Raw genomic sequence first — 144,179 nt, 5'->3', positions numbered from 1 at the left:
TTTTTTCCTCAGTTTTTTTCATCAGAGAAATTATTGTTATTTTGCCTAAAAGAAAATAAACCAATTACTTCTAATTATGAAAAGGGTAGTTGATTACAGAGTGACAAGTAAAAGCCAGGTTTTAAAATCTTATGCTTTTTTTCTGGTATAACAAACTGCCCTCCCCCAGTTTTACAATGCAAGGCATAGCTAGTTGACATATAAAAACATGAATTAAAGAGAGTGAATCTTTCATTATAAAACAATTCAAATTACAGTGTAAACTCCTGAATACATAATCATCTTCAGCATAAAACTTACAAACATTAAACCTATCTACATTAAACCCATTAAAACTTTGTCACCTTACATATAAATAAGTTGTTCATTATGGCACACTGGTAAATTAGTATTCACAGAAAATAGTCCCATGTCTCAACGCAAATGTTAATTGCCTTTCATGGCGAGAACAGTGCTCCACATACGTGATGCCATTCGCCTGGAAGCCTTGGAGCACTCTGTGGCCATACAAGACCGAATGCCTCTCACACTTGACTGGTGACTAATGCTACTATGTTCAGCCTTCTCTCCACTTGTGACTTAGCCTTTCCCAACCTTCTGTGCTCATTACCCAGCTGTGTTGTGGAAGGAACAACTGTTTCCACGAGGACATCATTGTCCAATTTTAAAAGAGCACAGTTCCCTTCCAAAACATGTACCAGAACTGATTATTCACTGTTGGCTTGATTCTTGAAGAGCCCAGTTGGTATACTCGTTTTGTTTTGTTTTGTTTTCATTTTTTCTCTCCTTCCACATTATCATTGCAGAGGCAGGGAAACAGCAAGGACACCAGAATGACATTTTAGGTCGCCACGTTTGTATTCTGTTCTCCTTAATTTTCACCGAAGAAACATGAACAAAATTACACGAGACTAGCGTACAAATTACACAGTCACCAGATAGGAAGCCCTCTTTGGAGTACTTAGTGTCTAAAGTAGAGAAAACCATCACTCAGTTTAAACGTTGGGTGCATGAGACACCATGCCAGGTAGAAGATTGGGAAATGCAAAGGAGAGCGAGGCATATACGCTCAGAGAAAGTCACAGTCTAAGTCTCTGAAGGAGGGTACACATGGGGTGAGGTACAGGAAGAAAAAAAATTGGAATTTCTCCTCAGGTTTCATATCTCATTTTCTCGAATTTCTTTTTTGTGTCTATCTTATAATAGGCATATCTATTAATATAGGGTAATACATATATATGTTATCAACAGAAGTGTTTTAACTGGTGAGGGTGTACAGTCAAAAAAGTTTAATAACCACTGGGCATGAATGTAAGGAAATACATCAACCAAACACCTCGTAGTATTTGAAGAAATGCATTATCATCTGCTAATAAGCCATTTGCAAGAAAGTTCCAGCCAACTGTTATTTTGCATCGGCTAATCTTTTCTTTGAGCTTTTCTTTATCACTACGTGGAGGTCATATGCAACCTGAAAGAACCAGACAACGAACTGTGGTGATGCTCAGCGTATTTCTAGCCTCACAATGTTTCGTGGTGTAGCTAGAGTATAAATGAAACAAGAAAGAGGATCTTCTTCCAGCCCTGCCACTTATGACACAGCCAGAAATGACCCTCCCTTGGCTGAGAGTACAAGTTATCAATAACTTCACTGTGATCCTCAAATCTATCAATGAAATTTTATATAGGAAAGAGAACCTCATATGTTCTCTTCGCTTTAATAAAATTGGAATAGAAAAGCGTGTCGTCTTACGCACGACTAATTTACATGTTGTAAATGTAAATATAATTTGAGAGGGAACTTACTCCTTCATAGGCCCAGAATTCCTTAATAAGTTAGATACAAATTAAAATTTCATTGTAGCAGTGATACACTTCCTCATTAGGAATCTCAGAAGGTTCCTCTATATGTCCTGTGGTTCGCATGTGGTCTTCTACACTTTGCCAACTTGCAGAAAACATTCATTCAAATTACAAACGAGCTGGGTTTGGGCCAGTGCTCCAAGGGCTGAACTGGCACGTTGAAAGAAAGTCAATCAGGAAGCAGACCTGACCGAGTGCTTGCCTCCTCTTCCAAAGCAAGCCTCTTCTAGAAGAAGAAAAGCAAGGGTTTAAAAGAGAGAGAAACCAGAAGAGAAGTGAGAAGGAGACGAAGAAGAAGAGGGCAAAAAGAGAAGATAAAGGTGCTTTCACATTTTCAGTTGCAGCGGTAGCCCCAATTGACTTAATTGGTATTCATCTGAGAAAAAAAAATGAAGGAAACCAGTTGAAAATTATAAAAGAAAATAAAGGTCTGTTTTCGTCTTGAATGTTGAGTTCTGTGTTGTTTTGACTGTTGAGCACAGTGAATCAGATTTATAATGTGACTCTGCCCCTCACTCCCCCTCCTTTGAAAAGAAAAGGACTCTTTGTCTAGTCTTAAAATGTTAAGTAACTGGTGGCATTTTGTGGTAGCCTGGCATCTCAATCCCTCATCCTTCCTCATCCCACTACTGTGTCTTGTGTTGCATATGTGTATGATGTGTAGGGGTGGGGGGGAGGGGGCCTGACTTATCTCTAATATCTCTATTCCATTACTCTACTTGGAAATGTTTCTGTGTTCCGTCTCATTGTGATTCCCTGTTCAAATGTGCTGCCCAGAGATAAATCCATACTCGATTCTTCTTATAGCTGTCAAACCAGGTTCTTTGTAGAATTATGTTGTCCTTTGTTTGAACGCTTCTTCCCCCCTTAATGGCAAGAAGGAAGAAACAACTTCCAGTTTTTAGCTATGTTTGTCACTTTTTATATTAAAGCTTTACATACACTTCTAGAGGTAAAACTACATTGAAATTTTATTAAAAAATCAAGCAACTGGCTCAGTATTCCACAAACTTTAAGAATTGAGGAGAAAGAAAACTGGGTAAGAATGGTTTTTCAACAAAATATATACTCCCTACATGTTAGGTAATATGGAAGGAGGTTATCTTAAAATAAAAGTTTACTATGTGAAAATACTTCTGCCTCCTTTAAATCCTAAAACTATAATCTGAATCCCTTTTCTCTTTACCTTCCTTCAAGAACTGAACAACTAATAATACATTAGGCTACCTGATACCTAGACTACTGTAATTCACATCTGTTAGCCCTACCATTTCTCTCCCACCCTCTGCTCTATGAAATTACATCTGGCTTAAGATGCAGTCTTGCCTTGAGGCAGAAAGAATGGTAACTACTAAATAATTCCTCAGGATTCTTTCTTGGCCTATGATTTTATGAAATGGAAGTATGCTGTTCAAAAGTATCCTTGTTTTTACAACTCCATTTAGTTACTCTGAATGACGTTATAATTTTGTGCCTTTCTGGGTCCAAACCATTCTCGGTTAAAATTCCTTATCTCATTTCAATCTTCTTAGCCCACAAGGCAGTTCCTCCTTTTTACAGTCCTCTGTCCCCCCACCCCCTCAAAATCCTCTAGGTGTTGCAAACATTGAAGGATGAGCCAACAGAGAATTAAAACGCTGTTTAAAGGGATTTTTGTATTTTTAGATTATAGTTCTAACTTAGATATATGATTAGGAAGTTAAAATTTGTTATAGAGGAATTAGTGATTGCAGGTGCTGATAACAAAGAACTTTCTAATAGAAGGATTCGACAATCATACTTACCAATAGTTGCCAACCTCAGCAGCAGAGCCAAAAATTGAATATGAAACTTAAATGAAGTTACTTTTTCATCCTAAAGATGATCCCCTCAAGTTAAGGTACTGTGTTGGTGGGCTTTGGGGGCAGTTTTTTTTAGAATGCTGCATTTTAAGCAAGTCTCACAAATTCATTTAACACCTACTGTTAAATACACAGTTCAAATGATTCCTGACAAAATTGGCAGTCTAGAATTCTTGTTAAAATCATGGATTCTGGAGCCAGACTGGCCAGTCGGAATTGTAGCTCTACCACTTAATAAATGTGACCTTGAGCAAGGTACTTCCCTGCTATAAAATGAAAATCAAATAGATCTAGTCCTAGTACTGCTGTGAGGATTAAATGAGATCATGAATGTTAAGCATTTACCCTACTGCCCGGCACTTACAAATGTTAACTACATTATTACCAATTAGGGCGTCTTCTTTTTTTTTAACTATGACAGAAAGCCTAAAATATTTACATGGACCATGGTGGAATGAACAACATTCCATATTTACTTCTTGGGCCAATGTAATTAGTATTCCTCAAAGAGGACTCTTAAGCTCTCTATTAAAGGAAATGTGATATAACCCTAATCCTCTCTCCCAATCCAAGCACGATCCAAGTTCATCTTTGTTTATCATTGAGAAAGATATGACATCAGTATATTCAGACAATTCAAGAATAATATGGGAGTTTTGATTTGTTCAAATAGATCTAAGATCCTTTCCTGAACCAGTCTCTAATTTTTTTTTTCTCAAAAATATTTAATTGGAGTGTTTTCTTCCCAGGTCTTTCAAATGTTAAGTAGCTTCTTTTAGTACATGCCAGATTTTTGCTTACATCTGCATATAAACATTCCCATATCTCATTCTAATTAAAGCATTATTATTGATGATAAGTTATGATCATTTACTATATTTACAATGTGGCAGGCATTACTATGGCAGTCACATGAAACCTAATAATCCTCTACGGCACACTATTAGAAGATTTTTACAATGATATATACTCCAGTGAATGCCATTCCATCTTATGAAGTCTGGAAAAATGTAAAAATCAGTTCATTCAGTATTGCTAAACCAGGAGAGCTCTGTTACTTAGCACTTCTATGCTTATCAGTATAATGATAAGGGATATTCACTAATGTTTTAAAATATTAAATTACGTGCAGGATTGTTTCTGTGTTGTGTACCTCTTGTACTCTAATTCTTTGAACTTAATGGACTCAAGATATGTACAGTGATTTGCTACTAAGAGAATATTCTGTTAATCAAAGCATCCTATTAATTGATCATTCTAAAACAATTGGCTGCCTGTAGCTAGTCTTACCCAGTATAACCAGCAACTGTGGGTTTGGTGGGGTTTGTTGTTGTTGTTTTTTTTTTTAATGTAAGAGAGTGTTTTCCCAATCATTCATTATCCTGTTTTTCAGATATATTTTTTAGTAGATTTTTGGAGTGTCAAATAACTGTTTATTACACTGAATTTATTTCTCTCTCTCTTATTATTTTTTTTTTTTTTTTTGGACATTGCAGGTGAAAGTAGGGAAGAAAAGTTAGGAGACTCTTTGCAAGATTTATATAGGGCATTGGAGCAAGCCAGTCTGTCACCACTGGGAGAACATCGCATTTCAACCAAGATGGAATACAAGCTATCATTTATAAAGAGATGTAATGATCCTGTGATGAATGAAAAACTACACAGGCTAAGAATTCTCAAAAGCACTTTAAAGGTAAGATATGAAATGGAAGGAGAAATTCCTTTTAAGAGATTCATTCCTGAACTCAAAGTGGATTATCAGATACTCCAGGGGACAAAATACAAAATAGCGGGGGGTGGGGGGAGCGGAGGATAAACATACCGAATGCGAAGCCGAAGCCGAGCTGTTTCTTTAGCGTAATAAGTGTATTTGGCCAAAAGGAAATAATGTTAACTTTTTATTAACATCTCAAAGCACTGACTAAGTGTTATATGAGTTAGTTCTAGGAGAAAACAGGACGTAATTATTTTTTTTTCCAAAAATGCAGGGCTGGTGTTATTCCTCAGTCTTTTGTTTTCCTAAGATAAATATGCCATGTCGTGGAACTAATATAGTTACTAAAAGAACACAGCATGCATGCAGAATGCAATAGTGGGTGCTAAAATTGTTTGAGATATTTTGTGAATATCTCCTGCAGCACATTTGGAGTGATTCATGTTCCATGTAGAAATTTTATAATTGTTCTGTATACACCATCAGTTCCCAACTGACATGTTACTTTCTTATTATACATTTCCATAAGCGTTTACATAGTCTCCAGTCTTCTTCTGCCACCCCCAGATTGAGGAAGAAGTGGTGAGGAAAGGGAAACAGAGGCAGGAAGTTGAAGAAGGAGCCAGAAGAGTCAGCCCCCTCACTCTGTGTGTATCAGGGGAGAGGGCCTGCCATACACACTCTCCCTAAGCAGACCCTGCACCCTGGAAAACTCAAAAACAGAAAAGAAATGTCATACAGAGTTTGTGACGCAGTAATTTCAGGAAACAAAAGGGCAAAGAGCTCCTTTGGGAAATATTGCAGATCTGTAGTATGCTGCTGAGGTTTTGTGAATTTTGAAACAGAGGTGAATACCAAAGAGATAAACAAAATAGGAAATGCATGATTTGAAAACATTTCTGGTAGCAGGCAGCCAAGTTTTCAGTCAATTAGCTTTCAGTTGGTATTCATGCGAATACTATTGCAAATCCGTGGGATAATTTAATGGCCTATTGGTAACTAAGACCAGAATTTTTAAAAGAGCTATAATATTCATAAGAATCATTCCGGTGCCCAATTCTAGTCCAAAGATATCCTAACCCTCCCTCCTCCCAGAGCCACACACCCCACCCCCATTCAGGTCCAAACCACCAAGGGACCATCTAGCAGAAGGAAAAAGGACAGTGCAAAAGTAACTCAAGACATAGAATGTGGTAAGTCCACTCAACAGCAGTGATCAAGTGTTACGGGGACTTATCTAAATGAAGGAGAAAACATTTTTTCCAGTTGTCGAAGGAAGGGTTCAAGAAATGAGAGGCATATGAACTGGATGTTAAAGAATGAGGAAGGTTTCCGTAGGCAGAGATGGGAAACAGGACAGGCCAGAAGAAAAAATAAACCGTGCAGAGTGGGCAGTACGAGGCATGCCTGCGTGTAGGAAAAAGTGCACTAGTATTTGAGTCTAAATAGCTGAGTTTGAGTATACCAGAGCTGTTTCTTGTGGGCCTCTTAATAGATTGCCTATTACCTTTTTATTTTAAATTTGAAGAACAGTCTGTCCCTATTGTAACTGTTGAATCCTTTTGCTTTTCAGGCCAGAGAAGGCGAAGTAGCCATTATTGATAAAGTCCTAGACAATCCAGACTTGACATCAAAAGAATTCCAACAATGGAAGCAGATGTACCTCGATCTTTTCTTGGATATCTGTCAAAACACCACCTCAAATGACCCATTAAGTATTTCTTCTGAAGTAGATGTAATCACTTCCTCCCTAACACACACTCATTCATACATTGAAACGCATGTGTAAGTGTATTCTGCCCTCTGGCCATGTGGTACCTTCTGGTACTTTGAACAAGTATATAAGGTAGTTTTTATATCAACGTGTGGGACACGTGACAAGCTATACTTCAATGTTACCAAAACTATATGAAACAAACCCTATATGGTCATAATACCACTGTCTTTAATGAGCATTTGTATATTTTATATGCAGTTAGTGCTCAGCTTATGTTTACCATGTGCAAAATCAGCTGTCTTCAATGACTTAAAGTTAACTTTTGCAAACAACTCTGAAGACAGGTGGTCTTCAAGTAGAAAAAACAAAAAGGCGGTTTTCTATCTAAGGTCATCTTTTCTCCCTTTAAGTTAATTTTATATAAACAAGACTTCAAAACTAAATCACATTTTTTCAGGTGCAGACATCCTTGTGGGTGGGAAAGAATTTAAACCTTTTTTATATTTATTAAAATGTTCTAAGAATTTTCTTAAACATTGCACAAAGTTTAATGCTGTAGTTTTATTTTTGTGAAATGTAGATGCGCATACAAGAGTTAAGCAAAACAGAAGAGCATCAACATAAGAAAAGTTCAGGTATCTAATATTCGTCTTAATAGTCTATTAACTTGTGAAAGCTGGTTAATGGAAATAGTATTCCAAATCCATGGGGACACTTAATGGTGTATCAGGGCAAAGCTTTGTAAGATGTTTTTGTAACTGAGACCAAAATTGAAGATAGAGCTGCTTTATTTTCTTGGTTTAAATCTTCCTTTATTTTTGTAGTGATGAAATGCTGATTGTGTATAGAGGACTTTGAGAGTGGATTTTTTAAAACACACTTAACTCACCCAGAAAGGCAGCTAACATATATATATGTGTATATGTATATATATGTATGTGTATATATATATATATATATATATATATATATATATATATAATTTCAGCCCAAACTCATTTTTTTAAACTCCAACTTCTAAAAAGTTACAAGGTATAAACGTAAATGAGTCAACTTCCCAGTTAGGGTCAATTTTCCCCCTAGTCCATTAGTTAAACTTTATATATAATTATACTTCAGGCAGGGAAGTAAAATATGTTTACTTACAGGCGGATGTATGTTCTAATATAGAAAACAATGTTGAAAAAGAAAAATGTACCTCTCTCCTGAGGAGCAAGAGGATGATGGTCATTCAGAGATATATTACATTGAATTATACGAGAGAAACAATTTTTAGAGGTTTTTCCTAGTTTCATGATTTGTTCTATAGAGTGGATGAAGTCTATGAAAAAATCCTCTTCATGTATTTCCATTTATAAGCATCTCGTTTTTGAAAGTGATCACAGCATGATAATGACTGTGCTGCTTTTTAGTGTCTGGCTGCATAACGTATAAGTCACAATTTGCTGGTTTGGGGTTTTGTTTTTTTAGGAGGAGGAAGAGACCCTCCTTTACTATTCTATATCCTAAAATCTACTTCTAATCAGCTTTATACTGTTGCCTGTACAGCTCAGTGAATGAATGTACTTTCATCTCTAAGAGTTCAGATATCTGCCAGTGAATATTTTTGCTGTAGAGGAGAAAGTAAAAACTCCACAGCGGGGATCTTTTCCTTTGCTTTTGAAACCACCATTGAATCACTATCGTTTTGCAGACTTTGCACAACTGTACAGGAGAGTGGCCTTTCTACAGCACATTTTCAGTAATCCTATATTTAGTCAAAATGGATGAGAAATCATGTATTAATGTTTGTATGGAATTTTGGGTCCGGTGTAATATTTTTATCATTTAAAAAAACTATTTGTAAAAACATTTATTTACTGCATGGGTGTTGACGCACATTAAATTTGTGGGATTTTGTATATGTAAAAAAACAAAAGCAAAAAAACAAAAACCTCTTGTCCTAAAATGAAGTGTGCTTGTTACAGGTGTTTAGACTTGTTAATGTTTACTAGACCAAATGCGTACATTTACTTAAAAATATCTGTACCTGATGGATGTGTCGTGGATACAGTGGCCAGGTTGTGCCCTGGAAACAGTGAGCAGTTGATGGAAAGACTAGCTGTGTTGCTACTAAGCGGCTTTTACTTTGGTAAAGTTGTTTTAAATGGTAAAAATTAAACTAATGAATTTTAAAAGACTCGTGGCTAGCCTAGCATGAAAGAGACCTTTTAACACTATATATCTGTACATTTTATTGCATTAGTTTCAAATCTAGGAGAGAGGCAGCACTGTAAACTGAAGTCAAATAAATTCAGCTCTTAATGAATCCTTATAAAGCACCTATTTTATTCATGCAGTCCTCATCACATTTCTTTGTGACCTAATCACACAGCCGCCACCACCCCACCACCCCACCCCCGGTTACAGGTTTTAACTTTGTCACTCCATTGGTGGTACAAGCCAGAAGAAGCACCTGTCCAGTGTATACAAGAATCTTCTCAGAGGTCCTGCAAAATCAAGCTGGTTTCCCATTTACCTGAAAGGAACTTTAAAATTTCACCTACTCCTCTTTCGTTTCTCTGTGATTCTTTTGGGAAGGTGGGGCAGAGGGTGGGGGGGTACCACTAAAAATAAACTTAAAAAATATTTTTTTACAAATATTACCTACAGCATGTCTGCAGAATGAACATTTAAAGAGGATGAATGAAATAGGGTTTTGATTTGTTTTTCTTAGGTGTTCCACTAAGCCAAAGAAGCCTGATTATTATGGCTAAGGGCTGCAGAAATAAAACTTAAAACCAATGAGCTGCCAAAAGCCAGGGCAAAAGCAGACTAGGGTAAGTAAGGATGAAGTACAGAAAAACTTAACCTAGGTTATTTTCTCAAAAAAAAAATGGTGCTTTCTTAGAGATTTTTTTCCTCTCAGTTCCATATCTATATTAAACTATCAGAGCAGAACTATAACCATGATTCTGGATCATAAAATCATAGTTCTTCCTACAATGATTGCATGTGTTTATTAACCAAGGCACTTTCCCTTCACTATTTATTCAGATAAATATTTATTTATTCAGATAATGCCATCTTCTAGAACCATTTATTACAGTCTTTATAGCTAACAATTTTCTGGTCTTGCACATAATTTCTTATGGTACGTTTTTTGGCTGTTTGGCACAAAAGTAGTCACTGTTTAGCGCCTGGGAAACACTAACTACCAGAGGGAAAATAGAGTCATGTTTTATTTTCAAAGTCCATGTCTAGCCCAGCATGAGAATTTCTAGAAATCCCCAGTTCACTGAAGATGATTCATATATCCTTCTAAATTTGACCCGTCCTGTCTCCCATTCTCAGAGTAAGGGGAAATGTTCCTCTTTGGCCAAGCCTAAGGAAAAGCCCACGGGTTGCTCTGTAAGCCTGGTCAGGCGCGACTTGCTCACTGACCCATTAAGCCCAGCACTAAATCTGGCGCCTCTCCAGGCTCTCCCTCCCTCTCCTCGTCCCCACCCTCGGCCAGCTGCAGCACTGCGCACTGCAGGCCGCTCCAGGCCCAAGGCAGCGCGCAGCCAGTGTCCTCCCAGCGGTCCAGGTCGAGGTCATAACCCACCACGTTGCGGGTAGGCACCTGGCGTGAGTCCTGCCACTTCAGGCCTCCCAGCAGCAGCACCGTCTCGTCGACCACGGCCAGCCCATAGCAGAAGCGGTCGTAGGGTAGCGGCCGCAGCCGAGTCCACTGGTCGGTGCCGGGGTCGTAGCGCTCGATTTCGGAGAAGGGCTCGTAGCGCCCCAGAAAGGCGAACAGCGCGCCGCGCAGTGCGGCCATGTGGTGCCCGAAGCGGGCCGTGCCCATAGGCGCCCTCTTGCTCCACGCCTGCTCCCCGGGGCCCAGGGAGAACAAGTCCCGGAGGCTGTTCGCGCCGCCCTCGCCTCTCCCCGCCTTGCCCCCGGAGACATACACGACGCCGCAGTTCCCGACAGCCCCCGCGTGGCCGTGCAGGGCCCGCGGCAGCGCCCCGGCCGCCGTCCAGCGGTCCCAGCGCAGGTCGTACATCTCCACTGAAGCCAGCGCTTCGCCGCCCGCGCCCAGGCCCCCGACGGCCAGGAGCCCCTCACCCACGGCGCCGCACCAGAAATGGGCCCGCGCTTCCCGCATAGCGGGCACAGTTGTCCAAGCGTGGAAGCGCGGGTCATAACGGTGCACTTCGGCCGTGACCGCCCGCAGGCCGTCGGCTGTGGGGGAGGAGCCGCCGCCCGACGGGGTCTCCCCGCCGAGGACGAACAGGAAGTTGCCCGCGGCGCACACGCTGTGTCCCAGTAGCGGAGCGGGCAGCCGCGTGAGGCTGCGCCAGCGGTGGTTGTACCCGTCAAAGGCCACCACGTCCTGGGTAAGCTCCCACTCCTCCTCCTCCTCCACCTGCTCCTCTTCCTCCTCCTCTTCCTCGGGCTCCGCCGCGGCGCCCCTCCCCCTGGCTGCCCGCCGGGGGGCCACGACCTCCTCGGTCACCACCTCCCGCCCCCTGCACCCCCCGACCAACAAGATGCGGGTTTGGGGGCTCCGGACGCTGGTCTGCTCGCCCTGCATGAGCGGCTGGCGGGAGGGCGACGTGTGGTAGTTGAGGGCCTGGATGATGAGGCCCTTGACCCGGGAGGGCAGGGTGAGGCCGGAGCCCGAGTACACGCGGCGCAGCACGTCGGTGGGCACCAGGCCGAAGCGGACGCGCTCGAGCAGCGCGGCGCAGTGGGCCAGCCGTTCAGCCTCGGGCTCCTGCCGCAGCCAGGCCAGAGCCAGGCCCAGCAGCCGGGCCTCGGGCACGCGCGCCACGTCAGGGGCACCCAGCACGGCCCTCAGCGACGCGGGGTTGAGCTCCAGCAGCCCGGCGGGGCCCGCGCCCCGCGCCAGCAGCTCCCGCAGGTGGCTCACAATGCAGCGCTCGGCCACGCCCAGCGTGTGCACCAGGCCGAAGCGCGCCGCCATGTTGGCGGCGAAGCAGCAGTTATCAGGGGCTAGCTGGCGCTCCAGGTAGCGGCCGCACAACCCCAGGGCCTCGGTGACCTGCAGGTAGCTGGCGGCTTCCAGCGTGTCCTCCACGGTGTCCATGGAGAGCGGCAGCCAGGCGGTGTAGATGAAGTCCAGCAGGCGCTGCAGGCCGGCCGCTGACGGCACATGCAGGTGGATCACGGGCGCCCGGGATTCCCGGGTGTGGCTCTTGAACAGGGCCCTGAAGTAGTCGCTGGAACACGCGAGGAGCGACCTGTGCGCCGGGAACTCGCTGCCCTCGGCCTCCAGAGTCACGTCGCACAGAAAGCCCTCGGCGCGCAGGGCCTGGTAGCCGGTGAGCAGCGCGCCGCCATGAGCTTTGCAGTAAGACAGGAAGTAACTCATGACGCCCAGGGCGGGAAGTGGCCGGGCCGGGGCTGGGGCCAGCCGGGCGCGGCCGGAGACATCCCGGGACACGGCGCCGCCAGGTCCCCCGTGCGAGCCGAAGAGCCCCTAGCAGGGGCCCATTTTTGCCTGCTCAGTTTAAATCCCAGGCCTCCTTCATACAGGTCCGCAGATCTCCCAGTCCCCCTCTCAGAGCAAATCGGGTCGGGGAACGGTTTCCAGAAGCCCCTAGTAGCGGAGGGCACGGCGTTTGGAGTCTTCCGGGAGGTGCAGGGCTCGGTTTCGGCGGCAGCCGAGGCTGCCAGAGCGTTGCCCAAAGCCCTCTCCACGGCCCAGTTTAGGGAGCCCACACCTGCGCGCCAGGGGCCGCGGTGGCCGCGCACCATCACCTGGAAGGGCGGAGCTGCAGGTAGACTGACTCCAGGGGAGTGCTGGATCTCCGACGGCCAGATGCGCAGATGTGGCCCGACTCGGGCCGTCCGGGGAGTGCGGGGCGAGGGCTCTGACCTCCCGGGGGTGGACACGGAGGGTTTTGCGGGCACCCGCGAGGGCCGGGGACAACTAGCTACGGGGCAAGGGGGGTGAGCTTGTTCCGCGCGGAGGATCAAATCAAAGCCTAGGGGATTAGGGAGGGGGGGCTCAGGTCAGCGCGGAGGGTCGGAGGCGTGATTGGCCGCAGCACATAACATGCCGGTAGCTCACAGCGACAGGAATAGCGCGCGGCCTCGGCCTTCCCGGCGCGCCCCGCCCCACGCCCCGGCTGCTGGCTGAGAACGGAGGGCCGGGACGCGGGAGCAAGCGGCCCGGGCCTGGGACATGACTCCAGCGACCCCACAAGCCTCCGGTCACCAGCGGGTCCCGGGAACCTGGCTGGGGTGCGGGAGGCGCTCACTGGAGAGGCGCGAGTCGCGGGGATCCTGTGCCTGTTGGTGTCTGGGGAGGGGCGCCCGGCTGGTCTGGAGGAGTGTCGACCCCCCGGTGTCTCTGCGCCTGGGAAAAACGCCCCTGGCTCGCAACTTCCTGCTTTGAGGAGGCCCTAATTAATCCAGCTAGAGCGGGGATTAAGCGGCGATTTTGCGCGCTGACACCCAGGAGGCCACTGCGCTCGGAGGAGCAGCTGGCGGGAATCACGCCGGGGCGAACCGACGCTCCTCGCCAGCGGCGCTCCGGAGCACGCTCCTCACCTGGACTCACCCTTGCGAGATGCTGGGCCTACTCTGCGCCCTTCCCGAGGTCTCCCTGGCTTGTCTCACATTCCGCTTTCAGGAATTTGCTCCCACCCAGCTCCCCGACCCCGGCTGAGTTCCCCCTTCCTGTTCTTAGACCCCACCCGGCCCATCCCTTGGCAAAGTGGACACGGAGATTGTAGGTGACTTGGGTTTTCTGCCTTTGAATGACCACTTCATTTAAGAAAATAAGTCTTTCCAGTTTGTCTCCCAGGCTTTACAGGCTCTGATGTAATTACTGCCTGCTCCATTCTTAATGCCGTGACGTGATAATGGGCAGTAAGGTTGCAAAGCTCGGTAGAGGCTGGAGTTTTGAAGGGCCCATCCTCATGAAGTTATTTTTATAAGATGCACCCAGCACGGAAATGATGACTAAAACCACCCCAATCTTGAGACATCAGGAAAGCATTTCTCATCTCTGACACCCTGCTCTTAAATAACTAAATGATTAATATAGCTGTTCTTTCTTGCCAGTTTGGAGGGTTCTGTGTGTTTTGCTTTCATCTAGAATTGATTTTTCTATTTTCTACTACAACCCTTCTGGTAATCTGTTTTAAGTGCACCTTTTGAAGGCATGTGAAATAACTTGCATTTCTGAGAGTTAGGGTTGTATTTCATTTAAAAAAAAATCCAAGGAAGGATAAAATTCATCATTTTCTGCCTGGTATGCCATCGGTACTTACAGGGCCTCCAGTTAGAAGCAATTCTTGAAGTACATAAAAATATTAGTAAAATGATTTTGCTTTGTTGTCAAAGATGAAACTGATTTATGACTTAAATTAGTCAAATTATAAAATGCAGGCAGGGGCTCCGGTTAAGGGCTTACTTATACTCCAGGGACTAAAAATACTGCAATTTGAATTCTTAATGTTAGAGCTACAGAAGGGGGGGGGGCAGTGCTAGTTGGTTTGGGTTTTTCTTTCTTTTCTTTTTTTTTTTTGTAAAGCACTAAAATTCTTAGTTCAAAAATAAAATACCAGTTTGGTTCGCTGTGCACAGATCTGTATGGTGAAATTAAATGGCCTTTACTCAACCTGATAGAATTTTGCTAGAAGGTATATTTGAGATCATTTAGCCAAACCCTCTCCCTTTCCTCCCCAGTTTCTTGTTTTTCTTTTTAAAAATGTAGCAAATGAGCCCCAGAGAGAGTACGGTTTGTCTGGGTGACTTGGATATTGAGTTACAGAGTCTGGACCAGAATCCAGGGCTCCCTCCCCACTATATTATGTGACCTCATGTATGATAAAAATAAAATAGTGCAACACACAGTCAGTTTATTTAAACCAAATTTCAGAGCGATAAAATTTAAATACAGTTTTTTAAACAGCATATTTCTCACCCTGAAATTGGACCACAGCCCATCAGATCTGTCCATCACCATGCATTCAGTCTGAATCGAAAATGTCACACTTACTTGAGAATAGAGATGCTGTGGAAGATTTTAAACTCTTGACATCAAAAATCCAATTTTGTACAACAGGTACCTGTTCATTGCCAGCCCAACATGCCACCTCAACGTGTCTTGCCATTGAGGATATGATGAAATGTGTTAAGTGAAGAAATTTTCATATTAGATGTGTCTACAAGGTCTTGTTTAGAAAATGTAACTGTCAGTCCATCCAAGAACATTCTTGTCCTTTGAGTAATGTTTATGGAAAGTATTGATATTTTAATTTCTGGGCAATATTAACTAGGATATGATTGTTCTGTTGAAAATGATCTGCTTCTAAGAAGTTGTCCTCCCCCTTTAGACTATGAACTCCTTGAGGCTGGGGACTGTTTCTTGGTCTTTGTATATCCAGCCCCTGTCACAGTCTTTGGCATAAATAATGTTGAGTTGAACAGATAGAGGGAATGAGACTGTCAGTGGGAGGAGTAAAGGGTTGTTAAGAGGAACCTGACTGAGACAGTTACTTCTTTCTCTTTCTCTCTGCTTCTCTTTCTTCCCTTCACACAGCTGCGGTTGCAGACACACCCTGGTATGGCCATGAGCTAATAACATCCCTAGGAATCAAGTGGGTCACCATGCGTGGCCTGCAACTGAGAGAAGACCCTACCACTTCATCCAGCCCCCTGCTCTACAACCCTAGTCCTTTACCAAGGCCAGCCCCACATGGTTCTTGGCATCCAGTCAGACTCACTGCTACTCCACCAACCCGGACGCAGGGCCCCCTGTGCCCCAGCAGCCCCTACACACCCCAGTTTGTATGGCCAGGCTTCTGCCGAAGGCCCAGCTACACACTCCAGCACGCCTGTTAGGACCGTGCAATTTATCCTGAACCCCCCACCCCTTGTCAGGACTGTGACCTGCTGTCGATGATCCCTTCCATACATCTGCACCTCCTGTGACAGAGCCTAGAACTAAAGTCCTCCAAGCACCCACCTCACTTCCCACATCAAAGTGGCAGTGCTGGTCAGCCGTGGCACTCCACTTTCCCTGACTTGGCCCTACCTAGCTAAATGTAAATTCCATAGCTCTCACCTCTAAAATAATTGTATATGTCAAAAAAAATTGAAAACTACAAACGTCCATGTATAATAGGCACTTAAAATTTTTTTTGCAAATGTAATGTGCTTTTTTTGGTAACAGCTTTGTTGAGATATAATCCACATACCATACGATTCACTCATTCAAAGTGTACAGTTCAGTGGTTCTTAGCATATTTCCAGAGTTATGCAAACATCTCCAGAGTCTCATTTGGGAACATTTTCATAATCTCAAATAGAAACCCTGTGCCCTTTAACTCTCACTTCCCTGTACCACCTGTCCTGCAAGCCCTGAGCAACCACTGATCTATTTTCTATCTCTGTAGATTCTGGATATTTCATGTAAATGGAATTATGTAATACATGGTCTCCTGTGACTGACTTCTTTGACTTAGTATAATGTTTTCAAGGTTCATCCATTGTAATGCACTTCTGAGGAAAAAAAGGATTTGTATAATAATAACATTGGGAACCTTTTCTCAAAACCACAACATTCTAAAAAATATGCCCTGTGATATTTAGGATACAGTTTTTGGCAGGTTAACTCTTTATCATCTATCATTACTGACTCCTTTCAATACCAGTATACTTCCAACACACGGCTTCTGGCATCCTCCATGGAGAGCTTATTATTATAAATTGACACATTAACTAATTGTGAAAACATGATGACAAACAATAACAGACATGCAGTAGAGAAAAAAATCCCATGTTAACTTCACCCAGGTTAACAAGACCATTTTTTGTGTATGTGAGATGTTATTTTATCTTTGTGACATGCAGTTCAAGTGAAAGGATTTCAAGGGGTGGAGTGTGTGCGTGTGTGTCTTAATCATGAGTGATTTGGGCATTCTGGCCCAGCTGACAGCTAAAGAAGCAGTGTGCTAGGTGGGGAAGGACTGGACTTTGGACTCAGACAGACCTGGGCTCCAATTCCAGATCTGCCCCATTAGACTTTAAGCAAGTGACTTAAGTTCTGTGAGTGTCATTTTATTATTTTTAAAAGGAGGATACCGCTTCTACATTCATAACACTGTTAAAATAAAATTAAGTTATGTATCTATGACCATTCCTGGCCTGAGTATACACAATAGATGTGAGTTTCTCTTCCTTCTCACTCCCTTAAAGCCTTCTGAAAACTCATCATACCAGAGGCCAAGCAGCCAGGAAATGTAGTAAAGCAGTGGTTTTCAGTGGTCCTCCTGCAGCATCACCTGGGAACCTGTTAAGAAGTGTAAATTCTCGGCCCCGCCTCAAATCTACTGCATCAGAAACCCCAGGAATGGGCCCAGCAATCTGCTTCGCAACAAGCCCTCCCAGTGATTCTGATGCACATGAAAGTGTGAGAACCACTGTAATAGAGAATTGTTCATAATTTCTGCTACATCCCGAATTCACTAATCTTAGTAATAACTTGTTCCAGGCGTAATGTCAACATTTTCCCCCCAAAAAAGAGAGGAAGCCCACTAGCTCCAAAAGACTTAGACGGGAAAATTCAGTGGCTGTGCCCCACATCATATGACTTTAAAATAGATTGTGGACTTGTTTGCCCTTCCCTACCCCAGACAAGCTGACGATATTAACAGCGATCTCTGTGGCATGAGATGATTTGGTAACCGAAGCATTTTCTCAACACTTGATTGAATGCTCAAATCAGAATGTAACTGTAGCCAGTTTTCCTATCTGAATGCCACATGTTAAGAGGCCCTTTGATGAATCAGGAAATGCCCAAGGAGAGCAGCCAGAAAGAGGGAGGGTCTGGAAATGTTCTTTCTCATGGAGAGAGCAGGTGAAGGAGCTGGAGATTTTAGACTAAGAGGAAAGAACCCTCTGGTGAGTTAAATGATTGTTATTTTCAACTTTCTGAAGGGCACGAGGCACAGAAGGCAGACCCAGGGCCAGTAAGTGGAAGTTACAAAGAAAAATTTTGCCACAGCATAAATAAGAACCTTCTAGCAATAGAGAACCTTGAAAGAAAACACATAAGTAGAAGTAGAATGTGCCGGGCCATCAGAAGAGTTACCTGAGGCTCGGGGAAGACAGGAAACTTGTCCAAGGTGACGTGATTTAGCAAACCTTGTCAGAGCCCCGCCCATATCCCCTCGATCCCTTTACCATTTTTGTGCACATCAATCCCAGTGGCTTTTGCTCCCAGCAACCAGCACCTGTGTCCCTTTGTGGGCAGGCACCCCTGGGCTGCTGGAGCCCACCTTTCCCTGTGCACATGAACAGAAGCAAAAGTGCCTGCAAATTTACATCTCCCAGGGGCTACCCTTGACCAACGACTGACTGACAGGTGGAGGGCAGCTCCCTTTCCAGGTGTGGCTCACACTGTTTCCAGACCTCCCCTATCCGATTGAGCTACAGCTCAATCCAGAGTCCTGTGGGACCCTGTTTGGTGTCGCACACTCGCTTGACCTTCCCTTCCCTGTCTCACATTGCCAGCCCCCTGCCTGTCTTTTCTGGGAATACTTCCTAATAAATGACTTTCACAGGAATCCTTGTCTCAGAAGGAATCCCTGCCTCTGGGCACAATGAAGTGGGTTTACTCTTAGTGTCTGACCCCAAAGGGCCAGCTGTCAGCACATTCAGGTGTGTACAGGCAACCAGACCTATGACTTCCCATGGTCAGACCTTCTTCAGAAAGATGAAACAATGTTCTGACATCAATCTCAGAGTCTCTTATACATCTTTCCACATGAGTGCATAGTGCAAACCAAGTCATACAATGGGAAGTGGCTCAGATATGTCATCTGAGCACAACCAGAACTAAAATCGAAGAACACCCTCGGAGTGTTAGTAAATTTCTCCAATCACCGGCACCTGTTTAAGGAGTTGTCGAGCCTTAGACTTTAAATGCTTTTTTTTTTTTAACCAGTACTCTTCTATAGAGATATTATACCCTTTCCTGAATTTTTCTGTGTCTGACCTATGGCCAGCATGTCCACTGTGCCAATTACTTCTGCTATTTTCAGAATCTCTATCTAATGATCCTTGTCAGTGACTAACAGGGAAAAATTCTACACAAGATCTTTCCAGCACCAGGGAGCTTATAGGATAGTTTTGTTCTCAACTTCTTATAATTTGTAATCTTAACAGCCTGAAAATCTTGTGGCATTTGTCCATTTGTTAAGAAACATTCTGCAAAAGTGTCTACTAAAACTTACCTATAGAATCATGGGCAAGAAACCGTCATTAAACAAGTGGCTGTTCTCTGAGTAACGTTTAATGTCGTCACTCAGGATGTTTCAGTTTGAACCCTAAGCAGGAGACATTTCCCAGTAAGCAGTTGGATCTGCCCTGCCCTGTCACCCTGCAGAGAGCACAGTGCCACCAGAATATGAGGACACAGGGGCAAGAGCAGTGTTTCCAGAGCCTACCCACTGTAGGAGGGCCACTCACAACCATTCAAGGTACAACAAGCATAACCCCCACCCCAGCCACCTGGCTGGCCCGAAATCTTCCAGCTTCCTTTAATAGTTTAGTAAAAAAAAAAAAAAAAAACTGCACCAGCCGCCTTCCCATGGATGGTGGGAAAAACCAGCATTGCTCCAATAACTTTGAGGAAATTCCAGGGGCTTACAACTCTCCTAGTAACTCCTTGTTTCAATTCGTGCTTCTGTTGATGCCCCGTTTCACCCATGTTTTGCTTCTTGGGGTTGTTCCATGCTCTCTACTCTGCACTTACCCACCCAAGGAACATGGACCCTAAGCCTTTTTTCTCTCCCTTGACTTCCCATACAACCTGTGATGGATTAAAAAATAAATAAAACTTTTACTGAAGACTTGGGTAGGACAGGCACAGAGAAGCAACAAGCAGAAAATAGCAGATAGAATTTATAGCTATTCTTGTTTTTTAAAATGCCCACCTGTCAGCTTTTCCTCCCTAGGGGCCACTATGCGATGTTGCTGGCCCTGTCTCTTTGCCCTCTCCTCTTTTACCCTTCCCCCACCACCCCCCTCTTTCCCAGATTGTTCCAAGAAACCCCAAACATATACCATTTCATTGTTTAAAACATTTTAGTTTTCTCTTTCTCTGGGCAGTTTTGCCTGGCTAGACCTGACCGTGCTGTTGGCATGGGGTGGGGGTGGGGGGATTCTTCAGGCTTTCTACATAGAAGATCATTGTATCTGTGAACAGAGATAACTTTTCTTCTTCCTTTCCAATTTAAATGCCTTTTATTTCTTTTTCTTGCCTAATTGCTCTGGCTAGAACTTCCAATTCTATGTTGAATAGAAGTAGAGAATGTGGGCATGCTTGTCTTGTTCCCTGACCGTGTCTTGGGTCTCCCTTTTCAGACCCAGAGGAGCCTTCAAGGAACTTTTGTACGCATATCCCTGACTGACAGAGCCTGCACTGTGTGAAGGGGATGTAGGAGTCTGGCAGAAACTAAACACCAGGGCAGACTTGGAAGCAATCTGAACTTTGAATGCACTCCTAGCACAAGGAAGTGATTTTGTAGGAAGCGTTCCCTAGAAAAACACTAATGTAGAGGTGAAGGGCCCAGGAAGGAAGGAGGCCAAGCAACGGTGCAGCAGCCACCAAAGCCCATGGAGGGTAACTTGGGCTCAGTCCTGAGGGAGCTCTGAGGACAGTGGAGGTCACACCTCAGTTGTCCCCATCAGGAGCACAGAGGCTGGAGTTGCTACTCCTGGACTGTCAGTCATCCAGTTCTCTCTTTGCACAGGCAAAGCAGGTGCCAGCAGCTGGGGGTGGTCCTCCAGAAGGGAGATACAGGTGTTTGTTGTTGGGAATGAAGGCACCTCCACCAGAAGCAGGTGGGCACAAAAATGGTAAAGGGGGCCAAGGGATATGGGTGGGCACTGACCGCACCTGCCATGCCACATTGAACTAACAGAAAGTCAGCGACATCTACATACATCTAGGGAGGTTCTGAGACCCCAGCATTCCCACTCCAAGAGAAGACTGGATGGGTATATCTGTGGTCCCAGGAGCGTCAGCTATTGATCGTATCATGAGGATCAGACACATCTTATCAAGGTAATGCTTGACATGAAATGCTGTGAGTAGACCTGTTGCCCATTAAGCATTGAACAGACTTGTCCTCAGGGGCTGCGTAACTAAAGACTGGTGATGCCAAAGATGCTGCTCAATGCCCAAAGATCAGTAAATAGACAAATCACAGGGCCAAGTTAACAGGTGCTGCGAGGGAGGTTGGAACATACTCACCTTCATTCCTATGCTGTCCACCACTGGGGCAACAGTCATCTAGCATCTCCCAACCCTCACCCTCCAGGTGGACATTGTGGACCACTGAAGGATGGCAAGCTCTGGGCACATTCCTATCCAAATAAGACTCCTGAGGGTGACTATGTGGACCTGCCCTGCTCTTTCTCTCTCATCCCAATCTGTCCCTATCTCCCTCATTGATATTTCTTATTCCCCTGAGCCTAGCAACCAGTTGTGACTCCCGCAATAACTCATCCCTTTGTGCTTTTACCTACAGAAAGAAATACATTTAGTACAGTGTTAAAAGGGTGGGCTCTGGGACCAGCATGTTCAGTTTCAAATCCTGGTTCTACCATGCTCAAGCCATTTAACGTGGGACAGTTCATGTGACTCCCCAGTTTCAGCTTTCTCATCCTAGAAGTACATAGGACAGGAGTGAGGGGTATGTTAATAGCACTGGGTACAATGTAGATAATAAACATAGACACTCTCCCTAAATACATTAGAGAAATATACATAGTCCTGGAAAAAAATGACTTTCAGTGAAGAGTTTACCTATATTGTTCATTCTCCCTCAGGCAAAATATTCAAGCACCTTACAGAAAAGCATAGAGTAACCCTTGAACTATGGTATTTAATAGCAATGTGCTGGGAAGTACACAACATGAAAAGTAGCAGCAAGTGAGGGTATCCTTGCAATCATGTTTTCGGATTAAAGTAAACAGCAGAAAGGGATTTTGCAAAGCATTTCTTTCAGCCAAAAATCCATGAGGAATGAGTTTGTGTAGTACAGATGTTTAATAGACAGTAACCATTGAATAGTTTTACAAATTGGCATTGTAAGGAGAGTACATCATATAAGCCTGTGACTGTTAATTGGAGGGTGCACCTGACACCATGGTGGCCTGGTAATGACGTTCTGTGTCAGTGTTCAGACTAAGGATTATGCAGGAGATCAGCCATCTTCCTGTCTTTATGAGCATGGAACCACATTTCTTACAATTGACTCATTGCGTAATAATAGATAATATATACTGTTTGCATTTTTCTAACATACACACATTTTCCCCTTAAGTAAACTATGTTGTTAATTTTCCCCATCTCTCTTCAAAGATATAGGAATTTCAAAATCTTGAATGAAACAGAAAGGAATAACAAAGAAAGCAAAAATGCCAGAAGTCTTTCCATTTAGTAACCACTAACACTGGTGGGATCACGCCACGTGTGCTAGTTTAAAGTCAAAATTTTTACTTAACTATATGTTTTGAGGATATTCCCCAGTAAATGTTTATGGATATAAATACACTTTCTAATGTTTGTATACTGTTATTTAGATGAATATAGCAAAGTTTAACAAGTCTTCTAATAGATATTCAGATTACTTCCAGGTTTTCACTTTTTTTTAAGTTTTTATTGGCATAGAGTTGATTTACAATGTTGTGTCAGCTTCAGGTGTACAGCAAAGTGATTCAGTTATATGTATACATATATCCTCTCTTTTTTAAGATTATTTTCGCATATAGGTTATTACAGAATATTGAGTAGAATTCCCTGTGCTATACAGTAGGTCCTTGTTGGTTATCTGTGTTATATATAGTAGTGTGTGTGTGTGTGTGTGTGTGTGTGTGTGTGTGTGTGTGTGTGTTTTCATCCCAAGCTCCTGATTTATCCCTCCCCCCAGTGTTTCCCCTTTGGTAACCTTAAGTTTGTTTTGGATATCTATAAGTCTATTTCTGTTTTGTAAATAAGTTCACTTGTATCTTTTTTTCAAATTAGATTCCACATATGAGTGATATCGTATGGTATTTTGTCTTTCTCTATCTGTCTGACTTCACTCAGTATGACAATCTCTAGGTCCATCCATGTTGCTGCAAATGGCATTATTTTGTTCTTTTTTATGGCTGAGTAATAGTCCAGTGTGTGTGTGTGTGTGTGTGTGTGTATACCACATCTTCTTTAACCACTCCTCTGTCATTGGACATTTAGGTTGCTTAAACATGCCTTTGCTATTGTAAATAGTGCTGCAGTGAACATTGGAGTGTATGTATCTTTCCAAATTATGGTTTTCTCTGGATATATGCCCAGGAGTAGGATTGCTGGATCACATGGTAGCTCTGTATTTAGTTTTTTAAGGAACCTCCATATTGTTCTCCATAATGGTTGTACCCAGGTTTTCACTCTTATAAACTAAGCTGCTGAGAACATCCTTATACAAACATCTTTGCATTCCTGTGTGATTATTTCCTTAGGATAAAGTCCATGAGTGGAATTCCTAGATTAGGAAGAATGTATTTTTTAAAGGTAGGCATATATATAAGCACTTGAATATGCAAATAAAAGTCTGGAAGGGTAGGAGCCAGAATATTATCAGTAATCCTAACTGGGTGAACTGTAGGTAATTTTTTCCTCATCTGTATTTTTAATTTTCATATATTTTATCACATATTTTAATATTCATAGAGCTATTAGCTAAAACCTAATTATGGCTATAGAGAAATACGTGGGATAATCATAGGAATATAGTTGAAAGGATTAGAGATGAAGACAATTAAAAAGAAGTGAATATAAGTGTAAGACAGATAATGATGATCCAATATAAGGATAATTGACATCCCTGAAATAGAGAAGCTCACTAATGAAAGAAGGTATATTCATGAGTATTATACAAGAAAATATCCCTGAAATAAAGAAATAAATGAATTTGCTGATTGAAAGGTTACACTTCATTCCAGGGAAATATGATGCAGAACATCCAACACTGAGATATAGTCTCTTTTTAAGCTTTTGAACTTTGAAATGAAGAAAAAATCCAAGTATGCAGGAAGACAATGACAAGCATCTACAAGGGGGAAATAATTGGGCTGCCTCATACTTACTCATACCCATTACCCAACAATTCTATATCTAGGAATTGAATCTAAGGAAATAATCAGATGAGTATACAAGATTTACATACAAGGATATTGATTATCATATTATTTATAAACATTTTTTCAAATATGTGAAATTCAAGAAAGATCCAAATGGCAGAGCACTAGGTCACCTTTAAGATTATTTTTAGAATATTTAATGACATGGGAATATGCCCAGAATATATTATTGTCAAGTGAAAGAATAAGGTTACAGAAGAGTAACTGCAGTACTAGTCTGACTAAATCTGCACACATATATAGAGGGGAAAAAAAAAGATTGGGAGGATATACATTTAAATGAAGAGTAGTTATATCCAGGGGAGTATTACAGGGGATATTTTTTATCTTTGTGCTTTTCTACATATATCAAATTCTCTACCATGACAAGTATTACTTTTACATCGAGGAGAAAATGATCAATTTTATTAAAAATATTGTCAATAATAACAAAGAATCTTGCCTTGACATTGCTATAACAAATCAGAAAGATTTAAAATGTAGAGTTATGAGATTTGGGGACAGTTTCTTTGACTGGACTTTTGGAAAACTCAGCTGATCATATTTGTGAGCAACTAGCCTAGAGATGTGCTGATAAAACAAAGAAAGCTTTGAAAGCTTCAAGTTCTGCGCCTGCTCTGGGTCATCATTAACCAGCTTTACTTGGATTATGCATCAGACAAAACTTCAGTCTGGATGTAAATTTAAGCAGGCTGTTAGATGGGAACATGGAACATCACTGTACATTGAGATAAGCACCATTTTCTTCATGGTGTGAAGACATATATCTATAAGATGAACTTCTTTTTAAAAATCAAGTTTCTGACCATCAGGACACACAGCATTAGTCACACATGGTGCAAGTAAAAAAATAGCATTTATTGAGGGAAAATGTATAAAAGAGGAGAAGGAAAGCATGTGCAATCCCTCCAAACTCACGTTGTCACATTGCTTACCATGGCCAGTGTTCCACTAGAGAACCCTTCCCTCCCCAAGATACTCCACATACTGTAGTTCTAGGGTCAAGAGGCCAGGAGACACTGATTCAACTAGTTAACATAGTGGAAGCCTCCTGGGTGGACGAGTGGCCTTATTAGAAAGGGGAAGCCTCCAGACCCAGTAGCTGCTATCAGCCTGTCCTTTTCTTGAGTTAACTAGACCTACTGAGACAGTCTGTCCCTAAGCTCCTGAAAGTAGGGAGGACATCAGCCTTCAGAGCCATTTGGATGGGTCTTGTATCACTGACCTTGGTGGCCTCTCCTGGCGATATTTTATTTATTTTTTTAACATCTTTATTGGAGTATAATTGCTTTACAATGGTGTGTTAGTTTCTGCTGTATAACAAAGTGAATCAACTATACATATACAGATATCCCCATATCCCCTCCCTCTTGCACCTCCCTCCCACCCTGCCTATCCCACCCCTCTAGGGGGACACAAAGCACCGAGCTGATCTCCCTGTGCTATGTGGCTGCTTCCCACTAGCTCTCTGTTTTACATTTGGTAGTGTATATATGTCCATGCCACACTCTCACTTTGTCATAGCTTACCCTTCCCCCTCCCCCTGTCCTCAAGTCCATTCTCTACGTCTGCATCTTTATTCCTGTCCTGCCCCTAGGTCCTTCAGAACCTTTTTTTTTTCCTTAGATTCCATATATATGTGTTAGCATACAGTATTTTATTTTCTCTTTCTGACTTACTTCATTCTGTATGACAGTCTCTAGGTCCATCCACATCACTGCAAATAACTCAATTTCATTTCTTTTTATGGCTGAGTAATATTCAATTGTATATATGTCTGGCGATATTTTAAATTTCCAAACCATTTCAGTCATTTAGTCAGTCCTTGATCTGCTGTCATGAATGTGCTGTTTCTTTGATTTGAGTCTTGGGATTTTATGAAATAATTTTCTATTTTTGTTTATTGCCTTTTGGATACTTCTTTAACTGATTTATTCTTCCATAGTGAAGCGATGTACTAAACTTGAACTGTGCAGAAGGGCTTCTTTCTCAAGATTGTTATGCCCTAAAAATCTGTTGAAGACAAAAGCCCCCTCACAGCTCTCAGTGGCCTTCCAAAGACAGTACAGAGTTGGGTTTTTTCTTCTCACAAGAATTCCTTTTATGATAAGCTTAACATTTCTCCAAAGAAAATGTTACAATACCAGAAACTTCTAAGTTGACATTTACTTAGTTTTTACAAGAGGGATATTTAAAATTTACACAAGTCTTACATCTGAACATCTTCAGGTTTTGTAGGTATAAACCTCAAAGGGTAACTCTAAAAACAAAACTTAAGGCCACCGCATTTTCACAGGTAAATAGAAGATGTCCATATGACATAAGCATATTCTTAGTCCATATGCTCAAATCCTTGGAGCTTCGTTGTGTTATCATCCCAGGTGGCCACCTGCTTGCCAGGGGAAGCATACTAAGTGAGCCATGTATCCAGTGTGTGATTCACCCACGAGAACCAACACATGGGAGCAGTGAATTATTTATATCCCTGTCCCATCAAACTTACCCATAGACTCCCTCAGGAATTTTGCATGAGTAGTTTAAAGGAGGCTGGGCCATGAACTCACTCCCAGCCTTTCATTATGAGGCTCGTATTGCAAAGTAAAAACCTTTTACAACCCCTCACTTAATAGTGGTCCTACTCTTCAAATTGTCCTCTGGGAGAAAAGAGACCAAAAGCTCCCATATCCTCAGCAACACACAAAACAGTTTTTGAAAATCTAACGAAACAAGAAAGTATAAAGAAGAAAATAAAAATGGTCCATATTTACACATCCAGAATAAACCTCTGTTATTATCTTGGCCTGTTTATATGGTTTCTCTTTCTCTCTCTCCCTCCTTCTCTCCTTTTTCTTCTTTCTCTCTCTTCCTTTCTTCGTTATTTTTTCACTTTTTTTTGGTGGGGGGTTTTTTTGTTTTAATTTTATTGGACTATAGTTGATTTACAATGTTGTGTTAGCTTCAGGTGTACAGCAAAGTGATTCAGTTATACATATACATATATTCATTCTTTTTCAGATTCTTTTCTCATATAGGTTATCACAGAATATTGAGTAGAGTTCCCTGTGCTATACAGTAGGTCCTTGTTGGTTATCTGTCTTATATATAGTAGTGTGTATATGTTCATCCCAAATTCCTGATTTATCCCTCCCCCACATGTTTCCCCTTTGGTAACCATAAGTTTGTTTTTGATACCTGTAAGTCTGTTTCTGTTTTGTAAATAAGTTCATTTGTATCATTTTTTAAAAATTAGATTCCACATATGAGTGATATCATATGATATTTGCCTTTCTCTGTCTGACTTACTTCACTTTGTATGATAATCTCTAGGTCCATCCATGTTGCTGCAAATGGCATTATTTCATTCTTTTTTATGGCTGAGTAATATTCCATTTATGTATACATATATATATATATATGTCACATCTTCTTTATCCATTCCTCTGTCGATGGACATTTAGGTTGCTTCCATGTCTGGCTATTGTAAATAGTGCTGCAATGAACATTGGGGTTCATGTACCTTTTCGAATTATGGTTTTCTCTGGATATATGCCCAGGAGTGGGATTGCTGGATCATATGGTAGCTCTATTTTTAGCTTTTTAAGGGACCTCCATACTGTTCTCCATAGTGGTTGTACCAGCTTACATTCCCACCTTTTCTCCGCATCCTCTCCAGCATTTATTGTTTGTAGACTTTTTGATGATAGTCATTCTGACCAGTGGGTTTTCTTCCTTTCTTTCTGATTTTTTTATTTTTAAAGAAAAATTAGTCTTCTTTTGTCAACATAAAAATGCTTATTTTGAAGAATTCAAATAGTTTATAAAAGTACAAAGTTAAGGAAGTTGACAGTAACCCCCAAAACACCATCCAGAAGCAATTATCACTGATATTAGGAGAGTTCCATTCAACTACCTAGGCTCATGCAAAAAGATAGATTAGTAGAGAGATGGACAGATACAGAGAGGGAAGCTTTTTTAAAAAGTGCCGTTTCTTTTCTTTTCTTTTCTTTTTTGCGGTACGCGGGCCTCTCGCTGTTGTGGCCTCTCCCGTTGCGGAGCACAGGCTTCCGGACGCGCAGGCTCAGCGGCCATGGCTCACGGGCACAGCCGCTCTGCGGCATGTGGGATCTTCCCGGACCAGGGCACGAACCCGTGTCCCCTGCATCAGCAGGCATACTCCCAACCACTGCGCCACCAGGGAAGCCCTAAAAAATGCTGTTTCTTAATTAAAGTAAGAATAAAATAGCTAAGTGCTATTTTAATTAAAATGTTACTTTTAATTTTACTTGAATATCATAGAACAAAAGAAATTGAAGTGAAGCTGAAGAACTCCTAATTGATATTTCTTCACCATGAGATAGTATTTTCTAAGATATTCCTGAGTTTAAGAAAAAAAAGATTCAGAAATATTGTTAAGTGGTTGGAGTTACAATGTTTAAACTACGTGTTTAGACAGTATTGACTCCCTGCTACAAACAATGAGGAGGCTCATACTTTCATAACATCTCTCTTTCCCCACTTTCCAGTGTTTGATGGTTGTATTATTCTTTTCTCAATGGCGTTTTAGAGCCTTCTTATCCTACCCTGTGATGGCTGAATAGGTGAGAAGGCTTGCTATTGACCTTTCGTGAACTCCTTTTAGGAGGGGTTTCTGATGTTCCTGTTGCTCCTGCCCTGGGTCCCGGGCTTCCCACCCACTCCACGGTGTCACTGAAGCCCCAGCTTCCGGCCACCTGAGCACCGCTACCACTAGCCCCTCATGTGCTGGTGGTAGAGTGGGGACAACTCCTTTAAGATGAGGGGAACTTATTTCCCTGCCATTTTTTTCCCTCTTTGTTTCTCAACCAAGTGAATAAAGCATCATTCAGGACTTTGGAGGCCAGGGACTTCCCCAGTGGCATAGTGGTTAAGAATCCGCTTGCCACTGCAGGGGACACGGGTTCGAGCCCTGGTCCAGGAAGATCCCACAAGCCGTGGAGCACCTAAGCCCGTGCACCACAACTACTGAGTCCGTGCTTTAGAGCCTGCGAGCCACAACCACTGAGCCCGTGTGCCTAGGGCCCATGCTCCACAACAAGAGAAACCACCACAATGAGAAGCCCGTGCACTGCAACGAACAGTAGCCCCTGCTCGCCACAACTGGAGAAAGCCCGCAAGCAGCAACGAAGACCCAACGCAGCCCAAAATTTAATTAATTAATTTTTAAAAAAAGACTTTGGAGGCCAAAGCCTCCTTTCCTTCTGGCACTTTCCATAACTCACTGCTGCAGGGCTTGTGTCTTTAAAGAAAAATAGAATCATAAGAAAAACATGGCTTAGGAAAAATATATGGAATATTTCAAAGGGTAAACGCAAGTAATTTACTTAATAAAGGAGATTCCTGGTGAGGTTCAAAGCCCTTCATCAGGGGAAATTATAGGTGAGTGCTAGGTAACAGGAAAATATGTAAATAAAAAACAGCAGGGGAAAGGAATCTCAGGAGGATCAATGACAATACTTTAAAGCTGATGAACATTTTATATTTACATGCAGCAAAAACTAATACAGGACGTCCTTCCCCCTACCTCCCTGCACATGTGATCCTGGGATGAATAAAAGTTAGTCCCTAATGTCTTTCTAAAATGATGATTGACTTATTAAAATGTGTGTTTTAAGAAATATCTGCCCTCAAAAATAAACAACAAAAATGTCCAGCAATCACAATTTCCTCAAAGCACTCACTTTTTAGAAAGTCAAGAAAGAATGACTCAGAGATACAATGGATCACAGTAAGCCCAAGGTTTGTTTTCCATCTCACTGGGAACAGCCCGTTTTTGAAGGACTGTGACACTCCATTCAGAACCGTGTCCTTGGTGTGGTAGGCTGCTTTCTAAGATGGCCCTCAGTGATCCCCACCTCCTGGTGTTTATACTTTAGTTCAATCCTCTCCCCTGGAGCATGGGTGGGACCTCTGAGTTGCTTCTAACCAAAAATATATGGCAAAGTGATGGAATGTCACTTTCATGATTAGGTGACAAATGATTGTGACTTCTGTCTTGCTAACAGACTCTATTGACTTCTCAGTTTGCATGTTTTGAAGGAGCACGTGGCCATGTGCAAGAAGCTGAGAGCAGCCCCAGCCAACAGCCAGTAGCGAACAGAATGCTTCCAACAACCACAGAGTGAGCTTGTAAACAGGTCCTTCCCTGCTTAACATTCAGATGAGACTGAGACCCTAGACCATCAACACCTCGATTGCTGCCTCGTGAAAATCCATGAAGCAGAGGACCCAGCTACCCCATAACTAGATTCCTGACCTACAGAAACGGTAAGACCTTAAGCGTGTGTTGTTTTAAGCCACTAAGACATGGGGTAATTCATTACACAGCAGATATAACTAATACACTTGGATTCACGTATACTAATACACACCACCTCCAGGCAATTCACCCTGATGGAGAATTACTGAGCCAAGACAAAGCATGTGAGAATGTCAAGAGTAGTTATGGGGTGTTTACAAAAAGAGAGTGAAGTTAACGTGGATCACATTTTTAGTTCAATTGGCTATGACAAACCACTGCCATTTAAAATTAACGTTCTATCTCAGTAATTTACGCCCTGTTTCTTTTTACTGCTGACTCTTCTTACTGTATTTTCAGTACAACCCTTTTAATTATTACTGGAGTTTCTTCATGAATTCAGTGTAAAACTCTCTACAGATAAATGACCAGTCCGGGACAATTTAAGATAGTTTTGGCTTTAGATAGTAACATTTGGATGCTCTTGTTGATTTGACTTCTTGAAGTGGCTTCCAAAAAAATTTATTTGGGTATATTTTTCTATTTTTTTAACTTGAGTTTTCAGTACATCTTTTATCTTCAAACAGTTCAGTTCTAGTACACTTTCTTATAACATTTACTTCAAATTCCCATCTTTCAAATGAGGAAAATAATACATCTTTCAAACACGTCAAGTGTATTAAAGGTGATGCTTAAAGTACCATGGAACTGAAAAGTGCTATTAAATTCATTTTTATCAAGTCTGCTCTTATGAGCCATTATCACATCACACTTTTACACAGGCTCTGGATTATCTACTGCCACCCAGAGAACAGGGAGTTCAGGCTGATTACGTGAATCATTTGGTGCTTGTATCAATCAAGGTTCTTGGCTGCAAGCAGCAGACACTCTGGCTCACTTAAATGCACAAGGAATGATTAACTGGTGTCGGGTGGCTCATAAAATCCTCAGTAGGGCTAGAAAATAAGGCTTGGGAGGCTATGCAGCTAGGAGAATGCCTCAAATCACACCCCGGAGCTGGAACCACATAGACACTGTTAGTGCTTCCCCTGGGCTTTGATACCCTGTGCACTGCTGACTTCCTTGGAGAAATGGCTGATTCCAGGCACGGGGAAGGTACAAAGTGAGCCTGGAGCATCCTCAGGTGCAGAAAGCAGGGAAGTGCTCAAACAATGGGGACACAACCAAAGGACAATGGGCTGGCTGGAAGGGACTCCCACTGGCTAAATTTGGGATAACTTGAGGATCACAATGAGTAATGATAGTAATGGATTATAGCAAAAGGAAATCAGTGAGTCCACAGTAATACTGTACACAAAGGATAAAGGTGGGAGGAGGGAAAGTTCTTTACAAAAGGATGTCCATTGAGACATATAGAAGGAATGATAGAATTTGAAAATCACCATTTCACAGCCAACAGTGTAATGATTGATTCAGGCAAAAATCATCAATGAATACTAAAACCAATGAGTGAGAGGTTATTGGGGAACAAGATATTCATATAATCTCAAAGTATCACCTCCCAGATTACTTATTAATTTCAAAGGGAAAAGTTGTCTTCATACTAGAGCGATATGGTAGACGCCACCCTAAACAAATGATCAAACTTAGCACGTCCAGTAATGGGACAAACTGATACCATGTTCCTCCTGATATGATGCAGTGGAAGGACACAGTAGAATTATGTAGAATTTTTTTTAATTAGTTATTTATTTTTGGCTGCGTTGGGTCTTTGTTGCTGTGCCTGGGCTTTCTCTAGTTGTGGCGAGCTGGGGCTGCTCTTCGTTGCGGTGTGCAGGCTTATTGCAGTGGCTTCTCGTTGTGGAGCATGGGCTCTAGTCGCCCGGGCTTCAGTAGTTGTAGCACGCGGGCTCAGTAGTTGTGGCGCACAGACTTAGTTGCTCCGTGGCATGTGGAATCTTCCCGGACCAGGGCTCAAACCCGTGTCCCCTGCATTGACAGGTGGATTCTTAACCTCTGCGCCACCAGGGAAGTCCTATGTAGAATTCTTGTCCAAAATGTTTAACCAATATCTAATAGTGAGGAAATATTTACACAAATCCAAAATTTCAGTAGTCATGAAAGATGAGTAAAGATGGAGAGACTGTTCTCAATTAAAGAAGACTACACATGGTAGCCACATGTAATTTGTGATCCTAGACTTGACCTGAGATTTTTTAAAAAGATACAAATGATATTTCAGGGAAAATTGGAGAAGTTTGAATGTGAAATGGATATTAGATAATATTATTGTAGCAACATTAAATTTCTTGGGTGTGGCAGTGGTCTTGTGGATATGTAAGAGAATGTCTATTTTTACGAGATGCATGCCGAAGCATTTAGAGGTAACGTGCCATGATACCTACAACTTACTTCATTGTCTGCAAAAAGAAAACAAAATAAAACATTTGTGTGTTGAGGGGGGAGGGGTAAAGATTAAGCAAATGTGGCAAGATGTTAAACAATTAGTGAATATAGACATAGGATATATGGAAATTTAGACTCACTTACATTGCCCCAAATTTCACTTATTCTCTGTTCCTTTTGTTTTTCCATTTAATAAAATTCCAAAGAGGGAAGGACCATTCCTAAGTAGGCAGAGATCAGCAACTGCTTTCCTCCCAGAGGGCATTTGCCAAGTGTGGGCAAGGACTGAGGATCAAGCCTGCTGTATGCAGAAGGACATTGTAGGGGTAAAAATAAATGAGGGAACCTTCTAACAGTTGTGTGGGCTGGCATGACTGACGGGAATCAAAAGGAGCCCCAAACATATAGCTAGTTATCTCCAGCAGGCCTTTTGCTGAGTTCTGGGACAGTGAGGGAGGCTGGGGAATAGAGTCAACTTGGTAGACTTAAACCCAACTGAATCATAATTACATTAAATGTAAATGGACTAAACACTACAATGAAAAGACAAAGACAGCCCAGATGAAAAATTCAGCACCCAATTATATGCTGTTTATAAAAGACAAACTTTAAATATCAGGGCACAGCAAAATTAAAAGTAAAAGGATGAGAAAAATACACTGAAAAGAAAATTCTCTGGCTATGTTAATGCCAGACAAAGTAGACTTTAAGGAAAGAAGTATTACTAGAAATAAAGAGGATGATCCATAATGATAAGAGTTGACTCAACAGGAAGGCATAATGATCTTAAATCTGAATGAAGCTCTAATAACATAGCTCCAATATATAAAAAGGAAAACTTGACAGAACTAAAAGTAGAGATAGATCAACAATCTTAGTTGCACAGATTTAAACTTCTGTCTCTTTTTTTTTTAATATATTGAATTTTATTTATTTATTTATTTATTTATTTATTTATTTATTTGTGGTATGCGGGCCTCTCACTGTTGTGGCCTCTCCCGTTGCGGAGCACAGGCTTCCGGACGTGCAGGCTCAGCGGCCATGGCTCACGGGCACAGCCGCTCTGCGGCATGTGGGATCTTCCCGGACCGGGGCACGAACCCACATCCCCTGAATCAGCAGGCGGACTCTCAACCACTGCGCCACCAGGGAAGCCCTAAACTTCTGTCTCATTAATTGCTAGAACAAGTAGGGAAAAAAATCAGTGTAGATATAAAAGATTTAAATATACCATTAACCAACATGACCCAATTGACATTTGCAGAACACCTGTGGAAATCTCATGGAACATTAACCAAAATAAACCTATATTCTAGGGCATAAACTAGTCTTAATAAATCAAGGGTGGAAATCATACACAGTAAGCTCTCTGACTACAGTGGATTAAACCAGAAATCAATAGCAGAAATATACCTAGGGGAAAAAATAAGCAAAAACTTACAGTTGATGAAAAGCATTTGGGTCCTTCATGCTTCTGCCATGGACCAGAAGAGGGGAAGCTGGTTGAATGATGCATGTGGGTCATCATTTTTCCTGCCTGCAAGTAGAGTAGAGTTCCTGAAATGGGATACATGGGTAGCATGACAAGATATGTGCCTTCAGAGCAGCCTGCAAAGAGGAGACTCCCTAAATAACACCACCAGGTAACTTTCAGTTGTCACCATCTGAGAGAATTGAGAGGAAGGGTGGTGAATTTCGTATCCAATGATAAGAGCCCTCTGCATTCTGAAAATTTATAAATGAAGTGGAATTTACTTCAAATTCTTATGGGAGGGGAGATCTGAATGGGTATATAGATGAAACAAGATCAGCCACAAGTTGGTAACGGTAAACTAAGTGGCTGGGTACATGGGAGTTTGTTATACTATTCTGTCTGGTACGTGTTTTAAATGTTTCCATAATAAAAAAGTTTTTTAAAAAGAAAAAACAATCACAAAGAATTGGTATGGATAACTGGTATGAACCATGGGGATGATAAGTGTCTCTTAAAAACTGTCCTGGGCAGAAGGCAAATGAGAAAGGACAGTTCCCTTCTTCCTTTTTCCACATCCAGAAATATAATCCACAGGAGGATGATGGGAGAACAATGGAAAGATACCAGCTGGTTCTGAATGAGAATGTATGGGTTGCACTCTGGGATGAGACTGGTTTCCAGTTGATTTAGAAATTGATCCCAGGGTCAGGAGTTTTAGAGGGAGCACCATAAATAACTTGCATAGTGGAACTTTGTGTAATAATCACTCTTTTGATATTTTCTCCTTTCCAGTTTTTATTTTTAAATGTATATAAAATTTCTCAGCCATGGGCCTAATGTTTTTTCCCTTCTTGCATCTGGTGCTCATGGTACTTAAAAGGCCAATTCTCTATTTTTAGCTTCTGTGGGTTTCAGCAATGCTTCCAGGTTCAAGGGATAAAGATTGCTCATTAATATTTGTTTAGAGGATGAGGTAATTTCACAAACCAGGCTGTGAAGATCAACAGTGTATTGAATCTGATGAAATTATGAATATCAGGTCTAGTGAGGAGAAGAAATTCAGTAGAATTATGCAAACTTATGGTGACATTGATATGATATATTTTATTAATCTCTTACAAACTGCATGAATTATTGGAGCATGTATATAGCCATGTGGGCCATGCTTTAATAAGCACAGAGTTGGAGGCATAAATCAAAATCAAAATAATGGCGATTTCTCCACTCATGTTTGTGAAACCAAGAGATGCATGCGGCTTAGTGGCTCTATTAAAACAGCCTTCTATTTATTCATGCTTTTGTTCACTTGATATATGTTTAAGAAGTCTCTTTTAGTTAGCCAGCCACTTTATTTTTCAAATTAATGTCCAATTTGCAAAGATCTCGGATACCCTTCTTTGAACCCTAAAAAAATTAGTAAGGGGAGTAAAATTTCACCCATGAAAAAACTGAATGTTAAGATTCAATTTGGTGGGAAAGCCACCTCTAACACTTGCTACCTGCTTGTCCCACACCTAACTCTGCAATGGACTCATTGGGAAGGATAAATTGTAGCCTGGCCCTTACAGAAATCATGATCTAGAAATTGCCCAAACTCTTAAATACGGTTGACAGGGTCCTTCGTGATCTGGTTCCTGGTGCCTCATCGATACCAAACCAGCCATCCCCACCATCAGTTAGCTTTCTGTACTTCCCTCAGGTCACAGAATATTCCATTCTCTTTCTTGCCTCCTAGACTTCACACATACTGCTCCTACTTGCAACACCTTTCCCACATCCTCATTCCAATGGCTAACCTTTGGCTCTCAGTTAACTTGTGTATCAGCCAGGATAGGCTAAGTCATGCTGCAGTGACAAAATCCCGATCTCTGTAGCTTAAAACAACGGGGGTTTGTTTCTCTTTCACACAAAGTCCTTTGCCGGCCTAGCCCACCTTTTAGGTCAGCTTTCCTCCTTGGGCTGACCCAGCACTGCACCTCCATATCAGCTTGGGCCTCCACAGTCACTGTTGCAGGGGAAAGGGAGAGCTGGGTTCCCTACCAACCAGTGATTACTCTGGCCTAGAAATGACACGTGTCACTTGCATTCACAACCCATTAGCAGAGTAGTCACAAGCCCAAGGCCCTGCCTAACATCCAGTGGACAGAAGCATAAAATCTTTCTAGGTGCCAAGAGTGACAAAACCCAGAAATATCAATAAGATGCACTAACACTTATTACAAGGTACCAGTTCCCACAAGAAGCCTTCCCTTGCCCTCTAAACAGATGGAACTGGTTTATTGAGGAGTCTCAATTTGTTTGTTTGGGTTTTGTTCAATTACTGCTTCCCCCTTCTCTACTCGGTAGCAGGTCCTTTAAAACATCTTGACCAGTCACTTTTGATTATCAGAACAGTTTCCATTCAGCTTAAATACTCAGTCCTCTTCACTCTCAAATTTCAGTCTCAAGGTCAGTTTAAAACTCATCTGATTCCTCTACCCCAGGTCAGGCTTGGAATAGAGAGAGGATGGTGCAGTCTCTTTATACACATTCCCTTCCTCCCTGCTGTAGAGACTAACTTCTCCATGTGCTCATTAAGTATTTTTTGACAAGACCAGGCAGGCTAACTTTAGTGTGGGAAGGTTTTAAGGAAAAAGTTTTAAAGGGGTTTGAAAGATAAGATGTACCTGTTTTCAGAAAGAAAATGGAAGATATTCCAAATAAGGGAAATAATTTGAGGGGTAAGTGTGCAGATAGAAAAATACTGCACTTATGAATAGAGTTAGGTTTGTTTAAATAGAACAAAATGCTGATTACATACTGTATCAAGAAAGGACAAGTGCTTTATAGAATATATAGTTTCATATTAATTTTGTAGACTCAACTGCCTCCATTGTCTATATCTGATGGAAATATAGTAAGCTTTCAATATCAAGACATATGGTCTCAATTGTTATGGCAGGACTAACCTCGGCCCACTTCCAGAATTCCTGGAACAGATAGACTTTCCAGGTAGAGATAAACGAAGAGTATTGCAGTTCATTCCTTACAGCTATTGATGCAATCAAGGTTTGCCGAACAGTATAATTTACACTTTAAAGTTATTGTTGGTTCCCTCCAATAACTCAGTATATGCTGAGTGAATTCTGAAATCATTTAGGGCCACACATTTGGTCATGAAATAAATTCCCTGACCATGGTTTCTAACTGCCTAGTTAAAAGCATTATTCTTGCTGAAATTCTCTGTATACTTCTGTTCCGTGTTGCCTATCCTGGGTCCTTTTGTGAGTATTCCAGACTAGATGTAATTTACCTGGACTGGATAGGCATTTGTAAGTTATTCTTACAGAGATTTTCCCAGAGTTAAGGGAAATGTGTGTATGTGTTGAACTATGTATATTTGAAACAGAATGGTAAAGCTGATTTTCTGGATCACCTGTCTCCACAAGAAATTCTCTTTTTGGATCAGCCTATGCTGTTTGACTCCTTTGGAACTTTACATAATCAGTAGACTGCTTCATGTCTGTTGGGAGAAATGGCAAGATTTGAGTGTAGACTTAGTTAATGGCATCTGCCCTTGGAAAGTTGCCAAGTGGTGCTCCACTAGGAGCAGAGTTTTCTCTTAGATGTGTCCTTGACTGGCTGTGGTTGATAGAGACCTGCAGAAGTAAGCTATTTGAAGAATCTGGTTCACATCATTTCTAGTTGCGAACTGCCATTCTCTCTCCATCATTACTTTTTGGAGTGAGAATTTGAGCTGACACTTTGTGCAGCCTTGAGTTTTCCCTTGGTGTTTCCTTGAACTCTTTTTTTCTTAAAATCCGAAAAAGTCATCACATATTTCCCCAAGTATTTCATACCACTGCCCCATGATTTTCCCTCTTTGGCCCACGTATATGTTCTATCATGAGGCAGTTACAGAAGATGCAAGAAAGGGTCAGCCTTTCAACGAGACAGGCTCTTAATGCTGTGAAGGAATTCTTGGCTTATGCCTCTCAAACTTCCAACATTCCTTTTATGAATGCAGACCTCCCTTGCTATCTGAATCTAATCCATTCCTGAAAGCATGCTGGATAGCAAATTTTCAGATAAAGGAAGCTTATAGTCTATTATTTTAAATGGCAAAAATAATAATAATAATAATGTATTCCCAGCCCATCCAAAATCCACAACCAGTTTTCTTAAATATCACTAAAATATTCTTAAAGCCCTCTAAAACCATCCACCAAGGATTTCTACATAATGTAAAAACATTTAAAACATCAACTATCTGATTTTTTGTGTACAATACTCCATTATATAGCAGGGCTTTTCAAACTTTGGCATACATCAGAATCATCTGGGGAGTTTGTTGAAGCATGGAATCCTGGGACCCAGAGTTTCAGATTCATTAGGTCTGGGTTGGGACCCAAGAATTAGCATTTCTAATAAGCTCCCTGGTGATACTGACACAGCTGGTCCGGTCCAGGACAACATTGAGAGGAGGAATGTTGTGGAACAGATGAAGTTCATCTTTCTTCCAACTCAGTGAATATTACTGAAACATAAATAACTATAGTGGAAATAAAATGTTCAAGATACTTTAAATAATGAGTGAAAATTTCACTTAGAAAAATAAAATGAAATAATATGGTAATTTTCAAATTCTGGTTATTGGCCAATGGAAGAGCTGCCTGAGCAGAGTCCGGTGGCCAGAGGAAGGAGATGGAAGCTTCAGTCACAGTTGGGGTTTGGGGTTGAGTGAAAGACTGAGTAGAACGGTAGATGTATCACATCCTACAAGTCCAAACACAAGGAACTGGGGACAGCTATCTCTGATTGGCATGCAAGACTCTGGAAGTGGTTGTGGCTCTGAACCGTTGTCTGGAGCTATAGATGAAACAGTGTGTAGGGGGGAAACTCTCAAACGAACATCTGTTCATATTCTCTTTGCTGAAGGTTATACAGCTCCCAATAGCATAAGACAGGGCTTGTCATTGCATTTCTGGAGTGCGGTGCTTTCTTTGATATCATGATCACATTCACTTGGCTACAGCAATGGTTTTGTGCGTGTGATCTGCAGTTTCTTTTGAAAATTCCGCACATGGATCCTCTTCTTCCCTTTCCTCCAAATGATGATGAACATGAAGCTGAATGAGTACTACTTTCTGAGAAGACATTTTCACCTAATAACTGGGAACGCAGATCATCGTGATGTTGGTGGTACACATTTAAACAAGTATCCGTATCAGGCAGCCACTGAGATAGGACTGCAACATAATCTACATTCTCTTACCTGGACTCACTTGCACCTTAAACAGGCTTTCTGGCGTTTGTTTGCTGGTATGCAATAACAGGTTTTGATTCATACAATAAATCTGGAATTTTTGCAAATAATTTTAGTGGGTAGCTGGATAGTGAGAGTTCAGATAATGAGGGGCACCTGGGTGAATTAAACCTTTACTGCATGGTAGGCATAGGCCTGGGTGCTGGGTGTATTGTAATCAACACAATAAATATGGTGCTGCCCTCATGGCCTTACAGCTAGTGAGAGAGAAAGAGAGAGAGAGCAACAAACAAATAAAATGTAAACCACTGCGAAGTGTGATAAAGACCAAGAGAGGAAAATAACAGGATGCTATTAGAGATAGTAATGTAAGGATGGGGAAGGGGAGGGGAGCCCTTCTGCGAAGGTAACGTCTTATTTTTGCTTTTGTTTTTATGGAACATTTTGTTTTGAGTTTTCTATGGAAAGGTTTAAAGTGCAAAAAAGTACCAGGAAGAAAATAACATCCACCCACATTCCCACCATCCAGAAATAACCTCTCAGCATTTTGGCTTTGTTACTTCCAATTAAAGCTTGTAAAAGATGTATTTTGCTGCTGCAAGGAGCAGTGGATTTAATGGAGAAATCAGGGTTGCCTGGCTCAGTAGTTACTGCAGCTGTGGGGTAAAGGGAAAGTGACGGAAAGGATTTGGTATATACCCGGGCTTGGGGATGATTGAGTAAGTGGCTGAGATAGGGAGAAGGAAGCAACTAGGATGAATCCCAAGTGTTTGGCATAATCAAAGAGCTGATGATGATGTCATTAGGGAGACAGGAAAGGGGTGTTCTGATTTCATTCTTTTCCATGTGGCTGTCCAGCTGTCCCAACACCACTTACTGAAGAGACTGTCTTTTCTGCATTGTATATTCTTGCCTCCTTTGTCATAGATTAATTGACCATAGGTGTGTGGGTTTCTTTCGGGGCTCTATTCTGTTCCATTGATCTAAATGTCTGTTTTTGTGCCAGTATCATGCTGTTTTGATTACTGTAGCTTTGTAGCGTAATCTGAAGTCTGGAAAGGTTATGCTTCCAGCTTTGTTCTTTTTCCTCAGTATTACCTTGGCAGTTCTGGGTCTTTTGTGGTTCCATATAAATTTTAGGATTATTTGTTCTAGTTCTGTGAAAAATGTCATGGGTATTGTATTAGGGATTGCATTAAATCTGCAGATTGCTTTAGGTAGTCCAGCCATTTTAACGATATTAATTCTTCCAATCCAGGAGCATGGGATACCTTTCCATTTCTTTGAATCACCTTCAATTTTCTTTATCAATATTTTATAGTTTCCAGTTTATAGGTCTTTCACCTCCTTGGTGAAGTCTTAGCCACAGCTTAATAGAAGTGGTGGGAAACCCCATCTTGGGATTCTTTGGCTAAGACTGATGGTGAATTACTGTGGTAGGCAGACTGTCCCCCCAAAGATGTCCATGTCCTAATCCCTGGAACGTCTGAGTATGTTATCTTACATGGCAAAAGGGGCTTTGCAGATGTAGTTAAGACTATAGGCCTTAAAACAGAGAGATTATCCTGTATTATCTTGATGGGTCCAGTCTACTCACATGAGTCCTTAAAAGCAAAGAACCTTCTCTTAGTGGAGGCAGAAAAGATGCTGCACCATCATCGGAATGAAGATGGAGAAGGCAGTGTGGCGAGGGATGCAGATGGCCTTAAGGAGCTAAGAGAGGTTTCTAGGTGACAGCCAGCAAGGACATGGGGGCCTCAACCCTATAACTGTAAGAAACTGGATTCTGCCAACGACCTAAATACTGGAAGCAGATTCTTCTCCAGAACCTCCGGAAGAGAACTCAGGCCAGCCAAAAATCAAAGTGAATGTCACTAAAACTGTTTAACACAAACCACAAGTTGAAAGATGAGAAACTTGGCAAGTTTTGGTGTTCAATTTGCTTCTGGAACATTTAGCCTGACTGTTGACTTGCCAAATATGAGTTGTGATGGTGACAACTTAGATGATGTTCCTTTCTACAGAGTCCTCCAACATAGTAAAGGGAAATGCTGATGGGCATCAGAAATTATTACTCCTGGCCAGCCCTGTTGTAAAAATATGACACAGAGCTATGACTATTGCAAAAAAATGTTCAAAATGAAATGCATATTTGGAAAAAAGAGGTTTAACTATCATCAAGACAGTTTTCTCCTGTAATAGACGTATGAGAACAGCAGGGACTTTTGAGCAATTTATCTTGGTCATTTCCCATGGATGTTAGGCTAGACAGTTGGGCACATCCACAGCCTTAATGCTCTTCTCAATTTCCTAGCAACAGACTTCTAACCAGGAGTCTCATTAGGAAATACCTGCATTTTAGAATCATGGTATGATCCTTTAAAAGGCTTCCATCTGGGCATATTTTATTAACTCAAATAACAGAAACCAACTGTACTTAAGCAGAAAATGCATTTATTGCAATAATTTATTAAATAGTTCACAGAATTAACAGGAAGATTTGGAGAATCAGCTCTGACAATGAGCAATCAACAAAGGGAGCTAAGCAGTTGGATCCACTGCTAAAATTATTACATCACAGGGAAAATCCATTAAAGAAGCCACTTCTGAACCACCAGTGCTGCCCACCCACCCCCTGACTGTCACTTCTGGAAGCTGGCTACTGTGGCTGCAGCTGCGAAGAATTCTGAGCTGTTCCCCATTATCTCCAGATCCAAAATCCCAAGTGGACGGATTTAATTTTTCTCAGCTTAGATAACATGCAAAAAATTACAGCCACCAAGGGTCAGGAAAAGCACATAATTTGAGTTTCCTCAGTAGGAGGCAGGACTGTTCTTCCCTCCAAGACTCACACTGTGGGCCGTTTCCCAGACATAGAAAAGGGTGCAAGGTAGACAGAGCTTTCCACCCCTCTGGCTGTCCAACACCTCAGAAGACTCATCTTCTCATGTGTCTTTTTTTTTTTTTAAGTGCTCCCACTTCAAATAATGCAACCTACTCTATTTCCAAAGAAAATATCCTGCTATTTCATCAGTCACTTCTTCTAGCCCTCACCCAGGGCATCTGAGGGATATCTGTTTCTCTCATAATCCCTTCTCAACCACCGTCACACTCTATGTGCATTAGTGAAGTAAAGGAAAAGGGAAGAAAGGGCAATCACTTCAAAATGCGTAAATAAATAGGTGACACAGTGAGGAAGAGAATCTGGGTAGAGGCTCTGTTCCTTGTTTCTGCACCTGACGATGAGGTATTTATGACTTCCATCCACTATTACCCCTTCATGGTCCCATTATCTTCAGCCCCACCTGGGCTGGCTGCAGTGGTATGCTGGTAAGGTTTAACCAGCTCTCTGAAAAAATAGATATCCATTACAAATTTTACTAATATAGAGGATGTTTAGCACACACTTTAAAACTAATAATAAAATATACAATGCTCTTTATTATAAATTCCATATAGCCAATTGATCATCAATGGTTGGGGTTTTTTTTCGGGGTGGGGTGGTTGTTTGTTATTGCTGTTGTTGTTTTTACCAGCCTGTGGTCATAGCTCAACCATGATTTGACAAAATCAGAGTAGAAATAAAGGCTTGGGTACTGTCTGATTCAGTCAGGAAGTTGCTTGAGTCATTAACTAATGAGTGTAGTTCTGACATGGATATTGGTTGATCATTCTGTTTGCGTTAACAAGTAAGATGGAAGTAAAAAAATTGAAGATAGGGGCTTCCCTGGTGGCGCAGTGGTTGAGAGTTCACCTGCCGATGCAGAGGACACGGGTTTGTGCCCCGGTCCGGGAAGATCCCACATGCCGCGGAGCGGCTGGGCCCGTGAGCCATGGCCGCTGAGCCTGCGTGTCCGGAGCCTGTGCTCTGCAACGGGAGAGGCCAAAACAGTGAGAGGCCCGCGTACCACAAAAAAAAAAAAAAAAAAAAAAAATTGAAGATATATAATGGAACTTCATTCCTTCATCAGGGACATGAATGACTGCTTTACTGGATCAGATAAGTTTTGAAATATTGGAACAATATTTCCTAAAATTTGTGTGTGTGTGTGTATATATATGTATAATCTTGACTGGAATTATGAATTTTAAATATTATCTCTAAGTGTTAAAAATATTCTTTTGGATTAAGTTATCATTAGAATTATTATTTGTACACAGTTGACCAAAACAACATAAATATAAATGTTGACAATCATAAGACACAAAAGCAAAATGTAATTGAAATTGGATTTCTTAGTTATATGGAAGTGGCTGACTTTTAAAAATTAGCTCATGTATCCATGGATGAATATGACTTATTGCTAGAATGAGGCAGGGTTTGGCAACAATTCAACAATTTATTCTATTTTTTCATTGTTATAGATGTGAGTTCTGAAATCTTACACAAATAAGTATATAGGAATGGAAGAGTTTTGCCATACCAATGTCACTCAACTTGTTGAACTCTTTCCAAGTATGTGCTAAGTGTTATGTGGTGATCTATCAACAAAAATTATTTTTAATAATGTACCAGCTCCCAGCTCATAGGATTTTCAACTTTCTTAAAGGCAAAAACTTAGAACTATATGACTTGAGAAATTGTCATCTACTCTTTGCATCATTTACTTTCTCCATTTCAGAAAGTATACTAAAAAGACATTACTATGACTTAGAACAACAAGTAAAATTAATAGTTGTGTGATTTCTCCAACAGGCATCTCATTTAGAAAAGTTTAGCAAGTTCTTTTTTTTTTTTCGGTACACGGGCCTCTCCCGTTGCGGAGCACAGGCTCCGGACGCGCAGGCTCAGCGGCCATGGCTCACGGGCCCAGCCTCTCCGTGGCATGTGGGATCTTCCCGGACCAGGGCACGAACCCGTGCCCCCTGCATCGGCAGGCGGACTCTCAACCACTGCACCACCAGGGAAGCCCTAGCAAGTTCTTTTAACTATTTTTCACCACACTATAAAGTGCTTTTATATTGGCACATGCTTTAATTACATTTTTACCAAAAGCTTGAAAGTGCAGCTTTAGCTCATTCAAGTTAAAGTGTCTGCCATATCATCTAAGTGGGAAAGCCCATCCTCAATGTCAAACCAGTTGGTCAAATCAGACTTGTCTATGTCTTTTTCCACATGGCATCTCATGTTGACTTGGGCTTCTCCCAGTGTAGTGGTCTCAGGGTAGTTGCTCTTCTTACAGGGCGGCTGCCTTCCAAAAGGCAGGAAGCAGGAAGTGTCTGGCCAGTTAAGGGTTATACGTAGAACTGGCATGGCGTCACTTCTGCCCTATTCTATTGGCCAAAGTAGTCACTGGGCCCACCCAGATTCAAGGCAGTAGAGAAACAGACTCTTCCTCTTACTGGGGTATTTGCAGGGTCACATTTTCGAACACCATTGGGATGGGAGATAGCATTACAGCTATCTTTGGAAAATAAAGTCTGCCACAGTTGCTGAGAATATGTTTCATCAATACTCAGGAACTGAAGAAACAACCTGGGGGTGGGTTCAGTGTCTCATAGGTATCACCATGAGGTGGACGCCTGTCTAACATCCATTTATCTTCTGACAAATCTAACTAAAGAGCCACAGTAACTTTCTAGGTCCTCAGGAATTAGTGTTATCTTATAGCCAGTGTCCAAAAATCCCCCAAAGTTGTATGTGAGTCCCTTTTCCCAGCGTGTATTTACTATGGTAAATGATGAAATCTCTCTGATGAGGGCTAGAAGGAAGATCCAGGAGATCCTAGGGAAGTCTTTACAGGGTTCCTTCTTGGAGTCTTTACAGGGTTCCTTCTTGGAACCTCTCCTTCGTTCTCCTTGCAGCCTCTCCTTCGTTCAAGGAGCTCTGGTCTGGGAGCTGGGTGACTCAGATTTTAGAACTGGGTGACAGGTCTCAACTCAGTACTTTTATTTGGGGGCACATGCCTAACCTCTGTTAAGTGGATATGGAGTTGCGCTGTTGTCGTCAAAGTCAAATAGGGCCTTGGTAGACCACCCGTGATCTTCAGACCTGGCAATCCCATGGTTATTCCATTACTGCCAAAGATCCCTGTGGCTCAGACCCTTCTGATTCCCACTCTAGTAACCATGATCATCTTGCTTCTGATGGTTAAGTAGTGCCCCTTGGCCTCCTGATAGTAGGACACATTGATATTGGGAAGCCCATTTCCACATATCATCTCCTGTCAGTAATTCTGGCCTACTGAGAAGAGCACTCCCCTCACCAGTTGATTTCTCAAGGCCATGGGAAGGGACTGTCTTCTGGGCAGTTCTCAAGTGACATTAGTGGAGACACACCAAAGAATGAACTCAAGCTATGTCCATAAGTCTTTAGAATCCTTACAAATCCTTGCATCTCAACCTCATTTAAGGTGAGCCCCACTTGAATCAGGTTTTAGTCCACCAAGTAAACTATTAGAACTACTTTCAGCTTCTTTTTTCTTTCTTTTTAAGAAATTTTTCTTTTTTTCTTTTTTAAATTTATTTATTTATTTTTGGCTGCATTGGGTCTTCGTTGCTGCACGCGGGCTTTCTCTAGTTGTGGTGAGCAGGGGCTACTCTTCATTGCGGTGGGCGGGCTTCTCATTGCGGTGGCTTCTCTTTTTGCAGAGCACGGGCTCTAGGCACGTGGGCTTCAGTAGTTGTGGCACGCGGGCTCAGTAGTTGTGGCTCACGGGCTCTAGAGTGCAGGCTCAGTAGTTGTGGCGCACGGGCTCAGTTGCTCCGCGGCATGTGGGATCTTCCCGGACCAGGGCTCGAACCCGTGTCCCCTGCATTGGCAGGCAGATTCTTAACCACTGCACCACCAGGGAAGTCCTACTTTCAGCTTCTTTAGCTAGGCTGCAGGATCCAGAATCTCTGATAAGTGGGCCCATATTGATGAATTCAGCCTAATATAAAGTATGTCTTTCCGTCTTTGGTCTAGCGCCCTCATTTCTAGATATATTCCCCAAATTTTTGTGAACAACCTACAATTATTTTGGTGTATAAGCCTTCTTCTGGGGCACTTGATCATTGGCTACCAGAACATGCTGATCTGACTCTAGGGATCAAAGGAGTAGAGAGTGAGAAATGGTTTTCTATTGAGTTTCTTTCTTTAGACAGTTAGGAGACAGAAACCACATAGTAACATGGGGGGAAATTTTAAGGATTACTAACTAGTAACAGGAGATTAGGTGCTAAATAGTATGGAGATCTTTAAAGAATACAGGAATGGTGGATATAGGCAGCAGCCACTACCTCTAAGCTAAGACAGAATACCCAAGGAAGGAACAAATCTGGAAGAGGCTCCATCCACCAAGCCTGCCATTTAGACCTTGGTGGAGGGAGCGTGACTGTAGTCCTGGATGGCAGAGAAGTTCCCTGAGATGCTGCAGGTCAGGTGGGGCAAGCAGGAAACCAACTGCTGGAATGTCAGTGAAACTCACTAGGAAGCCAACTGTTGAGATACTGGTGGAACCTTCTGGAAACCACCCACAGGGGTGCACTGAAACTTGCTGGATAGTGAGCCCCACTGGGTCTCTGTACTTCAGCCACTGGATGCTGAAGAAACAAGGCAAACACACCAGGATCAGGAAGAGAAGCCCCTTCCTCCTGCATTGCACTTGCAGTACCCCTCTACTGTCAGCCCTTAGGATCATACTAGCTAGCAAAGGAGAAGTGTTTACAGGGTCCAGCTCTAGAAGACAATGAATGGACAAATGGATAATTGGCACCGGAATGACCTTGTCAAACAAATCCCTGAACTAACTGGACCTACAGCCAGTGATCCTACCATCTTTTCATATTTCCCTTTTAGATCCCCACTGTCCTTTCTATCCAGCTTAATTTCTTTGGTCAATCACTCCATTCACCTACCCTGGTTAAACCCAGCTCTCCACCTAGTCCATTTCTATACTCACACAGCTTAATGTGGCTGGATTGTTGCAGTCTGGGTCCTAAAGGAAATAATCTGTAAATGCAAGAGGTGATGGTCAGAGAATGGATCTTTGAATCTCAGACTATGGAGGAGTTGCAATTTTTGGTGACTATTTTAAGGTCTGTGTATGAACATGAGAATGAGTGGCTGAGGTAGGGTGGACAACGAGAGAGGTCAAGGAACTGAGAAACTAGGATATAGAAAGGAATATACCAGTACACATACATCATATACCTGAATACTCAAGAAAGACAACAGTACTGGAGAGAGCAAGAGAGTCAGGAGATAAAACCTTCAATAAATGTAGGAGAGTGGCCACCCGCAACAAGGAGGGCTGGTGGGAATGTAGTCTGATGTGAGACTCCAATTTGGAGGGAAGAGGGAGGAAGAATGGTCTGGAACTGGCCGTGAGGAGCAAAGAAGATATCTAGGCATCTCCATGCCCTATGCTGTATGAAAGATGGGGATGAAAAATAAAAACAGCCACCATTTGAAAGGGTTGCAGAGGAAGCAATGTACTCATGCAAAAGCCCTGAGGCTTTCTAACAGTTTCTGTTAGAACATGCCCTGTGCTCCATTGGGGAACCCTGTGCTAAGGGGTCATTCAGAAAAGAAACTGAAGCCAAGGGGGTTCTGCTGATGACCAACTAGGGGTTACAGAGGGCACCTTGAAGGAGCTGGGAAAGGGTGGGAGGTGGGATCTGAATAGGGGATATGCAGAGCCATGCGGGATTGAAGCACAGAAGATGAGGGTGATGTGGCGGTCTGGGCTTCCTGTGATGAATGAAGGACACAATGAGATTAGTCCCAGTGGTCCTAAGGCAGATAATGGTAAAGGGGTGTGAGTGAGGGGAGGGTGAGAGAGATGGGGGCCTAGAGCTGCTTGCCTCATCTCTCCTGCCAGGAGAGAAATGATTCCCCCTCATGAGGGAGGGTTGCACTCTTCATGCTGCCAATGGAGATGTGGCAGTCCAAGGAGGAGCACATCTTCAAAGAAGACATTATTCCAGGTGACCCTAGATGAGTAGTTTGCTCGTTTGCCAGCTGCTGCCACAGTCCCACCCCTTAACTCTGCCTTCAGACTCAACTAGGACAAATAACTCCCTTCATATAACCTCCATTTCCCTAAGGCTATTTGTTGAAACTCATGCCCAGATACCAATTTATGTGTGAGTCAAGGTTTATGATTGTAAGCAGTAGATACTGACCCATCACTGGAAGGATACTGGATAATTCACATATTCAGTGGCAGTGCGGGAGAAACAGGCTTGGAGAGACAGTAAGAGAAAGAGGTGAGCATGACGGAAAAACATGCCACAGAAAAGTTTGGTTAGGACATCAGTGTACCACTGCCCCGTCCTGAGCCTTGCCTCAGACACTGCTGCCATTAGACTGGGCAGGCCACTACCATCAATCTAGAATGATTTCTAAATCTAAACTGTTCACTGTTCCTTTTTCCATACTCAAATGGCCTGCCTTCACACAGCCCATGCTCTAGCTCCCTATGGATGCAAGTATATATCCTTTCTGTGTGGGAGGCAGGGAGAGATTCAGAATGACTGCACCTCTAAACGAAGAACTGGATACGGTTGTTGGTCAAAAAGGGAAATCTAGTAAATAACTTGCAGGATCCCATATTCATTTCCATGGAAGAACAGCCAAAATAGTTTATAGCTAATGCTATATATTAGCTACATACTAATAGTTTATATTAGTATATATAGCTAATAGTTTATATTAATATATAGTTAATAGTTTATATTAGTCAAAATAAACTTCAGCTCTGACTAACAAAACCCCCAAAGGACAAGAAGTGGTTTTGTTTTCTTCCTTCAGAAATGTAAGCAGCCCAAGTCTACTATTTTGGCTCTATGGACCTAGGCTCTTAACAGCACGCAGCTTCTACCTCATGGTCCAAGATGGCCACTCCTGCTCCAATCATTACATCTGCATTGCAGCTAGAAGGAGAGAGGAAAAGGGGAAGAAAGAAGTAGCTGACCTCTCCCTTCAGGGACATTTACCACGAATTATAAACACTGTTTTGCTTAATGACCCTTAGCCAGAATTTAGTCGCAGGGCCACTGTGAGCTGCAAGAAGAGTAGTTGTGCAGCCAGTTGAAATTCAGAGGTTTTATTACTGAGGAAGGGAAAGGAAAGTGAGTATCAGTGGACATCTACCTCTCTCTGCCACTTTCAAGACATTTTTACATTTACAGAGGTGAAACTACCTTCTCCCTTTTCTGTGCTCCCATCACCCCCCAAATCACCGTGGCAGGGAAGCCATTCAATGGAAGAGACTTGCTTGCCACCCTTCAATCTCAGGGCATCTCAGGATATCATATAATGATATACTCAACCACATTTCCATTGCTGGTGCTTTCATTTCCTATTCCTTCTTGATGCTATTACCTCATTTGCCATTTTCACTGCACAGCCTAGCAGGCTACCAAATCATTGATATCGATTACACATTATATTCAAGTTCTCTTTCTCTTTTGCTCTTTTTATCAGTTTATTCAAGGGTGCTTTCTTATTGAACTGATACTTAAGCCCCAAGTCGTGTACAGTTTTGCAATGACTTACATAAACAAGACTGACAGTCTCCAGTGCTTTGGGGTCATGGGGTTTAACCATGAGGATATTTTATTGGAGCTTTCAAAAAATCCTAATAGATGAAAACATGCTGCTTTTACAGAAAAGGGAAATCTGGGTCTAATCAACTGATTTCTAGGGATACATCTATTTTAAAAATAAAACAAGCCCTCATAGTGATAGTAATCTTGTGTGTTAATTGAATATGGAGAGCAAGTATTGTTAATCATGTAATATTATCTATACTTCTATAGGTATGTTTATTTATATATTTATATAGAACTATATTTACTATAGATAGATATAGGCTTCCCTGGCTTTATCGCTATAATGTTACGATGAAAATGTAGTTTGGAAAATGTGAGGGGATGGGGATATTTGTGAAATTAATTGACATAGGATGCCCTGTAGAATTTCTAGTTGTTAATTTATTTTCATTGTCAGTACTGTTTCAAAATGGTTACCCTTGTAGGAAAAAACAAGGATGCCACTCCCATCCAGAAGATATTCTACCCCTCATTTGTAAAGGGAAAATACCAGGAATAATTCACTTTCTGATTTAATGTAACGATGTATATTTAGCCAGTTACATCTTCAGTAGAAAATGTCTATGATCTACAATAAGAATTTCATTTTTTTCCATTTGTACCCTGTACCTTACCCATATCCTCTTGGCTTCCACATTTCATCACATGACCCAGCTTCCAACTTGCCAGTCACCACATACCTTTGTCGCGGGGCTTTCCCTGACCTGCGAAGTGTACTTTGCCAGCTGGTGTGGCAGGTGGCCCTCAATCAGTGATGGATGGGAGCTGGCACCTAAATACTCGAGCTCCCTTGCTCGAGCTGGGACCACTCTGGAGCGTGTGTTCTCTTTCAGGCTCCCAGAGCTTCCCCTGCGGGATTAAGCTCCAGTTACCTGTCTTTATAACTAGCTTCACAGCCTCCTTCTTCAGCTGCCTCCCCTTCCTTATTTCATCTTCCCAGCCCCTGCTGGTATTTCCTTCCCTGCCCAAATAAGCTACCTTTACTTAATTCCTTGCCTCAGAGTCTGCTGCTGGGGAAAGAAATGAACACAGAAGCAAACAAAAAGAAATGCTTATTGATTTGCTTATTACCCTGGAGGAATCTGGACTGTGAGGGATTTAAATTAAATCAAAATGACTTGAAGCATGACTTAAATCACTAGATGGATAGATTCATTCTAAATCACTGTTGATAATTTTTTCCCTATAATTTAGCTATCCATATACTCATCAAACATGGCACTCAATGTAGCCCTCAAACATACTCATCAAAACTCTCGAAGTGTCTGAGTGAAGGGACTCCACACTGCAGTATTGTTTGCTCCAACAGGGCCTGGCCCTGTACGGGATCGAGGCTCATCGCCTATCAATCGGGTTGTAGGCTTCGTTTTGAAAACACATGAAGCATTTTAAATGATTGTTTCTCTTTCTAACAGAGCATCCAGGATTGAAATGCAGATCAGCCTCAGTTCAGAGACCAAGCTCTTAACTGTGCAAAACCTGGGTACTGGCCCCTGAAAGCTAAGAGCAGGAGGGAGGGCTGCTCGGAGCTGCTTGGCGGGCCGGGGCTGCGTTAATCTCGCTGGAGTAAGGAGAGCAAATAAGGGATTAAGAAAGGGCTGGGGCCTGAGTCACCTCAGGGCAGTTCCAGGTCACATGTGCATTTGAGACTATGTGACATTTAAATGTCTCGGGTCACCCCAAGCCAGATTATCTTTTAGTCCTTGCTTGGCTTCACCACATGCACTTGAAAGCTCTCACACATCCTGCTTAATACCCTTCAGAAGAAAATAGATGATGAGTGTTCGATTGTGTATGAAACAGATAGGCTTCCCCTGCTCAGCCAGACCACAGAGAAGCCACGGAATCATCTTCGGTCACCTCTACTTTAGAGCAAGTGCACTCACACTCTCCTCCTCTCCCCTTCCTCTCTCCCTGTCTCATGTTGTTTCATTCTCTCTCTCCCTTCCCCCTTCCCTCCTACTCACCTTTCTCTTTACTGCCTCTTATTTAGCAAGACAGCTCTGAAGTTTAAAAGCAGACGTGCTTTGACTGTCTTTGTTTGGGTGAAGTCATGTGACACCAGGCCGTTCCCCACTCCCCCCCACCCCCCGGCCAGCCCCTCCTTCACAGCTCCCACCTCTCTTGGACCCACTGACCTTGGGTCTGGGTCTCTGTAGTACATCAATAATAGGTCAAGTACAATCAGGCCTCCAGAGGAGAAGTCAGTCGTTCTGAAAAGCTGATTCCCAGAACACAGCAAGTGATTTCTGCTTATTTACTGGGATCAAAAGTTGGCACATAACCATGCTGTCCGAGGACGAGAGACTGTTACATAATCATCCTTCGGCAGACACAATGAGGTCACATGTTTGCCCATCTAATCGCTGATCGGAGACATCTTTGATTGCAGATAATGTGCTCGCTGGCCCACAACTTAATTACTGAGTGTCTGAATCAACAAAGCTTTCAGATGTAGGTCTTGCCTAATGGCGCATCTGTTAGAGATCATTGCCTCTGTTCGGCCTCTAAATGAAAGGTCTGGGGGATACCACGGGCCGTTTCCAGCGCTGTTCCCCATGACCTCTCACTGACAAACATGCCAATTCCCACGGTTTATTTTCCAGCCAGCAATAGGCATTACTGTTTAGATCCGGGGCCAAATGGAACGAATGACTCCAGGGTGGCAGATACTGGTAAAGCCTCTAGTAGAAAGAAGCACGCTCTCCAAGGAAATTAATGCCACAGTCATTTTGGTATAGTATCTGCAACTAGAGTCCAGTTATACAGATGGGAAGGTTGCAGAGCCAGAGAGAGAGTGGGGTTCCTTTCCCAAACTGGTGAAGAAAATGTCGGGAGAAGTCTAGGGAAATAAGCAAGCAATGAGTAAAGTAGAGGGTCACAATGTTGAATCTATAGGTTGGGGGTCCCAGCAGCTCACCACGATCAAACTACAGAGTTTGGAGCCCATTGGGTCTCTCATTAAGCGACATCTCTCTGGCTATTTCCTCCTTGTGAATTCCCCACCACGTGTGTGTGTGTGTGTGTGTGTGTGGTTTGTCTGTATTCCAAGTGGAGCTCCCACCCTCCCCCTCCTCGGCCATCATTATCACAACCATGATGCCTGGCAATGACTTCAAGATTTGGAAAACACTAAGTTTGGGGCGGGGTGTTCGTCTGTTTAAGATTTAAGGAGTCTTGGTCTATGCACAATTGTTATTAATCACTGGAGATGGCTATGCCTGTTTCCTTGCCTGCAAGTTTAAATAAAGGCGACATACCATTTTCAAGACATTATAACAAAGTTGGACTCACCCAGATGATTTTAGAACACTAGGCAAAGGCCTAATTTCCAGTACTAAGCAGAAATGTCCATGCCCTGGTGGGTGTCCAGCCCCCAGAAGTGGGTAAGGGAGGGTGAGAATTGCCTGAACCCAAAAATCTTTGTGTGGCTGGAGCCAGAAGACACAGTATAAAACAAAGCTGTAAATAAACCTCAAAACCTTCCCCATTTTTGTTTTGTTGTTGTTGTTTTGGTGGGGTTTTGTTTTGCTTTTGCCTAAAGCCTACCATTAGCTGTAAGGCAGTGCGGCTTGTGTGGGCAGGTGGATTGAATGTCAGTGTGTTCCAAAATGCTTCTGAACAGGAATTCCTCCAGGACCCTGCCTTGTCTAGTGCACTATAGCGTCCTGAGCAATATTAAGGAGCGGAAGGGGTTTGCAGAGAAGCCTAGAGCCGTCTTTCTGTTTGTAGAGAGCAGCCCGCCCACCAGGGTGAAATCCTGCCTGCGCCTCTCCCCGTCGCTCCGCCCAACTCGCGATCAGATCTGAAAATTAGATGTTAGAGTACAGACCTGCTTTTGCTTTGTAGCTCATCTGCAGGTATCTGAAGCCCAAGGGTAGAGCCCCCTTTGCGCCTGGGCTCTGCTTGTTGACTATATCCTCATTGAACTAGGGGAAGAGCAGGTCATAAAAAAGAGCCTTGTTATAGTGCCGTCTCGTAGTCCGGGGTGGCACTGAATTATTTTGCACTGAAGTCAAATGTTATGGGAGTTATTTTCTCCTTTAATAAAGAAGCATAGGGTTGAGGGATATGAGGCCAAGTGCTTCCCAGAATCTGAAAACGATTGCTCAGTTGAGGTTGTTTTTCTTTCTCTGAAGAACACCTTTAGGTGATGGTGTTGTTAAGGCTATAATCTTATTTTACAGCCGAATTCCCTCTTTTATAACCAGCACAATTTTTTTTTTTGACAGTATGATTTGCCTTCAGTGCGGGATCTGAGCAGGTTTGGTCATTTGCTTAGAGAAAAAATGAACTCAGTGTATGAGCTCTAAGGGTTTTCTTCGCCCAGCAACATGCTGGCAGGTCGCGTTACCCTGAATGGTAGCAGTGTGCGTGGCTTGTTGACTGAATACACGATCACGTCTGAATGTTAAGAAAGTTTATCATCTCCTTTGGAGAAGCACAGAAATTTTGCGGATGGTGTGTGAGGCAAGGAACTAGCTGTGGGCCCACTGATGCATCTGTTCAACAGCAGGTTGAAATCCCAAGGGAGCGTGAATTACCAAGTTAAATGAAGTTTCTATTTTAAGCTAGAGACTGCAAAGCAAGGGGAGAATGCCACATTGCCTTCGAAGGGAAGTTTTAGTTGATCAACCTGTGGTCTTTGAATCCAAATGAGCTGTTTTCATTCCCCTTGAACCTTTCCACATCTTATCTCGGAGGGGGGACCCTAATTCTAGGTCAGCCCAAGAGTGTAGGAGAGGGAGTGTCACAGGATGGCACAGTCACATCCCACTCCTTCTAGGGACCATAACAGGAGGCTTTGTGTAAATCCTCTAACTGCTCTAGTTCAAAATGAGCGATACATTTGGGTAATTATCATCCCCCTTTGCCCTGGGCCTCACTTTAAAAATTCTGCTGTGTCATTCAGCTACTCGGGAAGTAACCTTGGAAGCAAAGCTAATTACCCTCCAATCTGTGCTCTAGAAATGTAAAGATCTTAAAAAGTGAGTGGTTGAGACGATTCTGGAGAGCCTTACTTGTTCCAGATGGCTTCTGCTCCAGAGGGAGAAGCTTTTCAAGTGTCCCACGCAGTCCTGGACCCTGTGGGGCCTTCTCCTTTCACTCGGGCCTCAAGCACAGAACACAAAATGCTGTCCCGGGGAAGGGAGAGACGCAAGGGGATGTTCTAGGTGAAGGTGCCGTGTTCCCCCCAGCACTCCCTGGGGAGCCTGCGCAAGGCGGGCAGCCAGCTGAGGTGGGTGGAAGGACTGTACTTTGCCCTCAAACATCCTCCCCTGTCAGCAGAGTCGCTGGTAGTTGGACCCTTTGTAGCACGTGCACGAAAAACGCCATTGTACCTGTGCTTGCTTTTAATTACTCAAACCAGTGTTGTTTGTAGTTTTTTGTCTCTCTCTCCTAACAAAACTTCAACTACTTGTACCTTGTTCCGCCCCCACGGAAAAGCTGCATAATAATCAGTTGTTTACAAGCCCGTAAGGTAAATAATCACACTGCTTCAGTGTGATGTATGAGTTTTTAAAGAGGCATTTAGCATGACGTGTGAATTTTTAAAATTATAACTTCATTGAAAATAAAATCTGTCTTTCCCTAGATTATATGTACTGTCCAATGACTGATAGACTATGGAACTTGCTAAATCCCATAGAGTGTGTGGGACTCGAGGGACATTGTTCCAGCTAATGATTAAGAACTCTCCAGACAATAGGGGCTTCTTAGACAATGGGTGAATTTCCAGGATGTCCGGCCCCCTTCCGAGAAGGAGGGAGATAACAAAATGTAAAAAAGGTGTCTGTCAAAGACCAATCAGGCAGCTGGGGAGAAGGAGGGAGATAACAAAATGTAAAAAAGGTGTCTGTCAAAGACCAATCAGGCAGCTGGGGACAAGTTCCCTCTCTGGTCCGAGCCTAAGCCGGGACCAATCAGCAGGAGAACACAACCAAATCTATAATTTACATACGGGGAAGTGGGAACCTATAAAACTGACATATTCGCGCCCAAAAGGTTTTCTTCTTCGACCTCCTGCATGAGGACCAAGGAACCCCGGTGCACCGGCCTTCAATAAACCTCTTGCGTTTTGCATCGACTTCTGACTCTTGTTGTTTCCTGGGCGAGTCGAAACTCCTAGGAGACCGCGCAGGTCTAACATTTGGGGGCTCGTCCGGGATTCCACTCGCCCCGGACCACAAGAACATCGGGAGTTGGAGGTACCAGGTAAGCTCGAGCTTGATTGTTTGTCCCTTGTTCTTTGTGGGCCATTATCGGAGGAAAGCCGTAAGAATCGGCTTATTATGGAATCTGTATCGGACCTCTGGCTAGGCAGACGTGCTAATAGCCGGCGTCCATGAGCCCTAGGGGACGCCCTGGTGGCTCATCTGGAAGGAGAGGCAAACTCTGTCTCCCCTTCACTCGGTTTCGGCAGTTCCCTTGGTGATAACTGCCATCTGAAGAAGTTTCGGTTTTGAAGCGAGCTCGCGGTGGCCCATGCGTATATGTGTTTCATGGAGTTTTAACTGTTTCTGTATTGTGGTCTATTCTTCTTCTCTGACGGACGACAATGGGACAAACTGTGATGACTCCTCTTTCCCTTACCCTAAGCCATTGGACCGAAGTTCGGGCCAGAGCCCATAATTTTTCGGTAGAGGTGAAGAAAGGAAAGTGGCAGACTTTGTGTGCCTCTGAATGGCCAACATTTCAGATAGGATGGCCCCCCAAAGGATCCTTTTTATTAGACAAGATTAAGCTGCTGAAGTCTAAAATATTTAATATAGATCCCCACGGACACCCAGACCAAGTACCATATGTCTTGGTCTGGGAAGATTTAATTCTCTCCCCACCTCCGTGGGTCCGGCCCTTTGTTTCCTCAACAGGTACGTCTGCGCACACATCAGCAGCGTCGGAGATATTAGCCTTAAAGAAAAACCCCAACACGGAAAAGCTACCTGACGCCCCGGATCCACCGAAGGCGATTTATCCTGACCCGCAGTCCGATTTGCTTCTTTTGGATTCCCCACCCCCTTATCCTCCGGCCCCAAATCCCCTACCACCTAGAGGACCCCCAGCTCCACTGCCCTCGGCACAAAGGGAACCATCCATGATGGAAGAAGAAAGGGGTCCCTCAGCGGGCACTAGGAGCCGGAGGGCTATCTCCCCGAGAGATATGGCCTATCTCTCCATAGAGAGTATGGCCCCCCCCGACGGCCAAGGGAATAGACCTCTCCAATATTGGCCCTTTTCCTCTGCAGATCTTTATAATTGGAAAATGCATAACCCAACTTTTTCCGAAAATCCACAGGCCCTTACCGCTTTAATAGAATCTCTTGTTTTCTCCCACCAGCCCACATGGGATGATTGTCAGCAGCTGCTTCAGACTCTCCTAACGACTGAGGAGAGGCAACGGGTTCTTTTAGAAGCCAGAAAAAATGTATTAGGCGCCAATGGGCAACCTACCCAGCTGCCTAATGAGATTGATGTTGGTTTCCCACTCGTCAGGCCAAACTGGGATTTCAATGCCCCGGAAGGTAGGGAGCGCCTGAAAATGTATCGCCAGGCTCTGGTGGCGGGTCTCCATGGAGCGGCCAGACGGCCCACTAATTTGGCTAAGGTAAGGGAAGTAACTCAGGGGCCCCAGGAATCGCCAACTGTGTTCCTGGAATGTTTAATGGAAGCCTTTAGACGCTTTACCCCTTATGATCCAACTTCGGAGGAACATAGGGCTACTGTAGCAATGGCTTTCATTGATCAAGCGGCCCCTGATATTAGGAAGAAATTACAGAGGCTAGATGGCTTGCAGGGATTTTCGCTTCAGGAGTTAGTAAAAGAGGCAGATAAAGTATATAACAAAAGAGAAACAGAGGAAGAGAAAGAAGAAAGAAAGCAGAAAGAGCAGGCAGCCCGTGAAAGAAGACGAGATAAGAGACAAGAGAGGAATTTAAGTAAGATACTGGCCACTGTGGTTGGAGGAAGAAATATAGGGGATAGAAATGGGCAGGAAGGGCGAACGGCAGACAGAAGGCGACCATTAGACAAGGACCAATGTGCCTACTGTAAAGAAAAAGGACATTGGGCGAGAGAATGCCCTAAGAAAAAGAATGGAGGAAGGCCAACCAGAAACAAAATCTTAACCTTGGAAGAAGACGACTAGGAAAGTCAGGGCTCGAACCCTCTCCCCGAGCCCCGGGTAACTCTTAAAGTGGAGGGGGAACCTGTTCAATTTTTGGTAGATACCGGAGCCCAGCACTCCGTCCTTCTCCACTCAAAAGGTCCTATCTCAGCTAAAAGGTCATGGGTACAAGGAGCCACTGGGAATAAACAATATTCATGGACCACACGAAGGACAGTAGATCTTGGGATTGGACGAGTAACCCATTCATTTTTGATTATTCTGGAATGCCCCTATCCTTTGCTGAGAAGAGATTTACTCTCCAAAGTAGGGGCTCAAATCCACTTTCAGCCAGAAGGTCCCACCATAACTGATAATAAAGGAAGGTTACTTCAAATATTGACTATGAAATTAGAAGATGAATATAAATTATACGAGCAGCCTTCATCCTCACGAGTTAATGTTACAGATTGGGTAACTCGGTTCCCTCAAGCCTGGGCAGAAACTGCCGGAATGGGGATGGCCAAAAATCGGCCCCCGGTGCTAGTGGAACTCAAGGCAACTGCCACCCCAATAACGGTCCGTCAATACCCCATGAGTAGAGAAGCCAAAGACGGTATCCGTCCCCATATACAGAGGCTACTAGACTTGGGCATCTTAATAAGATGTCAATCAGCATGGAACACCCCTCTCCTGCCGGTAAAGAAACCAGGAACAAATGATTATCGGCCGGTGCAGGATCTACGAGAGGTAAACAAACGGGTGGCAGACCTCCACCCCACAGTTCCAAACCCTTACAACCTCCTGAGCACTCTTCCACCTCAACATACGTGGTATACTGTTTTGGACCTTAAAGATGCTTTTTTTTGTTTAAGACTCTCTCCCCTGAGCCAACCCTACTTTGCCTTCGAATGGAAAGATCCAACATCGGGAATGTCTGGTCAGCTGACATGGACACGGCTACCTCAGGGATTTAAGAACTCCCCGACCATCTTTGATGAAGCCCTCCATCAGGATTTGGCATTATATAGAGAATCAAATCCCCAGGTAACATTACTCCAATACGTTGATGATATTTTATTAGCTGCTGAGACCCAAGAAGATTGTATCAAGGGTACTGAAAAACTGTTAACGGAACTTGGAACCCTGGGATATAGAGCCTCAGCCAAGAAAGCACAAATATGCCAACAACAGGTCAGTTACCTGGGGTATCTATTAAAAGGGGGGCAAAGATGGCTCACGGAGAGCAGAAAGGATACGGTGGCCCAAATTCCATCTCCCAAAAACGCCAGGCAGGTTAGAGAATTTTTGGGGACGGCCGGATTCTGTAGGCTATGGATTCCAGGGTTTGCTGAGCTGGCAGCCCCATTGTACCCCCTAACCAAAAACAGCACTCCTTTCGTTTGGGGCGATAAGGAACAACGGGCTTTTGACCAAATCAAACGAGCTTTACTTTCAGCTCCAGCCCTAGGACTACCAGATGTAACCAAACCTTTTCATTTATATGTGGCCGAAAATAAGGGCATTGCAAAAGGAGTATTGACTCAGAAATTGGGTCCCTGGAATCGCCCAGTTGCTTATTTGTCAAAAAAATTGGACCCTGTGGCATCAGGATGGCCCACCTGTTTAAAGATAATCGCTGCAGTGGCTGTTCTAGTCAAAGATGCTGACAAACTAACTTTAGGACAAAATCTAACGATAACAGCTCCTCATGCCCTGGAAAATGTAGTCCGTCAACCACCGGATAGGTGGCTAACTAATGCCAGGATGACCCATTACCAAACCCTGTTGCTAAACTCAGATCGCATCAAGTTTGCTCCAGCCACAGGACTCAATCCAGCCACCTTGCTACCTGATCCTGACTTGGAAGGCTCCACCATCATACATGATTGTCAGGAAGTACTGGCCGCAGCACACGGCAGTAGGCCAGATCTGATGGACCTGCCCCTCCCTGATGCTGATTTCACCTGGTTCACGGATGGGAGCAGTTTCCTGGAGGAAGGTAAGCGTCGAACTGGGGCAGCCATGGTAGACGGAAAACAAGTCATATGGGCAGCGGCGCTACCACAAGGGACCTCAGCCCAACGAGCTGAATTAATTGCCCTGACGAGGGCATTAGAGATGGCAGAGAATAAAAAAGTAAACATCTACACAGACAGTAGATATGCGTTTGCTACCGCTCATATCCACGGTGCCATTTACCAACAGAGAGGGCTACTAACTTCAGGTGGCAAAGAAATTAAAAACAAAGACGAAATCATGGCTTTGTTGACTGCACTTATGCTTCCTACTAAAGTCAGTATCATCCACTGCCCTGGACATCAAAAAGGAAATACCCCAATAATTAGGGGAAATAATATGGCTGACCAAGTGGCCCGAGAAATAGCATCGGGAGAAGTCATTCTAGGACTGTCAGATAAAGTTCCTGAAAAACCAGGCCGCGACGAAGAAATCATCCCGGCCACAACAAAAGGAACTTTGTCCCCTCAGCAAGCAGAATCCATGTTACAACAGATGCACAGATGGACACATTTGGGGACTAAAAAGATGGTAGCCTTGTTACAAAAAGCTGGGTACGAAACCCCTGGAATGACAAAATTAGCTGAACAAATTGTGCAGGAATGCGTCCCATGTCAACAGGTAAATGCTCACAAAGGGAAACTTGAAACTGGAAAGAGACTCAGGGGGGACCGCCCAGGAACTTACTGGGAGGTGGACTTTACCGAAGTGCGTCCTGGAAGGTACGGTAATAAATACCTTTTAGTTTTTGTAGACACTTTTTCAGGATGGATAGAGGCTTTCCCAACAAAGAAAGAAACAGCTGCTGTAGTAGCCAAGAAGATTTTAGAAGAAATTTTTCCTCGATTTGGAGCACCAAAGGTAATAGGGTCTGATAATGGTCCAGCCTTCGTCGCCCAGGTAAGTCAGGATGTGGCCAGATATTTGGGGACTGATTGGAAATTACATTGTGCATATAGACCCCAGAGTTCAGGTCAGGTAGAAAGAATGAATAGAACTCTAAAAGAGACCCTAACCAAATTGTCCTTGGAGACTGGCGGTACAGATTGGACGGTGCTCCTTCCTTTAGCCCTGTTCCGGGTTAGGAATACACCTTCCCGGTACCATCTTACTCCTTTTGAGGTGCTATACGGGGCCCCACCTCCCCTTCTCACCTTAGGAGAAGAAATAAAACCAGACTGTCAAAATAACACTGACTTGTATGCTAGGCTATTGGGACTCCAACTGGTCCAAAAGGAGATATGGTCCCAACTCGACGAGGCCTACCAACCGGGAACACTGGGAGAAACTCATCCTTTCCAAGTCGGAGACTCCATATACGTCCGTCGGCATCGAACCCAGACGTTGGAACCTCGATGGAAAGGACCATACACCGTCCTCCTAACCACCCCAACGGCCATAAAAGTGGACGGCATCGCTGCCTGGATCCATGCTTCACACGTGAAAGCTGCACCAGCGGCGGCATCATCAGGATGGCAGGCCCAAAGAACCGACAACCCGCTCAAACTCAAGCTTCTACGAACCTAAGACATAATTTTGGTTTTACTGCCTTACTGACTGTAAGTGATTTTAGCCCTCACCTGCCCCAACGTCTAACTTGGCAGGTAATTTCTCAAACTGGAGATATAACCTGGTCCATTAGCCATACTGCCCCTCCCTGGACCTGGTGGCCAGACCTTTTTCCTGATGTCTGTAAACTGGCCATAGGAGCTCCCTATTGGGATCTAGAGAGTTATTATGATCAGCATAATGCTCCGTCCCAACTTCTAACTAAAGCTGATTACTCCGGAGAGGGTTGTAAAAACCAGGTCCGAAGAAGTTGGCTCAGAACCCTCTCCTTCTATGTATGCCCTGGGTTCCATCGCCCCCGATCCCTGAATTATAAATGTGGGGGAACTGAAAATTTATATTGCCAAAACTGGGGATGTGAAACCACAGGAGATACTTATTGGAGACCCACCTCAACTTGGGATTTTATTACAGTAACAGCCAACTACACTCATACTTATAGGGGTCCCCGACCCGTCGCCCCCGAATGTTCAGGATGGTGCCACCCCCTCAAAATTTCCTTTAGTAATCCTGGAAAAAGAGATAAAAAATGGGTAAATGGCCACTCATGGGGCATTAGATTTTACAAGAATGGATATGATTTGGGAATATTAATGACCCTTAAGCTAAAGATTGAGACTCCTGCTCCTATATCAATAGGCCCAAATCCCGTACTTGGCCCCCCTTTGCTTCCCCCGGCCCCTCCAACTACGTCAACAAAGAATGAGACTAATGAAACCTCTGGATCCAAAGAACCCACAGTTAAGCCTGGGACTCCTCAGGATAGGATGCTTTCTTTGGTGCAGGCAGCCTTTACGGTCCTTAATGCTACAAACCTGGAGGCTACAAAATCATGTTGGCTCTGTTATGCTGCCCCTCCCCCTTATTATGATGCTATAGGATATAGTTCTAATTATACTAATGTCAGCTCCCCGGACCATTGTCGATGGAAACAGAAAGGGAACAGTAAATTAACTCTGTCTTCGGTTTCTGGAAATGGTACTTGTATAGGAACACCTCCCCAGTCCCATCGACACCTTTGTCATGATTTCAGCCTCCCTTCAGGCTCGGGATATCTTGTACCTCCCCAAGATGGATGGTGGGCATGTAACACGGGGCTAACCCCTTGTGTCTCTCTAGAGGTTCTCAACAATTCAGCTGATTTTTGTGTGCTAGTGCAATTAGTTCCTAGACTTATCTGTCATTCAGATTCGTCCTTCTTAGATGAATACGAGGGAAAAACGAGAAGGAAGAGAGCCTGTAACCCTCACATTGGCTGTCCTTCTAGGACTAGGAATATCTGCCGGGATAGGAACAGGAACCACAGCCCTCATACAACAACCCCAGTATTATGCAAGTTTAAGACAGGCTGTAGACATCGACCTTCGAGCATTAGAAAGTTCCATAACTCAACTAAAGGAATCACTCACCTCACTTTCAGAAATGGTGTTGCAGAATAGAAGAGGCCTAGATTTGCTGTTTCTTAAAGAAGGGGGATTATGCGCCGCTCTAAAAGAAGAATGTTGCTTTTATATTGATCATTCAGGAACCATTACCAAAACCATGGATAAACTAAGGGAACGCTTAGATAAAAGGCAAAAGGAGAGAGAAAACGAAAAAGGATGGTTTCAATCATGGTTTGATAAGTCCCCCTGGTTTACCACCTTAATCTCTACTCTGTTGGGACCTCTTATTGTTTTATTGTTGATTTTAACTTTTGGACCATGTGTTCTAAATCGCTTGATAGCATTTATTAGAGAACGTATCAGTACTGTACAAGTTCTAATGTTAAGACAACAGTACCAAAGTTTACGAACAGAAGGTTGAGATTCCATGATTGGAATCAATAGTCACAAGAAAAAGGGGGGAATGTGGGACTCGAGGGACATTGTTCCAGCTAATGATTAAGAACTCTCCAGACAATAGGGGCTTCTTAGACAATGGGTGAATTTCCAGGATGTCCGGCCCCCTTCCGAGAAGGAGGGAGATAACAAAATGTAAAAAAGGTGTCTGTCAAAGACCAATCAGGCAGCTGGGGAGAAGGAGGGAGATAACAAAATGTAAAAAAGGTGTCTGTCAAAGACCAATCAGGCAGCTGGGGACAAGTTCCCTCTCTGGTCCGAGCCTAAGCCGGGACCAATCAGCAGGAGAACACAACCAAATCTATAATTTACATACGGGGAAGTGGGAACCTATAAAACTGACATATTCGCGCCCAAAAGGTTTTCTTCTTCGACCTCCTGCATGAGGACCAAGGAACCCCGGTGCACCGGCCTTCAATAAACCTCTTGCGTTTTGCATCGACTTCCGACTCTTGTTGTTTCCTGGGCGAGTCGAAACTCCTAGGAGACCGCGCAGGTCTAACAAGTGAATTTGAGTCTTAACAAAATAAAATACATATTAAGTGAAAAACTAAAAAAATACATTGAATTTGTCTAACGACTCTGGTCTTTATGCTGCAAATTTGACTTGGGAGACAGACTGCATTAAAATATGAAGACGGTTTTTATAACATGAAACCAGAATTTAATTTTGAAACTGAACATGGATCATTTATATATAAACAAAAGGAACACTGGGGCAAATTTTGTAACCCTACCCAACTACCCTAATTAGGAAGGAGTGGAATGGCCTGAGGCAACACATCACCATATTACTTAGGATCTGTTCTGTTGACAGATGATGATCTGGTATATTTTGTTCTGCTTGATATTCCCCGCCCTGTATGTCTACAGTAGATTTAGATCATCAGGCTAAGCCACAGCCCAGCGAGGTGCCTGGGACCCACGACCAGGTGGGCGCCCCTTCACAAAACCTAAGCTCATCGGGCACCGCCTTAATCTGCAGCCAGTCACGTGTGTGCAATAATAGCCCTGCTTCTGGAAACCTATCTCTACGAAACAGAAAAGCTAAAGACTAATTTGTGCTTGGGATGTTTGAAAGCACATCTGGTTTTCTTGTAATGGCAGGCAGTGAAGTGAGGAAAAAAGTCATGGTGTTGGGGTGTCTGCCTACCAAGTGGGTGATACAGTTGTCTCTAAAACGGTGTGATCTCGAGAACCTGGTCCCTCAAATCTTCGTATTGTGAAGTTACAGGGACATCTGGGAAGATCAGCAGACTCTAGCGTGGCATGGCTAATTCTTCTTGGCTTGTGATTGTTTCATAGAGACTCTCCATCTTAGCACCAGTAGACACACTTATTCTTTCTTTGGATAGCTAAGGTATGAGCTGCCCCTCGCTTTCATTCTGACGTCTCAGCTTTACTTTATTGTGCCTTATAATGGACTCTACTCCATCTGGCCAAAGGGAATTTCTGAGCGTCTATGGAAGTAAAATGCACTCACCATAAAAGCTGTCCCTGAAGGAGGAATGTCAGTGATGCCCAGTTCCTCAGGCATTACTTAACTTCATTTGCAATGATAAGTCAGCCATAGCTTTACCTGTGGTCCCCAGTAATTCAGAATGAGAAGCCCCCACTTAGGCAATGTGGAATTTGGTTGGCACTTACATCTCATTTCTATCCATGTGGGGGAATATGTAGCTATCTGAAGATATGAAAATTAATGTAGTCTAGATTCACATTTTACATTTACTCAGATATTTATTTGAACTCATAAAAAGTTTATTGACATAATTTAGAAGATGAAGAACTAAAATACATTCCAAATATTGACCAAAATAGTGTGGGAAGTCGCTCAGAGAACTTTCAATCAAAATCATTGCTATGCATATTGCCATATCCTTCTCCATAGAATCATATCCCTCCTCAAAACCACACCCTCCCAAGTGGTGAATTCTTGAGCTGATTTGCTCTGCAAGCTGCCGAACGTGAAGATAAAGTAAGTAGTGCAGCCAGCTAGAAGGAAGAGATATAAATGTACAACCAGGACGTTTCTGCTAGAGTCTTAGGCATTCGGGAGGTACGTAATCTTCATACAAATATATAAAACTTTTCAGTGAGCTATTTTCATTTGAATCCATTCTCTTACTCTTCAGTTCTTCACATCAAGCCTGCAAAGGAAAAAGCAAAGGAACCGTTAGTTGAGTTTCCATGAGGTACTTTTAGGGACAGCTTGTAAATCAATATGATAGGTACAAGTCAAAATTGAAGGCCTCATTTTCACTTGAAAACTTCATTTCTCGATTCCATGAAGGTAAAGTGAACTATGAGTAGAAGGTGTGACCATCAACTCTGGCTCTAGTGATCTGAGTAATTCTAAACTAAAGGAGGATGGCTTCCTTCTGAAGGATTAGACTATAATGCCGACCTTATGATTATGACTTGCAAGACCTTTGGTGCCTTGGTAAATTTGCATTCATGGCTCCCATCCTCCACCCCTCCCTAGAGCCACCCCCATGGCCATGTAACTTTTTAGTTTCCTACCATCATGAGTAGGGTAGGATTCCTCATGCCTGAGGTTAGCCATGTGACTTGCTTTGGCCAACAGGATGAGGTAGAAGTGATGGTGTGTCAGTTCTGAGCCTGAGCCTTAAGAGGGATCACGTGTTTTGGTTTTCCCTCCTGCACGTCTGCCATTGCCACAAGTAGGGTATGCCCAGGCTTGCCTGTGGGTTCCTGGAGAAGGACGGGCAGCATGTGGAACAGAGCCCCCAGCTGACACCGATACGTTAGTGAGCCCAGCCTAGATCAGCTAAGCCACAAACACATGAGCCAGAGTAATAAATGCTTTTGTTTTAGGGCATTGGATTTGGCGATGGTTGGTTATTGCAGCCATAGCTAATTGATACGGTGCCATTTCTTTTAAAGGCTCTTGCAGTGCCGAGATGGTTGAACATTATTCACCCATTTGTTTTCCATTATTCTTTGCTGCCTTTTCTTGCATGCTTTACTTATGTGGATGGGCTGAATCTTTTCTAAGAAATAGAATGCTTACTTTTTTTTAGCACCAATGGCTGTAGAAACAAAACTCCACAGACAAGGATCCCCCCACCCCCGCTGCGGCAGTCGCTATGACTTGGCTCTCTCCATATCCATTCACAATCCCCTTCGCCCTTGCTTTTCTCTACTCCAAAGGCTGGTAGCCAAATACTCTCTTTCCCAGTCTCTCTCATGGCTTGGGACAGCCATGTGACGCAGTTGTGGCCACTGAGCCCCGAGGAGAATTCTGCAGCAGAGGTCTTTTAGAAAGTTTTGCTTTCCTGTGTATTTCTTTAGAGTTTACAAAGCCTGTTGCACCACTTAACAGTTATATAGCATTGCTGTGATGCAGGTTGTATTATACTCATTGTTGAGATGAAACACCTAGAGGTTCAAAGAGCCAAGTGAGTAGCCCAAAGTCTCATAGCTGGTAAAGAGAAAAGCTGGGATTTGAATTCCTGTGTCCTGACTGTAGGGCTCCTTCCACTCCACTAACGGGAAGGTTTGGATGGTTTTTGAACTGGAGGGGAAGGTAGGAAGGCATCATTGACTGCAGAACTGAAAATGTTACCAACAGCCGTCAGCACTGGCTCACGTATTTTTTCTAGCATTTATTTCTCTTTGTTAGAAACTCAATTTTTAGTCCAGGTCATTCACCAGGAAGAAGCAAGATACCATCTCCTTCCCAGCCCAGGATTTCCTGGCTGAAATGTACTTTGTTGACCAGCAGCTTCCCAGCGTCACCAGGGCGCCCGCCTCCCCATGCCAGTCTGTTTCTCCCTCGCGCAACCTGAACCGAGTTTGTTGGACACTCACTGCTTGTGTAACGTGATTCAAGCCTTCAGGCCACTCCCTCTTGCCTGATAACTTTAGACTAAAATCCTCCCCTCCCCCCATGGCTCGCCACATCATAGGCTGCGGTGTAATTAGTTGCCTATATGCATCCTCTCTCCCGGCTCATCTCTTTCCCGCCATAGCTGTCCTGCCTCTAGGCCGTGACCTTCTGAAGGGTATGAACATGCCCTATTCGTTTTTGCATCCCATTTCCTATCATGGCACCTGACACAAAGCGGGAGCCTAGGGATTGGTGAGGTGGAGTGCTGGAGGGGTGAGAGCAGGACAAGAAGTGGGATCGGAGTGCTGGTGAGGTAGCAGGAGTGGGCGAGGAACCGAAGATGCAGGAAACCGGCAGTGTTGATGAGCTGCGCTGCGTCCCCACTGTGCTGTTACACCTGTCCTAGGCCCCAGTCGTAGCCCCATCATGGCCAGCGTGTGCCCAAGCCATTTTACTGCTGTGGTCACTGTGCTGGGTGACATATGGCCGGTCTGTCTGGCCGAGTGAGAGGCCCAGCACAAGCTGCCCTTGAAACCGAGACATTCCTTGGGCTTCTCTGAGCAGCATGGAAGGGGTGATGATTCATAGTAAGTTGTCACTGAAGCCTGTTCTGTGAGGTGGCATTTCTCTCCAAGAAGTGTCCAGACTGTGAAGCCTCATCTGCAACCAGAAATGGGAACCATTTCTATGACAGGCTTGATATGGACTTTGACCCACACACATCTGTCTCACATCGGTGGAATTATAGCTATACTGAGAAAGAGGATGAGCCATTTGCAGTGACCCTCCAGTGACTGTTTAAAAACCCTAAGATGCCCCTCATGACCGGCTTCGGCTTGTGGACCTCTCTGACTTTAAGACAGTTTTGGAAACATAAGGAAACCTTGATGCAGTTTGCCCAGACCACCATGGCCACCACGATCACCATATTATTTAGGAAAAGCAAATGCACAATTCTTTATGCAGTACTAGCCCCAGGGGAACTGTGCTTCATATGGGGATGGAGGAACCACTGACTTGACACAGTGCCCTCATTTAATCTACAGAGTGAGCCCTGGTCTTCCTTGTAGAAGGAACTGGGCAGGAGGCAGCTGATAGAACAAAGGAGTCACTGCAGTTGTTCTGCAGACCACCCTTCCCTCCCCCAGCTTCCCCTCTCCCTCCCGGATCCCAGGAGAATTTGAGAGGGCCCAGCAGCCCTGGACACAGGACACTGCTGATGGCCAAGGTCACAGATGGTCCTTCCAGGAGTGCAAGGCCCCAAGAGGACCAGAGTCTCCGTCCTTGGCCTGGTGGGACTCCGGGTGTTCTCAGAACGCCTTTATGTTACCTGAATACCAGAATCCAGGAATTCAGAGACCTGGGTGAGGGCTCAAATTTAAAAATGGGAACAATGGGAAGGGATCCAGAGCTAAAATTGCCCCTGCTGTAAAGCACACTTGTTTGTCGGGGTGCTGGAATGCAAGTGTGTTGGGCGGTGTCCCAGGCCACACTGCTTTGCTGCCTAGACAACAGCTGTCACCTATTCTCCTGTGTCCTGTTCTCCTGTCGGGGACATTGGTGAGAATGATGCAGAATGCGAGGCCCCCTGCGGAAAAGTCACTCTCCAGCTACCGCACACCCCTTTTGTACCCAAAGCAAAAAAGTTTACATTGGGAAAGGCACACCTTGGCTGGTGCAAGGGTGATACACCAGATATCTCCCGTGTGTCACTCTAGGTCCAGGCTGAGGAGCATGTGATGTTTACACCCTGCCCCGACCCATTTATAGCTGTGTTACTCATACTTGCCGCAGCCCCACGTACATCATTTAGGAAATGGAGGCCACTCAACACTGCTCTGCATTTGGTCCTTTAACCAGACACTCGGGGGCGGTGCAATGATTACTTCTTCCTACGTGGTGCTAAATCATAGAGCCATAAACACAGTGGCACTCAAACGTAATCGAGAGAAAGGCCGTGCCTCGTGTTCCATCTGGTTCCGTATGCAATGACTGACCAGGCACCCAGAGCAAACTGGTTGAAGCTCTGGAGTTTGTTAGAGGGCATTTGTGGAGTCCCCTAGAGCTCCTAGCACACCTCCACGCCAAGGTCGAGGACCCAGGAAGTGCACGGCGTGAAACTGCACCCGGGTAACTCCAAACCCAAGACTATTTTATCCCCACCAGCCACTCACAGAGTAAAAGAAACAAAGCTCTAAGTAAAAACTTTTAAAACTTTTTTCTTAAACTGCAAAATATCCACCCAAATTGGGTTTTGTGCGTCATGAAGCCTTTGGTGGCTAAAATAAAAATGGAAATGCTTCTACCAATAACTAGTAAAAGCAGGGAAGAGCAGAAAGACACAAAGAGCAGGACATTTTGGGGGGGAAATTCTGCACCTAAAATCCAGAGTCAACAGTGTTACGTGCTGGGTGAGGAGAATTTGAGTAACCTTAAGGAGAAGGCAAATTGCATGTCCAGGTCAAATCATTAAAAATAAGCTCAAAAGGGGTTTTTTAATCCTACTGTATTGAGAGTTTGTTGCCTTGGATATCAAGTCAGGGTTCGGCAGGTGAGACAACATTGAATTTGTTTGGGGAGATCTTGGTGGAATAAGGGGTATAATCCAAGACCAGTCACCGCTGGTGGCTGCTAGTTTTGTGGTCAATTTCTCCATCTGTCAGAGCACAGACCACCCTGTTTCTGAAGGGGCCACAGATTTTACTGGAGAAACACTGGCCCGAGACTCCCTAGTAAAGCAGAGCTCGATAACGCGCGGAGGTAGACAAAGTATTGAACAAGTCGAGTAGACTGCTGTCTTAACAAGAGGTTCCAAAGATGGCAAAACCCTTCTATGTTGTTTAGGCTTGAGCATTTGAGACCTAGGGACAATGGCGCTTACATCAGAAATACCCAGTATCCTCTTAGAACTGTCTGGCACGGTCTCTGGCAGTCAGAGGTCCTGGGACATCCAAACGGAAAAGCAATTTCTTGACATAAAGTTCACATATGAAATAAATGTAGGCCTCCCTGTCTCTCTCTAATAAGACATCCTGGAAAGCACATTGTCACAGAGATTCCCTTAGAGCTGATTGATATTTTGTTTGTTTATTTTTACAGTAACAATTATGGAAGTCAGTGGTCCATAGTCTCAGTATTCAAATTAAAAACCTGGCCATTGGTACACCATCAGGCAGATATAAAAGCTTTATAATCCTCTAAAATAGTAAAACTGTTTTCGAAGATTGAATGGAACTTGAGTTTTCTTATTGCTCCTCCTTTTATAAATTAGGAAATTAGGGAATTCCCTGGCGGTCCACTGGTTAGGACTCCACGCTTTCACTGCCGAGGGCCCGGGTTCTACCCCTGGCCAGGGAACTAAGATCCCACAAGCTGCGCAGCACGGCCAAAAAAAGAGAGAGAGAGAGAAATTAGGAAATTAAAATCCAGAGGGGTTGAATCCAAGGTGAAGGTCCAAGGTCACACAGCTAGTTAATGGCTGGTCCAGGATTAAAAGCCTGTCTGGAGCTCTTAGCTCCTACAATAAATCTTTACATGTTGACGGTATTAGAGGCACCTTGCATGAACAACTGATACATAGAAATGTACCTGTAATGTAAAAATAATTTGACTTGGCATTCTTGTACTTGTTCTAATGAACATCCAATTTTAATTTCAAAAGATATGTTTGCCTTGTCAGAATTTAGTAGAGTTTTTTTAAATATTTTTAGAGAGTAAAATGCACAAATCTTAAGTGAACAGCTTCATGAATTATTTTATGTATGTATATACCCATGTATGGCTCTTATTTTTACATAACTCTTAAATACTACCCTGTATGCCAGTAATATATCATCAAGGTTTTGTTTGTTTGTTTGAGAAATACTAGTTCCAAGAGACGATAAAGCAAGTTTCACCTTCGGAAGAAAGGGAGGGGAGGGGAGGGAAAAGAATCTTTCCATGGTCAGATAAATTGAGGAATATGGGGTTAAGCACAGATAAACCATTTTCTTCGTTTCAGAGCTCCTCAGAGCTTTAAATATACAAATATATATTGTGTATATTGGGTGTGAGGATGATATCATGTAGCATTTCAAAATTTACTTGATTACTGAATCATTTATCCAGTTTTTTACTGTTTGTATTCTTTTTCATTTATCATTCATTATAGCACAGATAGTGTGCATACTATTCCATCAGGTGGATATATGAGAGTTGAATTAATCGTAATCCTATTGTTGGACACAGGTTCTTAATCAATTTTGCTATCAAAAGTGAACAAAACTTCTCCCACACCTTCTCCCACACGTTTTCTTTAGGATGGCGTCCATCAAGGCCTAAGTGGGTTGGAGGACATACAAATCCACAATGGCTGGAACTTTCTCCATTTACTAAGCCCCACACCCTCATCATCTAGACTGGCATAGCGCCTGCTGTACAGAAGACAATATCTGTTGAGGGAATGAGAAAGTGTCCATTTCATGATCATTTTCCCACTTATTTTTGTGAATATTACAAGAGAAAAATTGCTAACTCTTTTTTCATTGAGTATCCCCCTTTGAATACTAGTGAGGCATATTTTCTCATGGCTTCTCTACTAATTATACATCTACTTCTGTGAATTGTGAGTTCATTTCCTTTATTTATCTATTAAGGTGTTAATGTTTTGCTTCCCAATTTGCATGGGCTCTTTATACAATTGTACACTTCATGCAAAACAGTTTTCTTGATAGAGTTCACCATTTAATGTCTGGGTTTATTTTTCAAGTACGGAATTGATTTTTAATTAGCAAGATTTTGAGGGGTGATTTTGATGGCTCTTCTTTAAAAAGCTATCTGGGCAAGCTTAAATCAGTGCCTTCATTTTTTTCCCCAAATCAGTCCAACCGTTATTTTTAAAGTTAGTTATGGCCAAATCGTCCCTTTTGAAGCCTTCATCAAAGGCCTTTAATTTTATCACCTTAAAAGTGATAAGAGGTCAAAAAAGAAGGATGTTCATGGAAAGAAAAGCATCGCCTTGGAGATGTGGGGTCTTATTTAGAAGCTGTGGTAAGTCGCTCCTAAAGTTGGGGAGGGGGATGAGTTTTTTTAAACCCCCCACAACAGGAGCTCAAACTTGGCTACACATTAGAATCATCTGGTGAGTTATTAAAACTTCCGAGGCCCAGGCTGCCCCAGAGCAATGACATCAGCGTCTCTGCGGGTGGGCTCAGTATTTTTTAAAGCTCCCAGGCTTCTGATGTGCAGCCAAGGTTGCAAACCGCTGATCTAGGAGCACTTCTCAGACTTTAATGTCCAGAGGAAGTACTTGGTGATCCTGTTAAACTGCAGATTCTGACTCAGGAGGCCTGGGATGTGGCCTGAGGTTGTACATTTCTAGCAACCTCTCAAGGGATGCTGTTGCTGTTGGCCCATGGACTACACTTTGAGAATCGAGGGTCTAGAGCAGTGATTCTCAACGAAAGGGATGGTATTTTGCCCCCCAGGGGCCATTTGGTGATATGTGGAGACATTTTTGGTTATTAAAACGAGGAGGAGGGAGTGCCACTGACATCTAGTGGGTAGGGCCAGGGATGTGCTAAACAGCCTACAGGCCCCAGGACAACCCCCACTCCAAAGAGTTATCTGGCCCAAATGTCAGTAGTGCTGAGGGTGAGAAACCCCACTCTAGAGAGGGCTGGTTCTGTGAACAAAAATGATCCCAAACCTGAGCTGGAAGGCTGTCTGCTCTGGTGTGATGAGTGGTCCCTTCTGAGAAGCATTTCTGATAAAACATATGAGTGATTTTTTTTCTGATAACTTTAATGAGATTAAGATCCCCTTGTGGGAAATTAGATTTACCTGCCTCACTAAATTAGCCTTGTGACAGAGTTTAAAGACCACTTATACCCAGTCTAACAGTGTTGTCTAACCACATTTTTTCCTATTCCACGTTTTTGAACTGGCTTTTTGAAGCCTCTTTAAGCAGCTTTGAAGTAAAGCTTTGACATGTGCTGGCAATGAATTCATCAGAGAAATTGCTTCAACACCCTTTGCCTTGCCAGCCTCCAAGCTGCTTCCCAGGTGGGCCCTGTCTATAAATTCAACTGTTTACTGAGCGCCTTCTGTTGGAGACATTGTAGTGCAGACTCTGCTTTCGGATCCCAGCAGTCCTACTTTCTAGCTGCTTCACCTTGGGTAAGTGTTCTATTAAGTACAGGAAAGTAACAGTACCAAACTCCCAGGGATGTTGTGAGGATAACATATTAAAGTGTTCAGCAGAGTGCTTCCCACATAGTAAATGCTCGATAAATGTGAACTGTTACTATTACTCCAAGCTGAAGACCCAAAACAGCTTATAGATCGACGTGCCTGCCCTCCTCCTCTGCCGTCCAAGCAAGACTGAGTCTTTTTTTTTTTTTTTTTTTTTACAGCTCAGAAGGAATGCTGGCATTTTGGGTTTGCTAATCTACATGGCTTTGTGTGCTCTAGTCTTTCAGTCACAATCAAATAATCATTTCCTCTTGTTTGTCTTCATTTATTTCCTGCCCCCTCCTTGCATTTAACTATCAAATGTCCTTTGCTTTTGACCAGAGGCTCTTCAACAAAAGCCCTGTAGTTCCTGACATCATTCTTTTGTAAAAAAGAGTGCTTGGGCATATACTAACATAAATAGTTCTTTTTTGTTGGTCAAAAGCAACTGTTCAACTTATTGTACTGGTATTCTTATACAATATAAGACTTCATTCCAATACACTATCATAAAGGGATTTAGGAAAACAGGAACTGTGAACAGAAACTTGCATTGTGAATAATGTTGTTTTGACATTGAATCTGAAATCTTCATTTGATTTTAGGGTTTTTGTTTGTTTATTTATTTCAGAACAAGCCATGAAGTATAAAGGTTATCTATCTGTCATCTATGAATCTATCTTCTATGTCTATCTCTCATCAGTCATTTTTTTTTAACATCTTTATTGGAGTATAATTGCTTTACAATGGTATGTTAGTTTCAGCTTCACAACAAAATGAATCAGTTATATATATACATATATTCCCATATCTCTTCCCGCTTGCGCCTCCCTCCCTATCCCACCCCTCCAGGCGGTCACAAAGCACCGAGCTGATCTCCCTGTGCTATGCGGCTGCTTCCCACTAGCTATCTACCTTACGTTTGGTAGTGTATATATGTCCATGCCTCTTTATCGCTTTGTCACCGTTTACCCTTCCCCCTCCCCATAGCCTCAAGTCCATTCTCTAGTAAGTCTGTGTCTTTATTCCTGTTTCACCCCTAGGTTTTTCATGACATTTTTTTTCCCTTAAATTCCATATATATGTGTTAGCATACGGTATTTGTCTCTCTCTTTCTGACTTACTTCACTCTGTATGACGGACTCTAGGTCTATCCACCTCATTACAAATAGCTCAATTTCATCTCTTTTTATGGCTGAGTAATATTCCATTGTATATATGTGCCACATCTTCTTTATCCATTCATCCGATGATGGACACTTAGGTTGTTTCCATCTCTGGGCTATTGTAAATAGAGCTGCAATGAACATTTTGGTACATGACTCTTTTTGAATTTTGGTTTTCTCAGGGTATATGCCCAGTAGTGGGATTGCTGGGTCATATGGTAGTTCTATTTGTAGTTTTTTAAGGAACCTCCATACTGTTCTCCACAGTGGCTGTATCAATTTACATTCCCACCAACAGTGTAAGAGGGTTCCCTTTTCTCCACACCCTCTCCAGCATTGATTGTTTCTAGATTTTTTGATGATGGCCATTCTGACTGGTGTGAGATGATATCTCATTGTAGTTTTGATTTGCATTTCTCTAATGATTAGTGATGTTGAACATTCTTTCATGTGTTTGTTGGCACTCTGTATATCTTCTTTGGAGAAATGTCTATTTAGGTCTTGTGCCCATTTTTGGATTGGGTTGTTTGTTTTTTTGTTATTAAGCTGCATGAGCTGCTTATAAATTTTGGAGATTAATCCTTTGTCAGTTGCTTCATTTGCAAATATTTTCTCCCATTCTGAGGGTTGTCTTTTGGTCTTCTTTATGGTTTCCTTGGCTGCACAAAAGCTTTTAAGTTTCATTAGGTCCCATTTGTTTACTTTTGTTTTTATTTCCATTTCTCTAGGAGGTGGGTCAAAAAGGACCTTGCTGTGATTTATGTCATAGAGTGTTCTGCCTATGTTTTCCTCTAAGAGTTTGATAGTTTCTGGCCTTACATTTAGGTCTTTAACCCATTTTGAGCTTATTTTTGTGTATGGTGTTAGGGAGTGATCTAATCTCATACTTTTACATGTAGCTGTCCAGTTTTCCCAGCACCAAGGACTGAGTCTTTGTTGTCTTGGAGTCAAGCTCTTTGTGGCGCTGATGGTTGGTGGAGGTCTAAATGGGCGGAGAGCACTGAAAGCAGTGAATTGAGTTGAAATTACAGAAAAAAGAAGGGCTGGGGCAATCGGATAACCGGATTCTGGGGAAAGGATGAAAAGACATTTGGAATAAGAAGTCTCTAGGATGAAGGACTTTCAGGCTGATAATGAATCAAGAATGTTTAGGTCACTTTACAGTGTTAATCGTAGGTGAAGATTTGCATTCCTTTTTGACACTGCTTTTGATGATCAATTTATGTTTCTTTTGGAGGAGGCTCTGTGCTTAAATGTGCTTAAATGGTCTTAAAGGTGGAAACCAGATGCCTGGTTTTATTTTGGTTACATTATATGCCAGAAAATGTATTAAGTAGGCACTGTGGATACACTAGTGGGCAAGTTATCCCCCTTCATGGAACTGAACATCTAGAAGGAAAGTCAGACAAGAAAATAAGTGATGGCAATCCATTCCTCCATGGTGATGGGTGCAGCTGTGATGGGACAAAGGCAGCTGTGGATGCTTTATCCAGTTTAAGGGGCTATGGAAAGGCTTTTCCAAAATTGTATTTAAACTGAGACCTGAATGATGGGTAGGAGTTAGCCCGCTCATGGGTAGGGGAGGAGAGAGATTGGAAAACAATATTCTGAGCATGTATAAAGGCCTAGAGTCAGTATGACACCTCCCTGAAGTGGCTTGGAGCAAGGGATGCCCTGAGTGGGCAGAAATGCCAGTTAGGAGAACCTGGTGAGTCTGAGTCAGCTGGTGCAGGCCCTGGGGGCCGTGCGGAGCCACTGAGGCCTGTTCTGCAGGGCAGTGACATGATCACTTTTGTGTTTTTACTTTTTTAAAAAACCTGTTTACTGCAGGGCTCTGGTGAGGAAAAACGAGGGAGAAAAGGCTTTAAGGAGTGAAGGGCACAGGTCACTCTGACAGCTGTGGGCTATTAATGCTCCGATTGTTCGTTGAGGTCATGTGCATGGCAGCAACAAGCATGGTGGATGAATGGAGTTTGCAAACCTTCTTTCAAGGTGAAAGAGGGATCAAACATTTCAAAAACTCACAGCACTTATCCAAGGGCTCTCGCCTGAGGATTGAGAAAGGCAGCCCCTCACCATCAGCAAGGGCCCAGGGACTCCCCACTGAAGGATCTCTGCACCATATCTCAGACTTCCAGCAGGGGCTTAGAAAAATTCCCACGGGCCTCCCACTTTATTTGGAGAACTAAATACAAGACAAATCACACGTGACCACAGACTGCCGGGCGGGCTCTCACCTGGCAGTGCGCAGTATTTTGTGGGCTAGGAAGAATCTGAGCTTAAACAAAGCAGAAATGGACAGTTTCTCCGATCCCATGGCTTAATTTATTGAACAGGGGAAATAAGCCTTGGGAGGAAGAAGGACCCATTCCTAACGATTTAACCATTAATAAAGCCCTACTATAAATGGAACTCAGGAGAGAAGGTAGCTTGTCAGAGGGCGAAGAAGTGGCCCCATTAGGCGAAATAGGTCAGGCAGGGAGAAAGTCGCCCTGTTCCTGCTAGTTACGTTGATCAGAGTGACAAGCCTTGTTGTTTTTTAACTGTTTGAAAAAGGATAGAGAATAAGAGGTTTCTTTCTGGTTGTTGTCCTTCTTAGAAGATGGCTGTTTCAAAGAGGATCCTGAAAAGAAAAGAACTGATAGTATTTATCACAGTTTTGAGTTTTGTGCCTAAAAACCTGTGTGTATGTGTTTTCAGAAACATAAGTTTTTACCGAAAAAAATTCTGTGCTTCTCCTAGGGAGTCCCTATGGCTGATCACTGTCTTTCACTTGGGATTAATGAAACAGCAACTCCTAAGGAGGGTGGCCTTTCCATTGATTTTTGGTGTTACTCTCTGCTTTTTTTCACCCTCGGAAATCAAGAGAGAACAGGAAAACTATCACAATAGGAGAACAAAGCGAGGAGAGGGAGTAGTATACAAGCTAAGATTTAACCCTCCAACCCTGACTTTTTAGTTTACTTCTGGATTTGCCCTCCTTAAGAGGTTCCACTTTCTTCTCCTTCCTTTTGGAGCACCTCCTCCCTCATGACTCAAGGAAGTGAAGAAAAACGTTTCCCAAGTGCTCAGAGTTTGCACTTTGCTTATATGTTGTCTGGTTTATAAAAGCTTCTGCTGTTAGAAACATCATGGAAACTGGCTTCACATTTGGAAATAATCTTTCTAATCTCTCCAAAGATAAACAACATTTGGTGTTTTAAATAAATACAAGAACTTGTGGATGGTGAGGATCAGTAAGGTTAAAAGAAAAGCAAATACTGAAATGTTAAGGCTATGTGACTTTGGGCAAACCTCACTTCTCCAGACCTCAGTTTTCTCATCTGTAAAAAAAGAAAAAGAAAAAAGAAGGAGGGGTAGGCTGCTGTGTAGGCATCCTCCCAGATGGCCCCCAGTGAGTCTTGCCACCTGGCATTCATACCCTTGTATAGACCTGTCCAACACCAAGTAAAGCTGACTTGTGTAATCAATAGCATATTACAGAAATGACAGAGTGTGACTTCCAAGACTGGGTCATAAAAACCAATGCAGTTTCAGCCTTGCTCTCTCTTGGATCACTGGCTCTGGGGGAAGCCACCTGTCATGTTGTGAGGGAACTCAAGCAGCCTAGTGGCACCAGGGCCTCCTGATAACAGTCATCACCAATCAGCTAGCTGATCACCTTTAAGATGAGTGCGCCAAATTAAAAGTGGAACTTCTAGTCTTAGTCAAGGGTTTAGATGACTGCAGTCCCAGCCAGTATCTTGACGGCAACCTCATGAGGGATGCCAGCCAGAGTCATGCAGCTCAGCCACTTCTGAATTCCTGACCCACAGAAACTCTGAGATAATATTATTGTTTTAAGCTGCTAGGTTTGGGGTAATTTGTTATACAGCAATATATAACTAATACGGTTGCCTTAAGCCAAGTCCAGCTCTTATATTTTATATGTCAATGAATAGGTGTTATTTCTGGGAATCCTGAAAAGTTGGCATTTCATTTATGTCAAAAACCAGATCCTAGCTGCAGGGTAGGACTGTATTGCTTCAGGCATTTCTAAAAAGATGAGTAGCCAGTCTCTAGAGACATGGCGTCCTGAGAACTCATGGATTCAACTTTGTGGAAGCAGGCCAACACCGCTGGCTGACCTTGAACCAAAGCTTACAGTGCGATAGTTCAGCACCCAGCAATTAGTCCTTAGCACAACGTACCAAAAACGTATCCCACTTATATTATGTCTACACCCAGACACTGAACTTGTTAAAAGAAACTTCAGTGGAATGGGGACTTACCGGGGCTCTGTTCTTAATGAGTCACTCCAAAGGGTGCAACTGGGATTATTTGGAGGGAACAACACCCCTAGCATTTTTTAGTGTGAGATGAATTGGGATAGGGGTTAAAAGTTGCTGATTTCATGGTTAAACTCAAGTGACTCTCCAGGGCGGGGGACATATCTGTAAAGCAGGGGGTATAGAGAGGACCTCTGCATGGGCCTGGACCTTGGTTAGACTAAGTGGCAGTGGTGGTGCCCTGACCTGTGAAAATATGTCTCTACGTATCTTGGGATAGACACACATCACGACACTAACAAGGCACAGCACACTCACTAGGGGGAACCAGCGTGTCTTCAGCCCCTTCTAAGCCCTTCTAAGCTATTTTTTGGACTCATGTGGCAGTCTGGATAACTTAGTATCTCTTCCCCATGTCCTGTCCCAAACAGAGGCTGTGGCTCACCACTGGATCACCCTCTGAATAAATGTACATATATGCTGCATGGCTTTCCAAGAGCGTGTGGCTTTTTTCCATAGTTAGAGACTTTCATCCCAGCCACCTTGACATTCAACCGAAGAAATACTTTTGCAAACAAGAAAGATTTCAGTTTGGTTTGTCCGTGGAGGATCTGAGAAACATTCTCTAACTCAGTCCTTCTGACCTGAGTTGCACATTAGACTCACCCAGAGGTCTTGTGAAACATACCCCTCCCTCAAGGAATTATGGGTCGGGGTGGGGCTTGGGCAAGTCCAGGTGATCCTGGTGTGCAGTCAGCACTGTGGATGGTCTAACTGTACCCAACAACTTGCTGCTGCCTGATTCCAGGACTAAGATAACTAGAATAAAAATAAGTGATACTCACCCAAAGCCCAAGGCTGGACAACTCAGGTGTTCAGAAACTGACTTCAGTTCTTACACCATAATATTTGAGAAAAGCTATACAACTGCCTATCAATCAGCCAGGTAGCTGGGATCCTGGTCCTGTCTTGTATTGGACTTGAAAGATGTTCAAATTTAGAATGTCTTCTGTGTTTTATTTCCACTACCTGGACATCCATAACAGTATGCTTGAATGAAGATGATCAAACCTGGCGTTTTGGTCTCTGCATATATTTGAAACTTGGAAAGGCCTTCCTTAGAAATATTTCTACAGAGATTGGCAAAGTGACTCCTCTTCTTTCTTCCCAACCGCTGCATCCAGAGGTCTCTGTATTATTTCTTACAATTGCATGTGAATCTAAAATTATCTCAATAAAAAGTTTAAAAAGAAAACCAGGTTGTGGGGTACATTTGGCCCCTGGGCCCTGGTTTGCCAACCCTTGGACTGTAGCAGTGTTAGAACTTAACAGTTACAGAAATTAATATTGTATCAGTGAGATTAAGTGACTGGTAGGTAAGTTGATGACACTAACATTCCTCATGCATTATTATTAGGATTGTCCCTCATAATTTACACAGTACATTTCACCCCCATGGAACTTTATCTGCCACATGGAGAATCAGTCTGGGGCAATGGTTCAGAGTCAGACAGCCTGGATTTGAATTCTGGCTGCCCCACCGTCTAGCTCTGCCACCTTGGGGAGGTCATGTAGCTTCTCTGTGCCTCAGTTTTCTCACCTGTAAAATGGAGCTCTTATGTATACTAACTCATTTAAGAATTACAAGGTAAAGTGCTTGGGACAGTGCCTGACCCTTGGAAGCACTATTATAAGCACTAATGATTGTTGCTTCATTGATGCATTATGTATCTGAATTTCAGCAAGAAAATTTGGCCTAGTTGCTCACTATACCTTTGGATACTAGCTGTAAAACCGTGGACCAGATAATGGGATAGTTAGGGGATTTGGAATGTCCAGACCTAAACAATCTAGACTGATGGCTCTAGGTCAGTGGTTCTAAAAGTGGGGCCCCTAAACCAGCAGCAACAGTCCATGGGAACTTGTCAGAAATGCATATTCTCGGGCCCACCCCAGACCTACTGAATCAGAAACTGGAGGTGAGGCCCAGCAATCTAAGTCTCAGGAAGCCCTCCAGATGATGCTGATGTATGAGAAAGTTTGAGAACCACTACTCTAGGCCAATCCAAAGAGTTTCCATTGCCACAGCCCACAGGATGCTGTCCTTGGTGCTGCCTTGTCCCCACTCTCCTCAAGACCTCAGTTAAATACAGGGACGAGCTTGCTTCTCAAATTAACAGATCAGAGGTGCAAAGCCAGCCTGGAGGGGTAACTACACTGTTGGATGCTGGAATGTGGACCTGAAATGATCTCGGTCGGTTGGAAGTGCCAGCCAAAATTCGCAAAGTTGTGATTTTTAATAGTGCTTTATTTTTACCTAACGCAAATTTCTAACTCAAGTTTCTTGGCATTTTAACTCCTACATGTTCAGTGAGGTTTTCAGCAGTGATGGTGGGTATCCAGGCACCACATTTCTGTTTAGCACCATGGCCAGGACTGTAGGATTGCAGCAGGTTGACCCTGAGTACAGGAGCGAAGCCCTGCCCATCACCTCTTGGCATTTCATAATTTGATCACCTAGTGAGAAAGGGTGCCCGCCAGGAGAAAACAGAGTCTGCAGTCAATTATGAAGGGATGGCAGTGAGATGGTGGGGAGGTTCGGGGTCATTCTAATGCAGCTGCATTTGCCATCTGTTCTGGTCTCTGAGCATTATCAGCTGTTTTGTCTTATCTGGGCCACGTGCTCTTCCCATGCACTGGGATTCCCTGCCAGCCAGGGGCTCTAAGAGCAGCTCGGTGGTGTAGCCTGCTCCTGGCTGTGGAAGCAGGTCTATAATTGGCCCATAATTGGATTGGATTTGGCTCAGACTGGCTCCCAGGTTGTCTCTCCCCTGACAGATAACCAGAAGTAAACTTCATGTATAATTCTGCAGGGAATCTGGGATGCCATTTCTTGGCTGTTGCTGACAATGGAGAGCTTTCCAGAAGAGTTGACCTTTAGGGTGATGATTTGGGGCTATCTTAGAGTGAAGTTTTCCCCAGGCCCATTGGTTTGCCACCTGGTCTTTCTGAAATTAAGACATTTCAACCAGATTTTCAAATTTCATGATCAAATGTGTGTGTGTGTATATAAATGATACAGTATGTTTTTTTAATTAGGCAGCAAGAAAACAGTAAATAGAAATGGAAATTGAGATAGCACCTTTCCTTTGAAATGTATGTATAGATCTAAGTGGGTAGCTTAATCCTAGCTCTCTTTCTCTGTCAGTGAAAGAAGTCCCTCTGGGTGTAAGCAGAGCCATTACCTGTCCTGGACCACAGCACAGTTTGTAACTAACCCCTCCTTGGCACCTGCTGCACACTGCATTGGTGGTCCTACTTTTCTGATTAAAAGGGATCACACTCATTTTCTACAGATGGACTTGACTAGACTTAATAATTAGTCTTAGAACAAACTTCCTCTTGAGGGACATGACGATACATCCCACAATCTTCCACCCTGGGTGAAGCTGGAAGTCACATAAGAATGAACTGCAAATTCGATTCCTGCCCTACCTGTCTCATAGAACTGTTGTGAGCCTTGAAAGAGAATGAACACAGAAGTATGGTGGAATTCTTAAAAAAGGGCAAGGGCTTGTTAATATTATTACTACAAGTAGGTTCTAGTTAAAAGATGGGATTTAAAACTTGCCATAAAACTCTAAATAAGCCTCTGCTTCCTCATTGCCAAGTTCATGGCTTCCCCTAAGGTGGTCATTTCACAGTCTCCAAGCTGCCATGTTATGCGGCACCTGTATTTATTACTGACTGCCTACCTGTTTCACTCTTATTACAAAGTAGACATGACTTAATTGTCAAATTAAGTAACATCAGAAAGAGGGAGAAAACGCTCCTGGAGAATAATAAGATGGGGAGGTTGGATGTGAATGGGGATAAGCCAGGACAGGATGTCATGGAGCAGACACAAAGGCACTTCTGGATGTTTAGATCGACATGGATCTTGTTTTAGTTTCTGGACCAGACTTCAATAGTACACAGTCTGTGTACAAAAGATTACTAAAAAGATGAGATGCCTCTTTTTTTTGGCCATCAGGCCCGTTCAAAATGCTCAGTAAAATGGTGTCTGAAATGCATTGTTTTACTTTTCCTTGATAGTAAGAGAATGGCAGCTTGACTCTTTAAATATTTCTTTAACTGATTCTCTTCAGAGAAAGATCAGAAATTGCAAACTGGACATATTTGGTAGTTAAAAGTGGCTGGGGAGGGGGTAGAGATCCCTTGAAGTCTCCAAAATCAAATGAAAGTGCTGAAGTGAAATGCTTGTCATTTTGCTGGCTTTGGAAATAGGAGCTGCTGCAGGTTTTGAAAAATGGGGCTGCAGTGCCTCCTCCCGGAGAAAGATGGTACCTGCAGATTAGAAATCATCTCAGGAATACTTCAAGGAGGGGTCCTCCCAGGTACTTACAAGGGTCTCAGCGAGCTCAGATTAGTCACAAACAATTAATGAGTTTTCTTTTTCAGTGAGCTTTTTCATACTCCTTGGGGAAATATGCAGAGCCACTCTTCCGAGAGTATTTCATTTAAAAACCAACCAACCAACACTTGGCCTTGGAAGAAAGGGGCTGAGAGCAGAGGGCATGAGCAAGTTGTGGGGACAACAAAGGGAAGGACATTTTCTGGATGCCACTTTGTGCCAGGTACCCCATCTGAGTCAACCCACTGTCTTTATGGTTGCCTCTGAAGATCGGGATTATCATTTCTGTTTATAGACGTGGCTCAGAATGGTCAGGAACTTGCCCAAGGTCACAGACTTACTACGTGACATAGCCGGAAGTAGAGCGCAAGTCTGTCCGACTACATCCAGCGCGTCCAGTGCTCAGTGTCTTAAATTAAGTTGGTAACATGCTATCGTTAGTAATAATAATAGCTCCCACTGCACTGGGGACTTTGTACACACCATGTATGTGAACTCAGTGTTTCTCACCCTTGACACTCCTGACATTTCTTGTGGGGGGCTGTCCTGCACGTTGTGTCATGTTTGGTGGCATCCCTGGCCTCTACCCACTAGATGCCAATAGTACCCACCCTGCGTTGTGACAACCAAAAATGTCTCCAAACATTGCTCAATGTCCCTTAGGACGGGGAGCGAAATTGCCCCCGTGAGGTAGGCATTTCTCTCATTTTTCAGAAAAAGAAACGGAGTGCTAAGCCAAATCACAGACCAAGAGAATAACAAAACCAGGGCATGAACCTACGCCTGCATCACCTCTAAAGTGTGTGCTCTTCAACCTTCTTTCAGTAGAATATTTGTTTTGCAACACCCTGTCTAGAATCTCTGTCACTTGTATTCAAAGGCCATGACATGTTTCTTCCTTCCTGCTGCAGCTGTTATGTGCTAAGGTCCCCTCTCACATTCACACCCAACTAGACTGGGAGTCCCTCGGGGGACATTGTCTTGTATTGCCTACCGTTAGTGTGATAGTGCCTGGCATGGAGTAGGTGCCCAGATGTTCACTTACTAAAGGAGTGAATTCATTCCAGTACTTTAACCCTTTCTGTTCAACCTCAGTTCATGCTGTTAACTTGTTTTATGGAGAAAAAGGTTAATTCGGCCAAAGTAAATTCCAGGTAGCCCAAGTACAAAATGATTAGGAAATTAAAATTGAGTCTGAATAAATGGATGTTTGAACACTCAGAATTTAATAACCCCGTTTGGTAAGTTTTCAGGAACTGCTGCTTCTGGAACTAAAGAGCGGCCATGGTTCCTATCATTTGTATCTAAAATTGGGCGTCAGGCAAGAGCTAGGCAGAAAAATGTGTATGACGTGCTAAGGATTCGGCTGCGCGTGTGACACGTCACGGAAGGAAGTGTCACTGTCCTTTCTAGAAGGCATCCTGTGACTTCTGGGTGGTAAGACAGGCTTGGTTTCTGCTGTTTTTCCAGCAGTCAAGATGAATGGTTCTGAGCAGTCTTTGTGCCACCCGCCTGGTCAAAAACGACTCCAGTCTGTCCGCTGCTTAAAAGAAATTGTCCCTCAGTGAGAAGCCAATTGACTGTCCCTGCCTGGGATTAAAGCAGCCACCAACCACCTCGCCATCTGCGTAAAGCCCTAAACCGGAGGGTGTGGAATGATCAGTTCCCGGGCAGGGAGCCGTGGCGAGGGAGTACAAGTTAAATGTGCAAGTCTCGATTTCCCCCTCGTGACTCTTTCTCCTTCTCAAATGCCACAACGTGCGGGGGGAGTTAAAACGAGCAGCGTTGTCACGATGCAGCCAAGCCTGATTAGACAGCCTGGAATTGACTTCCCCAGTTTTCTACGTGGGCTGCGCACAGCATGAGAAGGCATGAAAGAAAAGGCTTCATGGGTAGGAGACGGCTGCCTCTTGATGACACAGAGACGCCTGCCAAGCCCTCGCTCAGCCCAGGAGCAAAGCAGGGCTTTGCAGAGGCCTGGCCTTCCTCTGCTGCAGTTTTGTCAGCACTGGGCCAGGGCCACGGCATCCCAGGCGCAGCCACCACTGCTGCTGTTCCATCCCCTCTCCTTCCTCTTCCCCTCCTTTCCTTCCTTTCCTTCGCTGCCTTGGCCTTTCTCTCAGTGTCTCTCTCATGCTTTCTCTGATATTTACAGACGTTAATGAACCCTCTGTTTTTCCAAGACCCTTAAAGAGAGCAAATTATTTGTGCTTCCAGGCAATATTCTGCCCATTCACCTGACCCTGGCTAGACTCCCTGATGTGTATTTGAATCCCCAAAGCTGACAACCTCGGCGCCTGGTGCATGCTTTATGCTCACTAAATACTTGTTGAATGACTGACTGAATGAATGCATGAATTGGATAATTGAATGAGCAAACGAATGAACACGTAAATAAACCAACATGTCAGAGTTGTGGTGTCACCTCTTTGTGGAGGTGACAGTTTCTGCAGCCTCTTTAAGCCTTTGTTTGTTTTTACTGTGACCTAACGCAGTGATATATTGGAAAAGCTCAGAAGACTACAGTTAAATAACATTTTTAAAGAATGCAGTGGGTGCTAGTGATTAAAAGGACTGGCTGTGGAGTGCGACAGATGACAGTTGGCATCTCACCTCTGTGACTTAAAAGCTGGATGACTTTGGTCAAGTTACACAAACTCTCTCAGCCTTCTTTTCCCCATAAATGAAATGGGCATCACAGTATATACTCCATGCAGTCAGCATGAGGAGTTAATGAAATAATGTATGTTAAGTGCAAGACACAGTGTCAGTTATATCACGAACATGTAACAAATGCTAACAATGACAATAAAAATGATGACATTAGGGGCTTCCCTGGTGGCACAGTGGTTGAGAGTCCGCCTGCCGATGCAGGGGACACGGGTTCGTGCCCTGGTCTGGGAGGATCCCACATGCCGCAGAGCGGCTGGGCCCGTGAGCCATGGCCACTGAGCCTGCGCGTCCGGAGCCTGGGCTCCACAACGGGAGAGGCCACAACAGTAAGAGGCCCACATAATGCAAAAAAAAAAAAAAAAAAAAGATGACATTGATGTTAGTGCTGATGATTACTAATACTGTATGTTTAACATTCGTATTTTTAAAAACTTGATGAGAGACTTCCCTGGTGGTGCAGTGGTTAAGAATCCGCCTGCCAACGCAGGGAACACGGGTTCAAGCCCTGGTCCAGGAAGATGCCACATGCCACGGAGCAGCTAAGCCCGTGCACCACAACTACTGATCCTGCATTCTAGAGCCCGTGAGCCACAACTACTGAGCCCGTGTGCCACAACTACTGAAGCCCCTGTGCCTAGATCCCGTGCTCCACAGCAAAGAGAAGCCACCGCAATGAGCAGCCCGTGCACTGCAACGAAGAGTAGCCTCGACTCACCGCAACTAGAGAAAGCCCGCCCACAGCAACAAAGACCCAACGCAGCCATAAATAAATAAATAAATAAATAATTAAATAAATAAAAGACTTGATGAGCTGCTGAGATAACCTACTGCTTTCTGATACTTTTGCGGTGAAAAAATAACCTACCAAAAATAGTTGCGTTTAAGGCCTAATATGTACCGTATACCATAAATATATTTAGTTTACCAGTTGACAAGAGAATCATATTTAAGAGTAGCTGATTCCTAAGTCTCTGATTAATGTGAAGAGATTATAAATATTAGGCAGTTAATTACTATTCTCTGTTTATTAATATTTTGATTTCTGTAAAATGCAGTGCATTGATTGCTTGGAAAGGAACGTTTGCAAGTTGGTCCTGACATCAACTTTTCAAGTTGATCAATCAGCGTTACTTAGCCTCAGCACAACTAACATTTAGGACTGGGTAATTCTTTGTTGTGGGGGGTGGGGGCTGTCCTGGGCATCGTGGGACATTGACCAGCATCCCTGACATCTCCCCACTAGGTGACAGTGGCAGTCCATACTTCCCTCAAGTTGTGACAACTCAAACTGTATCTAGACATGGCCCTCTGCCCCCAGAACCACTGGGTTAGGGTAATGAGTTCCATTGCATTGGGAGCAGGGCAAGCGCCAGTGGTAACTGCCCTTTAGCCCGTGGAAATCTACATGCCAGAGTACAAGGTTTTACAAAATTTGGTCCTGAGTCACCTCTGCCTTCTAGAGAGCTGGCCGGAGCAGATGTGCTTCTCTGGGCTCAGATCTATTCTCACCAATTTCACATCCCTACTGAGAATTCACACACTAGGCCCTCCAGATCTCTGTTTTAATAGAAACCATCCAGGTAGCTTCTGTGTGTTTGTGTGTGTTTGTGTGTGTTTGCTGAGAGGCTCTTAAAGCAACTGCCATGATCAGCTCAAAGGCTCCTCACGTTCGCCCTCAAGAGTACTTTACACCCACACAGGCTGTAACCAGGGCCTAGAACAGTAGCTTTGCCAGGCAGGTTAACAAATGAATAAAACCTTGATGCAGTTCAGAACCACTGCAAAACTCATCTTTATCCTAACCAAGTGGGGAGCAGGGAAAAAAAGAGCATCACAAATCAAAAGAAATGTGGCTTCACTAGAGAGTGAAAAATCTCAGCATAAAACCATTTCCTTCAAACAAAATGAATAGAGCTTCTGTAATTGGGTCAAAGCAGGGAACATTCCAAAATTGAGGACAAAAAATTTGCAGCAAACCACAGAGAAGACATTTGGAGAAGTTGTTGGGTAAGTTTAGTTCTGTGTAAAACAATAAATCAGTCCTCTGTCTTCTGGCAGAGGGAAAAGGTTATGAAATCATAAGTCAAAGACTATGAAAAATAAATCACTTAATTCTGAAAGCTACAAAGCAGCATAAAAAATTCTTATGATAGAGAAAGACAAATACTATACGATCTCACTTATATGTAGAATCTAAAATGCACACACAGAGTCATAGAAAAGGAGATCAGATATATGGTTACAGAGGCAGAGCAGGGGAGGGGGAATTGGAGGAAGGTGGTCAAAAGGTACAAACTTCCAGTTACAAGGCAAAGAAGTACTGGGGATGTAACATACAACACAACACAGTGGCTATAGCTAACGCTGCTGTGTGGTATACAGGAAAGTTAAGAGAGTAGATCCTAAGAGTTCTCATCACAAGGAGAAAAATGTTTTTCTTTTTTCTCCTTTCTTTTCTTTTTATTGTATCTGTATGAGATGATGAATGCTAGCTGAACCTATTTCTATAATCATTTCACAGTATATGTAAATCAAACCATCCAGCTGTATGCCTTAAGCTTAGGCAGTGATGTATGTCAATTATTTCTCAGTAAAACTGGAAAAATATTCTTATGAGAAAATGTGAAGTGGAAAAAGCAAGATTCAAAACCATACATGTGCTATGAATGATGCTCTGTAGGAAAAAAGTAAAAGGAGAACCAGTTCCCATTTATGTGTAGTTATTCTGTACCAGGTGCTATGCCTAGATGTATTTTTAAAAATACCTCTCCCTAATCCTTCACATCTCCCTAATCCTAAACCCTATGAGGGAGACACCATTTTCTGCTTTTTATGAAACGAAATAGAGACATAGAGCTCAAAGTTGCAAAGGTAGAAGGTAATGAGACCAAGTCTTCACGACCTAAAGCCCCATATTGTTAGCAACTTAGTTGTATTGCATTCCATATGTAAACCCAAGGGGAAAACTGGAAAGGAAGATATCAACTTGAGTATTATGATAAATGGTGATCTTACAGGTGATTACATTTTATTTCCCAGCTTCTATTATGTTGTTACAGTGTTTATATAAATAGGTTGTTTTAGCTTATTACATTTTACCATTTAAAAGGGCTGATATTTCCATTCATGCATCAGTTTAATCATTTGCCATTTATGTAGATATGGGTTAAGCTTACTCTAAGATGATAAAAGGCCTGGTTCCCAAATATGGAGCTGCTAATATTGATTTGATTGGTTGGTTATTGATTTGATTGGTTGGTTATTGATTTGAGATCTTTGTTCTTTTTTAATATAGGCATTTACAACTATTAGTTTCCCTCTAAGCACTGCTTTTGCTGCATGCCACAGTTTAGTATCTTGTATTTTCATTTTCATTTGTCTCAAAGTATTTTCTAATTTCCCTTGTGATTTCTTCTTTGACTGATTGGTTGTTTTTTTTTAAAGAAATTTTGCCTTTTTTAAAAAAAAATTTATTTATTTATTTATGGCTGTGTTGGCTCTTCATTTCTGTGCGAGGCTTTCTCCAGTTGCGGCAAGTGGGGGCCACTCCTCATCGCGGTGCGCAGGCCTCTCACTATCGTGGCCTCTCTTGTTGCAGAGCACAGGCTCCAGACGTGCAGGCTCAGTAATTATGGCTCACGGGGCTAGTTGCTCCACGGTATGTGGGATCTTCCCAGACCAGGGCTCGAACCCGTGTCCCCTGCATTGGCAGGCAGATTCTCAACCACTGCGCCACCAGGGAAGCCCGACTGATTGGTTGTTTACGAGTGTTGTTTAAGTTTCACAACGTGTGAATTTCCCAAACTTCTTTCTGTTCTTGACTTCTAATTTCATTCTATTGTACTCTGAGAACATACTTGCCATGATTTCAATCCTTTTAAATTTATTGAGACTTGTTTTGTGGCCTAACATGAAATAAGTCCTGGACAATGTGCCATATGTGCACTTGAGAAGAATGTGTACTCTGATATTGTTGGGTGGAGTGTTCCGCTGATGTCAGTTATATCCAGTTGGTTTATAGTGTTATTCAAGTCTTCTATTTCTGCTATAGACTGAATGTCTATGTCCCCCCACCCCAAATTCATATGTTGAAACTTAATCCACAGTGTGATGGTATTAGGAGGTGGGGCCTTTGGGAGGTGAAAGGTCATGAGGGTGCAGCCCTCGTGAATGGAATTAGTTCCTTATAAAAGAAACCCCAGAGAGCTTCCTTGCCCCTTCTGCTGTGTGAGAACACAGGGAGAAGATGGCCATCTATGAACCAGGAAGCAAGTTCTCACCAGACACCAAATCTGCTGGTGCCTTGATCTTGGACTTCCCACTCTCTAGAGCTGTGAGAAATGAATTTCTGTTGTTCATAAACCACCCAGTCTATGGTATTCTTTTACACTGGCCCAAAGAGACTGAGACAGTTTCCTTGTTGATCTTCTGTCTAGTTGCTCTATCCATTATTGAAAGTGGAGTATTGAAGTTGCCTGCTATTATTGCTCAATTGTCTATTTCTCCCTCCAATTCTGTTAGTTTTTGTTTCATGTATTTTGGGGGTCTGTTGTTAGGTGCTAAACACACTTCATCAAGGGTCTGAGTACATCAATTTGCCCTTCTGCTAACACTGTCAAAATTAGCCTTTGAATCAGCAAGAACAATCGTGATGCGTAATGTTTAACATTTAAGAGTAATGAACACCTTATGTTCTCCTCGATCAGAGATGGCATCTTTCTCGATGACTGGTTGGTAAATATGTCTTATCTGGACATAGACATTCTTTGAAAAATAAATCCAAAGAATTCTTGAAAATTAAATGATTTTCTTCTGGATTTACATATTTTTCTCCCCTTTTGAGGAAAATGAGCCAACCTTGACATTTTCCCTAATTATTCAGTTTCCCAGAGGAATAAAGTTATAATCAATGAATTAAAGTCAAATTTCTGAGCCCTTTACTGATCGCAGTCAACAATGTTACCGTCAGTCCTTGACAGAAAAGCTAGTCTTGCTTTTAAGTAGTAATCTCCCTGAGAATGCAAGGACTTGGAAAGTCTACAAGAACACATTTCTAGGGGACACCAGGCTTGCTGTGGTCAGGGTACCAGTAATAAGGCATGTGTGCTCAAGATGTATCAGATGTGCCCTAGCCTCTAAGAAGCTATATGCTGGCATCATGAAGAAGATTTAAAAAGCAAATGAATACATCACTTTGGTAAGGACTGTGACAGCATAAACAGAAGATGCCAGAGTTGGGGCAAAGTGCTGGATGGAGAAGGCATGCCTCCCACAACAGGGCATTATAATGGTTCTTTTCCAAACTACAAAATCTAGAATCAAGGCTGGTTGACCAGTGTGGGGTATGGGATAGAGACTAACTTGAGACCATGGCGCAGCGTATGGGTGTACAGGAGTTACAGATCATTCCAATTCACTCTCACTTATTGCACTATAGCAGTGTTTCTCAAAGTATGGTCCAATGCCCACTGGGTGACTTCGAAAGACTTCCTGATTCCAAAATGCGAGTGCTTTACTCAGATCTTACAACAAAATGGAGATTCATTCCATAGACTTTCAGTTATATACATGGCCAAAAGCTACTAAGTGAGTTATTAAGAATCACTACAATTTTGCATTTTTCTAAAACCCTGGTTTAGTACATAATCATCAAGTCTGGCTGTTGCACAACACATGGCCATGCTGCAATGTCCAACACAGAGAGGAGTAATTCCTGCCACTTCAGAAGGACAATTTCTTTCTAGTGCTTCATCACTCCCAGGGCTTTCAGTTGCTGCTATCTTTGTGTTCATTAACGTAATTGTAGAATTCTTCTTAGGGTTTATCTTTGTTAATCATTCTTCTAATAACTGCTGCATTGCTGCTACTTTGATACTTATTTTTTTCCTCTCTAATTCTTTGTTATCACTGAGTTCTTTTACTGCTGGAAAAAGAGAAGAGATGATGTAGGCAGGTTGTGGAATCTTGCTTTGCTCTGCTCCAAAAGTTTAAGAAGTATTGCCCTAGAGGAACTGTTTGGTCTCAGCAGGGTGGCCCAATAATGATGCTCTGGACATTCCCTAAATCCAGAGGTTATCTCTGAGCCTCTGTTTAAACCATTCCATTCCCACCACCTCCTTGAAATTGTCCCTGATGCCAAATCATTGTGAGTTCCCCCTCTCGTAAGTCATAACCTTGCTTTGCTCTACTGCCTACTTGTTAGTGGGTCATAAACAAGCATGGGGTATCTTGAATCACTGAGCTGCTATCTAGTTCTTGAATTGTTACCTATCTTTTGAAGTATTTTATTTTTATCTTTCCATCAAGACCTAAGTATCCTGAGAGCAGGGACCAAGTCTGACATCTATATATCTTATAGCACGGAATGAAGAAAATGCCTACGGTACAGAAGCTAGTTACAAAGGTTTGTTACTGGGCACCTGTGGTCTGATCTGGGCGTTGAGAGTGGACACAGAATCTATTGGACACCCGCCCTTAGCAGTCCTCCAGGTTCCCCAGACCCCTGTCCGTGAAGTCTGAGGTGGCATCCCCTGCAGCTACAAGCAAACAAGCTGACAGTGGCTTTTGACGGTGGACATGGGGCGGGGGATTCCTGATCATGCAGCAAACAAGCAGGCATGCGAGTGTGGGAGGGTTCTTGGTTTTCAGACATTGCTGCTGGTCCTGTCTCTTATCTGGCTCCTGGGCTTGCTTAAATCACCATTTGGCCACCGTAAACCACAGCCAGGAGAATCCTGAGAGGTACGGGGCTGAACACCTGCCTTTCCCTGCCCCAGCCTGTTCCAGCGTGGAATAGGGCCCCATTTGGGATTCTCCCGTGTCTCTTGGTCTTGACTTGGTATGTGCTGCCTCTGTGTGGCCTGCTTCTGGTTCCTGATGAGGTCCAGGCCCTAACTCCTTTGCCACAAGCCGTGATTACTGATCTCTAACTGGCTAGTCATTGGCCTTTCTGATTCTTGTCCTATAGTATTTTTTATCTATTTTCATGAACAATTCTAGCCATGACACAGGGCATGAAAAGAATCTGAAACCCCACTTAAAAGGAAGTGCTGATCTTAGCTAGAAGGAGGTGCTGCTCTGTCTTATGTCTAAAATATTGTAATAGTTATATCCTAGACTTTGAGCCTTTAGTCTTGTGGTTTTCATAGTTTGGTACTATGGACTTATTCACTCAGTCTTCAAACAACGACCTGTTTGATTAAATCATTGAACAATACATGGTGAGGGCAGGTGATGAAGTGGTGGTCCAAAAGGAGAAAGTCAAATCCAGCCAGTGAGGGGCAAAATGACAGCTGGTCCAGGGTATTTACTGTTTATGATTCCGCTGAATCAATCAACGTTAAGAAATGTTCTCCCTCTGTGACCATAAACCATGACCACAGAAGTCTCAAAATCTGACAGATTTGCAGGAGAAGAATTGATGAGTCAAAAACAAACCAGCTCACTACCTCTCCTACAAGAAATAAAGATCACTCCTTGGGTCAAAACAATGACTGTCCTCATCGGGAACTTAGATCAATTACCTGGACAACTTAGGTTTTCACATTCCTGTAGAATAAGGACAAATAGGCCTCTCCGAGTGGTTTTGCATTATTAGAATTTGTTCAGGAGAGAAGAATCATTAAAGTCTTCTGTGAGAAAATGAAGTAACAAAAAATGTTTTCTGGATACTCTAGTACCTTTTTGCTATTTTATGGAGTTGGTATTGTTCCCCATTACTGTAACCATAGATACAAGGCTACGGAATCAGCCTCGCTGCTGAATAACACCACAAGATTCTCTCTGAACTTATTTTATTTTATTTTTTTATTTTTTTGGCCACTCTGCACGGCATGAGGTATCTTAGTTCCCCAACCAGGGATCAAACTCGCACCCCCTGCAGTGGAAGCGTGGAGTCTTAAGCATTGGACCACCAGGGAAGTCCATCCCCTCTCTGAACTAATTTTAAAACAGCATTCCTTTGGATCTTCCAAACAAAATTCTTCTGAAACTGGAACTGGGGTTAAATTTAGGTTGACAAGGATTTAATAAAAGCAAAACCCTTTAAAATTTGCATTAAAAATTCATGTATCAGGACTTCCCTGGTGGCTCAGTGGTTAACAATCTGCCTGCCAATGCAGGGGACATGGGTTCGATCCCTGCTCCAGGAAGATCCCACATGCCATGGAGCAACTAAGCCCGTGCACCACAACTACTGAGCCTGCGCTCTAGAGCCTGCGAGCCACAACTACTGAGCCCTCGTGCCAGAACTATTGAAGCCCGCACGCCTAGAGCCCCATGCTCCACAACAAGAGAAGCCACTGCAATGAGAAGCCCGCGCACCGCAACAAAGAGCAGCCCCCGCTCACCACAACGGGAGACAGCCCATGCGCAGCAACGAAGACCCAACACAGCCAAAAATAAATTAATTTTTTTAAAAAATCACATGTCTAATTGAACAGCCTTGGTTGGGTGATGATAATAAATATTCCCAAAAGTTCATTTCACTTCTGCGGGCTTTCTCACAAGAAAGTTCTGTAGCTTTGTCCCAAGCATATTAGAATATTTCATCTCAGCTTGGCAACACAAGCAGGACTGATATAATGATAGTCATCAGTTTGCTTCATTCTGTCATAATTAATACCAAGTGTGTGTGGCCATGCTTCAGGTCAGTTCCTGCTCACGTCACTCTGTCGCCATCCAGGTTCCTGGGATTCACGCTATGGTCATAGAATCCACCGTGTTTTATTCTTACTCCTTTTTTCGTTCATGTAACTGTGCTGAAAACACTAGATACTGTCCTGTTCTTTTAACTCAAACTGGCTCCTACACTATGAAGAAATCTTTTCGGCAGAACTTACTTGCAAATGTCTTAGTAAGTCAGCATAAGCGTGACTCCATCACGAGTGGGATTGTCTCACAGAACATCTGTTCTTCATTATGTTTACAGAAGACACTGTAGGGCCCCATTGCTGTGCTTGCCTTTGCCATCTACGTGGTCAGAAGATGTCACCCTAATACCCACAGGGAGTGTATCATGAAACTTAACAAACAATAGGTAGAATGCTCCTCACACCGTATCTGTCACATGATAAGTAATCAGTATATGTATCTAGTGTTCAGTACACAGCAGATACTCAATAAATATTGGTTTAATAAATGAATGACTGGATGAATGAACAAATGAATGGACAATCAGCCAGATAAATACCTGTTTTATGTTGCCAATATAGATTCCTCTCCTCTAGACTTAAACTTCTGCTTAAGAAATGGAATAAACTGTGCGTGGTGGCCTTCAGTAATGTTGGGTAAAGCTCCCAGGGTCTCATAGGAGAAAGAGCCATGACTTGGGCCAATTCCACAAGCCCACTACTGACAGAAATCCCACACCAGTCTGCAGGCATCAGGTCTGCAGTGAAGGGTGGGGCTGAGCCCTCACCAGGGGATCATTACTGAACAGAGCCAATGAAAATAAAGTCACAGGCCCTGCTTGCAGTGCCTCTAAGGGTGGCAGGTACAATTTTTTTGTTTGTTTTGTTTTGTTTAACATCTTTATTGGGTTATAATTGCTTTACAATGGTGTGTTAGTTTCTGCTTTATAGCAAAGTGAATCAGTTATACATATACATATGTTCCCATATCTCTTCCCTCTTGCGTCTCCCTCCCTCCCACCCTCCCTATCCCACCCGTCCAGGCGGTCACAAAGCACCAAGCCTACCTGTGCCATGCGGCTGCTTCCCACTAGCTATCTACCTTACGTTTGGTAGTGTATATATGTCCATGCCTCTCTCTCGCCCTGTCACAGCTCACCCTTCCCCCTCTCCATATCCTCAGGTCCGTTCTCCAGTAGGTCTGTGTCTTTATTCCTGTCTTCCCCTAGGTTCTTCATGACATTTCTTTTTCTTAAATTCCATATATATGTGTTAGCATACGGTATTTGTTTTTCTCTTTCTGACTTACTTCACTCTGTATGACAGACTCTAGGTCTATCCACCTCATTACAAATAGCTCAGTTTCGTTTCTTTTTATGGCTGAGTAATATTCCATTGTATATATGTGCCACATCTTCTTTATCCATTCATCCGATGATGGACACTTAGGTTGTTTCCATCTCCGGGCTATTGTAAATAGAGCTGCAGTGAACATTTTGGTGCATGACTCTTTTTGAATTTTGGTTTTCTCAGGGTATATGCCCAGAAGTGGGATTGCTGGGTCATATGGTAGTTCTATTTGTAGTCTTTTAAGGAACCTCCATACTGTTCTCCATAGTGACTGTATCAATTCACATTCCCACCAGCAGTGCAAGAGCGTTCCCTTTTCTCCACACCCTCTCCAGCATTTATCGTTTCTAGATTTTTTGATGATGGCCATTCTGACTGGTGTGAGATGATATCTCATGGTAGTTTTGATTTGCATTTCTCTAATGATTAATGATGTTGAGCATTCTTTCGTGTGTTTGTTGACAATCTGTAAATCTTCTTTGGAGAAATGTCTATTTAGGTCTTCTGCCCATTTTTGGATTGGGTTGTTTGGGTTTTTGTTATTGAGCTGCATAAGCTGCTTGTAAATTTTGGAGATTAATCCTTTGTCAGTTGCTTCATTTGCAAATATTTTCTCCCATTCTGAGGGGTGTCTTTTGGTCTTGTTCATGGTTTCCTTTGCTGTGCAAAAGCTTTTAAGTTTCATTAGGTCCCATGTGTTTATTTTTGTTTTTATTTCCATTTCTCTAGGAGGTGGGTCAAAAAGGATCTTGCTGTGATTTATGTCATAGAGTGTTCTGCCTATGTTTTCCTCTAAGAGTTTGATAGTTTCTGGCCTTACATTTAGGTCTTTAATCCATTTTGAGCTTATTTTTGTGTATGGTGTTAGGGAGTGATCTAATCTCATACTTTTACATGTACCTGTCCAGTTTTAAGGGTGGCAGGTACAATTTTGAGCCTACCTTTCCCTCCTCTATTTACAGAGTCATTACCAGGCCCTCTTGGTCTGCCTTACCCACACCTGGGCTACCACCAGACCTCCTCAGCTCCTTGCCCCTCTGATTCTCCAGCTCAGAAGTAGCTCATCGCTGTTTGGGGCATCTGGGTAGGGAAACTGAGGCATGCAATGATGGAGGGCTCCCTGTACCTGAAGATCAAAAGCTCCTCAAGGACCCCCTCCCAAGCATCTTTCCTCTCCCAACCCCACCCCCACCCTTCCCCAATCAAGAAGGTAACCAGCAAGGGGATGGCAGGCAAACATCCTCAATGGCCCTCTGACTGGTTTGGGAGTAAGATAGGCTTAAAAGCTTGGCTTTACATACCAGAAAAACTTTGCGCCGGAAATACTGGTCTAACTTGAAGGTCCTGATCCTTAGCAAACACTTCTGGAATTCCAGACTCGTTCGGTGCAAGGCTTCCATAAACCATTTTTATAGTGGTCTTTTTGAGACAAAGAAAAGAGTTTTTCACTCACCTTTTTTCTTCCAACTACTGTTCAGCTTTGGGGACATACTTCAGTTCACTTTTAATATTCTGGATCTCTGATAGGTTGACCGCAGGTCCTGGAAGTTTCTTAGCTCCTGGAATTGACTTCTTCTCCTCATCCAAAGTGGGAGGAGCACCCTGAAGAGAAAAAAAGGAGAAAGATTTAGCTCACCGAAAAAGACATTTGGTCTCTCTAGGTCATAGACATGAAGCAGAAAACAATTAAAGCAAAAATAGTGTCAGAGAGTAATTCTAGCAGAGTGACTTTTTCTTGTGCTGTTGGGTTACCCTCAGAGTTTCAAGATCTCCTGAAGTTTATAGAAGAATAAAGTTGGAAGAAGAAAACAAGTAATTTCCGCATCACTTAGAAAACACAAGAGTACTGTTCAGTGTCTGATAGCTAATAAAAATTACCACTAGTTAAAAGGATTTGTGTTGTGTTTCCAAGAGAAGCATCTTACAAGATCAAATTTAATTTGGTATCATAATATCATAAGACGCCTGAAAGTCACAGGTTTGTAGACTGTTAGTGCACGGCTATCTCTAACAATGACTTGGTCCAGGAGTTTTCCGTTCTTTTGTTTGGGGTGCAGTGGCTGCCAGCCTTTATTACAGTGACATTTCTGGGAAGCAGAAACAAACTGAAACTGACATCAGCAAAACCTTTTTGAATATGGGTGGGGTAGGATGGAGTGGCAGAGGAGGCCCAGCTCTCCCCTCCTGCTTTGGAAAGCATTTTACGTTTCCTATTGTTTTATGTTTTTCTGTTGTTGTGGCTTTAGGGCGGGACCATATCCTATACATTTTTCTGTGGGTCCTCCAATGCCTGGTGCAGAAGTGCACAGGCACACTTGTTGATGGTTGTTTAGCTGATTAAGCCTGAGAATGTGCCATAGTGACAAATCTATGCCTCTATGTACATACACCAAACACATATTAACAGTGGCTGTAAAACAGTAAGATCCGTTGCTGTGTGTAGCTCCTAGAACTCCAATTCATTACTGCAGACAGTTGCTGGTTAGCTCATTCCTCCTATTTACTAGCAGTGGGGGGCATATTCCCCAGGGCCCTGGAACGAAGGTGTTGGAGGAACATTTGATCTCTGTGGCAGCCACAGGAGCACGCCTCTCGGATCAGTTTCCTGCAGGGAGGATAATTGAATGATAGGCCCAGCTGCTTCACCCTGAAACCCGCCCATCACCATGCTGAGGTCACACTTCCCACGGCTGCTCGTGACCAATGAATGAGTGTCATAGGATCCTAAGGCGGGCCCGTTCCTGGGAGACCTGGGACTCCCCTGGGAGGGACTTGGGCTCGAGAATTTTCCTTAGAACAGCACTGTTGTCTAAGATGCTTCCGCCCAACCCTCTGTCCCACTCTCCTTCACCTGCATCACGGTCTGAGGACCCTCTCGTTTTTCCTTACAAGTGTTTTCCCCAATAAATGTTTTGCCCATCGAATCCCACCTTTGGATCTGCTTCTTGGAGGACCCAAATTAACAGGCCCCCTATGAGACTGGCAGAGCTCCACCTGCTGGGCCAGCAACTGAGTGAACCAATACAGTTCTGGGAAAAAGAATAAGAAACTGCACGTTTTTCTCAGGTGCAAGCCCTGTGCCCATATGTGTTGCCGGCCTAACTAGGCAGCCCTGTAACTTGGGTATTAAAGCCAATGCCATGCTTTAGCCCCCATCTGGCTCCTATATCTAGTTCTCAAATTGTCTAAACCCTAAAGGGAAAGGGCAGAAAATGTTCAAGCTTCCCAAACTTTAACAAATTATTTGGTAGATGTTTCCTTTACAGAAACGTTTTTAAATTGCTTATTTGAGGGGCTCATGGTTTTTCCTGTAGTCATTTTCTTTGAATCTGACCCAGTGCTGATGAAATAGCTAACATGTCACCCACACGAAATGATACAGTAGTTCGATGTAGACTGTACCTGTTGTAAATATCTGTTGTATATGTCTGGAAAATGTTTCCCCGGGTCAATGTATAGAGCCATAGGCTCAGCTTCCTTGCATCATGCACGCACATTCATCATTTATAAATGCAGATTTAGAAGCAATAGTTAAAACTGTTAAACATCCACTTGGAGGACATGGTATTCCAAAATGTTCTTTGTTGGGCTTTTGGAAAGAAATTTTAAACAAGGCTATAAAGTGCTCTTTAAAAAAAATTATATATATATATATATATATATACGTAGTGGTGAAATGAAAAATGTTTCCTTGCTTATAAATGTTCCCATGGTTGTTAGGTGGGTAGATCTTAATAAAGAAGTATGAAGGAGAAAAATGTTTCCAGTTCCTTCTATTAAGTTCCTGGGTGAGTCATAATCACTATCTTTCTAATATCAAAATGTGCTATACTGGCACAATTAACACAGAAAACCAGCGTGTGCAGTTATGTGTCTGTGTGCAAAGATTTACTGTGCAAACATACACAGTTAAAGGATGAAAATACTTAATATTAGGCACTTTCCTTTAAATTTATTAAAACCTCAATGCACTGTGTTTTTTATTTATCAAGGTAAAACTTTTAACACTTGATTTGGTAAGGTCACATATAATGGAAAATTATAAGTGGGTATATTTAAGAACTAGGTTTTAAGATATTGACTCAGGAGGGGGTTAGTGGTGGTGCATATTCTTAACTGAATCTTCTCTCATCTTCTAAAAAAGAATGCGAATCAGATTCCATTTTTTTCTGTGAATTTGTTATCATAAGAATTATAATACATTAAGGCATGAACAGGCAGGGGCCAGATGGTTCCATTTGGCTAAGTATGCTCTCTTTTCTTTTGTAAGTAGATATTTGAATTGAGAAGGGATATGGAAGACATTCTTTGGTTTTAGATAAAGAAAGCTTGAGAGAAGGCTTATCAGCCCCGCGCCATTCCCAGTTTCAGAAATGGCTATTGTCAAAGGGAAATGCCCCCCTTGGGGGGTGACAGAGTATTTGTAAAATTTGGCAAAATGGTGAACCATTTCCCAGCTATCTCACCTTCATCTCCCTCTTTACTACCAGATGCCCTATTTCGTTTTCCCCTAAACTCTCTTCTGTACGACACAACAGCCTGATGTGCTTATACACACAGTGTATTATGCTCATACACTGGAGACTTAATAATAACAGCAAACACACTGCTAGCTCTTCTAAGTTACACCTACTAACTCATTTAATCCTCACATCAATTCTCAATCCGTGGGACTTCCCTGGTGGTGCAGTGGTTAAGAATCCGCCTGCCAGTGCAGGGGACACGGGTTTGATCCCTGCCCCGGGAAGATCCCACGTGCTGTGGAGCAACTAAGCCCGTGCACCACAACTACTGAGCCTGCGCTCTAGAGCCTGCGAGCCACAACTACTGAGCCCACGCGCCACAACTACTGAAGCCCGCGCACCTAGAGCCTGTGCTCTGCAACAAGAGAAGCCACCACAATGAGAAGCCCACGCACGGCAACAAAGAGTAACCCCCGCTCACCGCAACTAGAGAAAGCCCGTGCACAGCAATGAAGACCCAACACAGCCAAGAAATAATTAATTAACTAATTAATTAATTACTTAAAAAAATTCTCAATCTGCTACCATTATTATCCCTATTTTACAGTTGAGGGAACTGAGGCACAAGGTGAGGGGGGGGGGGTTAAGAAACTTGCCCACGGCCTCACAGCTAGGAAGTAGCAAGACTAGAATTAAATAGTGTATTTGCATCATGTGAAGGGATCAGGTGGAGAGGGAAATAATTAACAGAAAATCCCAATGTGCTGTTTTGTGGCTTAATAATGATGTAATTGAGAGATTTGGGAGGCAGAGCAGGGGCTTGTCAATACGCTTCAAATCACTTTAATCAAGCAGCTGCCTTGTCTTATGCAGAGCAAGGGCTTACAGAGACCATAGGTGGGCGGGAGACTCAGCCAGTGCTCACAGGCCTTGTCAGATGGCCTGTCCTGGCTTCCTGCTAGGGTCCACCTTCTTCACGTCTGAGATGGTGGCGGGTTTGAGATGGGGGAGCTCCTGGCTGTGATAGAGGTGGCCTGTTCTGTTCAGGAGTGGTTTGTTATGCCCTCGACTTTAGACAGTGATTATCTTAATGGTAAGCTAAGCAATGAATCCCAAATCTAAGAAAGTAAGCAATTCTGAAGTTTTAAACTGGATAGTAATAGAAAAGCGGGGCTCTACTGGTTATTTGAATTCAGATTCCATTTTCCCATTCAAATTATGCAACCAAAGGTGGCTGGGGCCTCGTAGCCAAACCAAGCTGCCTAACTGCTCCCCTTGCAATATTGCTTCCATGAGAAACTTACTCCAAGGTCCAGCCCAGAACTTGAGTCATTAGATCCCACCTCTCCATAAGACCCCACAAGTCCTGAGAGTCCCTTTCAGCTCTCACAATAAGGGAATACCACCCCTCGCCACCCTCCCGACCGGTGAGCCCCACAAGAAAGGTGTAGCTCAATTCAAGAAACACTTCTGGGGTCTCTGGATCTCTGTGGACACCTCGCTCCCTCCATCCTGAGAAGAATGTTGGTTGACCATTTGTTTATGTGGTTGGTCATAAAGTAAGTTTTCAAAACCCAGGCTGTATCAGTTCTTAGTTATTTTAGAATGTGCCGGAACCATCAGGCTGGGGACAAGGCAAGAGTACGAGCAGGGTGCTTTCCCAAGCTCCTAACTGGGGCACTTGTGTGGAGGAAAGTACCAGTTGTAGAGAAGAAGCGAGGGCCATCTCTACCACAGAGGAAGATGGATGCAAGCCTCCAAACCAATAGTCACATCAGTCAATTTAGTGTGAAAAGAGAGTCAAGCTACCTTCCAACTGATTGCCAGACCCAGTGACACACAGCTTAGGAGGAAGCACAGGAAGAAAACCTAATTACAGATGAATGGAGATGTAGAAAGAATGCCTTTCTGCCTTCCCTTCTACCTCCCTGTGCTTTTTTCTTACAACATGTGAAATAATAGGCCCAGGAGTCCTTCATAAAAATTGGATAATTCGATCAATCGATGAACAGTCATTTATTGAATACATGACTCTTTCCTCACAGCAACCCTCTGAGGAACGGACAGAATCGTATTTTGCAGACAGAGACTCAGATACTTGACCAAAGTCCCAGAGGGAGAGCTCATGATCATGAGCTACCTGGGTGGCCAAGTTAGCAGCAGCAGAACTAGAAATTATGTACCATCAGAGCCGAGTAGGGCCAGGTCTTTTCAGCTTGTATGTTGAAAATTTGTTATTCGTCAAGGGTGACTTAGTGACTGCAACTCCAGAACTTGGTGATGTCACTCAAACACTCTATCTCCTCCTTTCAAAAATTATCTTTCTATTTACAGGAAGCTGGAACCACTAACTGAGGACCACATCAGGAATTATTTATGAGAGAAAAAGGTTAGATGCAGGACAACCAGTTTTATTAGCAAATACCAAAAAGGTCACCTACAAAAGTTTAAAAAGCCTTTTCACCTTTTAAAAAAGGTAAAATACAGTTTGCAATACCCTGTGGCTTTATTGCTCCAAGACCTTAACGTTTTTTTTAGAATCAGACCTTCCAGGTTTCATCAGAAAAGTCAGAATTGAGTAAAAAATATAAACATTTGGGCAGAGAACTATATTTATTGCACCCATGATGAATTTTAGCCCCCATTTTAGAAGACTGGGTATCTGAATTTGGAGGAAAGGAGAAGAAAGAAAGGGAGGGGAAAATACAGAAATTGATAGACTCCTTTGCAAGTTCCTCTTTTCAAAGGAAACACCCAGAGATTGGGGCTTTTTGTTTGAATCCACAAGTAATTTTACGTGCTTATTACCTGCGTTCCCACTGGGGTTTATCACTTATCGGAAGCTGTACTACATACATCCAGCTAGATTGAATAAAAGCTTCAGAGTGAAAACTTAGCAAGCTACTGACTGTTGCTGAACCAAGAGCATCTGAGAGGTTCCCCCTCCCCCTACACACACACACACGCACACACACACACATACACACACACACACACACACAAGAAGACACACGCAATCAATAAACTAGATGCTAAACTCAGCATCTTGAAGTACCTGGGCCAGGCACTTAGATTTTTGGCTGGAGGGAAGTGAGGGTCAGTGTGTTTCGTGGCTGATTGAGCAAGACAACCAAAGAAATGTATGCACTACATGATGACTCCTTGACCCACATCCATTGGTGCCCTCCTTGTCCTGGAAAGCTGGCCCTCGCCTTGCCTCTGCCCTCCTCTAGTCAGGATGTTGGAGGAGAAAGATGGTGCTGAGCTCTGCCAGCTCAGTTTTTCTCACCTCCTCCGTTTCTGGAGTACATTCTTTTCTTCTGGGGGGTTGCCCAGCTCCTGGCCGAAAGGCTCCCATTGGGATATTGATATTTGCCTAAAAGAGAAAACAGGGAAGATTTAGGTTAAGGAAAGTAAGAAATTGCAATGACACTCTGAGATGGTAATCATTGTGAGGCAAAACAAATCTGAAAAGTACGTCTTTAAAGCTTTTTACCTCAAGAAAATTGCTATGACAGTACAAAAATATGCCAAGGAAAATTTGACTTCCATTTATTCCAGATTTCTTGTACTCATCCTGAGGTCTGTGCAGTGATTTCACAGTTCCCTATTGGCTGGAAGAATTGGAAGACAGTTTGTTCTGGCTGTTGCCCTCCTGTGGTGCCTAATATTTTCCGCTCTCTGGGATGAGGAAAGAACACATAATGATAGGAAAGGAGGCCATGGCATTTGCAGAAACCATCCCACATCTTAGCCCTCCTTCAGCTTCCTTCAGATTTACCACGGGAGGGGGGCAATCACACCTCCCAAACCACCTCCTCCCTCCCATAATGTCCTAAGGCTATTCTAGGACAGCCTTAGGTCTCTGTAATTTGACACTCTTTTACTTTCTCCCCAACACCCCACTGTGTGGGTCAGTGTGTAAGGAGAGTGCTGGAAAGTCAAGTTGATTGGTATCACAGTTCATAGATTTTTGTCCTTTATTAAGATGCAATACCAATTTCTACCCACAGTAAACATAAAATAACTTCTAGAAAACATGAAATATGCTAAACACTAAATTATGTAAGGAAAATACCGACATAGTTCAAACTTGGGAAAGAGAATATGTAAATTTGAATTTTGTCCATACTTCTTCATCTGGTATCAAAAGGCAAGAATGTTTAATGCAGACCAAAAACATCTTCACCCAGGAGTATCACTCACATAAAACAAGCATTAAAACTTTTTTTTAAGGCAGAGTGTATTTTTTTCCACTTGAGATAAAGTGTTGCCTTATGAGTAGTTGGATTTGTGGGCTTGAAAAGTTGAAATTGCGCTCTGATGTTATGAATGAAAATGATGCCCGAGCAAAGGAAGCAACATATTTTGTTACCGTATGACTCAGTTTGGGCAATTTTGGTACCACACCAAACAAAATCATTAGGAAGTGTGGTATTTGGAACTGCCTGGTATGAGGTCTGTTGCCAGGGGAATGTTTAACTCAAGACACAGGAAATATCCAGTGTCTGTGTTCATGCAACATGGTGGATCTATGTTCTGCTCCGTAGAACAGGAGGTGACTTTTTCCACATAGGACTTTAAAACTTTCTTCCCTACTAGAATAATGATGATCCCACGGAAAGGAAACAGATCCAAAGTGTTTGTTGTGGGTATCAAGAGAGGGACATCACCATTCCTAGGGCCAACAAGCCAAGAAGTATTTGGGGTCAGTATGTATCATATATGCTACAATATAAGTGCAGCACAATTTTAGAGGGAAGCATTTTGGAAAAACTAAGGCTGAGCCTTCTATGCTACTCCTCTGTTTAATGGAAATATCAGGTGGCCTAGAGTGGGGGGAGGGGGAGGTATAAGACAAGAGGGAAAACATGTCTTCTATGGTGGCAAATATGGTAGCATACTTCACGAAGTCCAAGATGCACCTCTTTCAATATCTCTGAAATCAGAGCATGTCTTACAGTCAATGGTATCTTAAATTTTTAATGGGCACACTTGTTTTATTTCTTAGGACATAAAATACTGGTATTTTACAATTGACAGTGTCTTAGATAGGATGAAATATCATTAGGGTCCTGAAATAAGATCAAAACAATGTAAGTAAGACTCACCGAAGATGATGTATATTGAACCAATAACTATTTCCATTACTACAGTTTGGATGAAAGAGGGGAAAAGTTGATATAGGGACTATTTGGAAGACAGTTAACTGGCTAAAAGTTTAATTAGATCACCACTACCCTGACCCATTTATTAAGCATGTACAGAGGGCATCTTCCTAATGGGAAGTTCAAGTTAAAGTATTGTTTCTGAAAGATATGATTGTTAAACTAACCCGTTTAATCAAGTGTGTATGCTCTATGGTGGGTTGTAGTTTTCAGTAATGGAACATGTAAAAATCATCCAGGATGGTGTATTCAGTAAAGCACATGCTATGGAAATACCACCTTTTCTTGCTCAGAGATTGATTTTAGGAATGCTTGTAGCCTCTCCATGGTACCTGGGTGGCTATGGTAGTGAAAAGAGCCCAATGCTAGGAGTGGCTATAGATTCTCTGTACTTGAAAGAGTGACAGCTGCTCTGGGTCTTGTCTTCCCCACTTGTTTAATGTGAATGTTAGGCTTCACTAATGGAACCCTTCTTGGCCATGGAACCCTTCTTTTCAGTAAAGTGTTGTGAGAATATGTAAAATGCAAACTAGGTGGAGGTGGAGCTGCTCTGGCCAAGGTTATAGGGAGCCCAGACCCCATCTGCTTCCCCCAAGCCCCGGACCGTGAGCACTTCCAAGGAACTTGGGGGCCCAAATCTGACAACCATTGAAAGAGATCACCCCTAAGTGAATGAGTATTGATGTGCATTTAAAATGTTCACTCTGCCCACTGTTAAGATGTCTGTAATTTACTTTAAACTACTTTAGCATAGACAGTGTGATATTTTATACGCACAGGTTGGTTTAACTACAACTGTAGGGAACACTATTGCTCTCATTGGGAGTTCATCCTCCTGGGGTGGTTAGGTGGTAAAATATCACTAAGACCACGTTCCCCAGATTGCTGCTCCAAGTGTTTTCTGTTAGGTTTATCTCCACCAATAACCGAGGCTTTAATGTTTGCATAAATGGCAAAAAATCAGTGAAATAATGGAATGACTATTAGAAATGGCTTGTCTTGATGAAGTTGGAGGAGGTTAAGATATGTAGAGTGGTTAAAATATTTTAGAGACAATTCCCACCCTGCTGAACAGAGTGTAAGAATCTGATGCCTATAGCTTGCATCTTTAGAGACAGAGCTCAGAGGGGTGGTCCCTAAGTGGGCCTGTCTCCAGTCATTGATAATGAGGATTTCTAGCAGACTGCTGCCAACTAGGGGCAACAGAATCCCCACCTGCCTCCCATGAACCTTTTATGCAAACTGGCAGTCACTCAGAGCATTTAAAGGGACAAGAGCTGAGGCTTCATCAGGCTCACAGACAGACTGTATGGATGGTTTCTGCTTGTTTGCTAACAAATGCATGTTTAACAAAGTGGCAGAGTTGGGTTGGGACTAACTTTCATCTTAACCTGGTGATGAGGTTGTGGAACAGTAACTACCCCTCCCCACGGTCACCACAAACCACCCTTATCCACCCTAAAACCCCAAGCAAGATTCAGCTAGGTTGTCATAACACCTTCATCCTCACAACAAACTTCTGAGGTGCAGACTATCATCTTCATTTTACTCATAAAGAAACTGAGCCTCAAAGAGGTTAGGTGATTTGCTCAAGGCCACACAAACTTACACCTTGAGAATGGCCTTGGAAAAGGGGCACGCCAAATGGATAATTCTACAGTAGGCATCAAAAAAAGCCACATTTGAGGGCTTCCCTGGTGGCGCAGTGGTTGAGAGTCCGCCTGCCGATGCAGGGGACACGGGTTCGTGCCCCGGTCCGGGAGGATACCACATGCCGCGGAGCAGCTGGGCCTGTGAGCCATGGCCGCTGAGCCTGCGCTTCCGGAGCCTGTGCTCCACAACGGGAGAGGCCACAACAGTGAGAGGCCCGTGTACCGCAAAAAAAAAAAAAAAAAAAGCCACATTTGAAAAGTGAGCCGTTAACTCACTGGCCTGATGCTTTTTCATCTTTAAGGCATGACTCAAGAAACCCAGAACCTAAATGGGTTTTTTTGTTTTTGTTTTTGGGGGGTTTTTTTGCGATACGCGGGCATCTCACTGTTGTGGCCTCTCCCGTTGCGGAGCACAGGCTCCGGACGCGCAGGCTCAGCGGCCATGGCTCACCGGCCCAGCCGCTCCGCGGCATGTGGGATCTTCCCGGACCGGGGCACGAACCCGTGTCCCCTGCATCGGCAGGCGGACTCTCAACCACTGCGCCACCAGGGAAGCCCTAAATGGTTTTTTTGACAGCAAATATTGACAGGATCCAGAGCAGCCTGTGAACGTGTCAAGTATCCAATCATTAATGTACACCTAAGGGAGTGTCAGAGGATTGCTTTGTAACTGATTAGAGATGATTCATTAATATAATTGTAGGGCGGTGATATTTGAGTGACAAATTATAGGCTAAATTAGAACCATAAGAAAAATTCCTTGTAACTTGAATTTCATAGAAATGTGTAGACCTATAGCTCTCTGTTTTTGTTCCATCAGCCAGAGGATTGGTGTCATATTCTTGTCTTTTTCACTGACTTGCTGTTTGAACACAAACAAAATACTTTCTCAATGACTCGATTTTTCCATCTGCAAATTGAACATGGTATTCACTACTCAAAATGGGTTTGGAATATGAGCTACGTTTTTATGAAAGAATAAACAAACAGAAATCAATGACCTGGAGTTGATATGAGGTTGGACTTCCTTCTCTATATAGATTCTGTGTAAGTGTAAAGGAAGCAGGCTTTTGTTTTTTCCTTTTGTAACACCTTCCCTTGCTTTTATTCCCTCCTTGAGATTTATTAATCTTAGATATTTCTAAATATGCCCCTGATGTAGCAGACCCAGTGCATCACTTTCCCAAGCTATACATACTTTGTTACATCCTCAAAGTTGGAATGGAAAAAATCTACTAGATCATCTTTTGCCAGAACAGGATACAGTTCCCTGATAATAGACCTATCTGATGTGAAATGAATACTACACTTGATCTCACCAGGTGAAGAAAAGCCGAAAGAATTCCCTGTAAGTTAATTCCACTAGTCCCTTAATTATTTGTATTGTTCTCTTGCTTGGCTCCAGGCTTTGAGCCCGAGAATTCTGGAAACAGTATTCCCTCCACAGCCACTCCTGTGTGACTTACAGTGCAATGGCATCTTTCCCCAGTGGGCTGGATTCTGTAGCTGCTAGCCACTGGATACTGACAATCCCACTCCACTTTGCTTTCCAGAGCCCTTGTTCTCTTATCTCCCCCTCCCTTTTCGTCCCCACTCAGTCTCTCCTTTTAGCGCTCAGGCTTTTGGAGTTTCCTGCCATTGCATATTTGTTTCAGATGACTCCCCACGGGTTCTATCTTTAGTTTTCCAAGGTCTCCAACAGTACCTGCCAGAATCTATAGCCTCCCCCATGGCTTTCTCCCAGCCGCTGGAAGAGGAGCCCCTATAGGGTTGCATTTTACAATATTTCTTTCTGTGCTCTCCTATTCTTACAGTCCTAGTCCTTCTCTGAATGGAGCAGGATATGACATTTTGAGATTTCTAGCATCTTCACAGAAGACTCTCAGAAACAGGGGTGTTTTCCCAATAGCTAATTTTAAAAGATTTCTTATTTGATATATTAGCCTAGATTAGGAAGACAGACAGACAGACACACACACACACACACATACATACACACACCAACTAAAATATATCCAACCCATTTTAAAATAAAGCTCTGTATCGCTAGAATGCATGACTTCTTTGTCTTTAGGGATTCTTGAAATGTGAAATAGATTCAGAACACACAGAACTTTCCCACTCAATACAATTTTGAGAAACTCCCACTCAGCCAGTTTTTCACCCATGATGTTTCATACTGAAAGATTGTTGTGTTTTTTTTCCCCTCTGTTCTCAACACTTTTTGTTCTCTTCAATAATTTTCTGAGTGACTCAACTGTAGTCTTGTCATCCAGGGGAAAGTAGATTTCAATAATGTATCGTACAGCTATTAAGAGAATGTCTATAATCGGTTGAAGGCAGGTTATATTTCTGAAGTACTTGTGAATGTCAGCCTCAAAAAATGACATCCCTTAGTCAGTGTATGTCACCAACATGGAGCCCTGGCAGAGCAGCAAAGATCACCAGCTGGAGGTAGCTCTAGAGTCAAACTGCTACATTTCAAGTTCTGGCTACACTTCAAAGAAACCAGCAGTGGAAATCATAAACACTGTGTTATAGTGGTTTACCTAAGAAAGAAACAGTAGATCCAAGGTCAAAGGAAAAACATGTGACAAATGAAAGTTCATATTTTATCTTTCGCATTTAAATGCACTAGTAAAGGAAGGTATGTATCATCATTATTATTATTAGCTTTTTTATTTTTTTGCGGTACGCGAGCCTCTCACTGTTGCAGCCTCTCCCGTTGTGGAGCACAGGCTCAGCGGCCATGGCTCACGGGCCCAGCCGCTCCGCGGCATGTGGGATCTTCCCGGACCGGGGCACGAACCCGTGTCCCCTGCATCGGCAGGCGGACTCTCAACCACTGCGCCACCAGGGAAGCCCCTATTATTTGCTTTAATAAATGTATTTGATTAACTGACCAGCCATGGGTGGTTTTAGTCTGTTCCTTTGTACAAAGGATTGTCACATACCTGAAACCTTTTATAAACTGGAAGTCCTAGATGGAATTAGAGTCCCTAACACCTGTCTGTAAATATTTTTGTCGGGCTCTTTTCTTCCACGGAGCCCTTATGCCCTGAGCAATGGAGAGTGGAAGAGCAATGGTAACGGGTGGGGAAGGGAAAGAAGTACTAAAACTCAGGGCATCAAGATATTCTGTTCTACACATGGATTGGGTGACAGTGGAAACTTCCCATAGTAGGAAGCCATACACTAACTAATGATGCAAGGCTCATATAATCATTCCTCTAAAATGTATGATAAAGGAGTTAGTTTTAGTTTCACGAGCAGCTTAAGTCAATTAAGCAGAGAGGTGGGATTCAGTGGCCATGGTCATTTGTATTTCAAGACCATGTTTGTTACTGAGTCACTTTACTTTGTACTTTTCACTCCTAGCCAACTTACATTTAAGATGACTTTAATCAGGGTAAGCTATTAGCTGCTTCTGCTGAAATGCTGGCACCGTTTCTGAATGTCGGTTGAGGGCTTTAAAAGGGAGGACCCAGCATCCATAAAATGGTAATTGTCCTTCAAGTAGCCTTGGTAGTTATGATTACACCCACTCCTCCATCTTCACTCTCGGTGCCAGACTGGAGATAGTAAGTAATAAGACTAGTCACTGTTGCAAAATGGTTCCAAACGTGGGCTTTGGGATCAGGCAACTCGGGTTCAGTTCCTGACTCTCCTACTCACAGGCTGTGTGATCCTGGGTGAGTTTTTTTGCTTCTCCAAACCTTTCATTATAATCCATGGAAATCCCATTGCACTGTGCCAAGTACATAGTAAACCCTGAAGAAACTGACTATTATTATCGTCCTAATAATAAACCTTAGAAGTTATTCTCAAGAAGTTCATGGACTATTAGAAGCTGGACAGAAGCTTACAGGTCATTTAATGCAACATCCCCGCCCCCTGCCCTTTGCAGCTCATGAGGACCGGGGGTGAAGTCACGGAGCAGAGCTATGACTAGGGCACAGGACTCTTTTCCGTTCAACCATGAAATTCTCAGATCTCACGTGAAAGGACAAATAACACTCAGCTTACTTTGATCAATGGTGAAGAGAAAGGGCCAGTGACGACTCAGAGGACATTGGCTCTGGGTGGGCTGAGGCCCTGGGGAGGCCCATGGCAGTTGCCAAAGGGGGTGTGTTCAGGAAGAAGGGGAAGGACAGGCAGGTGCTGCCAGTGGTCAGTGTCACTTGGTCTCATTAGACTTACCAAACAGATCGCTGATGGGATTAGATTTCCCGGCAGCTCTAGCTTTCCCCACCACCTGTCATGTCAAATTCTTTCATCTGAAAGGATCAGACCCACTGTGCCTAGTGTGCTGATGTTACCTTGGTTGCAACTCCATTCCCATCAACAGTGGGGTTTAACAAGCAGCCTACAGAGCACAGAACTGGGGTCAGCAAACTACGGCCCATGGGCCACATCCAACCTGCCACCTGTTTTTGTAAATAAACTTTCATTGGCACACAGCCACACCCATTCATGTATGTATTGCCTATGGCTGCTTTTGTGCTGTAACAGTAGAGCTGAATAGTGCAGCAGAGGCCCAGTGATCTGTAAATCTTAAAGTATTGATTACTATCTGGTCCTTTACAGAAAAGGTGGGCCAGCGTCTGGTCTAGAGCCTTATCAGCTGCTTAGGAGACAAAGGCCCTCTGCAGACTATGGAAGAATCAGCTGACTCCTTCAGGATGTTTTTATGTCCCTGCGATAAATGAGATTTCACTAATACAACTGAAAAGTAATGCAGACTTAGCTAGAATCCCCTTACAATTCAAAGGCCGTCTCTTCTTCAGTGTGGATGTGAAAGACAACTGTCCATCTCCTCTGAGGGTGGGTCTGATTCTGGCCTCCCGCTTATTCTGGGGCAGGGAGGAGATGGAAGCAGCTGAAGAGAAAACAAGGCCATTCCATGCATTACTTACTTGGATAATTAGAAGAGCCATCTCTTAAGGACTTTATGTGCTATAAACTAGGCACCTGCCATACATTATTTTGTGTATTCATTATAACAATCCTGTTAAGTAGTATGAATGTCCACATTTTACAGAAGGGTAAACTAAGGGTGAACTAAGGTCACAGAGTTAGTGAGTGGCCAGGTAGAGATTTATAACCATTTGGCTCCATGTTGTCTGGTGTACATAAGTGCAGTAATTCAACTACCTATGCCTGACTGTTAGAAATATGGTTGACAGAGGCTTAAGTTTGCTCAATCCAAACAAAATAGAGATCTAAGTCATTACTTCTAGAAGTTTGCACTGCAAAATACTATCCTACAAGATACTCATTTAAAAGGTCCAATATGTTTAGAAAACATTGTATACATCACTGCCTTCTTGGAAATATATGAAGCCATTAGCAAGTTATGGACTCTGAGAAATCCTGCAGTAAAGATCCCATTCAACTTTGCTTAATGTTGTGTTCCCAAACACTTTAGCATGGAACCCTTTAACTAACAACATCCCATAAAACTGCTATTCCAGGAGACGCACTTTGGGAACTGTTGAACTACATGATTACGATGATGATGATTGATGATAATGGCTAATATTTACTGAGCAATTACAATGAGCCAGGAACTAGCCTAAGCACTTACAAGTATTGATTCATTTAACCCTCGCAGGAACCCTATGAGCTCACGTTATTAATTCCCCACTTGACAGATGAGGAAACTGAGACACAAAGAGGATAAAACAACTTGCCCAAAGTCGCATAGCTAGTGAGTCCTGGAGACCATGAGCTCCTCAAACTCAAGGATCAGGTTTCAGTTCATCTTTGCATAGCCAACACTTAGTATGGTGCCTGGAACAAAGTATGCACCCAGAATGTGACAGTTGAACTGAATTGGAAATGAGATCCTAATAAAAAGAAGTGACTAGAGTGTGTTGAATGGAACATTTAAGATCTTTAGTACTTATACAACAAGGGCACTCCTTCATCAGCTGGGGTTTCTATTTGTTCCACACAAGACCATAGCCTAGGTAATGTTCCTACTACAAAGCATTTTGTATAGAGTAACCATTTTCATATTTTATTTAATAGACCCTACATTTAATGCAGAAATGATAGGAAAATATCAGATAGTGCAGATCCTATTTAGCCACAAGAAATAGTATTTCATTTGAAGGTGCATTAAGTTAGGCTTTCTGTCTGGCATAAAATATATTGAGAGAGGCAATACCACATCCATAAGGAAGCACTGCCTTTGTTGGTAGAGTAGATGGATTTTTTTTAAAATGCAGTATAATAACAGCTATTGAGAACAGTCAATAGCAGCTTTTTAAATATTACAGACCTAAAAATATATCAAGGTCAAAATTAATAGGTAAAATACGGGTGAATTTTCAGTGTAGATTTGAGGGAGGCCAGGAAGCACTAAGGAAGAAAAATCAACACACTTTCAGCTATAAAAGGAAGAGAATAAAAGGCAGCCTGAGAGACTATGTTTTTGTGTCCTGCAAAATAGAAAGGAAATTTTATGTTCAGCACTTTGACAGCTTCAAATGCAGTGATTAAATGGTATTATTTTTTGTCACTTTAACACAGAGCATTCCGGAATGATAAGTATTATAGTAACAATGTGACCCTTAATGAGGGCTTACTGTGCTGTTTTAAGCATCTTATACGTGTAGCCCTAGGAGGTGAGTACTGTCCCCATTTTACAGATGTGGAAACAGAGGCAGAGAAGTAAAGTAGGTAAAGTGGTTTTCCCCGTGATCCCACACCAGTACAAAATGGATTAAGGATTCAAACTCCACTAATCTGGCTTCACAGCCCATGCCACTAACAGCTATACACACTGGGTAAAAGAGAAGGTTCAAAGGCTCAAGGATGCTCACAGGCCTGGGAGGCAAAATGAATTCTACTACCAATGTCAGGGTACGTACATCAGAAACTCACTAGGTGGACACCAGAGGGCCAAACATGGCAATGCAGAGTTGAATCCTTGCCAATAGGCCCTTCCTTGGTGGTTTGTTCTGTGACAGGTTTCCAGAGGTTGTTATATATCTTACCAGTTAAGCACCCCATCCATTTGAGGCTATGCATTAGTCATGACGGGTAAAGATACGTCCCTCCACCCACTTCCACCACCGGTGTGTGCTAGGATTCCTCACACCACAATCTAACCACATGCATGTCCCTTCAAAATACAGTCGTTTATGAGTAGGTGTATGTATGATGGTGCATCAGACCCCAAGTATTCAGAAACTACCATATGCTGTGCAGTATTCAGGAAAGCCCAGGGAAAAAAAGTTTTAAAGTTCCTTTAGAGAAAGTACAAAAGGCTCCATCTTGATGGAAAGGAAAGATGGAATTTTACGATAAAGCATTGTGCCCACCGTCTCAGTATGGGAGCCACTTGAGAGTTAAACGCCAAGCTCTTAAGAGAAATAACAAATTTAGTACTGAGTCAAAACAAATACTAAAATTTTCTCCATAATTGTATTTGTGTTCCAAAATGCCTGCTTCCCCCTCCCCTTATTGTGGGTAACACTTAAGTCAGATGAAACAACCAAAGAATTTGTTTGTTGAGAGGGCATGAGGAGACATAATAGCATACGGACCTTAAAAGATAAATACCCAAGCCTTGGGAAGAACACTTGACAAGAAAAGGATGTTATTTAAAGAAAGATGTATTCTAAACAGATGAGTCAACAAACTCAATTAGATATAAAAATGGAAATTGAATTGTTAAATTCCCATCGATGAGCATATCAAAAACTTACACATCAAAAAGCATATCAAAAAACATACACACTGCATTTTTGTAGAAGACCATTTAATTCTCATTTATAAACTTTGACTCCCTTACAAAAATAGCTTCTCCCTTCTCAGTTATACATTACCAGCCTTATATCCTTCCTTAATTGTACCTTACACGAGTCTTTCTTTTCTTTTTGAAGTGAATCATCAGTTGGGGTGAACAGTCACAAAAAGTCTGATTTATTAAGCAAACAGACTGGAAGTTGCTGATGTTAAAACACAAATATGTCTACTTACCTGGATGGCTCTGACATTGGAAACTGGCTGTTTCGACATATCGACAAGGTCTTATCCCTAAAAAAACAGGTAAGAAACTGTTAGAGGTGGCGGCATTCAGATTCTCAATCGTGATAAATTTGAATTTAACTCATGATTCAACTGGGCAGTCACCCCTTTCACTGGCCATATATTCTTTCAGTCTCAGTTTCCGGTTACTTAGAGACTCTCCTTCCTAATGCCTCAGGGAGAGGGAACACTAGAGCGCTGGATAAATCATTCAGGAGGAGAAATGCTGAGATGCCTCTCCCCTGATGCTCATGATAGGCAATCAGAAACTTGAAAGGCGCTATCATCTCCTTCCCTGCCCTCTTGCCCCCCTGCCAAGAACAGCAAAGCAAAGAGGTTGTGGGAATAAAACACCTTTGTTTGGGGCCTCAGAAGCTTTCTGCTTGAAACTGAACTTTTGATCTGAACCGAGTTGTTGCCAGGGCTGCACGTCAGTCCATCGGGACCGCCTCGCCTCTGTCAAACACCCAAAGAGAAATGGCCTGTATCGCATTCTTACTATTGCGATGCTCCCTGCTCGCTGTGCTCGTGTCTGTTCTGCACAGAGACCTGGGGGACATGGGCCGCGTCTCCCTGCTCTGTGCGTCCAGAGCCTGGGCTCTGTAAACCAGGCAACCAGGCAGCTGGCAGGCAAGCCTCGCCTCTGTCTTCTTTTCTTTTAACGAATCAGTCTCAGAAGGCAAATAGGACTTATGTGACCATGTCAGATCCCTAAGAGGTAGCAGTGCTTCCTTCCCAAAGGACCTTTGCTTTCTTTCAGTTCGTGAGACCTGACTTAGAGCCCAGGGACTAGTGGCCGAGGTTTACTGGGGCTCAGGGAGCAGGGAACAGCCCAGCTCTGTACAAGTGATGTTATAGCTAGGTCTATTAAATGTCGACAGGACGGAGTGAAAAAGTTTGAAATTCAGTGAATTAAAAACACGCTGCTTTTTAAACCCAAATGATAAACTGGGTTGACTAGAGTTTCCTCAGTTGACTGGTGTAAGTGTGTGGGCTCACTGGTGAGTCAGTGAACACCGAGAGCCGTGTTGGCATTTGTTGCACGTCCGGTGTCCTCTGGACTACGTCAGTCAACATCTCTAGGCCCATTTCCTCTTCCTTAAATTTCACCTACTTCACAGGTTGTGGTACGAATCAAAATGACATAAGGTTCCTGAAAATGCCTTGAAAACTGTAAAGCATGGTGCAAATATGTATTGTTTTATTGCCATTGCCCTTAGCTGGAGACTTTTTAGTTCTATACTGGTCTACAGCTCTAAGTACAGAGTAAAAACTGCTGTAGTGATGCCCCACACACTTTAGAGATAAAATTTACGATCTGAGAACTCTGAAAAACTTGCTTTTTTTTCTTTCTGAGGTCTTCAAAGTCTTAGGCTCTATTATACAAAGTTAAACAATTACCTAATTTTTTTAAATCTCTGAAATTAGTATACTCAACTATATAGTCCTTGGAGTCACATACATGAAAACAATGGGATTTTTTTTTTTTACAGTTTCACCTGAATGTTTTGGTAATATACAGATACAGCCTTCATGCATAAGGGTCTAGGTAGAATTATTTTCAATATGGTTAAAAAAATAGGGACTTCCCTGGTGGCGCAGTGCTTAAGAATCCGCCTGCCAATGCAGAGGACACGGGTTCAAGCCCTGGTCCGGGAAGATCCCACATGCCGCAGAGCAACTAAGCCCGTGCGCCACAACTACTGAGCCTGCGCTCTAGAGCCCATGAGCCACAACTACTGAGCCCGAGTGCCACAACTACTGAAGCCCAGGCACCTGGAGCCCGTGCTCGGCAACAAGAGAAGCCTGTGCACCGCAACGAAGAGTAGCCCCCGCTCACCACAACTAGTGAAAGCCCGAGCACAGCAACGAAGACCCAAAGCAGCCAAAAATAAATAAATTTATAAAAAAATAAATAAATTTATTTTTTTATATGGTTAAAAAGTTAAAAAGCAATAACAAGTTGAACAATTAGGAATCCATTTTTTCTCTATGATATGTTTCAGATAGGTTGCTGTCTTTCCTGCAGTGTCAAAAAGTCAATGAAGGATTTTTAATTTTTGGATCTAGGACACACAGCTCAATTTCAAAAGGAAAAGCTTGGTAGTTTAATTTTTAATGTTTCTATTCCTCAAAAGCTATTAGAAGACATGCAAAGCAATAATTCTCACAGGACTTTAAATATCTCATCATATAGCATTCTCTGTACGTGTACAATTAAAGTTTAACTAATATCACTTGGGAACTTTAAAAAATTTATTGTATGTCAATTTGAAATGTGGGGATTAGGAATTTCTTTATGTTATTACAATAGCAAGTTGAAATGTGGGAAAAAATCAGGCAGTGAATGATTGTGTTATTTATACCGCATTGACTTTTTTTTAAATTAGGCTGATTTTGTTTTTTCGCTAAAGTCCTGGATTGCTTTGTATTTTGTGGACCTCTCAGCCTAGCGGATGGATATTCCTTGGGCCTTGTATAGCATTGGTATAATCTCATTTGCATACAAATTCCTTCTTAACATATACGTCAGTCTGCGAGACAGACACCTCTAGAAAGTTGGTCAGATCCCAGCTCTCATTCCTTGCAAACGGGCTAGATAACGTTTGTGTAAATCATTTCTGCAGCCGTTCCCGCTGTCCTCATTATTCTCAGAGAAATCAGGGCAAAGCACACTGATGAATAAAAATAGACAGTGTTCCCTGGCTCTTTCCCTGGCCCTGCGTTCACCTCCATTAAGGATGCAGGGTGTAGAATGCACCTTCCTTCTGTATCTGCATGCCTCATCCCAGGACCAAAAAAGAAAGCTATGCCTTAGATGCACAACTCCACTCACACCGGGGCCACAGCTTTTCATCCAAAGAGGTACTCTTTAAAGCACTCTATTACTGTGTCTCCTGGTTCTGGCTACAATTTGAGAACATGGAAAGTTTTACCATTGACTTTTACAAAGCCTATACTACAATGGAAATGCTTGCCGGCTTAGCACAGTTGAGCTTTCCTGGCAGTTCTGCAAGTCAGTGGGGATCTTTAATGGTCCGTATGCTGAGTCATGTACAATATACCTCTGCTGGTATTTGATTGGACAGCATCTAATATCTGACTTCTAAGTAAGACTCTTTCACTTACTAAAAATTTGTCAACATTAATATCGCTAATTTAATAAGCAGGGATTCAGAGGAAAATAAATCAATATATGGAGAGAGGGGGCTTCGTTTGTTCTTTTTAAAGGTCAATTAAGTGGCTACAGCTCAGTCTCACAGGGAATTATCTTCTGTCTGCTGCTAAAAATAATTCCCAAGAAGGGTGTAGAAAGAGGTTCAGCTGTCCGAACTAAGTCTTTATTCAACTCTGCCTGAGATATGCCGAGAGCGAAGAGACACTCAGCATTGCCACGTATCATAATCTGGTGCCCACATAGGGAGAGACAGGGCTGCTGCCCTCTACTCTGCTGGGTATGGGGAACACTGCGATTGAAGTGAGGCTTTCAAAAAGATGGGTCTGGAGTATTAATGGATTTATAGGTTGATAGAACTTTATCACTGAGGCCAAGCCTGGTGCTTAGGGAGAGGAGAAAAGCGTTTTAAACTTGTACTGTGTTAACAGCTCTGGCAATAATTTGCATTTAGGTAAACCAAAGAGCTAGCATTATAGCTTTTCTCTGACCCAAATTCTCCTGATTATTTCTAGGCTTACAGCCCGAATCAGTCTGCAGCTGACTGACTGTAATCCTGGCCATAAGAATCAAAATGATCTCATGTTCAGGGTCACAGTCATCATATCTGGACCATGGAAATTTTCTTAATGTCCCTATCAATGAAAACTACTTTTAGTTCGATATCCTTTCAACCTCCCCGCCCCCCAACAATTTATAAAACAGAAGCAGCAACATCACCAATGAACAGTGAATTTACAAGGAAGCTACACCCACTGGTTACAAGCCTACAAAGTTATAAGTAGCCACTTCAAGTTAGGTAGCAAGGAAATTTCCTTCAGAAAGCCCAGTTGCCTGAGCTGGGTCCTCCTGCTTACCTGCTTTATGTACTTGTTTCCTGCCTGAGGAAAGTTCCAGGCAGCCAGGTGCAAGAATACAAGGCTTCTCAGTGAGTGGAAGGGACGCCCGGTGTCCTCTGAGCTGCGATCTCAGTTCCGATGCTTTTCATGTGGCTGAAATAGCTCAAGTGCTCTGTGCCTCACCCGGTATTGAGAGCTGCTCCTGGCTCGGGGCTGGAGGGGAACTCGGTTTAAGGATAAGTGTTAAAGAGAATTCCTGTCATAGCTCACAGTTGTTCTTCCTAAATATAGAGTTTGATACAAGCCATACGCTGCCTCCAAAAGGCTTGACCGTGCTGAAAGGAGGGCTCAAATGTCAGCCGGAAGGTGGCTCCGGAATCTTACTGCCTTCCTAATCTTCCAGAAGATGCTGGTTGTGTTTTCTCACAACTTCTGAGGGGGCACAGGAAAGTTTGAAAAGTAGGAAAAGTTTCTATCTTTAGCTTTATTACCCAGAGGTGAGAAGACCCAAAGTGTTCAAAAAAAATTGGAGAGAGGCGGCACGGCACCACAAACAGTGTTTGAGTCCTTGCTTGGTCACTGAGGAGCTGAGAACGTTATTTCATAATCAACACTCAGTCAGATTATGATGAACTACCAGATATCATCCTTTTCGTCGGTCAAAAATGGTCACAGATCAACTGACTCGTGTGGTTCCAGGGCCCAGAGTCCTTACTCTCTCTGCTCTATACCGCCCCTACTCGTGGCAATGACTTTGGCCCTACAGCACATGAGGCAACAGAACAAAACAAAAGAGAAAGTATCTATCTTAAGTATGACAAGGGCCAGGACCAGGTATGAGGCAAAACACTTTTTAAAGAGAACACTGCCAAATCCTAAAGCACATGCTCATTATTTTTAACACTACTTTTATTTATTTATTTTTTTTTTTACTTCTCTAGCCTCTAAAACTACCTTTGCATAGAACTCCCCTTCAGTAGAAGGACTAAACAGAGTGGACTCACTTATAATTCATCCAGTGGATGAAAGTGAGGGATGACTGAGTCCCTCACAGCACGGTCAGCTGCTGACCCATCACCAGCAACCAGTCCTCTCGTTATGTGAGGCAAAGAAGCTCCGATCTGTATGAGCCCTTAAAGTCAGATGTGAGTTCCCTGCAACTGAATGCATTCCGAACACTTGATTTCAGGTGAGTAAAGAGAAAACCAACTTTCCAGTAACTTAGGAGGTCAGCAGATAATTGTGCATCATCTCAGTTTGGGGTTCACCATTAAGTTCTGTTCATGTGCTGTTTAAAAGAATTGTGTCTTCAAAATTCAGTTTAGACATTGTACTTTGAGATCATATGGCAGCAAAAGTGAGTTCTTTACACACTGGGGAAGAGATTAGGGTAGGCACCTTAATATTTCCCCAGAGTTTGGCTGCTCCTCTGTGTTCAGAGCCCTTCACCAGACAACAACGAGCCATTTTTGACCCCTGGCCCTGCAGCCAGCCCATACATTTTGCCACAGTCCTTTTGCCCCCACTGACCCCTCAGTAGCTACTGGTGTGGCATATGTTAAGGAAAGTGCTCCTGGCGGCAGTGCCTTGTACACAAGGCTGGCCCAACGTGGACGTAGCTGCCTCTGTGGGAAGAACTGAGGCGAGCTTCATCATCGGGACTTCTGTAGCCATAAGTGACAGAAACGCAAAGTGAACTAGTTTAAGCCCTGAGGAGGTGTGGCAGACACTGTTGATGTCTTTCTCAATATTGCTCTGCCCACCTGAGTTCTGCAGCTATAGACAGTCCGCAGGACACTGTCAGCTTCTCACCTCAAAAACCTGAATCTTTCTGCTCCTCCACATTGGGGCTCTCTCCATCTCCAAGGCAGGCTGCCTGGGTGTGCTGCAGGCATGACCCAGAAGTGCCAGGGAGCAGACACCCGTAGGGACAAATCTCAGCCAGTAGGGATGGAAGTCGGTGATAAACGCCCCACCTCCCCATCCTCTGGTGGAATGACTGTGAGATATGGTCCAGTTTCCAGAGGTCCCCAGCAGGACTGAGCTTCAGTTGCCCACAGCAGGAAACGACTTGCTCATTATTACACCCTTATTGGTTTTTTCCTTTCTCTCTCTCACTTCCCCACTCCCTCACTTACGTTCTCTGGGATCATCACCCAAATACACCACCAATCAAACAAGATCAAGTCCTTGTCTCCGTGTCTGGATTTGATGCAACCCAAACCAAGACAAGGGGGTTCACTGGGAAAGCTTCATAGTGTGGCAGGAAAGGCATGGGGTGCAGGTGGGCCTCAGAACTAACCAGAACCAAGAACTCAGACCTCACTAGAGAGTGCCAAATCTATTTCTCCCACTCCAGTTTTTAAAATCCCAGGGTTCTGATTGCCACATCCTGAGTCAATCACCAAACTCCTGGCCAGGTCACCTAGCATACAGGAGGCCATTGGGGTGCACACCTATGGAGGAGGTCCTTCCCAGAGAGGGGAATAGTTGTGACCTGAACAGCCCTCCCAACTGAGGTCCCCAAAAAGCACTAAGAAGCCAAGTGCTTTTCCGTGATCTACTCTTGTCACCCCATCAGTTTAAGGCCTTGTATAACAGAGAAAGCCCCGGGCACACACCAACACATAACTGCATTGGTGGGCAACAATTAACTGGGCCTGAGGTGACAGGCACAAGATGAGTCCATGTCTTATTGGGGAAACTGAAATGGGAGAAGAAGGAATAAGAAAGCATCTTTAAATATGAGAAATGGAGAACTAGACAGTACTGGGCATTGAGGGGACAGCTTGAGACCTTTGGGAATATTTCACTGGAGATCATGAAAGAGGGGCAGCATTGGGGGTTGTTGACAAAAAACAAATTCACTTAAGTCATTTCTACCTGCATGCCTTCATCCCTCCTCCACGGCAGTCAAACAGCAGGAGGATATCTAAGAACACCTTAGGTCTATATAACCCTTGTGGAGTTGCAAAGCATTTTCATTTGTAGTTATTATATATTTCATTTAGCCCTCCCAACTACACTGTGGGTTAAGTGGTATTATTCCCATTGTATAGATCAGTAAGTCGAGTCTCAGAGTGTTAATTCAGAGCCAGTTATCCCAGCTTTTTGACTCCCATATTTAGTGTTCTCACCTGTTACACCAAAGTCCTCAAGGAAGCACACTCACATGCACGCTCCCACATAAGCACTATGCACATGGTATCAGGTAGGATGCATTTAGTTGCAAGTAACAGAATACCTGACTAGCAGTGGCTCAATCAATAAAGTCATTTAACCATCTCACAAACCTAGAAACCTGAAGTGAGGTAGTTCCAGATTGGTTCAGAAATTTTATGAAGTCAAAAAGACCCAGGCAACTTCCAGTTCTTCTACTCTGCCACTCTCTACAAGTTAGCTTTTCATCCTCATGCTTCTTACCTCATGTTCTCAAAATGGCTTCCACAGCTCCAAGAATCAGGATCTTTCACTAGCATCCAAACAATACAGAATGGCAGTGATGGTGGGAAAAGTGGCTCTCCTCTTGTCAGGGAGGAAACTCTCCCAAAGCCCCAGCAGACCTCCCCTTACATCTCGTTGGCTGGAACTGGGTCTCATGGCTGCAAAGGAAGCTAAGAAAATAAATAAGTAGTGGAGGGTGAATGGAGTAGAAATGATTAGCTAAGCTCAAATATCTCATATAAAATCAGGATGCTCTTAGCAATGAAGACGAAAGAGAATGGTAGTTGTGTAGACAAGATACACACATACATATAGAGTTTTATAGTGGAAAATGTGCTTTCACACACAGAATCTCATTTAATCCTTACCACTTTGTGAAGCAGATGTTGTTTTTATTTATCTCCATTTTATAAATGACAAATCATCCTGAAAAAGGTAAACTCACGTGCCTAACAAATGTCCAAGTCAAAACCCAAATCTAAGTCTTCAGGGTCCAAATTCCATGGGTTTCCCCTTGTTCCTCTACATACAAGCCAACAGAGAGAGCCAAGCTGCTCAAACCCTTGCCCAGTCCCTCAATGCTCTCGTGGGTAAGACTCCTATCATGTACCCCAAATTACAGGCTTCTTTCAGGTTCCTCTTTGCTCAGTTCTTCTCTATCCTGGGCCCACCTACAGTTTGGGCAAAGAGGAAAATAAATCATAATATGAACATTTTTAAATGAATTAACAGATAACTATTTGTACCATTATGTGTAAACATGTAACCTCTCCCCACAAAACAAACAAACAAAAAACAACAACAAAAAACTGTGTAGGCTGACAGAGAGAAGAAAATATTAGCAAATGAAGAATGATTAGCTAGGAAAAAAGAATTATGAAAAAGAAACTAGCTATGACCTTTGAAAACACTCTTATTTTCCCATAGCGTTCACTTCTGTGTTCAATTTAAATTTTTGACCCCATAACTATGAACAAATCAATGCTTGTTTTTCATGCAGGAGAGCAGGTGACAAGGCTGGTCCCCTGAGGTACATACTATGTGATGACTTCCTTCCTTACCTGACTGTGTGAGCCAAGCCACTTCTCTCCTTAGCCCCTGTCGTATGCCATGATGCAGTGGCCATGCTCCTGTCTCCTTCCTTGGAACTTAGCTTTCTTCCACGAATACCCACAGAGAGGAAAAATTGTTTTTCTAAGAAGTAATGTGCAGAGTTATAACTCTACCCATAGGAAAAAATCTTTTATATAATTATGCAAAAGAATTTAGCATCTCCTTGTCTACAGACTTCTCATTTCAAAAAGAGACCTCTGTTTCACATTTGTACAGCTCAAGAGCTTTTTTTTCCCCAAATATTTTCCTTGCCCAAATAAAGGGGCTATCTAGCCTCAGAGGTGAATTCAGACTTCCATCTCCAAAAGCACAGTATCTGCTCCTCTGTCCTCAGAAAAATTGCACTCCCAGCTTTTAGCTAAGTCATCCTTTCCCATGAGAATACTATTTCACTCATTTATTCATACATTCATTCATCACGTGCCATCATTGTATCAAGTGCCTACTATGATCCAGGCATAGCACTAGAAGCAGAGGGTTTAAAAATGAGTAAGATATAGCTCTGTGTTCCAGAAGCCTGTTCACCATGGCCTGGTCAAGGAGACAAACAAGTAAATAACGCGTGGTTATTGGACTTACGTGCTATACACAAACTGTTACAGGAACTCCGAAGAAGGTGCCCCTAACTCTCCCACGATGCTGAGGGCTTTACAGAGAAGGAATGTTTGCACTCAATGTCCTGCGCTTCTACTAAATGCCAGCACTGTCCTATCCCCACCATCCCTGGGGAGAAAGCAATGAATAAGCATGTGTTCCTGCCTTCAGAGCTTACAACAGGGAGTGGGTAGTGGACAAAGCTGAGTAAACAAATAAACAAGATAAATCCTGTTAAGTCATATGAAAACAGGGACTTCCCTAGTGGCGCAGTGGTTAAGAATCCGCCTGCCAATGCAGGGAACATGGGTTCGAGCCCTGGTCCCGGAAGATCCCACATGCCGCGGAGCAGCTAAGCCCGTGTGCCACAGCTACTGAAGCCCGCACACCTAGAGCCCCTGCTCCGCAACAAGAGGAGCCACCGCAATGAGAAGCCCGCGCACCGCAACAAAGAGTAACCCCCGCTGGCTGCAACTAGAGAAAGCACGCACACAGCAGCGAAGACCCAACACAGCCAAAACTAATGATAAATAAGTAAATAAAAAGTAATATGAAAACAAACGATGGGAATTCCCTGACGGTCCAGTGGTTAGAACTCAGAAAAACAAAAACAAAACACAAAGACTGAAGAGAAACTGGGACAGAGGGGGAGTGGCAGGAGATGCATCTCTGCAAGAAGAACTGAGATGGATAGAGTGAGAAAAGAACACTTCAGGCAGAGGAAACTGCATGTGCAAAGCCCCTGAGATGGGAAAGTATGTCCTCAGAACTCGCAGAAAAACAATGCAGCCTAAACATGGAGAAGAGTGGCATGACATGAGGTGAGAAAGGCAGAGGCTGGCTGGGCCTTTGTAGGCCATTTTGGCAAGAGATGCTGGTTTTCTTCTCAGTGTAGTGGGACTCCTTGGAAGGTTTTAAGCAATAGAGTTGCCTGGTTTGAGCTTTGATGAGCTCACTGTCACTGCCATGTGGAGAATGGACTGTAATAGAATAAGCAAGGAAGAGCGTAGAATGTTTAAAAGGTTAGAGATGATGTTGACCTGCACAAAGGTGTTGGCAATGGAGATAAAGACAAGAAGAGAGGTTCAAAGTGTATTTTGGTAATAGAGTCAAATGTGTCCTTGCCAAGGGATTGGATGCAGGACGGTGGAGAAGAGGAATGGAGGGTGTCTCTTAAGTTTCAGACTTGGGTCACGTGGCATGAAGGAACGTGGTCCCTGGGCAAGGAGCAAAGGTAGCAGTGACAATAATGAGATCCACATCTAAAGCACTCGACACAGGGCCTGGCACATAGCGAAGTCTTAAGATGGGGCATGAAGATTTAAAAGCTACTGTTGACTCAGAGAGAAGAGCTTCAGTGGATTGAGGGGATGCTTCAAAAACCAGGTTACACCATGAAGGCTTGAGGCAGCAAGTGGGCCTATCTCTTCTAGACCCTTGATGAATAGTAGATAAAAAGGATAGTGCCTGGGTTTGGAGATTTCCAATATGGAGAGAAGTTTTTTGGCTATATCTTATTTCAGTCTGAATAATATTTAAACATGTTTAGAAGCCAAGGTGCAGAAGTTGATAAAGGTCAAGAGGAGGTCATTGTCAAGCAAGGTCCATAGAGGTAGGAACAAATGTTTTTCCCACTGTGGAGGAGCTGAGGTGGAAGGCTGAGGCCGAAAAGTTTGTAAGAGGGTCTGTGGGGTTGGAGGAGGCAGAATGGGGAGAACAGAGGCCACCTGATGGCTGGCCTCAACTTTCTAAGGGTCTTGAAGAGGAAACCAGGTGTAGTGAACAAAGAGCTGGAAGTACTGCCCAGCAGTGTGGAGGGTCCAGTTGAGGTTGGAAAGCTTGCCACCTCAGAGATAGCTGTTCCGTCAACATGGTGACTGCTTTGCAGGGGTGTTGGTTCTAAAGAACACATATCTTCCATTGGGTTCCCCCAGAAGCAGATCTTGAAATCAGGGTTTGTGTACAAGTGATTTATTAAGAAAGTGTTTCCAGGAAAACTGGGGAACAGAGGAGCGATCTCAAGTCCCACAGAAGGCATCTTCTGTCTGATCCTGCAGGGGGGCTCTGGAGTATAAGTTATGCCATAAAGGTTTGCCCTAGCCCAGGCGAAGGAGTGGGGCTGTCATATTCCTGCACCTGTCCGTCATTGGAGAAGGACTGCCCAGGCTAACAACTTCCCAGGGACTCTGGCTCTCTTTACCAGCTGGAAAGGCAGGCTACAGAAGCCCTAGGGCAGGCCTCAAAAACAGAGCTAAGGTGTTGGAAGCAAGTGCCCACTGAAGCCAGGAGCAGGCAGCAAACTGGGAAGTGGGACCTGAAGGGATTTGGGCTGAGCTTGGTTATTGTCTGCCCCAACACAGCAGGCCCTTATGGCACACAGACGTCAGCAAAGTTGCTCTGAAATATTGCCAACACATTGGCATCTTGTTTCTTTTTTTTTTAATTGTTATTGGAATATAGTTGCTTTACAATATTGTGTTAGTTTCTACTGTACAGCAAAGTGGATCACCTATACATATACATATATCCCTTTGTTTTTGGATTTCCTTCCCATTTAGGTCACCACAGAGCATTGAGTAGAGTTCCCTGAGCTATACAGTAGGTTCTCATTAGTTATCTATTTTATACATAGAATCAATAGTGTATATGTGTCAATCCCAATCTCCCAATTCATCCCATCCCCCCACTCTCCCCTTGGTATCCATACATTTGTTCTCTACATCTGTGTCTCTATTTCTGCTTTGTAAATAAGATCGTCTATACCAATTTTTTCAGATTCCACATATGTGGGTTAATATACGATATTTGTTTTTCTCTTTCTGACTTCACTCTGTATGACAGTCTCTAGGTCCATCCACAGCTCTACAAATGACCCAATTTCGTTCCTTTTTATGGCTGAGTAATATTCCATTGTATATATGTACCACATCTTCTTTATCCATCCCTCTGTTGATGGACATTGCCAATACATTAGCCTCTTGTTTCTAAAAAGCCTAATTTATTTGGAACAATCTTATAAAGTTATACGGTTGCAATGTTGAGCACTTCTGTTTCTAATTAGTCATTTTCTAATGAGTGTGGAAAGAGACTATCTTTGCAGGGTTTTTGCAGCTTACAAAATTATTTAGAGTTACATTTTCCTGCACTGTCATATGAAACCACTGTATGCTGGCTTTTTTCCAAAAATGAGGTAACTCTAGTCCCTTTGGTGACACATGGTAGATGGGGGACAGTCCTCCTCTAGGGTCTGAAGCAGAAACAGTAGCCATCTGCACATGCACCGGAGATCTGGAATGTTACAGAAACATCACTGCAACCACCTGAATGAAATTTTTACCCAACTAGAATTTTACCCAAGGTCAGGATCTGTAAAACCAGGGAGAATCACAATGGCACCACATACTATACAGGGCAATTTCCTGTCTCCTCTCCCTCCTGCCCTGCAAAGTTTTTGTTTTTAAATGAGAACTATAAACATAAATGAGACAATAAATTTGTACACATTTGGATCCTCCTAGAGGGAAAGAAAGAATGAAACCCTAACTTAAAGCAGGTCACAGAGGCAGTGCTGTAAGTTCAGCCGTTGTCTCCTCTTTATGGCACACAGGACGCTGTATTTTCCAGGCTCACTCACAGTTGCATTTGGGGTCACCTGGCTGAGTTCTGGCCAATAGGATGTGGGCCCCAATTACTGTAAGCCAGTGCTACTCATAATGTGGTCCATGCACCAGTGCCCATTTGCAAACTGTATGTTACCAGTTTGCAATGAGCTAATACAGAAATTTAAAAGTAAGCAATTAGGGGACTTCCCTGGTAGCGCAGTGGTTAAGAATCCACCTGCCATTGCAGGGGACACGGGTTCAAGCCCTGGTCCGGGAAGATCCCACATGCCACGGAGCAACTAATCCTGTGCGCCACAACTATTGAATCCCGCACGCCTAGAGCCTGTGCTCCATAACAAGAGAAGCCACCACAATGAGAAGCCTGCACACCGCAACAAAGAGTAGCCCCAGCTCACCACAACTAGAGAAAGCCAGCGCAGCAACGAAGACCCAACACAGCAAAAAAAGTAAGCAATTAGGGACTTTTACAGCAGTTTGACATTGCCTCTGCATCCAAGCAGCATTTCCTTGTTCTAGTAATTCATTTTTGTTGCATTTTAACAAAAGTATTGGTCTGTGATGGATTAAACTTTTTTAAAAACCCGGTCCTCGGACTTCCCTGGCAGTCCAGTGGTTAAGACTCCACGCTTCCACTGCAGGGGGCATGGGCTCAATCCCTGGTTGGGGAACTAAGACCCTACATGCCCCGTGGCATGGCCAAAGAACAACAACAACAGCAAAAAAAAAAACCTGGTCCTCAGTTTGAGAAGCACTGCTATAAGGCATTCCAGGCCTGGCCCTTAAAAACATCCTGTGCAATCCAGTTCTTTCTTCTCCCTCTGTAGCAACCTTAGAAGCCACTGGTCCTAGATATCATAGCTACAAGATGAAAAGGGATCACTAGACTCACATCAGACTCTGACATGGATGAGAAATAAACATTTACTGTGTAAAGCTAAGAAATTTCGGCTTGTTACTGACACATAACGTAGCATTATTTGACTTATTCAAGGAATTATTGCCCTCATTCTGGAAGTTGCACCAGCTGGTGCTGGAGGACCCACTTCCAAGATTGGTGCTTCACTCCCATGTCTGATGCCCTTTGGCAGGGACGGCTGGAAGGCTGGCTCACTTGGGACTATCAACCAGAATGCCCACATGTGGCCTCTCCAGGACGGTAGCCTCAGGGTAGTTGGCTTCTTACATGGAGGTTCGGGGCTCCAAGAGCAAGTAATCCAGGAAAAAGAACTGAAGCTACATGGCTACCTTTCTCCCCAGGCTCTGTGCTCTGTCATGTTGCTCTCTCTGACCCGCTCTCCCAAGGTCTCTTTGTCATTGTCTCTATCTGTCTGTGGCTCTGTCTGCACCTATCTCTTTCTCGCTCTTCATCTGTCTCTCTATGTGTCTGCCTCTATCTCCCCTTCTCCCACCCTGTGACTCCTCCTTCCAATTTATTGGTCTCCCTCCTTATTATGTTCTCTCTCCACCGGGGCAGCACACCCCAGGGCCCCTGGTCCCTGCATTGAAAAGTATGGGGCGGCAGCTCTCATCCCTGAGACAAACATGCTCATTTGCTGAGTTTCTCTCACCCCATTTCCTCCTGCACAGGTGGGAAGGTGAGGCCTTCCTCACTCAGCAGGGCCAAGACTAAACTTAAGTTTGGGCTTTGAAAAGGAGAAGATTGGTTTTTCAAACAGGGGAACCTGGCGGAGGAAAAGGAATTTTCCATCATGTCTGTGAATTGGCAGTGTGGTTGGGAGCCACAGCCCCGGGAAGTTATTGAGCCTGGTTTGCCACCTGTATGCATCTATTTCCCTCAAGGACCACATACACGGTGGGGTTGAGGAGAGAATGACTAGTAAAAGATTAATTTGGATGTTCCTGAATCCCCTTAGGAAATTCCTCTTAAATTCACATTTTTAAAATCACCTCAGAACCCAGTGGAAGAGTAATAATTGTAACATTTCTAAGGTGGGTGCATGCATGCGCGCTGAACCAAATGGCTTTAGAGCAGCGAGTCGGAAGGTGGAAGGAAAGACATAGCCACAGTTAGATCAGGTAGAGCCTTAGAGAACATTCCATGTGCCAGGAATAGTTCTAGGTGCTGGAGGTACCTGAGCAGACAAAACACAGGAATCTCTGCCGTCTTGGATCTTATATTCTGGGAACAACCCCCAGCTTTAGGCCTAAGCAGTCAGTGAATGATGAGGTAGGGAATGCTGGGGTGGGGACCCTGTGCGAGAAGCAGGTTTGGGGGTAGGAAACAAAGTTTGATTTGGATAATCTTAACTTTGTGACGCCTATTAGATCTCTAAATGGAGATACCAAAGAAGTTGAAGAAGTTGGATGTGCAGATGAATTCAGAATTCAAGGAAGAAGTCCAGCTGTGATCCCAATTTGGGGGTCACCATTGTGGAGATGGTATTTAACGCCAGGATTTAGATGAGGTCTCCTAGAGAAGGAGTGTAACTAGAGCAGAGATGGGGTCAAAGGGCTGAGCCCTGGAGCACAACAACATTTAGAAGTCAAGGAGAAACTCAGGACTGGGGGGTGGGGGGGCGGTCAGTGTTTCATAGGTACAGAGTTTCCCTTTTGCAAGATGAAAAGAGTTCTGTGGACAGATGGTGGTGATGGTAGCACAACAATGTGAATGTACTTAATGGCGTTGAACTGTACGTTTGTAAATGGTTAAGATGGTAAATTTTGCTGTGTGTTTTACCACAACTTTTTAAAAAAGAGAGTGATAAATGCATACAAGAACCCAAGTGAGGACTTCCCTGGTGGTGCAGTGGTTAAGAATCCGCCTGCCAATGCAGGGGACACAGGTTCAAGCCCTGGTCCAGGAAGATCCCACATGCCACGGAGCAACTAAGCCGTGCGCCACAACTACTGAGCCTGCGCTCTAGAGCCCACGAGCCACGACTACTGAGCCCATGAGCCACAACTACTGAAGCCCGCGCGCCTAGAGCCCGTGCTCCACAACAAGAGCCACCGCAATGAGAAGCCCGCGCACCACAACGAAGAGTAGCCCCCGCTCACTGCAGCTAGAGGAAACCCGCACACAGCAATGAAGACCCAACGCAGCGAAAAATTTAATTAATTAAAAAAAAAAAAGAACCCAAGTGAAAGAAGTGTTTCCAGAAGGCAGGAGGTCAAATACCGCTGAGAAAACAACAGAGTTAATCGTTGGTTTTGGCATGTGGTGACCTTGAGAGCAGAGCAGTTGGCAGCAAACACTTGCTTGAACTGGGCTCAAAGACAACATGGGGCATGAGGAAGGCAAGATGGAAAGGGTAGCTAACTTTTCAGGTGGCAGAAAAATGAGGACAGTGACTGGAAGTGGTCACAGGAAGGAGTCTTATTTTTAAGAAGAAAGATAATATATATCAGGCCTGAGGCTGGAATGATCCCACAGAGGGGGAAACATTGATGAGGCAGGGAAGGTAACAGGGAACAGCTAAATGGGACTCCAGGCTGGATCTCTTTCTTTGACTTTAACCTTTGCTTTTCGTTTCTTTTGTTTTTACAATCATACATAATGGACTGCCTCAGGGAACCCTGCCCCTCTGCCTGAATGTTAAAGTAAAGTGCCTTTGTTCCGCTCACCGGGAGACAGTCTGACCCTGCCTACCTGTGAATGGCTGCAGAAAAAAAGAAATTAACACATCCCCTCCTATTTTGCAAGATAAACGGCCTTTTTACTTTACTTCCTCACCTCCTCCTCTTCTCTGTTCTATAAAAGAAACTGGCGTCCAGACCCCAATAAGATGGTTTTTCCGGGGACACTAGTCTGCCATCTTCTCAGTCTGCCGGCTTTCCGAATAAAGTCATATTCCTTGCCTCAACACCTCGTCTCCCGATTTATTGGCCTGTCGTGTGGTGAGCAGAGCGAGCTTGGACTTGGTAACAGAAAGAGAAGGGACACTTGTCACAGGGGCACGAAGCCCAGAGCAGCCGCAAGTGGTGGGGATCCGATTTATGGAGACAGCGTAGGAGCAAGGGCAGCTGATGGGTGTGACAGGAGGGGGAGAAGGCCTGTGGATGCAGAGGTGAGGAGGTTGGTCCACTTGCCAGGGAGAGGGTGAGGACGTGCTCTTCTGATCGAGAATAATTTTTCAGTGAAATAAGAAGCATGGTTGGGGACTTCCCTGGTGGTCCAGTGGTAAAGAATCCACCTTCCAATGCAGGGGATGTGGGTTCGATCCCTGGTCAGGAAGCTAAGATCCCATATGCCACAGGGCAACTAAGCCCGCATGCCACAACTACTGAGCCGGCACACCTCAACGAGAGAGCCCATGTGCCGCAAACTACAGAGCCCTCACGCCACAACTAGAGAAGAGAAAACCCATGCGCCACAACTAGAGAGAAGGCCTTGTGCTGCAATGAAAGATCCCACATGCCGCAACGAAGATCCCACGTGCTGCAACTAAGACCCGACGCAGCCACAAATAAATAAATAATAAATCTTTTTTTTTTAAAAAAAAGAAGCATGTTTGGCAGCTGAGAGTAAGACGTGAAGAAGTTTTGGAGTTTTGAGAAGGTTTAAACTAGCCCTCTCAGAGAGGGAGAGGGAATTGCTCTGGAAATGTAGTAGGTCATAAACTTCAAGTGAGGCCAGGATCAGTTTTCATCTGAGTATATGTTATTTTTATTGTTAATAATTTCTTAATAGTATGTAATTTCAGTTTTTATTTCCTCTTTCATTCATTTAGTATATACAAATTTTTTTAATATTTCTAATAAATTAGGAGTATTTTTTAATACAAATACAAGCCACCAAATATATTAGCCATGAATCTCTAAGTACTGACAACTTTTCATCAAAATATAGAGAGCAGAGACTATTATAAATACAAAAAAAAAGTTTTGACAAAACACCTCTTCAGAATTTAGAAAACCATCTAGTTAAATATGGATATAAAATATTGTAATTTTACAGTTTTTAAACTCAATTGAATAGATGTACACACATACAAGATTATGTATGTATAATACATGATGTATATGTATAATATGTTACATGTATATACATATATGTACACACATAAATTTTTAATTCAACATTCATTTCTTACTGCCACAAAATATTTACAGAAGGGCTTAAGGCACTATGAGACAAAACCTTAAGTCTCCAAATTTAGAAACTGCATATTCCACAATCTCTGACCTGAATGCTAAAAAACTAGAAATTAACAACACAAAGAAATAGAAATGTTAGGAAAATAAATACTAAAATACTCTTCTAGGGTATTCCTTGGTAGTCCAGTGGTTAGGACTCCATGCTTTCACTGCTTACGGGCCTGGGTTCAATCCCTGGCTGGGGAAATAAGATCCTGCAAGCCGTGTGACACAGCCAAAAAAATAAAAATAAAAACAAAATACTCTTCTGAATAACTCGAGGGCCAAAGAAAAAAATCAAAATTACAATAATAACCCCTTTATAAATTAACCACAGTGAAAATAGTGCACAGTCAGAGGAAAATTCTTGGCCCTAAGACTACCTCTTGTTGGAAGAAGCTGCTAAATAGTGTGGCCATGTTTTTCAATTTACTATGAAGGCAAAAAATAGAAAGGCCTAGGGAGGTACCTAGAGAAACTGCTGCAGAACATATCTTCTCTTTTAGATGATGCTTTTGAGATCCAGTTTAGCGAGCTCAAATATGCCCTGCTTAGGAATAAATGACTCAAAGTGGGGGCCAGCAGCAGTCACAACCTGGTCCAAAAATGATCACTAACATCTTATCCTGTCCAGCCTCTTGCATCTCAAGGGCATGGCCAGCCTAAGGAAGCATCCTGCCTTGCTTTCAAGGTCAAGGGAATAGCAGAATAAGGGATTCTATCTTTTCCTTCTCTGTCCACTGTGCCCGAATGAATGGTCCTTGTTTCCTTTTTATGTGTGTAGTGATGGATGCTCAATTAGGTTCATCCACACAGGTGGGTTAGATACGAGGAGGAAAAGCCTTTGACTCCACCCTAATGCTTTGGGTCAACTGAAATGTCCTTAGGAACATGTATAAATACTCAGCTTAAATATGGAAGATTACAAATGTGTACAAGGGTCAAGGGAACAGCTGTTGGAAAGGTGAAACGCATTGAGACAGGGAAAGTGAAGTAGGCAGGGAAACAGTATGTACATTGAGGTCACAGGAAATGCACTAAGTCAATTCAGTATACACTGCCAGGCGCTGGAGAATAAGACATGAAACATGTCTTCAAGGAACTCACAGCTGATAGAGGCTTTCATACAATGTTCACTAGAGCTTTCCCCCTCAGGGGTAGGAAAAGAGTTGAAATCTGGAGTGATCCAAATGAAAAAAATGTATGTAGAATTATTTGAAAGGTTATAAAGCACTGCATTCTATATGATTTTCACTATTTATTAGTTGATCACGATGGTCTCCCTAATGATGTATAGACGGGGTTGGCAAACTATGACCTGCTGCCTGTTTTTGTAAATAAAGTTTTATTGGACCACAGCCACGCCTCTTCATTACATATTGTCTGTGGCTGCTTTTCACCCACAGAGGTAGACTGGAGTAGTTGTAGTGGAAACGGCATGGCCCCCAAAGCCTAAAATATTTACTACCTGCCCTTTACAGCAAAAGTGTGCCAACTCCTGATATATAATGTTATTCCAATATTCCCAGAGTCACTCAATTCTCCTGAATCTTCTTTCTTTTCTTGGTGGGGAATAACAGTTTTCTTTCTTTCTTTTTTTTCTTTTTTTTTTTTTTGGCTGTGTTGGGTCTCAGTTGCTGCACATGGGCTTTTTCTAGTTGTGGCGAACTGGGGCTACTCTTAGTTGTGGTGTGTGGGCTTCTCATTGCGGTGGCTTCTCTTGTTGTGGAGCACAGGCTCTAGGCGCATGGGCTTCAGTAGTTGTGGTGTGAGGGCTCAGTAGTTGTGGCTCACGGGCTCTAGAGCGCAGGCTCAGTTGTGGTGCACGGGCTGAGTTGCTCTGCAGCATGTGGGATCTTCCCAGATCAGGGCTCGAACCCATGTCCCCTGCACCGGCAGGCAGATTCTCAACCACTGCGCCACTAGGGAAGTCCCTAACTGTTTTCATGTATAAAAATGACCACCCTCATTCAAGATATTCTTTAAAATCATGTGAAAAGCATTATGGTATATTCTCCATATAATTATATTAATATATAAACACAATTATATATTGTATAGCATGATTAACACAAATTATATTTATTATTTTCTATTTTACTGAATTAATAGAAGTAAAATTTTGCTTTTATTCATGAAAAAATGTATTCTGCAATGTGGTAACTTGCTTCTTTCTAGTCTTTTAAAAATGAAAGCTTTTTTTCCTTAAATTGTGACCGTCTGTTTTGTAGAAGAAATAATTGCTTTATGTTTAGGTGCCTTGCTTTATTTTGTTTTATTATTGCCAAGCAACATCACCTTAAATCCCAAAGTTCTAACTTCTTTTAATAGACATAGAGGTATTATCTGAGTTCCAAGAATTTATATTAAGCTCTTACAAAGTGTATTATGAATGTAGCCCACACAAACACTGAAATATAACTCTGAGACAGCTGCATCAGACCCAAGGTTGGTTTCAGTTACCATTTAATCTTTGAATATAATAAATATCCAGCGGTGAAAAACCCTTTGAGAAACTAAGGTATTAGTTGGCTTGGATTAATCCTACATAGGCATTTGTGATCATCAGAAACCTTCAGCAATAACCATGTGGCCTAACCGGGATGGTAGCATGAACTTTCCTTTGCCCTGACAAAAATTACTTCATATATACTCTCAAAATCATCATTCCACCTAAGACCAACAGGTTTGCTATCTTTTAACATTTGAATTAGGTTTTAGGAAAGAAAAGCCTTTGGTTTATTTGAACTAGACCTTAGGAAACCACTTCTGAGGCTCTGAAGAAATAAGAACTAGGCAAATGTCAGCTTTGAAAACCTGAAAGATAGTCATACTTAATATTCACAGTCTTCTTCATTATTGCCATTTGGGCACATCACTCCCCTAGTCCTTGACTTCTCTTCTAATAGTTTCTTCTAGTCACCATCTATTGAGTGGTTTTGGAAGTGTTAGGTCACCTGTCGTGAAGGCTGATGTTGTCCCAAAATAGAAGTGAAGAAGCAGCCTAGGCCAAGAAAGGGCTTAGAGTGAAACATATGCATTAACATGAGAAGGTTTTGGAAAGTAGGTAAGAGGAATATCTTCAGGCCGAAGAAAGGAAGAATCCTGTTTAGCTAGAGAAAAGTGCTAAAAAGATTCTTGCTAATTCTGAATATATTTTTGTTTGTTTTTTTGTTTTATCATTCTTTTTTTTTAATATATATTTTATGTCTACACTTTATCTGAAGAGAAGAGTTTACCCACTAGCGATCTACTTCTGGGGCACAGCCAAGCTTTAAAACCATAATTGGCACTTTCCCCATTAAATGTTATGGATTGAGTTGTGTCTCCCCCAAATTTCATATGTTGAAGTACTAACCCCCGGTACCTCAGAATGTGACCTCATTTGGTAAGAGGGTCATTGTAGATGTAATCAGTTAAGATGAGGTCATACTGGAGTTGGGTGGGCCTCTAATCCAGTATGACTGGCATTCTTATAAAAAGGGGACATTTGGGCACAGACACGCATGCAGGGAAAATGCCATCTGAAGATGAAGGCAGAGATCCTGGTAATATATCTACAAGCCAAGGAAAGCCAAAGTTTGCCAGCAAACCACCAGAAGCTAGAAAAAAGGCATGGAAAAAATTCTCCCTCACAGCCCTCAGAAAGAACCAACCCTGACCACATCGTGATCTGGAGACTTCTAGACTCCAGAACTGTGAGACAATAAATTTCTGTTGTTTAAGCCATCCAATTTGTGGTACTTCATTATGGCAGCCCTAGAAAACCAGTACAGTAGCGTCCCCATCAAACTCTCAGTCAGCATCTATACATCTGTAACAGCACCGCTCTAGATCACAGGTATTCCCCCAGGTTCATTCCTTCTGTAGACCACTCTGGAGAAAACTCCAGTCAACCGTATATAGATTATTGTTCCTCTTTATAGTAACATTCAGTTCACTTTTCCATTTCTCTATTAAAGCAGCTATTCCTCAGCTTTATCAGTTTTTCACTTCTGGTTTCCAAACTAAAGTAATAAAAAAAACAATGCATACATTCTTTCTTTACCCCTCATTGGATTAAAATAAACATGATACCTTAAGAAAAAGATGTTAGTTTCAAAATACAAATAACCAGAATACTCACTGATTTTTTTTCTAAATCAGGATATGCACAATTACCTCTAATATACGATCTCAATTTGTTTCATTATTTTTCTCTTGATGAACAGTTAATATACAAGGACCTACCAAATCTCTATACTTGAAGAGTTTTGTTCCACTAAACCAAAAAAAACCCTCAAATGTGAATTATTCAAATTCTCTCTTAAAACATAAAATTAAGGTAATAAAAGAATCCTAACAAAAGTATAATAGTCAACTTTGTGAGATAAAATGATTTGGAGACTTTGACTATGTTCAAATCCATGAGTCATGAGTAAAGTGGAAAAGAATGTACATACAATATGACTAAAACATAACTAATGTTTTCTATATTGAATGTGGTAAGTGCTTTAGTGACATCAGTTATTCCACTGCACAATCTTATAAGGTAGGTAGTACTAGTATTGTCCCCATTTTATAAATGTAGAAACTGAGACATCAAGAAATTAATTGCCCAAGGTCACAGAGCTAATAATTGGTGTAGCAGGAGTGACGCTTAGGCAGCCTGACTCCACAGTCTACACACTAACCCCTCTTTGATACAGCCTCTCAACATTCCGGCACATACACATTTATATTTTACTTTTCTCCTTCTGCGTGTGGGAAGTGGAAGGCAATATTTTTAAAAAAGACAAAAAACCTGTAGTCATTTAAAGACATTGGAGGTCAAGAGTTGAGGAAATTGATTTTTAATGCTCTTAGAAGCACTTAATTATCATATTTTCTAACAGGTCCACCATCTTTTAAAATTCTTGCTACAATTGAGAGGTAGGAGTTATTTGCTTTTAAAGATGGAGAATTCATGAGGAAAGATTCTGGATGTACTTCACATTAATAAGATCAGATACCAAGGAAATACATGACGTAAGTAGGAGAGACTTGTTGCTTTTCAAGGCAACTGACAAGCTTTTAGGCCAAGGTACTGATTATACAAAAAGAGATTAATCCCTGTCCCAAATGCAAGGCAAAATTGTGAAGCCAGTGATACTTAGATTCTATGTCATGATGTCTCTTGTTTTATGATCCTATCTTCAATAAAACCAACCTTAGGAGTAAAGAAAGAGAGAGAGAGAGAGAGATGAGGAATCCTAGTGTGGGTTCCCTAGATACAGAGCCTGAGACAGGGATTCTTGTTCATGTGGTTTTCGTGGGAGTGCTCTGGGGAGAAGGGACATGAGAGAAGCAGGATAGGAAGGGGTAGATGTGGTCTCAGCTGGAGACAAGCTTTAGCCTGATGCAGTGGAGAGCTCTGGAGTACAAATGGCACCATGCCAATGAGGCATCAGCATTGTCACCCCCATTTCTTTTCTAGGAGGTTGGGGGTGGGAGAAGCTACTGTTGGGCCAAGGGCAACTCCTTGGAGAAGGGGTCCCCAACGCTCACAGCAGCTGGGGGACTAGTGCACTGACTAGTAAAGAAGATCTGGGTGGGGCACCAACAGCACCCACTAGGCTTAAAGAGGTTGTCCTACAACAAGTTTCTTTTCAGATGTCATTTCCACCAAGAATCCTCCCCTGAACTTCCAGTGTGGGTCTGAGAGAATTCCCAATTTTTTCTAAATCTGCTCTCATGCAGCAAGACCGAACTTCGTGCGTTTCCCTTTGACTCTAAAAGCAAACAGCCTTCTCATAATAAAACTACTCTACAACTAATACCAAAACTGAAAGGAGGACTAGCTGTCTCTGCTATATCAAAGATGTCCTTCTATCCACTGGCATCATTTTTCTTCCAGTCTTTCCCCCTATCTTTTGTTAGTCTGGTTTCTTTTTCTCTCCAACTTCTGTTCTCTGTTGCTCCTTCTGACTCCATCTGAGGCTACAGCCACAGTCCTTCATGGACTTCCATTTTCTGACATTGCCCAGGGTCAACTTCAAAATGACAGACCACAAAGATGGGACTTTCGGCTAAGGGTCCCTCAAACAGGGCAGCCATGCTTTGATCTTCTGTATATATTGGCCTTCCACATGAGCTATTGTTTGAAGATGGGGCTCAATGACTTTACAAAGTTTCAGAAACACTGGTGTCTGTACCACAGTTGCATGCACAGTGTTTTATTTGAGGAAGCTGAATCCTTCTATAGACCAAGCATTCTTAAATTTGTGCCATAGACCTTTTGCATCTAGTAAAGCCTATGAGTACCTTCTCAGAATGTTTTTAATGCATAAAATAAAATACACTGTACTATAAAGCTAGTCGATTATATTGAAATACAGGTATCAAAATATTTAAAATCAATCTGAAATAATAATATATGTGTTTGCTTATTAGTGCATTAAAAACTAAAGTCCAGAGGTAGTTCTGTTAACTATCATCATTCCCAAGTGATGAGCATAAACAATATTTCAACAATTGCAACAATGAAAATGTCCTTGGGAAATATCTGTTCCATTGGTGGTAAAGTTACAGATCAATGCCTCATATCACTGTGGTTCATTGCCTATATTTATAATTGAAATAGTTACTAAATTTCAGTTAGAGGATAGTGAAAAGAAAGATGCAAGTCCTTAAGCCCCCTGAATGAACTCCAGGATAAGAAGCAGCCCTGGTGAAGATAGAATTTAGAAGATAGTTATCATGTCACTCTTACAAATTGTTAAATAGCTCGTACAAACACACATACACACACAACAAGAATGACACGTTTGTGCCACATTCCATGAAGTCGAATGCCATGACTTGACTCCCAGGAAACCCCAGTGGCTCCTGTCTCTTTCAGGGTCCAAGGTCACCTCACAGTCTTTGGGAACAGGGTCAGACATTAGACAGATGCCCAGAATCTCCTTGAAAAGTAAAAATAAAGCATCTTCAGGAACATTTCAGGAACACCTAAACTCCCTACAAATTTGGAATGTGAAAGTTCAGCTGTAAAAAATCACTTGCCAACACAGTGTGAACTGTGTGATTTGTGAGATGTTAATTGCAATTGGCACTTCTGAAGCTGGTGTGAGATGTGTTGTCCTTCATCTCCAGAGTTGTTTCTGACCTGCTTTCTTCCTGATCACCCCACCAAAATAAAAAAGGAGGAAAAAACTTTTGAATTTGCTCTAAGTGTTTTCCTGAGTACTTTTGGGTTTTTTTGTATTTTTGCGGTACGCGGGCCTCTCACTGTTGTGGCCTCTCCCGTTGCGGAGCACAGGCTCTGGACGCGCGGGCTCAGCGGCCATGGCTCACAGGCCTAGCCGCTCCGTGGCACGTGGGATCTTCCCGGACTGGGGCACGAACCCGTGTCCCCTGCATCGGCAGGCGGACTCTCAACCACTGCGCCACCAGGGAAGCCCCTGAGTACTTTTAATTAAAATATTTTGAAGGATAATGTGCTTTCATAAAAATTTTAATGACAGTTGTCTTTAGAGCTTATATTTTATGTCAGCAGGCAATAATGACCTAGACTGAACAAAATTTGGGCCTGACTCATTTTTCTATTAATATAGTAATACTCCCTCATGAATATTCATAAATTCTCCATTCTCCATGTTTTTACATATCTCCCTTAGATTAAACAGCTTAAAAATTCCATTTTTATCATGGAGGAAATAGGCACAGTAAATTTCAAACAGGTAATGTAAACTTCACCAAACTTGGGTTAGTTTTCTTCTTTGATTTTTGTGTAAACATGTTTAATTCTCAAATGAAACTCTAGTCAAATGAGTCCCAATCCATGAAGACCATCTAATACATCAAGTTCTTTCTTCCCACTCCATAAGGTCTCTTCCTCTAGCAAAAGCATTTTTTATTCCATCCTTACCTGCTCAAATGTTCTAAACTTCAATTTATTTGTTCAACATTTACTGAGACCATTCTCTAATGGGCAGTGAACTCAACCTGGAGATGCAACAATAAATAAGACCTGTTCTGATCCCTGAGGGCCTCATAGTGAGGAAGACAGATAAGCCTAACCACACTGGTGGTACAATAGAGGAAGGAACTGAAAGCTGTAGAAGTAATGAGGAACTCACCATTAATCTGTTTAAGGGATTAAGGTGAAACTTCAAAAAGATAATGATTTTTTTGAATTGGGTCCTAAAGGATGAGTAGGAGTTTTCCAAGTGGAGAAGCTTGGAACAAGACACTCCAGCTTAGAGATATAGAATTTTCAGAAAACAAAATTAATTAATAATTTGAAAAGTATACCTAAATATATTAATCCAAAAATTGGATGAGAAGATACATATAAAATGTATGAAAGTAACTGCCTGTAGAAAGGGGAAGAAAAAAACAGGGAAAGAGATTTCAAGTTTATCTATAATGCTTCTGTGTAAAAAAATAAATTTGATAAGATGTTAATCATTAGCAATTATGGCTTATGGGTACAAAGGTATTTATTATATTGGTCTCTGCACTTTTCTGTATCTCTAAAATTTTGTCAAAATTAAAAAAATAGTAAAGGAATTTATTTAATCTAAAGTGGAGATGGTTAAGGTAGCTAATAAATTCAATTAGAAAAAGACAGAGATAATCTTATCCATTCCTTGTACAAAAAGATTTCCTCACTCATAAATTGTGTCTCTACCAGGACATCCTGAAATTTTGCTTGGGCCACCTCCAAACCATTTGACAACACAATGCTTTCCCTCTCAGAATACCCACCTCCACCCCTCCAACTTCCACCTCCTGAATCAAGAATGTTGAAAAACGTTTTTTAATTTAATGTTTATTTTATATTGGGGTATAGTTGATTTACAATGTTGTGTTAGTTTCAGGTATACAGCAAAGTGATTCAGTTATACATATATCCTTTTTTTTTCATGTTCTTTTCCCATATAAGTTATTACAGAATATTGAGTAGAGTTCCCTGTGCTATACAGTGGGTCCTTGTTGATTATCTATTTTATATATAGCAGTGTGTATATGTTAATCCCAAACTCCTGATTTATCCCTCCACCCCCCTGCCACCTTTCCCCTTTGGTAACCATAAGTTTGTTTTCTATGTCTGTGAGTCTGTTTCTGTTTTGTAAATAAGTTCGTTTGTATCATCTTTTTAGATTCCACATATGAGTGATATCATATGGTATTTGTCTTTCTCTGTTTGATTTACTTCACTTAGTAAAATAATCTCTAGGTTTATCCATGTTGCTGCAAATGGCATTATTTCATTCTTTTTTATGGCTGATTAATATTCCATTGTGTATGTACCATGTCTTCTTTATCCATTCCACTGTCAGTGGACATTAGGTTGATTCCATGTCTTGGCTATTCTAAATAGTGCTGCAATGAACATTGGGGTGCATGTATTTTTTCAGATTATGATTTTCTCTGGATATATGCCCAGGAATGGGATTGCTGGATCATATGGTAGTTCTATTTTTAGTATTTTAAGGAACCTCCATACTGTTCTCCATAGTGGTTGTACCAATTTACATTCCCACTAACAGTGTCGGAGAGTTTCCTTTTCTCCACACACCCTCTCCAGCATGTATTGTTTGTAGACTTTTTTTTTTTTTTTTTTTGGCGGTACACAGGCCTCTCACTGTTGTGGCCTCTCCCATTGCGGAGCACAGGGCCCAGCCGCTCCGCGGCATGTGGGATCTTCCCGGACCGGGGCACAAACCCGTGTCCCCTGCATCGGCAGGCGGACTCTCAACCACTGCGCCACCAGGGAAGCCCTGTTTGTAGACTTTTTGATGATGGCCATTCTGACCACTGTGAGGTGATACCTCACTGTAGTTTTGACTTACATTTCTCTAATAATTAGCGATGTTGTTTCATGAGCTTTTTGCCCATCTGTATGTCTTCTTTGGAGAAATGTCTATTCAGATCTTCTGCCCAATTTTTGATTAGGTTGTTTTTTTTTTCAATATTGAGCTGCATGAGCTGTTTGTATATTTTGGAGATTAATCCCTTGGAGATAAATAGTTTCTCCCATTCTGTGGGTTGTCTTTTCATTTTGTTTATGGTTTCCTTTGCTGTGCGAAAGCTTTTAAGTTTAATTAGGTCCATTTGTTTGTTTTTGTTTTTATTTTCATTACTCTAGGAAGTGGATCCTAAAATATATTGCTGTGATTTATGTCAAAGAGTTTTCTGCCTATGTTTTCCTCTAAGAGTTTTATAATATCCAGTCTTACATTTAGGTCTTTAATTCATTTTGAGTTTATTTTTGTGTATGGTATTAGAAAATGTTCTAATTTCATTCTTTTACATGTAGCTGTCCAGTTTTCCCAGCACCATTTATTGAAGAGACTGTCTTTCCTCCATTGTATATTCTTGCCTCCTTTGTTGTAGATTAATTGACCATAGGTGCGTGGGTTTATTTCTGGGCTTTCTATCTTGTTCCATTGATCTATCTTTATGTTTTTGTGCCAGAAGCATACTGTTTTGATTACTGTAGCTTCATAGTGTAGTTTGAAGTCAGGGAACTGATTCTGCCAGCTCCGTTTTTCTTTCTCAAGATTGCTTTTGCTATTTGGGGTCTTTTGTGTTTCCATACAAATTTAAAAGATTTTTGTTCTAGTTCTGTGAAAAATGCCGCTGGTGATTTGATAGGGGTTGCACTGAATCTGTAGA

At 42.9% G+C, this 144,179-nt stretch overlaps 4 protein-coding genes across 8 annotated transcripts in view; 2 read left to right on the top strand and 2 right to left on the bottom strand.

The window, feature by feature from the left end:
• Positions 1-9,468, top strand: part of CNKSR2 (connector enhancer of kinase suppressor of Ras 2) — a 257,886-nt gene extending 248,418 nt beyond the window's left edge. For 3 of the 5 annotated variants that reach the window (XM_030843702.2, XM_030843705.2, XM_030843704.2), the window contains 2 exons: positions 5,201-5,397; positions 6,992-9,467. In XM_030843702.2, the coding sequence (XP_030699562.1) occupies positions 5,201-5,397; positions 6,992-7,207 (413 nt within the window). In that variant the 3' untranslated portion in view covers positions 7,208-9,467. Of the gene's footprint in view, positions 1-5,200; positions 5,398-6,991 lie in introns of all 5 variants that reach the window. The other 2 variants (XM_030843703.2, XM_070044647.1) reach the window with 1 other exon arrangement.
• Positions 9,469-10,550: 1,082 nt separating this feature from the next.
• Positions 10,551-12,497, bottom strand: KLHL34 (kelch like family member 34). Its single transcript, XM_030843706.2, has one exon. It carries the CDS (start codon positions 12,495-12,497, stop codon positions 10,551-10,553), a length of 1,947 nt encoding a protein of 648 aa, XP_030699566.1.
• Positions 12,498-56,789: 44,292 nt separating this feature from the next.
• LOC138842528 (uncharacterized) lies at positions 56,790-58,763 on the top strand (the record flags this gene model as incomplete). Its single annotated transcript, XM_070044759.1, is given in 1 exon segment — positions 56,790-58,763. A coding segment is annotated over 1 exon segment (1,974 nt), but the record flags the coding sequence as incomplete, so codon positions are not given.
• Positions 58,764-65,500: 6,737 nt separating this feature from the next.
• On the bottom strand, positions 65,501-119,896 carry SMPX (small muscle protein X-linked). Its single transcript, XM_030843793.3, has 5 exons — positions 119,683-119,896; positions 115,603-115,659; positions 104,080-104,166; positions 97,781-97,929; positions 65,501-65,913 (listed from the first exon to the last, which is right to left on the bottom strand). Exons 2-4 carry the CDS (start codon positions 115,639-115,641, stop codon positions 97,795-97,797), a joined length of 261 nt encoding a protein of 86 aa, XP_030699653.1. The 5' UTR covers positions 115,642-115,659; positions 119,683-119,896; the 3' UTR covers positions 65,501-65,913; positions 97,781-97,794.
• Positions 119,897-144,179: the final 24,283 nt, after the last annotated feature.

This window comes from Globicephala melas, chromosome X, assembly GCF_963455315.2.
Source record: "Globicephala melas chromosome X, mGloMel1.2, whole genome shotgun sequence".
NCBI lineage: Eukaryota > Metazoa > Chordata > Mammalia > Artiodactyla > Delphinidae > Globicephala > Globicephala melas.
Note: the sequence above shows the minus strand (reverse complement) of the source record. Positions and strands in the feature narration are given on the sequence as shown.

What these genes read in the sequence shown, in the direction of transcription:
- KLHL34 (XM_030843706.2), bottom strand. Translation starts at nt 12,497, where the DNA reads ATGAGTTACTTCCTGTCTTACTGCAAAGCTCATGGCGGCGCGCTGCTC.
- SMPX (XM_030843793.3), bottom strand. Translation starts at nt 115,641, where the DNA reads ATGTCGAAACAGCCAGTTTCCAATGTCAGAGCCATCCAG. An exon ending in CCAATGTCAGAGCCATCCAG is followed by an intron (nt 104,167 to 115,602) that starts GTAAGTAGACAT and finishes TTTCTCTTTTAG; the next exon opens with GCAAATATCAATATCCCAAT. An exon ending in GTACTCCAGAAACGGAGGAG is followed by an intron (nt 97,930 to 104,079) that starts GTGAGAAAAACT and finishes TTTTCTCTTCAG; the next exon opens with GGTGCTCCTCCCACTTTGGA.